The 144,179-nt window shown below is 45.2% G+C and overlaps 1 protein-coding gene across 3 annotated transcripts; it reads right to left on the bottom strand.

Annotated features, from left to right (window-relative positions):
* Positions 1–26,193: 26,193 nt before the first annotated feature.
* RUNX3 (RUNX family transcription factor 3) lies at positions 26,194–93,752 on the bottom strand. Of its 3 annotated transcripts, XM_075336078.1 has the most exons (6): positions 92,674–93,752; positions 89,808–89,964; positions 82,422–82,526; positions 52,721–52,774; positions 52,463–52,630; positions 26,194–31,245 (listed from the first exon to the last, which is right to left on the bottom strand). In XM_075336078.1, the coding sequence occupies exons 1-6, from the start codon at positions 92,929–92,931 to the stop codon at positions 30,728–30,730; spliced, it is 1,260 nt and encodes a 419-aa protein (XP_075192193.1). In that variant the 5' UTR covers positions 92,932–93,752; the 3' UTR covers positions 26,194–30,727. The 3 variants fall into 3 exon arrangements, with proteins under 3 accessions (XP_075192193.1, XP_075192194.1, XP_075192195.1); XM_075336079.1 differs by lacking the exon at positions 52,721–52,774; XM_075336080.1 differs by lacking the exons at positions 52,721–52,774; positions 82,422–82,526.
* Between the last annotated feature and the right edge of the window lie 50,427 nt (positions 93,753–144,179).

The following is a 144,179-nucleotide window of genomic DNA, read 5'->3' as shown; positions in this document are numbered from 1 at the left end:
GAGGTGTATAAGCCAAAGGGAACACCTGTACAAAAGGTCAACGTATAATTAGAAAAGCAATGCTTATACAATGCCATACGCATAGTGAAAGAGACGGATACAGAGTCAATTACAGTGACTTAGGCAATTACCTTATGCGGACATAAAAGAGAATACCAGCCAGACGCCACAGGAGTGCGATCCCGAGTGCACTGATGATGTACTGCTCGCCACCATTATCCAGCTTTTAAATCCCGGAGGTAGGTCACATGGATACTGTGACGTGGTTACCATGTGATCATAACCATGCGAACAGGGGACGCTGTGGAGCGTAATCAGAATAATGAAATGCGGTCATGTGATTTCAGTAGACGCAATAGACAAGTGACCGTAACCATGTAAACAGGAAACGCCATCAAACGGCGCTTGCGTGAAGGAAATGATGCTACGAAATCATGTGACTATCTAAGGGGATAGCACAAATGTCACGTAAAATGGCAAGTTCTGCCAAGAGAATCCGATTAATACCATTACGTACATATATATCTCTCATTAGAAGTTAAATATATAGAATACATAGCATATATTATAAAAGAAATATATATAGAAGTCCAAGCAAAATTGATCAAAATAATAAAACAAAATCTTTATTATAAGGAACAAAAGAGAAAAACATAATATAATAAAAACAAATAAAAAGAAAATAAAAGAAAAAGAAAGAAAAGAATAAAATTAATAAAAAAAAAAATAAAAGGAGAAAGGGAATTAAAAAAGGGAAAAAAAAGGAAAAAAAGAGGGAAAAAAAGGGCTGAATAAAAAAAAGAAAGAAGAAAAAGGCTAGGAAACCGAATGTATATCAAATTCTTTAGCTTACCCCATGACTCACGTAACCTGAGTAAGAGAAAAAAAATATATATATAAATATGCATGTGGACATACAACCAAGACATAGAAACGGCTTCTATGGGAGAATATCACATGCTAGGGTTTGCAATGTAAAAATCCAAAAGAATTCTCGTGTTTTAAGTAATTTGACCCTATCTCCACACCTCCGTAGAGCCGGAATGTACTCAATGATTTGGTAGCGTAGCTGTGAGACAGAATGACCCATCTTTATAAAATGATCAGGTATAGGTAACAAAGTTCTCTTGCATCGTATGGTAGACTTATGTTGCGAAATTCGGTTTCGGATATGTTGGGTAGTCTCCCCAACATATCCAAGAACGCACGGACACTTAATCAAATATACTACAAAGGACATTTCACACCTAAAGAAACCATTAATGAGAAACCTTTTCCCTAATCTGGGGTGCGTAAAAAAAATCCCCTTTAATAATATGGGAACATTGTAAGCAATTTAAACATGGAAACGTCCCATTTTTTCGTTGCGTAAGAGTTCTCTGGGTCATGACTCGCTTAAGCTAGGGTCACACGTAGCGACGCAGCAGCGATCACGACTGACAACCTGACCTTATCAGGATTCGCTGCTGTGTCGTTACATGGTCGCTGGTGAGCTGTCAAACACGCAGATCTCACCAGCAACCAGTGACCAGCCCCCAGTCAGCAGCGACGCGTGGAAGCAATGCTGCGCTTGGTAACTAAGGTAAATATCGGGTTACCAAGCAAAATGCTTTGCTGGTTACCCAATATTTACCATGGTTACCAGTGCACACCACTTAGCACTGGCTCCCTGCACTCCTAGCCAGAGTACACATTGGGTTAATAAGCAAACCTTTGCTTATTTACCCGATGTGTACTCTGGCTACACGTGCAGGGAACCGGCACTGGCAGCCTGAGAGCGGTGGACGCTAGTAACTAAGGTAAATATCGGGTAACCAGCAAAGCACTTCGCTTGGTTACCCGATGTTTATCTTGGTTACAGCTTACCACAGGCCGCCAGAAGCCGTCTCCCTGCTCCCTGCTCGCTTCAGTTCGTCGCTCTCTCGCGGTCACACACAGCGATGTGTGCTTCATAGCGGGAGAGCAACGTCTAAAAAATGAAGCAGGACATTCAACAACAACTGGCGACCTCACAGCAGGGGCCAGGCCGTTGCCGGATGTCACACACAGCGACAGCGACGGGACGACGCTGCTACGTCACAGAAAATGGTGACTTAGCAGCGACGTCATTGTCGCCGTCGCTGTGTGTGACACCACCTTTACTGCTACCTAAATCAGCTCTAATTAATTTGTCTTTAAGATTCTGTGATCTTTTGTAACAGATTAGGGGTGTGGATTTAAATTCAGAGATAGAAGGATAAGCCTGTTGTAATAAGGGCCAATGTTTAATGATAATGGAATTTACAGAAGGCATGAAGGGATGAAATGTAGAGACAAAAGCTAAACGCTCTCCCTGATTAAGTCTTCTGCTGGCCGCACGTGGTGAGGACAGGATATGCTGTGGATAACCTCTTACCCGAAATTTACGATCCATCTCAATGTGTCTTATTGTTCGAGTCTCAACATCACTAACAATCCAATCTATGCACTGGTGTTGTGATTTTGGAATAGAGCTCTTAATATGACCCGGATGATTACTAAAAAAAAGTAGTAAACTGTTACGGTCTGTCGGTTTACTATAAAGATCGGAGAATAGCTGGCCTTGTATGTCAATGGAAATAACTGTATCCAAAAAGTAAATGGACTGGACACTATGATGTAATGTAAAAGTCAGACCTGACAGACTGGTATTTAAATCGTAAAAAAGGTCATAAGAGGAGAGAACTCCCCATGCCAAATCATGAAAATATCATCTATATAGCGCTTCCACGTAATAACATGTGATATAGATGATGAGGATAAACATAAGTATCTTCAAAGTTCGACATGAAAATATTGGCATATGGTGGGGCCATATTAGACCCCATAGCTGTACCCTTACGTTGATAGTAATATTGATCTTGAAAAAAGAAATGTTTTGATAATATCATCTCTAATAGGTCCAAACAGAAAGATCTCTGTCCCGCAGTAAAGTCAGTATGTTGGGACAAAAAAGAATCCACTGCGTGTACCCCTTGAATATGTGTAATGCTTGTATTCAAACTTGTGACATCCATCGTCACCAACATGCAGCCAGGAGGAACCGGAGTGAGGGCCCTGAAAGTATCCTGTAGATAGGAAGGGATTAATGGTACCAATAGACTCAGAATTTTCTCTAACATGATGGCTAATGGTGATAGGACTGAATCTGTCGATGCCCCTATAGGTCTCCCTGGAGGATATTTCAAATTCTTGTGAATCTTTGGTAAAATATAGAATACCGGAGTTACCGGATGTAGTTTCAACAAGAATTCGTCCAATTTAGAATCAATAATTCCCAGAGTATGATATTTGGTGACCAAAGATCTAACGTCTTGTACTATTAGCGACGTAGGATTAGTATCTATGGGTTCATGCGTGGAACGGTCACTAAGTTGTCGTAGAATTTCAGAAACGTAATAAGATCTGTCCATAATGACAATCGATCCTCCCATATCTGCAGGCTTTATTACCAACTCCTTGTTTGATTTGAGATCTTCTAAAGGCCACGTCACACTAAGCAACATTGCTAGCAACATCGCTGCTGAGGCACGACTTTTGTGACGTAGCAGCGATGTTGCTAGTGATGTCGCTGTGTGTGACATCCAGCAACAACCTGGCCCCTGCTGTGAGGTCGCTGGTTGTTGCTGAATGTCCTGGACCATTTTTTAGTTGTTGCTCTCCCGCTGTGAAGCACACATCGCTGTGTGTGACAGCGAGACAGCAACAACTGAATGTGCAGGCAGCAGGAGCCGGCTTCTGCGGACACTGGTAACCACGGTAAACATCGGGTAATCAAGAAGCCCTTACCTTGGTTACCCGATATTTACCTTTGTTACCAGCGTCCGCCGCTTTCACGCTGCCAGTGCCGGCTCCCTGCTCTCTGCACACATAGCCGGAGTACACATCGGGTAATTAACCTGATGTGTACTGTGGCTAGGAGTGAAGGGAACAGGGAGCCGGCACTGGCAGCGTGAGAGCGGCGCACGCTGGTAACGAAGGTAAATATTGGGTAACCAAGGTAAGGGCTTCTTGGTTACCCGATGTTTACCGTGGTTACCAGCATCCGCAGAAGCCGGCTCCCTGCTGCCTGCACACGTAGAAGAGTACACATTGGGTAATTAACCCGATGTGTACTCTGGCTAGGAGTGCGGGGACTGAGCGCTAAGCGGTGTGCGCTGGTAACCAAGGTAAATATCGGGTTGGTTACCCGATATTTACCTTAGTTACCAAGTGCAGCATGCTTCCACGCGTCGCTACTGGCTGGGGGCTGGTCACTGGTTGCTGGTGAGATCTGCCTGTTTAACAGTTCACCAGCAACCCGTGTAGCGACGCTCCAGCGATCCCTGCCAGGTCAGGTTGCTGGTGGGATCGCTGGAGAGTCGCTTAGTGTGACAGTACCTTAACACTCTAGACTCTTCAACAGAGAGATTGTGTTTAAGGCGCATTTCACCCTTTTTAATATTATTTACCAGGGAATCAATTTCTCGTTGTACAAGTGAAACAAATGTCTCCACTGGGTGGTAAGTACGAGGAGGACAGAATGAGCTAGTTAATCGTAAATTTAATTTTTTTAAGGAGAAAATACCTGCAGATAGGGTAGTAGTATCAACAGACCCGTTAGATATCTCTGGTACCTTGAAGAAATGCGCCTTAGGTCTTATCGAGCAGAAAAATCTGGATAACTCTTGATTAAGCTTAAAACAATCAAATGAGGGAGTTGGGCAAAAGGACAAGCCTTTCTGCAACAGATTCAGGGCCGCAGGAGGTAAACAAACAGATGAAATGTTATACACTATATTGTTGTCAATACCTGTGACTGTGTTACTATCGGAGACTGTCTGTAAATTATGTCGACTCCTCCTCGTTTTCCTCTTTATGGGGCTGGACAACGTGATCTTAAAAAACGAGTGGATCTTGGTTGATTGTATTCACCTTCTGAGCTCCCTGACGAGGAGTATTGGTAACGACATTGTGGTCTCTCCAAATTGAAAAAATGAATTGAACGCCATCTGTAGACAAGATTGTTACGATAATCGTCGGCATCACGTATAAATTTCAATTTTTTTCCTGTGCTGTAATTGGCCCCTGAAATCCTTCATGGTATTATCAATTTTCTGTTTCATCGTGTCGAAATCTGTTGCAGACATAGTAGTTAGTAGTAGAGTTGAGCGCGGTTCGCGGTTCGTGGTTCTCCAGTTCGCTGTTCGAGTGATTTTGGGGGCTGTTCTAGATCGAACTAGAACTCGAGCTTTTTGCTAAAGCTCAATAGTTCTAGTTACGTTCGAGAACGGTTCTAGCAGCAAAAAGCCAAGCTAATTACTAGCTGGCTTTCCGCTGTAATAGTGTAAGTCACTCTGTGACTCACACTATTATGAAATTTCAGCGTATAGTGTGCGGGAACAGCGCATTCAGATCACTGCTGCTGGGATAATGGCGATCGCCATTTTTTTTCCTTGTCTTCCTTCCCTAAGCGCGCGCGTGTAGTGGGGCGGGCCAGCATGTCAGCCAATCCCAGACACACACACAGCTAAGTGGACTTTTAGCCAGAGAAGCAATGGCATGTGTGATAGGATGTCCATGTCACATGTCCCTGCATTATAAAAACGGGTATCTGCCCGTCTGGACGCCATTATGTCTTCTGCATCTGGGTGTCAGTCACCGCTGGCGTAGCTCCTGTCTCCGATACTGCTGTGTACGCTCTACACACAGCGCTACACAGAATAGGGATAGAAGTTTCTATTAGCCCTTGTAAGGGCTAATAACAGCAGGCTCAGAGCCATAGGTGACAGTCAGGTTCGTGGAAACAGATTTTAACAGCTACAGAAGATAACAGCGTCTGTGTAGCTAAGCTCAAGGACTTCCTCGCGGCATTTCCCCATTAGGAGGGATAGAAAGTGAGGCTTCCTTTCCTGTACACTGACCCACAACCCTGCCACTGTACCCTCCTGCCCTTTGCACACTCAAACTCATTGTTACTAAGCCATTATACTAGCAAACACTGAGTAAACTTAGTGGCATCCTAAAAGTGGCTGTTGGACTTCCATTATTGTCCCACTGGTGCAAAGCTATTTGCAGCACCACTGCATTACACACTCAAACTCATTGTTACTAAGCCATTATACTAGCAAACACTGAGTAAACTTAGTGACATCCTAAAAGTGGCTGTTGGACTTCCATTATTGTCCCACTGGTGCAAAGCTATTTGCAGCACCACTGCATTGCACACTCAAACTCATTGTTACTAATCCATTATACTAGCAAACACTGAGTAAACTTAGTGGCATCCTAAAAGTGGCTGTTGGACTTCCATTATTGTCCCACTGGTGCAAAGCTATTTGCAGCACCACTGCATTGCACACTCAAATCATTGTTACTAAGCCATTCTAATAGCAACCTATGCTGCCAGTTTAAGGGCCGTAGTTGCATTGTCAGGGATAGTTATTGTTGTTTATTCTGCTGTTAATAAAGATAGACCACCGCTGCAACCTACACCACCTCTCAATTTTTACTACCACATTTTAAGTGCACAATCTTGTCGCAATCAAAATGAGTGGCAAAATGACAGATGCTGGTGGAAAGGGGAAGAGGCGTGTTGGAAAAGGAAAAAAAACGGTTTGTCCGTGGGGAAGGTGGCAAAGCTCCATTAACATCTGCTGAAGATAGACCATCTTCCAGCAAAAGTAAGATGTCTACTACTTACCGTGGACAATCCGATGTGCTCCCTTTTTTACGGACACGAACAACTGGAACAATGGTAGATGATGGCCAAAAAAAGAAAATGCTTGAATGGATCTCAAGTGGTCCAACAAGTGCCCTCTCTGCCACCTCAACTACCGCATCCAAAAAACACCAGTCCTTTGAGTTGTCATCCCAATCACACTTGCTTTCTCCCAGCTCTGAAGTCTCCATCCACCCTGCACAGTATGGTGGAACTGAGATGGCTGAGTCTGCAGAGCTGTTCAGTCACACTATAGCCTGGGAATCAGAGGTGTGCTCCCAAGCTACAGTGAGTACAGACCAGGAAATGGTCTGCAGTGATGCCCAGAACCTTTGTGACTCTGATTCAGGCCGTGAGGACCAAGTTTCTGAGCATAATGTTGACCCTTATTCACATACTGTAACACCTGTTGTTATAGACAATGAGGAACATACTGATGATGATGAGACGCAGATACCAGATTGGGATGACAACTTAAATATTCGGTCAGGGCAAGAAGAGGCTCGGTCTGAGGGGGAGGGGAGTGCAAACACAACAATTAATGAGGAAGCTCTAGATCCCACCTACTGTCAACCCACAGTCAGGCACTCGAGGAGGTCAACAGAGGTGGTGGAGGAGGATGCAAATGACGACGAAGTTACCTTGCGCCTTCCTGGACAGAGTCAGAGTACTGGTAGCACGTCTACAACTGCATCCTCAGCCACCACTGTGCCTCTGAGCACTAGTCGGGGTGGATCAGCAGGTCGCATGCCCTCTAAGCTTTGCCTAGCCTGGTCCTTTTTTGACATAGCAAAATATCGCCCAAATTATGTGATCTGTAAAATTTGTCGTGATTCTGTTAGTAGAGGGCAAAACCTCAGCAGTTTGACAACTTCCATGAATCGTCACATGAATAAATATCATATGTCCCAGTGGGAAGCTCACCGTGCTGCAATGCGGCCTAGCGGAGCGAACCATCCACCGCCTGCCCCTTCCAGTGCATTCGTGCGCTCTTTATCTTCTAGGACTGTGGGGACAGCTGTCACACCTGGTTTTCCACGCACAACTTCCACCACTGTAACCGCAACAGGCAGTTTGCTTGGTAGGTCGTCAGTTGGTTTGGAAGGGGAAACAAGTGCGTGTGTACAGCTCTCTCAGACATCGATAGCACCAACGTTGGATGAAGGCAACATCATATCTATGCCTGCACTTTCCTCACAAACCTGCATTTTTCCAGGGACACCCTACTCAACACCGTCTACACACAGCAGCCAGATCTCTGTCCCTCAGATGTGGACAAATAAAAGACCATTTCCTGTGACTCATGACAAAGCTAAGAGTTTGACTTTATCCCTCTGTAAGTTCTTGGCTACCGAAATGCTGCCTTTCCGCCTGGTGGACACACAGGATTTTAGAAACCTTATGTCTGTCGCTGTGCCCCAGTACCAGATGCCCAGTCACCACTACTTCTCTAAGAAAGGTGTGCCTGCGCTACACCAGTATGTCGCACACAACATCACCGCTTCCTTGAGAAACTTTGTGTGTGAACGGGTGCATTTCACCACCGATACTTGGACCAGTAAGCATGGACAGGGACGTTACATGTCGCTGACAGGGCACTGGGTAACTATGGTGATAGATGGTGAAGGGTCTGCTGCACAAGTCTTGCCGTCCCCACGACTTGTGTGTCAATCCTCTGTCTGTCCAAGTTCCGCCACTGCTTCTGCCTCCTCCACCTCGTCTGGGTCCTCCAACTCCGCCCCAAGCCTGCCTGGTCAGGCCACCAGCGTTCTAACTGCGTAGGAGGAATTTTTCTAACTTCTAACTGCGCAGCAATTTTTAACACACTATCCCGGCCTAGATGGCCTTCTGACCAGGGCACGAAAACTGTCTGCTCACTTCCGCCGTTCAACCACCGCTGCTGAGCGACTTGCATCACTCCAGAAGTGTTTCGGCCTGCCGGTTCATCGCCTGCAATGTGATGTGCCGACACGCTGGAATTCGACTCTCCACATGTTACAGTCACTGTGGCAGCACCGCCGAGCCCTGGTGCAATATGTCATGACGTATAGCCTGGGCCAACGAGATGCAGAGGTGGGGCAGATCACCCTGATGGAGTGGTCTCAGATCAAGGACCTATGCACCCTTCTGCACAGTTTCGACATGGCGACGAATATGTTTAGCGCTGACAATGCCATTATCAGCATGACAATTCCAGTCATTTACATGCTGGAGCACACGCTAAACACTATTCGGTGTCAGGGGGTGAGACAACATGAAGGGGAGGAACTACAGGAGGATTCATATGCGTAAGAGACGTTCATCATCACCAAGGCGGCAGGCACGGGACCATGGGGGACAGGGATCAACAAGGGCACATGGTAGCAGGCGAAATGTTGAGGAAGGTGCAGGAGAACATGAAGAAATGGAGGACGAACTGTCCATGGACATGGAAGACTCAGCGGATGAGGGAGACCTTGGTCAAATTTCAGTTGAAAGAGGTTGGGGGGAGATGTTAGAGGAAGAAAGAACGGTTAGCACCTCTATGCCATAAACACAGTGTGGACTTGGTCCGCATGGCTGCGCAAGACACATGAGCGCCTTCTTGTTGCACTACCTCCAACATGACCCTCGTATTGTCAAAATTAGAAGTGATGATGAGTACTGGCTTGCCACACTATTAGATCCCCGGTACAAGTCCAAATTTTGTGACATAATTCCAGCCATAGAAAGGGACTCACGTATGCAGGAGTATCAGCAAAAGCTGTTACTCGATCTTAGCTCGGCTTTTCCACCAAACAACCGTGCAGGTGCAGGGAGTGAATCTCTCAGTTGTAACTTGACAAACATGGGAAGGTATCGTCATCTTCAACAGTCTACCCATACCAGCAGCATCGTATCTGGTGCTATTAACAGCAATTTTATTGAATCTTTTCTTAATTTTTTTAGACCATCCTTTGCAAGGCCACCAGAAACAACAAGTCTGACACATAGTCAATGGCTGGAGAGGATGATACAGGAGTATCTCCAAATGAACATCGATGCCATGACTTTGCAACTGGAGCCTTGCTCCTTTTGGGCTTCAAATCTTGAAAATGGCCTGAGCTCTCCACTTACGCCTTGGAGATCTTGTCGTGTCTAGCTGCCAGCATTGTCTTTGAACGTGTCTTCGGTGCTGCTGGGTGTGTGCTGACAAATAAGCGCACGCGTCTGTCCAGTGACAATGTGGACAGACTAACGTTCATCAAAATGAACAAGTCATGGATCCACAAGGAATTTACTACCCTTGTGTCATCCTGGGGAGAGTAAATGCTTGTGGATTTGGAATGTGCTTGATGCAAATCTACCTGTGAAGTGTACAACAGGGGCACAGGTGCTGCCACTGAATGGGTAGGTGTGTGTGGGGCCCAATTTTTGGAAAAAAGGGAGACTCCACTTGGAGTAACCCTTGCTTGCTGTGTTTTTTAAAAGGAGCCAAGATGAACAAGTCATGGTTCAGCAAAGACTTTGCTACCTACCCCGGGGTCATCCTGGGAACGGTTAAGTATGGCGTATTTTTTAATGTGCTTGATGCAAATCTAGCTGTGAAGTGTACAACTGGGGCACAAGTGCTGCCACTGAATGGGTGGGTGTGTGTGGGGCCCAATTTTTGGAAAAAAGGGAGACTCCGCTTGGAGTAACCCTTGCTTACAGTGTTTTTAAAAATGATCCAAGATGAACAGAGCTGGGATCAGGAAAGACTTAGCTACCTACCCTGGTGTCATCCTGGGGACGGTTAAGGATGGCGTATTTTTGAATGTGCTTGATGCAAATCTAGCTGTGAAGTGTACAACTGGGGCAAAAGTGCTGCCACTGAAGGGGTGGGTGTGTGTGTGGCCCAATTTTTGGAAAAAAGGGAGACTCCGCTTGGAGTAACCCTTGCTTGCTGTGTTTTTTAAAAGGAGCCAAAATGAACAAGTCATGGTTCAGCAAAGACTTTGCTACCTACCCCGGTGTCATCCTGGGGACGGTTAAGGATGGTGTATTTTTGAATGTGCTTGATGCAAATCTACCTGTGAAGTGTACAACTGGGGCACAAGTGCTGCCACTGAAGGGGTGTCTGTGTAGCCCAATTTTTGGAAAAAAGGGAGACTCCGCTTGGAGTAACCCTTACTTGCAGTGTTACTAAAAATCATCCAAGATGAACAAGTCATGGTTTAGCAAAGACTTTGCTACCTACCCCGGTGTCATCCTGGGGACGGTTAAGGATGGCGTAATTTTGAATGTGCTTGATGCAAATCCAGCTGTGAAGTGTACAACTGGGGCACAAGTGCTGCCACTGAAGGGGTGGGTGTGTGTGTGGCCCAATTTTTGGAAAAAAGGGAGACTCCGCTTGGAGTAACCTTGCGGTGTTTTTCATGGTTTTAGAAGGGCATGCCATGCCTATATCTGTGTCTCCTCCTCTTTTTCCTTGTCCAGCTCTTTTGTTTTCGCATGAGTATATGTCCTTGTCACTTTCCCATGTGTTTGTGTTGTGTTGTGAGTTGTTTGTCACCTTTTGGTCACCTTTGAGGGTGTTTTCTAGGTGTTTTTATGTGTTTGTGATTGCCTCCCATTGTTTCCTATGCGGTTTGAGTGGTTCGCCAAACCGGTTCACCGAACCGAACTCGAACGAGACCTCCGTTCGACGAACCGAACTCGAGCCGGACCGCGACCGGTTCGCTCATCTCTAGTTAGTAGACAATTGTGTCTCAATACTGGTGAGACGTGTTACAATGTCCGTGATCTCTTTCTCTAAATAATCTATAGTAAGAAGTAATAGATCCATGGAGCACGTATTGATAATACGGTACTTTCAAATAGATTACAAAACTCAGCATTTTCATGAAATAATGTAGGTCTCAGTTGCACCCTCATTCCCCTTGGAATATGCTGAACTTTATAATATTCCACCAATGTGGCACTATGTAATTCCAAAGCCGTCAATCTTTGTTTCTCCTTCTCAAATTCATGAGACCTGTGTTCTTCCATAGGGATATGTAGAAATTCTCCCTGGGCCGAGGCCCTAGACACAATGGCACTAGCCTGTTCTTCATTATAAGAAAACATAGGTAAAGACATGATGATATCTATTAGAAAAAGTGGTGGATAGGAGCCAAGAAAAAAATATTCATTAAACAGGTTAATCTTGCTCACTATCTTTTACTGGGTGCTCAGAGAAAAAAAAATGATAATCTATAAATGTAACCCTGGCACACCAAAAAAACGTGAGATTTATTAGCGCCCAAATAATGTTTATCCGGAAAAAAACTCTCCAATTTTGGATTTTGCAATATGCAGATATTTCATGCAAATTTTATTTTATTTATTTTATTTATATTTGAGCCATGGACCATGCTGTAGCTTGTGTGTTTATATTGGGTAATCTTTGCTGTAATGATAATGACTATACTTGCTTTTCAATCCTATACACTACCATGTAGGTCCTTGTTAATTGGGCATATACCCATATTTGAGGATGTTGTATACATACTCAAATACTTGCTATTGCATTAATTCTTCAGCCTGTTTAGAGGCATCCCTTATATCGATGGCCTTTTTGTTAACCTATTGAGTATGCGCTATCTCTTTAACCCCTTCAGCCCCAGGGCACTTTCCGTTTTTGTGTTTTTGTTTTTTGCTCCCCTTCTTCCGAGAGCCGTAACGTTTTTATTTTTCCGTCAATCTTGCCATATGAGGGCTTGTTTTTTGCGGGACAAGTTGTACTTTTAAATGAAACCATAAGTTTTACCATATGGTGTACTGGAAAGCAGCAAAGAAATTCCAAGTGTGGAAAAATTGCAAAAAAAGTGTGATGGCACAATAGTTTTTGGGATGTTTTATTCACGGTGTTCACTATATGGTAAAACTGATGTGTTGTTATGATGCCTGAGATCGGTGCGAGTTTGTAAACACCAAACATGTATAGATTTACTTGTATCTAAGGGGTTAAAAAAATTTCACAAGTTTGTCCAATAAAAGTGGCGCACGTTTTGCGCCATTTTCCGAAACACGTAGCGTTCTTATTTTTTGGGATCTATGCTTAGTGACGGCTTATTTTTTGCATCTCGAGCCGATGTTTCTAATGGTAGCATTTTTGCGCAGATGCTACGTTTTGATCGCCTGTTATTGCATTTTGCGTAAAACTTGCGGCGACCAAAAAACGTAATTTTGGCGTTTGGAATTTTTTTGCCACTACGCCGTTTACCAATCAGATTAATTGATTTTATATTTTGATAGATCGGGCATTTCTGAACGCGGCGATACCAAATATGTGTATACTTATTTATTTTTTAACCCTTTAATTTTCAATGGGGGGAAAGGGGGGTGATTTGAACTTTTAGGTTTTTTTTTTTTTTTTTTAATTTTTTAAAACTTTTTTTTTACTTTTTTTTATTTTATTTTACTAGTCCCCCTAGGGGGCTATAGCGATCAGCAATCCGATTGCTGATCGCTATCTGCTGATCACAGCTATACCGCTGTAAACAGCAGAAATAGTCACTTTCTTTTTTCCTCTGCTCCGTGCCGAGGAAGAATGAAAGTGAAACTTCGTAGCAGCAGGCGTCATCACATGACCCTGTGCTACGATGGCAACCACCGAACGTCACGTGATCACTCACGTGACGTCCGGAGGGGGTGGCGGTAAGTAAAAAACATGGCCGCGCGCATATAGATCTCGCTGCCAGACTTTGGCAGCGAGATCTAAGGGGTTAATGTTCCGGGTGGAATGCGATTCCACTCGGAACATGTAGGCACACATGTCAGCTGTTGAAAACAGCTGATATGTGTGCCGATCCACGCCGCCTGCCCGCGGCAGGGGGCGGGGCTTACCGGGACACGATCCATGACGGAAAGATTCGTCCATGGTCGTGAAGGGTTAAACGACATTTCCTCCTGTGTCTCCACTGCGCACGCGCTGTATCTTTAAAGATGGCAATCGGCCTATCTTGGACTTTACCGCGCATGTACGGACTTTCCAAGATGGCGACGCCCATCTGGCAGAACTATAGCTGCCACAACGCCAACCGTCTCATGTATATGATTGGTCCGGACCAACACCACCACCCATCCAGGTGAATTATTTCTTCATTGTAATTACTAGGCTTATATATACACCCCCTATTGTTAGCATTAAGCACACACTTGCCCTGAAGAAGCCGCTGACGCGGCAAAATGCGTGGGTCCCTGCCCACGGGATCTTCTTGATTCGCTCCTGCCCTCTTATTATACTGCCTCCCCCCCGTCTGTTGCTCGGTATAATTTTACTATGGATGGCTCCTGTTCATGGACTCCTATTGGTACGTTGTGACCACGATAATTGTTCCTGGCCAGGAACTGTAGGATTTCATTTAACCAATACAAGTTGCCTTACTTTTAAATTTGGTTCTATCCTTAGTACATATGTTCATGCCTTTGTATGATTCCTTGCAATACTGTAGCAGGGGTCGGGAACCTATGGCTCGCGAGCCAGATATGGCTCTTTTGATGGCCGTATCTGGCTCGCAGACAGGGCTCCTACCTGTCTATGGGAAGGATCAGGGCCGGCGCCAGCACCCGGCTACTCAGGGGGGCCCGGTGGCCGCGCTGTCACCGCCCCCCGCCGAGGATCGAGCTTTCAATTGCATCGGCATCGCAGGTGCCGATACAATTGAGAGCAATGATGAGAGAGTGAGCGGCGCGCTCCCTCTCTTATCATTCTCCCCGCTGTGACTGTCGGCGTTCTTCTGACAGCTCTGCAGCAGAGCGCGGTGACGTCATCACTGCGCGCCTGCTGAGAGGTCAGCGAGCGACAGCAATGGACGACGCGCCGAGGAGACCGGATCAGCGGGGGAACGAGAAGTGAGCCGCCCCTCTACTGACACTGGGCTCCCCTGACTCACAGGCCGGCCACTACACAGCGGCACTAGTACACATAGGGGCCCGGCAGCCGCTCTGCGTCTATGTGTAGTGCCGCTGTGTAGTGGCCGAACTGTGAGTCAGGGGAGCCCAGTGTCAGTAGAGGGGCCCCTGACCTGGAGAGGCCACCAGCCATGTCTGAGCTGCAGGAGTGCTCCTGACCTGCACAGCAGACGGAATCTCCATCCTGCAGGACCTGCGATGATGTCACGCCCATGTGACTGTGTGGGAGGAGACACAGGATGCCGGGGAGAAAGCAGAAGATACTTCGAACACATGAGTGGTAATGAGAAAAGAGGGGACATGAGGGTGAGGGGGGCTGCAGGGTGAGGGGCATATGAGGGCTGCAGACTGTGACAGAAGCATGTGAAGGGCTGCAGAGTGTTTGAGAGGGGTAAGTTGGGGTACAGGCAGGGTGAGATATGTGAGCAGGGTGTGTGAGATATGGGGGTGTATTGTGTGTGATGTGGGGGGGTGCAGGCTGTATGGGAAGCAGGGTATGTGACATATGGGGGTGTAGTGTGTGAGATCTGGGGGGTGCAGGCTGTATGGGAAGCAGTGTGTGTGTGTGTGGGATATGGGGGGTGCAGGCCGTATGGGGAGCAGTGTGTGTGTGTGTGATATGGGGGGTGCAGGCTGTATGGGAAGCAGGGTGTGAGAGATATGGGGGTGTAGGCTGTATGGGAAGCAGGGTGTGTGAGATATGGGGGTGTAGTGTGTGTGATATGGGGGTGCAGGCTGTATGGGGAGCAGGGTATGCGACATATGGGGGTGTAGTGTGTGGGATATGGGGGGTGCAGGCTGTATGGGGAGCAGTGTGTGTGTGTGATATGGGGGGTGCAGGCTGTATGGGGAGCAGTGTGTGTGTGTGATATGGGGGGGTGCAGGCTGTATGGGAAGCAGGGTATGTGACATATGGGGGTGTAGTGTGTGAGATCTGGGGGGTGCAGGCTGTATGGGAAGCAGTGTGTGTGTGTGTGTGTGTGGGATATGGGGGGTGCAGGCCGTATGGGGAGCAGTGTGTGTGTGTGTGTTATATGGGGGGTGCAGGCTGTATGGGAAGCAGGGTGTGAGAGATATGGGGGTGTAGGCTGTATGGGAAGCAGGGTGTGTGAGATATGGGGGTGTAGTGTGTGTGATATGGGGGTGCAGGCTGTATGGGGAGCAGGGTATGCGACATATGAGGGTGTAGTGTGTGGGATATAGGGGGTGCAGGCTGTATGGGGAGCAGTGTGTGTGTGTGTGATATGGGGGGTGCAGGCTGTATGGGGAGCAGTGTGTGTGTGTGATATGGGGGGTGCAGGCTGTATGGGAAGCAGGGTATGTGACATATGGGGGTGTAGTGTGTGAGATCTGGGGGGTGCAGGCTGTATGGGAAGCAGTGTGTGTGTGGGATATGGGGGGTGCAGGCTGTATGGGGAGCAGTGTGTGTGTGTGATATGGGGGGTGCAGGCTGTATGGGGAGCAGTGTGTGTGTGTGATATGGGGGGTGCAGGCTGTATGGGAAGCAGTGTGTGTGTGTGTGGGATATGGGGGGTGCAGGCTGTATGGGGAGCAGTGTGTGTGTGTGATATGGGGGGTGCAGGCTGTATGGGAAGCAGGGTGTCTGGGCCACTGACAGATACAATTGCTCCAGCGGTCACTTAGTACACAAAGGAGTGTTCCTCTCTGCTGCACTAAGCCACCGCTGGACCTAAACAATAATTCGCTGTAAAATAATAAAATAGATAATTGACATAACTGACAATGCGTTGTGTGACATGTCCAATATTCCAGCTTCTTTCTTCTGCGAATGCCTCAAAGCTGGCATTCTCTCAACATCAGGTGGGAAGAATGCCAGCTTCCAGTCATGCGCAGGAAAAAGAAGAAGCCAGACTGCTGCACTGATGTCATGCATCGCAAGTTCACAATGTAAGTTATTTATTTGATTTTTTTACTGCTAATTACCATTGTTTCAGTCCAGTTGTGGCTTTATACAGCAGGGAGGAGCATTCCTTGCTGTACTAAGTGAGCATTGGAGCGATTGATCTGTCAATGGCCCTTTAAACATATTGTACGGCTCTCGCGGAATTATATTTCAAAATATGTGGCGTTTACGGCTCTCTTAGCCAAAAAGGTTCCTGACCCCTGGGTGGTTGATATAGGTTAATTATGATGCTGATACATAATCTCTTGCATATTATTATTGTGACGCTCCTGAACTAGTCAGGTTGTCACAGGGTACTTCACTCAATTCTTGCTTGGTGCAGGACTCAACCCCTCAAGGTTCTGGGATCCTAACTTTTGGTATTGCTCCATCAGCATCCAAATCCTAGTCACACCTCACACCACACCCTGTCAGGCACACCAGTGGGTGGTCTAGCTGAAACAGGGCCACCCGCCTAGGGGTCAGACAGACTGGTGGGAGGGGCAGAGTGAGTTCTGGAGTAGCTCCCAAAGAGTGAGGAGCTGAGAGTAGCAGCTCCCTGGAGCTGAGTGGTAGCCCTCAGACAATGAGGAGCTAGGGGGAGTTGGAACTCCCTGGGAGAAGTTGGCTAGGTCGCAGACGGTGGTCTGGGACCAAAGGCGTTGGAGACCCAGTCGCAGGGTATTGGAGAAAGGTGCCAGGCTTAGTTTAGGGGAACGGTTGGCACCGGAATACCTAGTAACTGGACCGTTACCGAGCATGGCGGGGTACTGGACCCTAGATCAGGGAGTAGCTTCACACAACCTGAAAATTAACCTGTGGAGGATAGTATCTTTATGAACTTTCCTCAACAGCTCAGAGATCGAAGGCATCAACACAACGAGGTGATAGGGCTTTCCAGCTTATGCGGCCCATTAAAATCCCAAGTGTCAGCCATCGAGAGCACAGCTTCACTACTTAACAGTGGGGAGCGGGACCCCGACAGCTTCAAGCATAGGTGTCACAACGAACACTAAAACTCAGTGCATGGAGGCAAGGTACAGATCATCAACAATACCAAAGGGCGCTGACTCCCGGACGAGCTCCCCTGAAGTGGCAGCAGCACCCAGAGACTTGGTTTACCTTTGTGTCAGAATCTGCTTTGCGGTTGCATCACTACCAACACCGCCTGAGTGAGTACGCTGTCCTCCCCTGCTTCCAACCTGCACCACACTCCCCTACACCCTCCATCATCCTGAGTCCCGGGGCCTCCCCTACCCATGGAGTGAACGTCATCTGGCTGCCCCGCTCCATCTCCCCTGGGTACTCCCATCTGCAGCGGCGGTACTCCCCTTACCGCGAACCACGGGTAGTGTCACAAACTCTTATCCCCTGTAAATACCCCCTTTACATTTGAAGTGGCCGCAAGCCCCCGGGTCCAGAAACCCTTGAGCCACATCAAACCCCGGATCTGAGCGGTTTGACCGCTGCAGGGGTGGCACGTTATCCTATGTATATAGGGATCACTGATTTGTATTCCTTATCACTGGATGTGTTGTTAGTGATTGTCACATTTTTGCATTTTCATTTTGGGTGATTTTCTGACAATTTTATAAAATTGTGATATACCATTCTCACTATTGTGAGTTGGTTGGGGAGTCTCATACCGTGTTATTGAGTGTGTTTTGCAAATTTTAAATGGTTTTATTATTTTGCTACAATTAAAAATTGCCTTTTATAATGTCATTTGGTTATGCTCCCCATTTTGTGCAGTTCTTTTCTCTCCCTAGTTCTTAGTACATTTTACTGCATGGGTGAGCATCCGCTTTGCACATTAAATATTGTATGGATATTTTGGCAGTGCACCCCTTGTGCTTTTCTGATTAAAAGTGTTTACTCTCTAAAGAAATGCTAGGAGGGAGAAACAACACAATGGGTTTTATCTGAAAAAAAAAAGAAATATAAATGATCATATATGCTCACCTTGGTGGAAGAAATAAGGCATATAAATGACGGCTGCTGCAGATCCACAGGTTCAAAGAGCCGATAAGTAAGAGAAAAGGACAATAAGTGGTTATTTTGCGCTGCCTGTCATCAGGAAAAAGAAAACCACAATCTTGATTTTAGATTTTCTTTTTCCTGATGAAGAAGCAAGGCAGCTTCAAAAGGAGTTGACTCAATAAACAATGTTTTTTGTATAATGCGGTTAATAATAACCACTAATCGCCCTTCTCTCCTACACTCTAAGGCCTGTGACACACATCCGTGCCGCCGGCACGTGTTTATCATTTTTTACACGTACCGGCGGCACGGAGACACGTTAAGCAATGCTACCCTATTGTAGCAGGCACACACACGTAAAACCACACGGAACGTGTGTCCGTTTGTACGTGTGTGCATTTTTCAAAGCACTGACATGTCAGTGTTTTCTCCCGCAGCACGGGTGTCACACGGCCCGCACCCGTACCACACAGGTGTAGTGTGGATGCGGTCCCGTGTGACACGCGCCGGAGAAAACACACGTGTCAGTGGAAAAAAAAAAAAAACATTTACTCACCTTCTCCTGTTGTTACGTCCGGGTGGTGGAAGCACTGGACCGTACACCGATGTCCCCTGAGAAGGCAGCCAAGCTGGTCACCCCGCCAGAGGGTCTTGATGCACGGCAGCCGGAGCACTAACTGGACAGTCCGTAGAAAAGCAGGAAAGGTGGATGATGCTGAATCCACGGAGTTCTGGACGGTAGTCCGGGTGACGAGGCTCAGGGTCCGAGGCCGGGATATAGAGTCAGGCGGGATCCGGAACCTGCTGAGCGATGGAACGGGTCACCGAGCGGAGCCAGAGACTGGAGACTGGCGGAGCTGCAGAGGTGGTGGAACATCCGCCGAAGTCACCGTCAGGGTCCAGGGATGGAGTTGGTTCGGAGCAACTGACGTGGCAGGATAGGCTCTACGAGACAGGACAGGGTTAATACACGGCAAAGCACTGAGCAAAGCAATACGGGGACCTGAACACTAGCTTGCTAAACACGTAGAACAGGCCCCGCCCACCAGGAAAGAGAAACCTTATATACCCTGTACCTGTCTATGCAATATCCTGTTTCTGGGTGCTGGCCCTTTAAGAAAGGGTCAATGACCGCGCGCGCGCCCTAATGCGCATGCGCGAGGCCTGTGTGCCAGAAGCCAGTCCAGGAAGCGGTGAGGAGGAAGCAGGAGCGCCCGGCTGGGAGTCCCTTGTCACAGAGGAGCGCCGGGAGCGGGGAGCCGGACGCATGGAGGCTGCAGGCGGGGAAGAGGAGACCGGGACCGGAGTGGTAAGTATGGAACGCCACCGGGGAGCGGGGAGCGGGCCACGGGAACCGGAGAACGGGGCCAGGGGACCGGGAAGCGTGACACCTGCCCTCCTGTCTCTGCCGCTGCTGCCTCTTGCTGCCGACCGCCGCTCATTATTCTCATTGAATATTCACTTCACTGCCTGGCAGCAGCAGCAGCGGGGAGACGGGAGGGCTGGAGACCGAGGATCAGCACCACGGACAGCAGCGCGGACAGCAGGAAGGACCCGGTGAGTATGTTAATTACCGGTTCTACTCTGATAGCACACGTAGAACACACGTGCCCGCACGTATCAGAGACACGTACTTACCTGCACGCAACACGCAGGGGAAATACGTGTCTCTCGGCACGTGCGTGAATTTCACGTGAGTGTGGCAGAGGCCTAAAGAAAAGAGAGAGTAGACCATACTGATCATAAGAGCTTACATTCTATAAGAGAGAAAGCGAGGAACTTGCTGCGCACACTATACACTAAACTCTGGAGGAGTGAGATATTTACCCATTGACTCTGGATGATTACACACATTGGGAATTGCTGATCTGTTATAATAGTGATACTGACCATCAATGTACAAGGTGTGGTAATCTGTAAGATCTCATATGTGCAGGACATTCTGGAAAAGCCTGGAGAGCCACGCAAAGTGACATTAGCCCATTGTATGTGTGTCGCCCACCTGCAGCGGTCGCTCCAGGGACGCCGCTCCACATTCAGGGACGCCACAGAGTCTTCACTTTGGTATTTCTGGCAACAGGTATGTTGGTTTTGTATATGTATGAGTCGTGACGCCACTCACGGTTTGCGGTCAGGGATATGGGTGACCGCCACTGCAGGTTTAACGAGCGTCTGGGGCTGATGGAGTCTGCAGTTTGGTGGTATGGCCTCCCGTGAGTGAGGCTGGCCCCAGGGGCTCGGGTGTGTAGAACAACAGGTCCCAGAATAACTCAGTCTCAGTCCGGAAAGTCTTTCAACTTGTTTTTACTCATTTTTATATGTTTTGTGAGGTACCCGGGTGATGCTAAGATTAAACCAGGAGAAACCAGGTATCCTTTAGGCCGGTCTAAGGGTAACCGTTAACTTGCCTTCCTAGCACTTCTTATTTCGGATAACGACTGACTTGAAGTACCGTGGGATTCATCCAGGGAAGTCGCTACTGCCTTTTCTCCCCTTTTTGGCCCGTTTGCCGGCAGCATGGACCAAGGAAGATGGCTCCAGGCTCGATCCTCCTTATGAGCCCCCTCATTGCTGCTGAAGCTTGGACTCTAGATGGTTGGTGAAGGACTTGTAGTTCCCCTCACCGGCAGGTTTAGCAGATCAAATAAATGGACGTCTACTCTAGGGACCTGTTCCCCGTACGTGCCTAGTCTTCAGGGGTCCCTGTACTCGACCAACTGACTCCCTCAGCATCTTTCTGACTGACTTGCTGGTGACCGTTCTCCCCCGCTAACGGCTACTTCCCGTGCAGGGTCCAACTACGGTCAGAGTGCTTCCCGCTCACAACTGCCGCGCTTCCCTCTCAGACTGGCTTTCCTCCTACTTTCCTGACAGCTGCTGCAACCTAGCTTCCAGCCCTCCCGCTACACCCCTTGCTGAGATGTGAAGGCAAGCCCCCTCTTGGGTCTGCCCAAGGGTCCCCTCTCAAGGTGTGGGAGACCTGGTTGCTATGTATCTGTGCGTACACACCCTATTCCAGCCTCCAGGATTACCTGGAAGTACTGCCCCAGCATGGGTGCAGTACTCAGTGGTGCCTGACCAGGTCAGGGGCGCCACATTCGGTACTTAAATAGTGTGGAAAATGGTGACAGGGAAAGGTTTTTTTAATGCTAATTGTGAATTGAATCTCAAAATATTCAAATTTACATGAATCTGCAAATTTTGAAATCTTACTCAAACACGATTCTCCGCAGATCGTTTTCTCTTCTCTCATATTAAGTTCAAGTACTGTAAATTTACAATGATTGGTCCTGGGCTTTAATTCTACGCTATTATACAAGGTGGCCATGAAATAACCTAAGGTGTTTGGAGCCGTGTGTAGATTGACCCAGTGGACAGAATTGGCTGAAATTTGGTATGTATGCTATTGAAGGCACGGGGAAATGGAAGGCATCTTAAAACATTTTTATACCAAAATTCCCCACCAGGTGAAAAAGTGGCGTTGTACAGTTAGCGCACCTTGTATCATGCTCCCTTTTCGACTACGCCGCTCACCACCCGTCGCTCCAACCCCTGGGGTCCCCGTTCCCCGCCGAGCCCGCTCTCCTGCTACCCCGTCCGTACCATTTCCCCGTTGGTCCTGGCCCCGCGTCGCTCATTCACTGCAGCCACCTGCGCCCCAGCATCCTGCCTCTCCTCCTGTGGTCTCAGCTCTGACTTCCGGGTTGCGGCCCTCACACATGCACACTAGGGGGTACGCGCGTGCACTCTCCTTGCCTTAAAGGGCCAGCACAGCTGTCCGGAATATCACTAATAAGTAACCTTGGGTATTCAAGACTTGGTACTCCCCATTGCCAGTGTTTGTTCAACGCGTCCCTGTAGCTTGTCTCTTGCACTAGTTGTTCAAGTCCCTCTATGCCTGTGCTTGGTGTAACTCTGTCTCTGCTTGCAGATCCTAAGTACTATTCTGAGCACACACTCCAGCCTGATCCTGTTAACCTGCACCAGTCTCCAATTCTGAACTTCAGTCTAACTCCTGTGACCTGCACCAGTCTCAGTTCTGGACTTCTGCCTGATCCCGTTAACCTGGTTCAGATCGGATCCTGCATCCAGTGACTCTTGCTGATTCCGAATTAAGCGCCTCTAGGCCCTCTGCGGTTATGCCTGACAGTCCTTGTATAAGGGTTCGCTCGAGGCGGCGTCGCAGGGGAATCCGGTGCACGGTCCAGTGGGTCCACTCCCAGGACTATCTTTACACCTTGCAACTCAGTCTGCAAGATACCTGTCTATTTGTTGGTTCGTGCGCTGTTAGAGCACTTGTTTTATGAGAATGCCAGGAATGCTACAGTTGCACTGAGAGCCTTTCATCGTTTGAAAGACCTTCACACATGTAGTGGTCCAATGGCTGTCAATTCGCTGAGACAGATGATGATATGTTTTGAGGCAGCAGGGTTACTGAGTGTGCAGCCAGGGTGCGGGCGACGACCGGTAAGCAGAGAGGTTGTGAAGGACATTGCTACTGTCATTGTGGAACAGGGCACAAACAACCCTGCCGGGAACAGCAGAGCACGCAGTGTTTCTAGGCAATTTTCCACAACACAATGTTTTTACAACACAGGTGTGGAAAGTTCTCCGAAACGTTTTGCGGGCATACCAGCACAAAATTAGCCATCAACAACAACTTCTTCCTTTTGACAATGATACCCGCATGACATTTCAATTCATATTTCTGGCGAGAATGGACGTGGATGGTAATTGGCCATGGAATGTTCTATGGTGCGATGAAGCGCATTTTTACTTGAATGTAAAGGTGAACAAACAAAACTGTCCCATATGGGCTACAGAAAATCCGCATGCGGTCGAGTGGGTTCCGCTGCATTTGCCAAAGGAAACTGTTTGGTGTGACTTCACCTTATCATTTATCCTCTGACCGTTCTTTTACGAAGAAATGAGACCAACTGCGGTTGCTACTTTTTTCGTGACAGCAGCAGGATACCAGTCAATGCTGGAAACAGTGGTCGTTCCTCAACTCCAACAGTGGCAGTGTCTTTAGACGACCACCTTCATGCATGATGGAGCACCTCATCACATCGCAAATCATGTGAAGAACGTTCTGCATGCATATTTTCCCGATGACAGGATTTTGAGCTGCTCCTTCCCTAACGCATAGTCACCGCGTTCGCCCAATCTCAATCCTTGTGATTTCTGGTTGTGGGGACACTTGAAAGAGTGTGTTTATCAGGGAAATGTCAACACCCTGGCTGACCTGAAAGACTGCATCATTTTGGCAGTGCGCAGCATCCCACTAGACATGTTACACGCAAACGCCGAACATGTTCTGCATAGGATGAACATGATCACCATTCATGATGATGGCCATATTGAACAGTTATGCTAGTCTGTGGAACAATTGTGACATCTTCAATTATTGGCACATGGTATTTGGTCTGCTCTCTCACTGCACAGCGCCACTTTTTCACCTGGTGGGGAGTTTTGGTAACATTTTTTTTTTAAGATGCCTTCCATTTCCCCATGCATTGAATAGCATACATACCAATTTTCAGCCAATTTTATCCACTGGGTCAGTCTGCACATGGCTCCAAACACCTTACGTGATTTTATGGCCACCTTGTACATTGATTGTGCAAAGGTAAAGCTCCTGCACCTACGGTACATGCAGAAAAGGCATTAGTCTCTGACCCTGTGAACTACAGGATGACACCATCACCTATCAAATTTCTCCTGGCAGCTATAGGATCCAGATCCATCCTTCTTGTCTCTCTGTTTAGCCCATGCTGAATGAGATATTTTTTCTGACATAGAGGTTCAGTTCTTGTAATAATTAGTTACAAAGTTAAAAACTACCTCAATTCACATTGACTTTGATGTATTTAATTGCTGTGTGCAGAATCACCTTTCATTTTGTTTCTTTAGATGCAGCTACAGCATGTAAGGGGGTCTAGAGCTCAGCCACCCCTACAGATAAAAATGTTTTAACTGAATAAGGTTTGATGCAGCCACTAAGTGGCCACAGTGTAGTGACTGCTTCCTTGGTAACTTTAAGTTAAATAGAGTTAACTACAGGGAGGAGTTAAACAAGCAAAAAGGGCAAGCAACCAGGAAGTTGCAAGAGAGTCCCAATAGAGAGACAGAAGCTGCGTCTATGAGAGGCGTAGTGAAAAGGAGTACTAAATTTCCCAGACATTCTCGTGAACCAGGATCCCAGACACATAGGGTCCTAAAGAGGAGAAGACCGGCATTTAGTGCAAGGTAATGAATGTCCGAGCAGAGAAGTGTCGTTGTGAAAAGCCTCTTCATTAGTTTGTACTACTTCCAGGTGGGATGAGGAGTGCTTAAAGGACTTTTTGAAACTGTCAGTACACTATGAAATTAGAAGAGAGGATGAGGGGCTTAGAGGCACTAATGGAGCCCTGAGTAGCAGAGAAATGGTCTGCTGTCAAAATATATTTACTGACTGTTGCTAAGGCCTCCGCCACACATCCGTGCCGCCGGCACATGTTTGTCATTTTTTACACGTACCGGCGGCACGGAGACACGTACAGCAATGCTACCCTATGGTAGCAGGCACACACACGTAAAACCACACGGAACGTGTGTCCGTGTGCGTTTGTACGTGTGTGCGTTTTTCAAAGCGCTGACATGTCCGTTTTTTCACCGGCAGCACGGGTGTCACACGGCCCGCACCCGTACCACACGGGTGTAGTGTGGATGCGGTCCCGTGTGACACGCGCCGGAGAAAACACACATGTCAGTGAAAAAAAAGCAAAACATTAACTCACCTTCTCCAGCCCTCCTGTCTCTGCCGCTGCTGCCTCTTGCTGCCGACCGCCGCTCATTATTCTCATTGACTATTCACTTCACTGCCTGGCAGCAGCAGCAGCGGGAGACGGGAGGGCTGGAGACCGAGGATCAGCACCACGGACAGCAGCGCGGACATCAGGAAGGACCAGGTGAGTATAATAATTACCGGTTCTACGTGTGCTATCGCGGATAGCACACGTAGAACACACGTGTCACGCACGTACCAGAGACACGTACTTACCTGCAAGCAACACGCAGGGAAAATACGTGTCTCTCGGCACGTGCGTGAATTTCACGTGAGTGTGGCAGAAGCCTAATGAAAACTCCTATGGGGAACAAGTATGTGCCCACTTTGAACGTGATGAACTTTGTTGTTCGGATTTTATAAGGAAAGTTCCAGTGATAAAAATAACTGTGAAAGGGTCCATGTTGTTATATCAACTTAATAATGAAATTTTAACAGTTAACTGCGCTAGAGAGGCGATCGGGGTGCAAAGCATCAACATCAAGTTGTGCAGCAGCCAACACTCTGAGTTATGACTACACTCTGAGTCATGACTACAACAGCCACCATCCTCCCCTTCAACAAGCTTGTCTCCTCTGCCTCCTGCTTGTAAGATATGATGGGAGGAGACTTATTACAAGCAAGAGAGAGGAAGACACAATGAAGATATGTTACAAAGGATACCACTGAGACACTATAGTGTGAGTTAGGGGCCAGCAGTTCTATGAAAATAATTTTTTCACTAGTGGTGCATATTGCAGGATTATGAAGGCATTAAAAATATATATATGTTTATTATAGCCTACACTATTTTATTTTCTAATATATTTGGTTTTCAATTATTATTAGATGGTTAAATACAGAGATAAGACACCCAAACTTGTTTGACTGTCACATTTATTTATCATATTATTTAATAAAATGTTTACATTTCTCTTTTCAGCAAGTAATAATTAACAAGCCGAATTTACATTATTTAAATTGCATTCTTCAAATTAAAGGTTGAGACAAAGAATTATACATCTTAAACTCCTCCTTATACAATTAAAGTTCCCTGATAGCAGTAATTAATTACAAGGCTGAATCAATATTTTCTGATCAGACTTTCATGAAAAAAAAATATACAGATAAATCATTAAATGCATTGATTGTCACTAAGAAAATTAGGAAATCAGATTTTTTTAAATACTGATACTAAGGAGCTCAATCCATCAAGCCCTATTCTTGTGCAGTACCTAATTGTGTAAAAATGTTGTGACTTTTGCCATTTTTGGAAACTTGGCAGAGCTCAATAGAAAGATTCACCTAGTGCGGCCTGACAAATTCACAATAATTTACGTCATGAATGTGCCCTAAACTTTAGTAGAAATGTACTCCAGTCCCTGACTGGAGTATACGTCAGACTCTGGCTTTGTTAGAATTTTAGTGCACCTCTTACTCCAGCAATCCTGGATCAAGACTGATGTGTAAACTGCTAGTTTAGATGACTGTTCAACAAAATATTTTTGTTAAATCTTTATTCCAAGATATCATGGCTTGATTACTCTGTACAGTATATGTCTGAGTATTGAAAGACATAGATGTCATTCTAAATCTGTGACAGCACATTCTGTCTCATTCTGCACTATATTTCTGAACAGTGAACTCATTTTCTTGCCACATTTCATGTTCTTCAATCATTATACTGTTTGTGCCAATAAAAGTTATTATACATATTGTTACAAATGCAAATATTTTAACAAGGGCAGCCTAGGTTATAGTCTATAATTTTAACTTACAGCACATTTCTATTTCTCCAATTTTGGCTTATTTTCCTTAAGTCTAAACAAAACAGTTGGCCCAATGTACTACCTATGTAAGTTCCCAGCACATATGATAAGTGGATTCATAGGCTCCTATTCACAAGATGGAAGGCAAAAAAGTGTCTTTTTAGTACTGCCTGGACGGTGTATGTTGAATTTACTGTTCTTGTGTTGTTTGGAATAGTATATAGAAAAAAAGTGTATTGTGTGGTAAGAATTATTTTTAACATGACAGTCAATGGATGGATTTGTTAAATTTACCGTACATGTCTGAGTTTCCATCAGGAATTTGTAGAATCCTCGAACACAATCTGATTGATCACAAAATGGCGAATTGTAAATATCTGCACTGCTTTGTACATCATTACCTCATCATTGCCCATTTAATGACAAGGTGGCTATATGCACCATAGAAATATGTTTGTGACACACCATGCATAGATTTAGATTTACTGTACAATAATTAAAGGGAATATGTCAGCAGGTTTTCATCTGAAAGCAGCATGATGTAGGCAAAGAGATCCTGGATCCAATTGTGTATCACTTAGATAACTGGCTGCAGCCATTCTGACAATCTGAATTTTTGTGTTTAGTTATGTAGCAGAGTCCAGGGAGCTTTTCCGCCCACACTAGGCACTCAATCGTACTTTGACAAATGAAGTGTCAATCACAAAATGGGGTGTATCGGACTGCGCTGCATGTGAGTTTCTAGTCATGTAATGATAAGTGTCCTGCTGCTTAAACAAACATACAAATAAACAAAAGACCAGACTGTGACAAAACAGGCATCCCTGAACTTTCTGTGTTAACTGGCTTCAGGTTACATAGCAAAAACCTTGTGACAGATTCCCTTTAATGCTAGTAATTGACTCAGAAATGCAAGCAGCTATGCTGGAAATAATAGGCACTTTGTTAACAACATTTTGTATGCCACCCAATACACAAAGACACAAAGACATCCGTCAAGCAGCTATTGTATTTATGTACACATACTTTTTTATTACTGCCGTTAATAAAGATCTTTAATATCTTGCTCATTTCAGTCTACTGATAGATTGTGTGTTCAAACAAGATGGCCTCATGTACACGAATGTGCCATCTATAGACTCATAATGTGGCATGCATAGCCATCTTTGTAGCCATACTATACATACTTATGTCACAAATTTCATATGAGGATATACCGTATTTTTCGGATTATAAAACGCATTTTTCCTCCCAAAAAACTTGGGAGGAAAATGAGGGGTGCATCTTATAATCCGAATGTTGCTTACTGGGGATGATGGGGAGGCGTCGCAGGAGCAATACTGCAGACGCTGTGCTGTGCTGGGGCTGTGGGCCGTGGGTGCTGTGCTGGTCTGGAGCTGCGGGCGCTGTGCTGTACTGGGGCTGCTCCATCCTGAAAATGTTGGCGGTGCAGACTTCAAATAATAGTGCCTGGTGTCGGTGCATGTGCAGATGGAGTTCTTGGCTCAAGATCTCATCTGCGCAAGCGCTGCCTCCGGCCCATTGATCTCTCAGCAAGCAGACTTAAGGAAAAGGCTGCCCGGAGGTGGCGCGTGCGCAGATGAGATCTTGAGACGGGAGCTCCATCTGCGCACGCACTGACTCCGGGCACCATTTTTTTTAAGTTTGCACGGCTGACAGTTTCTGGAAGTTGCCTGTCTCATTGCGCCCGCAGTGAGTATCTGGGACACCTACTGCACCTCCCGCAGCATCGCCCACAGCATTGCCCTACTCCACCACTGCCCTTGCATCCTGTGACCTCACTCCACCACTGCTGCTGCCTGGTCCTGGTAATACACCACTGGATTGTAAGACGGAGCCTATTTTTTTTTACCTTTTTTCCCCTCTAAATTTGGGGTGTGACTTATAATCTGGTGTGTTTTATAAAGCAAAAATATGGTATGTTTTTTCTTTCTGTCAAAATAGAAGAATAGTTTGTGGTTGAAAAAACACAACTTCAACCTACAGTAATCTAGTACCATGTCCGTAAGAATCCCACAGAAAAAAATCATATCGTACCTCATTGAATGCAGTATCACAGATTTATTCTTACCTAGTCACACTATATGGAAGCTTAAAAAGTGCCATTTGTTCCATAGTATAAGGTTACAGGGGCTACAGGTGCCTCCGATGCATGTGCATGACACCTAATAGCTAATATATGCTCCATTAGCCTCTCCAAAAGCAATAATTACTAAATCTTATTTATTATTATGGATTAACAAAAGATACATTTGTTTTATCAGCACCAAATAAATAAAATGGTTGTGAATATATAATGCAATTTATGAAACAATATGAAATGAACTCTTTAAAAAAACAGTAATACTTATATACAAATGCATAAATAAAAAACTAGTACATCGTTTCAAAATAATGCATATTTAAAGTAAGCAAAATAGTGCAAAGCAAATAATTTTTTAAGAAAATATTTTAATATTTCTTCTTTTGAAATAAAGCAAACCATATATTAATATATTGACACGTTATTTGTGCCAAATTTATTCCGATATGCAAGGTGTTCCCTATACCCGGAGTCAAGGTCACAACTACAGTGTATTGACAATGGAAACTGTGACATACGAGAGTTCTAACCTGGATTAAACTGTATTTACAGTCCTTGCTTTCTGGATATTGTATAAAACAATATGATCTAAAAGCTTTTAATAATAATCCACTTGCTTCGCCTAGATAAAAGGCTGCATTGGTCTTTTGTGGCAGAATGCATTCTTGGATAGGGAAAATAAAACCTTATAAAAATAATGAAAACAAAATAATAAAGTTACAAAGATAACAAAGATTTGGTCCATTCCCCAAAAAATGTCGTAATCACCTATTTATTAATTGGCTATAATATATCTGTCCCAAAGGCAAAGTGCTCTCCAACCAAATACAAATAAGGATATCTATCATTGCTTTGTTTTATATAACTTATCCAAAAAAAGAATTTTATTTTACCATAATAAATCTTTTCTATTCTTTACAAATAGTTTAGTTAGACTGACCCAGGTAATTGAGGAAATATTGGGGATCTTAAATACTAAAAAAAATCTAAGTAAGAAAATAGAAATGTTTTAAATTAGCACATTTAAAATACATTAAAAAAATCTTCGAGTATTTTGCCTGCATTTGTGAACTCTCACCTACAAGCCCTTACATTACCACATTTAACTCCTTTCTGCTCTTCCTATGTAATAGTTAAACTGCTATAGTTTTGCCGCAATCTAAACGTTATTGTATAGTTCTCTGTCCTTTGGCAGAATTCTCCTCTACGCAGTCATAAGGAATCCATTAATGGCTGTTCTCCCTGAATTTCTCTTTTGAGCCCTGTTTGACAACTTGCCTTAATTAGTTGATCATCATATGTGATGTGCTTTTCATGTTGAGATGATAATGCTGAAAGAGTAATATGATTTGTATCTTCTACAGCTGTAACAAAGTCTGCCTTAGCAGTTGTATCGAGTAGCCATTCTAGCTTGTGACACGTGTGTATATTGTACTAAGTACCATCAGATCATTTTAACTGTACCTGTGACTATGTCTACTTATTGGCCAGTCTATTTTGGTGATTTTGGTATTGTTTAGCATCAGTTTAGTTATTCTGAAGGCATGCTTAGTTAGTATGGCCTCCAGACAGACTCATCCATTCTTCCACTGCTTGTCAGACTGGTTGGGGAATTGCTATGACTTCCATTTGCATCTACTCCATCATTTTGGTTGGTCAAGTTGTGATTCATCAAGTTGTTCCCTGCTGACACACTAGTGCAAGAAGAAAGCATTCTTGAAGGAGAACGTTCACCTGCAACCATAGAGAACTGATAAGATCCAGAAGACGTGCCATAGTATAAATGATATGGAGATGCATTGGTCTGAAATGGTCCACTTTGATTTTGAGATGATCCAGGATATGGAGGTGGAAGGTAAGTAGGATGAAAACGTGTGGTAGTTGGCATACCGGTTACACTAATTCCTCCAATTCCAGTTGATGAGGGAGATGCAGTATAGGAAAAGGCAGATGACATAGCCCCAGGGTAATGCACGCGAGTATCTGAAAATCTGGACTCCGTGAGAGATGGTAAAGTGGAGAAGGAGCGGTCAAACTGTCGAGGGTCTGAGAATGGACTTAGATCTGTGGCTAAAATGATAAAAAGAGTAATTGGTGTCAATGAAATATGAATCTAATATATATGTCAACACAATTCTTTGGTTACTATAAGGTACATTCACCCCTCTCTCCTGTTTTATTTATATATATATATATATATATATATATATATATACATATGTACATACTTTTTACTTTTGTATATATACTGTATATATACATATACACACACACACACATATATATATATATATATATATATATATATATATATATATATATATATATACCATTAAGTATTTGTGGGCAATTGGCTAGTGATATAGTTATCACAACTTTAAACTGTCTAGCAATGAAGCATTAAGTTTAAAACGCTCTTTATTCTCCCTCTCTCTCTCTCTCTCTATATATATATATATATATATATATATATATATATATATATATATATATATCAATTTGTTCAGCTTCTCTTATTCTGTAACATTCTCTATCTTCAATGTGACAGGAACATTCTTTATCTTCAATGTGACAGGTTCCTTTGAAGCATTTAAAGCTGTCCAAAGTAAATTTCTAAAAAGAAAAGTCTTTTTGATTTTAGCATAGCAATAGTAATCTAAAGCCAGCCACGCATGATGAGATGTTTTCCCAATATGACCGTCACCCAAGCTTTTTATAACCCCTGCTTTCTGCTGGTGGTACATCCGGTCTTAAGTACTTGTATTTATTTGATATAGTGGTAAAATTATTTCTAACACAGGGAGACTTACAACATATAACTCTGTGCTTAGTGATGCTCTGGCAGAAATGTCGGGGTATGTGTCCGCTACATAGCAGTAGCACTAAAGGGCCGTTTTACATCTGTTCTACTTGATTTCTGCTCTCTTAAGGTATAGTCATATATAGAAATTTTACAAAAATGTTTGCAACTGAAAATCTGGTGCAGAATCAATACTATTTCAATGGCAATTATGTTCCCAATTGTTGTATATCACGATAATAAAATGATCTCACATATATGGACACAATGTAAATAAAGGATATAGATTTGTATGGCAGTGGGAGCCAAACACTCCATCAGTTGTAATCAGCATGAAGTGTAGCGGTTTAGCAGACAAACGTGTTAAAAAATATAAAGGATTCCTGTGACCACTAATTGCTTTACAAGATTTACAGCTATACTGATGTCAAGTGTCATGTGCGCTTTTTGGGATATGAAGAAGTTCAGACAACTGTCTCATTGATAAGAAGGGAATTTTAGTTACCACCCCATGTAAAGGATTATATGGCAAAAGTAAAGGAAGAAAATGTCCCATTAATTGCACAGTAAGAAGTTTGTTCACTTCATTGCGTGATCTCAATGTCATACTTAAACCGAAAAATCACACCAAGGAGAAGTTCATATACATAACATTACCGTGTATGATGGTAACATTTTTCCAGTGCTGATAATATTTCAGAGTGGTCATTCCTGCTTTGTGACGAGTCGTCTGACAACTAACATGCCTTATACATGTAAGTGCACATTTTATTCCCATGTTTTGCCTTGCCCTCACCTATATTGTTTCGTATAGTAAAGCATACTGGCCGGAGTGTTGAATTGCACTTTTACTTTGCCAATCAAAATATTTCAAGGATATGTTTATTTTCTTCTCAAAATCGCACCAGCTGCTTCACCAAGTGAATAGGCCCATTTATTCTTAAGAATTTGACCATTGTAAGGCTGAGCCCAGGGACCAAGAACGTCCAAATCTGACCTGATCTATCTACGGAAATGTCAATGTTTTGAATTGAGAGCGTCGAGGTGTGGTATGTATATAAATTAGATGGCAGCTAGAGGTCACCCTTTCTGATTAGTAATGTCCGTGTTCTTGGCTTCTAGTACCTAATAAGGTTTAAAATACATCTTCTAGCCCACATAGATACATCCTCATGAACATGTGCTTTGCACACAATTAGTATACAAAACTCCATACATGCAAGACACGTGGAATATAGATGACCTGTTATGTCTAAGCTTAGAAACTACTGAAGCTAAGCAATATCTTCTGCATGTGAGACACATATTTCAAGACATTAGTTGTCCCCACAAGATCTGTCACACAACATTAAGCCATGTACTTCTGTCTATTTACTTTATCCTTATTTTACTCTTCTGCTTGTGACTAAAGATGAGTGGATTTGACAAGATTTGAATTTGCTAAATCCGACAGATTTAACCATGAAAATCGATTCACAGCAAATTTATTCTCCACAAATTAAATGTCTGTTATTATGCCCTGAACTATGGAGAGACCTCAAAACATAATGAACACAAGATGTAGAAACACAACCCAAAAACAATCAATACTCATCTCACAGCTCACTGTCCGCTATATGGTCCTCATGCCTCTTGTTATCGCTCCAGCACTTTGAAACTCCAGGCATCTTCAAGCTAGGCCAGGACTGGCAGCCACTAGTGGGGCTAAGATGTCCCCCAGGCCTGGATAATGCTGTAAGTGGTAGCGTAACCTGAAGAGACCTAGTTTCAGTAGGTGCAGGTGCTTAGAAGAGACAAGAGAACTGTACAGAGGAGAGTGTTCAGCGGCCATGAGTGGTGAGGTATTCGTTTTTAAAAAATTTTTTTAACCTTTTACAGTCCTTGACAATCTGGCAAAATTGAAGACAGCCAACAGCCATATTGCTGTAGAGTAAATTAAAAAAATCAGCATTCTGGAAAGTATGGATTTTTGTAAATTTCATGTCGAATTCAATTCCAATTGAATCAATTTTCCCAACTCTACTAGTGATTCATACTAACAAAACTCCTGTGAAAGATTCTCCTTTTGAATGCTCCTCAAAGTACTTGGTGTCATGACTGTACCTTGACTCTGACGGGGTCAGAAGTCTGGTTGGAGGGGGTTTGTTCTGTTGTGCCTCATTCCGGGACTCACACCGCTTTATTCTGGTGTGGAGAGTGGAGGCCTCCAGAACGCCGCCAGTAATAGTTCCTGCTCTGCAGTGTGCGCAACTTGTTCTTGTGAGTTAGCCCTGATCTGTTTTGCTACCCAGCTTACTTCTCCCTGACCTCAGTTTGTCTGCCCTGTCTCCCAGACCTCAGTCCCATTCTGTGTCTTGGTCCCCTCCTCCTCTTTTGTACTTACTTGCTCTCCTGACCTCTGACCTTGGTAATGTTTCCTGACCACGGCTCTGCTTCCCCTTTTTGGCTTCTGACATGACCTCTTGGCTTCTGACCCTCATGGTTCCATCTGTTTACGTCTTGCTCCCTTGTTTAGACGTGACTTCCTAGTTAAGACTTATGCCGGCGTCACACGGGACAATCTATCGTGCGATCGCACGAGCAATCGTACCCGCCCCCGTCATTTGTGCGTCACGGGCAATTAGTTGCCCGTGGCGCACAAAGTCGTTAACCCCCTGTCACATGCACTTACCTCCCGGGCGACGTCGCTGTGGGCGGCGAACATCCTCTGCCTGAAGGGGGAGGGACGTTCGGCGTCACAACGACGTCACACGGCAGCCGGCCAATAGAAGCGGAGGGGCGGAGATGAGTGGGACGTAACATCCCGCCCATCTCTTTCCTTCCACATTCCCGGAGGGCCGCAGGTAAGCTGTGTTCGTCGTTCCTGAGGTGTCACACGGAGCAACGTGTGCTACCACGGGAACGATGAACAACCGGCACGCAGAAGGAGGAACGACATTTTGAAAATGAACGACGTGTCAACGAGCAATGATAAAGTGAGTATTTTTGCACATTGACAGTCGTTCGGAGGTGTCACACGGTACGATATCTCTGATGATGCTGGATGTGCGTCACTAACGACGTGACCCAGACGACATATCGCCCGATATATCGTACCATGTGACACCGGCATAAGGCTTGCTGACTACCCTTTCACTGGTGTGTGTGTCCCGTTGTGGACTTTAGTCTAACTACTCTTTGTAGTTCTATCTCCATTTTGCTTCTGCGCCCCCTGGTGGAAGCCTGACACCTGCATCTTTCACTTGCAGAATCTACATTTGGTTGGTGGCACAGTTCATTTATATGCACATAAGTGTCTCTTTTTAAATATATTTACATGTGTGGTAACATAGACCCTTTAAATATAATAAATGTTATTAATTTATGTATTTATTTTATTTTAATTTATTTGCTCTTAGAATTAGAAAAATATTCCCAATCATATACAGGATGGTGAATTTTAAGAGAGCAGATGTCTAAGATGGTTCTAATGTTCCCTAAAGAAGCTTTACAATTTTTCTGTAAATATTCAGCATCTTCTCGTGCAGGTATAACTTTTTAAACTGTTTATAATGTATTCCTGTTAAAGCACCACTCTAGCATTTTATTTTATTTTGTTCAGTGATGGAGTGGTGCTTTTAACCTAAGGTCCCTGTCCCTACTTCTATACTCACCCTCTGGCATCTTCACCTTTTTTCGGCATCGCTCTGCTCCCATGGCACCATCTTGAGACTGCAACTTGTGACTGTCCAGAAGTCACAAGTTACGTCACAAGCTCTTAATGCAAGTCTATGAGAGCCAGAACAAGGCTCACATAAACTTGTATTGAGTTGTTACTGCCGGCGCGCTCCATGAAACACTGGAGCAGCTGACAGGTCACAAATTGCGGAAAACCGATGGAAGCGGCGGTGATAACAGATGAAGATGCTGGAGGGTGAGTATAAGACATGGTGATGGGATTTAGATTGAGGGCACCAGCGGTAAATTAAAAAAAAAATAAATCCCACTGAATTAGGACTTTAAATAAGAGTGAAAATCTTAAGCAAAAAAGGGTTAATTCCACAATATTTCAATAATGCCGGATGCAGCAGTCTATTATTATAGCTCTATTTATTTTTGTACCCTTCAAACCCCCAGAGTAGAGACATTTTGTAGAATTTCTGTTCCCCCATTCAGTTGGACTTCAACCAAACCCTAGACTTGATTTTCTGTGGTTCCTCAATACTTTGCTGAATAGTTTGATATATGGAATTCATTAACAATTTAACTGCTTGTAGAAGAGTACACACATGCACTGTGGTGCATTCCAGCACACACCTATTAAATGCCATCTGTAGATTTGTTCATCATATCAGACAACATCATACATAATAACATTGTATCACAAAAAATAATTTACTTTTTATTTCCCCATATACTGCCCCTATTGATCTGTTAAATGCCATTCGTCTTCCCTCTGTTCTAGTCTGTCTATTGTAACTTGTATATGTATTCTGTATGTAACCCTTTTCTCATGTACAGCACCATGGAATCAATGGTGCTCTATAAATAAATAATAATAATGATAATAATAATAATAATAATTTCCTATCTTACTGATATAGCTGCTACTGGGTACTGGAACTCATTTGGATGTTATGTTAACTCTTTCATTTCTTAATCATTCAACTGGATGAAGCCAAGATCTGTTACTATAATGATAATGTATAAAGTCAATACATATGGGTTTTTGTCATATTTTTCCATATATCACTGTATATATTGGATTGTACATGAAAGTCTATTTAGGTCTATTTAGGTATCAGTTTACTTCAATCCTATGCCATGATATTATGCTACGATTCTGGAAATTTCCAGCTCATGCTGACATTAGATATCGGTCCTGAAATAACGGTGTATATTGTGTCTGAAATGCTTAGATTCTTGTGGGGAACTGGAAATTCCAAGGTTTGCTACTAGATGTCAGACACAATTACAGTAAGGCGGCTGTATAATGTTCAGGCCTACTTTATCCTTAAAGGACAAGTTTTTAAAAGTTTCCACTGAAATCAACTCATGTAAAAACATCTAAATTAGATGTACAGAACAGTACTGCATGTAGGGCACAGAGTGGGGGAGGGGACCAGGGGTCTGATCAGGGCTGGTATTTTGCATTGGATAAAGCATTTAAATTCCTATCTTCTGCTTTGCTTTAAACTGTTCAGTTTTTATCTTAATCCTGAAAAATACGACTAAATTCACTAAATCACATAAACACAGCAATGACCAAACCTGCAGAAGCATGTGTTCTATAAACCAGCGCATTGACGGGCATACTATTGGCACAACCTTGTGCAGTCGCAGGGACTCAAAAGTTAAGGGGGCCAATTTCCACCTCCAAAGTAGGAGGAATTGAGCAATATAATGAGCTACTGGACTGGAAAGGGCCCACAATTTGTTCTAGTGTAGGTGTCGCGGGCGGGGGGGTGCGCTGCTCGACCGCGCTCGCGGCTCGGGTCCGGCTGCTGCTGCTGCTCGGTGGCTCGAGCGGTGGGCCGGATCCGGGGACTCGAGCGGCGCTCCTCACCCGTGAGTGAAAGGGGGGTTGGTTTGGTTTGGGAATTTGGTTCGTGACGCCACCCACGGTTTGTGGTGAGGTTGGGACACCACCGCCGCTCTGGACGGGGGATCCCGCGAGCGATGACAGGGAGCAGCCGAGATGTTTCTCTCCCCTCCGTGGGTAGGGGGTTTTGGTGGTCCCGGGGCCCGGGTAAGGGTAACTGGAGAGTGGATGGCCGGGTTTTGTGAGGTGCAGGGTCGCGGGGGCAGCGTGGTGCCAGACGGCACGGTGGTATTAACTCAGCCAATAACGTATACGGAGTCTCTGGTAAAACAAACGGCTGGATGGACGGGTCCCGCAGCCGGCTGTGGTGGTCACTCCCGGTAGGTTGGCGGTGACTGCCTTTCCCTGCACCTGTAGTGTGTTTTTGGCCCCGATGGCTTCCCACCGGTAGCCCGCTCTCCAGCGTGGATAGATGCCGAGGGAGCCCCTTTTGCCCGCAGGCTCTGGCCCTGGGAATTGTAGCCTTGGCGGTGACTGTATTTCCCTTCACGGTTGAGCGGTTGCCTTCAATCGGATCTTTGCTGCTGGGAAACCCCGCAGGTTCCCGTCGCTGACGGATTTGACCAGTTTTACGGCGACTCCAAGCCTGGTCGGGGTCCGTAGGCCCTGCCGGATGGTGCTGGCTTCTCTTCACTCCCCGGTTCGGTACCGGCAGGCCACCGCCCGTCCCCGGTCCTACGGTTCTGCGTCGATCGGCCCCTCCTGCAGACAGTCACCACCGTCTGCCAACCTTGCTGTATGTGCCCGGGCCATGTACCCGGACACGGTCAGACTGCTCCTCTACTGCCACTTACTCCTTCCACTTCACTCTCCCTACTCTTCTTCACTATACTGCCTTCCTTTTTCCCACCTCCAGGACTGTGAACTCCTCGGTGGGTGGGGCCAAACGCCTGGCTCCACCCCACCTGGTGTGGACATCAGCCCCTGGAGGGAGGCAACAAGGATTTGTGTGTGACTGATGTGCCTAACCGGGGTGTGGGGTGTGTTGTTGCAGTACCTGTGATGTCCTGGCTTGTCCAGGGTGCCACATAGGGACCCTTTTTTGTATACAGTGTGTTCACCCATATCCCATCCACCGCCATTAACTTGAGAATGGTAGCAGCTATAGGCATAGAAGTGGTGTCTAGGTATAGTAAAATAGCCATACGCTACGCAATGAAACCACCTATGGCACCACTTGGTGGAAAACAACGGAGTTAGCATTTTTATTTCGAAAATGGAACGAGATAGAGAAAAAAAAGTGAATTACAAAGTTATAGGGCATCATTAATTCAATACGAATCGACACCTTGCATACAGAAATGCTATGATTACAACGTGTAAAACTCACAAGGCTGCAGACGTGAAGCAATATCTCATGGAGACCTTCCTACAAGTCATTGAGTATGGTGGCTGCGTGCAGTGGCCTCCACGCGCACCTGACCTGACCCCATTGGACTTCTTTCTGTGAGGTCACATCAAACAGCAGGTGTATGCGACCCCTCCACCAAACTTGCAGGACCTACGACGACATATCACAGATGCTTGTGCAAACGTGTCACCTACCATATTGCACAACATGCAGCAAGATACAGTATGCTGTCCAGAGTCCAGATGTGCATTGCAGCTGACGGTGGCCACTTTGAGCTTCAAAGTTAAATGAGCGCCACATGCGTGACCAGCATTCAATGTTTTGGGGGGGTCATGGGTTTCATATCATAGCATTTCTGTATGCAAAATGTCGATTCGTATTTAATTGATGATGCCCTGCAACTTTGTAATTCACTTTTTTTCTCTATCTCGTTCCATTTTTGAAATAAAAATGTTAACTTTGTTGTTTTCCACCAGGTGATGCTATAGGTGGTTTCATTGCATAGCGCATAGCTACTTTACTATACCTAGACACCACTTCTATGCCTATAGCTGCCGCCGGTCTCAAGTTAATGGCGGTGGACAGGATATGGGTGGACACTGTATACTCCTGAACCAAGGAGCGGATATACTGCCAGTGCAGCTGTAGAAGAGCTCCGACTGGAACTGAGCCCCCGAGGATCTGACAACTGAAGGATATTCACAGAACCGCATCAATACTAACAAGAGAAGCAGGGGGGCCCGCTCAGCTGAACACATATGATTATCCTGAGCTGAAATAGGTCCCTTTCCTCACCTGTTAGTGTTAGTGTGGCGCTGCTTGCCTATAGAGATGCACTGCACAAAGTGGAAGGAGGTAGTCATTCACGCTAAGCATCAGCAATTGATTCCCTCTGCTGCTCTGCTGCTGCCTTTGCCATGTGCACTCTGTTCTGGGTAATCCACGGGACTGGAAATGTATGTGAAAAGGGGAGGTTGTACTGGGACTGGAAAGGTAAGTTGATTAACAACAGCATAATTAGTGCTGTATATTGGGAAGGGTATCTGCAGAGCGCCCCCTAGTACTGTAACATTTGTATCATATTACCTGTCAGCCATTCACGGACTACTTTGATTAGCTGACAGACAGAGATGGACATATCACTTGTGCAGCTGCACAGGGGCCGTAAAGAGAGGGGAGACCCGAACATCTACCAATAAAGTTTGGTGCATTATTGAGTGTGTTTGATGTATATATATATAATAGTTTGTATACACAGTATATAATATATATGTTTTACCATAGGTACATGAGTGCATGTGGATATACTATGTGCATATATGAATTCAAAGCGTTATGTCACAGGTTAGTCAGGCTCACTATAAGAGTGGCCCATTGGGAATGTAAGATGCCCGTGTACGTATTGTCATCCGAAGCTGCCCTACACCCTCAAACTTTTCTAGTGCGCCACCTCTGTTGTGAGCTAGTCTATCCTGGTAAATAATGCTTTGCATACATCTGGCATGGTGTAACATATGCAGGACATTGTGCACCAACGTACCGGTTTTGGAGCCCGGAAGAGTGCATGCCGCAGGCCCAATGCATCGCTGCTGGAGTAAGGTGTGGGTATCTGATGAGTTTTTTTTCTGAGTGCAGAAGACTGCTATATATAATTTTTTCAGTGAAGGGTATAATCAGATTAATCATCTGCAAAGAATTGCTCTGTATGCTAATATGCTAAGGCACACACACAATGCATGTATGTTCAGCACTGATCACCTCTCTGAACTGAAAGGGGTTGTCTGGAAGTTAATATTGTTGGCTCATCCTTAGAAGGGTCATCAATGTCTGATTGGTGAAGGTTGGGGTACGCGGTACATCACCAATCAGCTGTTCCCGATGCCCGCAGCAGCCAGGACTGTTCAGCTCCAGAGTTGCACAGCACAGCCCAGCTCCTCTAACTGTAAAGTGCCATAGCTGGGTAGTGGATATCCACTTTCTATACAAATTAATAGGGGGGCAGATATATAGTACCTAGCCACTGCCATTATACAGTTGACAAAGCTGTGCTGTGCAATATCAACACTGAACAGTTTCATCCACTGCCAATACCAGGAACAGCTGATTGGTGGGGGTGTTGCTCCCACACCGATCAGACATTGATGACCTATCCTAAGGATAGACTATCATGCTAAAGTTCTAGACAACCCTTTAAAGTTTATTATCATGAGTAACCCATAATGTTCTTGTATTGATACTTGTTATTTGCACCACATAACATCGACCTTTGTACATGTGAGCCGTGTTTCCACTGAGGGTGGTTTTGCAAACAAATGCTCCAACAAGTATCATATTACAATATCTATTACTGACTCTAAACATTTCTTTGACTGTTTTTTATGCATATACTTTCACTTTCATAAATATAAAGCTTGGACCCTATCAAGGCATAAGGCCACATGTTTTTGACAATAAAATAATAACACCCCGCTGTTAACTTATTAATATTGTTCTTGGTGGTCACTATGCACAATAGAGGCAAAAAAACCCTGGCTAGATATTTTAGAAATTTTGGGAAAAAATACTATGGTTAGGAAAAAAGTATACCACGGTTGCAATGTATGAACGAACCCTAACAAGATTCCTCTTCCTCGGAGCCACTCACTTACTATAACATCTCGTTTGCACAGGCCTATAAGGACACATGCACAATAGGCAGATATTGAGAGCATGCCCTATTCTAATGAAAAGGACAGGTGAACGATACCGGCTGATGGTGCACATCCTGACGGCTGTGTGCAGATGTGACATAATTAGCACCACTCATCTCCTGGTGTTACAAGCAAAGATCATTTTTTGTTTAGTGTCAACTTTATGTTTTGATAGAAAGTACTTTTATGGATGCGACAATACCGAATTTGTTATTTTTTTATTTTTAATGGTGGAAAAATGAATAAGAAAATGTTTGCCTTGTCACCATTCTGTCACACTGTTATCCTCTTTATGTTTTGTTTTACACAATTGTTTCTATTAAACATTTTGTATGTAAAATGAGTGACAACACTCAATTCCATTCCTTGTTCAAGAGTTTTGATGAAGATGGATAGTGCAAGAAATGTCTAATCTCCATGTTTTTTTGTGTTTCAAAGACTGATATACAATATGGACTCCGCTAACTAAAGAGTGAATTAGTGAGGCAGATTTGTGTACTATGTATATACAGTATCTATTCACATACATGATCGGACTGAACTTTGCCCCACATACCACAGCTCCTTTTGGATATGTTGGCAACAATCTCATCATTGATAACTAAACCAATGCTTTACAATTATAGTAATACTGACATCTTTCTGTACTACCTTAAACTTTACAAAATAATGAGAATATATTGCTTTTAATAAATAGCTCTTCCGGTAGCAAATGTTAAAGAAAAATATAACAGGGCTGTCATATTTTACAATTCTTAAAACCTGTCCTATTTGCAAGTATATACCAACATATGCAATATAGGCAGATAGGACATAAATTGTCTGGAAACCTGTCTAGTGCTGGGGTCAGGCGATGAGCAAATGAAAAAAAGTTTGCATTTCATATAGAAAGCTCAAAACGATTTTCATCTATATTGTCATCCGTATTACATTCATGTCTCAGTATTTTACATCCCTATTATATCCATATGTTCGTATTTTACCTTCATGTGCCATCTTTGTGTAGAGATGAGTGGACCTGGTGAAGTTTCGTTCTGCCGGTTCAGCCAGACTTTAGGCCTCTGTTACATGTCCATGTTTCCAGCATGTGTGATGTCCGTTTACACACGTTGCAGAGACAGAAACACACATAGACCCATTAAAATCAATGGGTTTGCTCACACATCTGTGTTTTGACATGGACTGTGTGTCTGTGTGGAGCATATGCATGTCCATGTTCTCCATATAGCGACATGTCCGTTTTTGGCCGGCAGCACAGATATCACACGGGCCACACACTGATGCCATCTGTGTGACATCAGTGTTACATGTACTAGAGGACACCCATTCGCTGAAATTAAATGGATTTTTATACTTGCCTGTCTCCGGGGTTGCTGTTGCTTCCGGGTCCCACTCATTATGCCTCATGAATATTCACTACACTGACTGCGGACCCGGAAGCAAGTGTGACAGCGCCATAGACAGGTAGGTATACAAGTTCATGCTGTCTGTCTGTTATCTGTATGTCACATGGATAGCACACGAAGAGCACTAAGAGAACACACACAGGGAGACACGAACGGACATAAGGACCTGCACCACGGACCATAACACATGTGCACTTAATGCATGAACGTGTGAAGGAAGCCTTATATAAAGTTCAGTACTGACCTGGAGTTGACCTTAACCCCACTGGAAGTCATTGATTGGGCATTTCGGCTCTCTGCCCACATATAAGCAGCCATAAATAGAGCACTTCCAGGGGAGGGAGGGTGAGGTTTAATCTTTTTTTTTTTTTTTGTGCACGCTATATCTGATAACGCTGATTTTACCCCAGTGGGAGCCACTAAAACACTTCAAGTGGCTCATACTGGACCGAGCACTGAGCATACCTGAGCACAGCAATTCTCGTACGAGTGGTTTGCATATGCAAAGCACAGGAACTACTGATTTTTTTCAGTAAAGTCCATGTTCATTTTGAACACCGAACTTTACTGTCTGGGTTTTCTCATCTCTATCCTTGTGTCCATTGTTTACGTCCATGTGACATCCATATTTAAACATCAATGGCTTAAAATGTACATGATCAAATACACTATGCTAATAATGGCAGTGTATCTTTAAAAGTCGGACACAATATAGATGATCCATATGGGATTCAATTCTCTTTGGCGCACCCATAGACTTGGACAGCACATATCATATAAAAATGCGCTAATGCTGTCAGTTTAGCTGTCAGAAAAATCAGGGGAGGGAATGAAAAATGTCCTTTAATTTCTAAAAAATAAAGTTTACAAATATCATGTATGTCATGTCATCATTACACCATTGGATTACTTCAACTAGCACAGTAGAAACTAAGTTCGGCATAAATATTTGTATAACTACAGTAGTTGTAGGCTCAACACAGCACATTTAACATGCTGGTACTTCTCTAGGACCAATAGCCACAGGATATTATTAAGTTCTCTGATATCATGATCAGTTGACACCTCTACCCATAAATTTCACAGCTCCTTTATTAGAATTTTATATACTATTTCCTTTTCCTTGCTTTTTCGCACCTTTTACAATATAACTTCTCTACACCTTTTCATCATCCTCTTACTTTAACCAAGTGCTATTCTCAAATTTTCTGTTATTGCTAACTGTTATCTAGATCATGCTAACTAATCCTTTTCTTTACATTGAATAGAAAAAACTTTAAAAAAATGTTGACGGACACTAAAAACTTAATACAAAGTTGAATTTACAACCTTAGGCCTGTTTCACACGTCAGTGAAAAACACTGACGTTCTTCACTGATGCGTAAAACATGCACATGTCCCTCCGTGTTCCGTGATTCACGGCACACGTGGGTTGTCCATGTGCAATCCGTAATCCGTGATCCCGTGATTGCACATGGACATTACTCACCTGCCTTCACTGCTGCTGTCCATGGTGCTGAAGTCTCTGGCTCTGCAGCGTCCGCCCATTGCTCTCAGCACCTACTTCCTGGTCGGCAGTTCCTGCTTTCATGAATATTCATGAGCCAGGCAGGAGCTGCCGAAAGCAGAGGCTGCAGAGCGAATCGCAGGCAAGATAAGTTGAAAATTTTTAATATTTAATATGTCCGTGATTTTCTTGTACGTGTTTCACTGATCACACACGGATCACACCATAGTGTGGTCCGTGGGTCATCATTGATGTCAGACAAAAACTGACATGTCTCCGTGCAGAATCACGGCCAAGGGTGCATGCTGCACGGAGACACGTTCAGTGAAAAATCACTGATGTGTGAGCAGACCCATTGATTAGAATGGGTCTGCGTATGTCAGTGATTCTGGTACGTATAAAAAAAAGTACAAACGTACCAGAATCACTGACGTGTGAAAGGGGCCTATATGGAACTTTTCATGCAGCTTTAGCTGGCAATACCTACTATGAAAAGTTGTTGACTGAACGTTTCTTTGTCAGACATCTATCTCTCCCAACACCACATACACATGAGCACTCAGCTTGACTGAGGTGTCCTGTGTTTTTGACATATGGAAAGAAGAAAATTTTTGGTAGACTCTTCTGACAGCAGCTTCTCCCTCAAAAGAAAATGGATCAGGCTTTGAAATTCCAACAGGCCGATCCTTTTCTTATAATTCAGAGACCCTCTTACATGTCAGATGTTCAGCTACTCACACCAAAACTATCAGGTTCAGGTTCATTTATCTGATATTTAAATGAGCTTTAGGCTATTGACTTTAGGGTACGCAGCATGTCCTCTCTCATGTGGCAGTGAGTGATCTCCGCAGGATCCGCGGCTGCCCGTGCCCATGATCAGGCTTACGGCCATTGCAGTCTTTCTCTGTCCTCCCTGTGGAGAACAGATGCGGTTTCGCAGCAATAAATTGACATGCTGCGGCTTGGAAAGTCTCACCTCATGACAGTTTACACTGTGGGGAAAAACAAGCACAGTGTGTGCATAGGATTTATAGAAATCCCATCCACTGTGCTTGTACTGTACTACGCGAAAATACGCTGCATCAACAACTCTGTCAACCCTGATCATGGGCCTTACACATTAGCTATTTCTCAGAAAAACACCCATACACAAGAACAGCTGTCCAAGCTGTGCTGTGTTTTCTGAATGAGAACTGCTGCCAGACTGCTGTTGGAAATCCAACAGGCTGGATCCTTTTTATTTCCGACATCATTTGGGAAAGAGTGGGATCTGTCAGGTCTGGCCAACTTTAGTCTAATGCTTAAATGCCTTCTTCAAACCTTTCCCAGGAAGCTGAACATTATTCAAGACAGCCCCTTAATGAACATTACCATAATGCTCTTTTTTTCAATTATTTGTTCCGTTTATCCAATACTGTATATACTTTTTGATATGTGATTTTATACACAGTAATTTAAAAATATGATTATTACTCTACAGTATGGCTAAATGCTCTTAGTAATGTTTGCCACTAGTGGTGATCTTACACATTTTGTAGGATAGACTTCTCTAGGTAGATATACAGTTGTGGAATGGTTTTTGCAGCTCCATTTTTGAGCCTTTACTTGAAACAGGAGAGTGTTTCCCGTATTTACACATGACCTGTGCTGTGTGTGAAGAAGGTTGACAGACTGGCTCATATTAATAGCTAAACCAGCCCCCTTCTCTTCCTATGGATGCGCAAAGACAGAGCAGGAGGTTGGTTTAGCTTTGAAAATGAGCAGCTGTCTCACATACTCCACTGATGACATGCCCACACAGGAAAATGCGTCCTGTATCAACACAGGTCAGGATAATAAGCTGCTGACTCTGAGGGGATAGCTGAAGATCAGAGTATCTATAATAATATAAATGATATAACTCACTTCTGTATGCATATTTAAAGGGGTTGTCCCTTGTACACCGTACACTTTAAATAATAGATCTTGAAATAAAAATAAGTTTCATAATTGTATGTGTTAAATTTTTCCCATGCTGTAATGTCTGTATACTCTTTTCTGTCCTCACAGGAGATGTGGTATGATTAGACCATGTTCCTGTACGGTCAGACACATATATTACACAGTACATAGCAGGGGCACATATGTAAGATTATCTCAGCACACGAACATTTTTTTTAAACACATCCAATTGTGGAATTTATTATTATTCCAAGATTTATTGATTATTTATGGGACAACCCCTTTAACTTTAACCATTCTGAGAAATATTTATTTGGAAATAGAATATTATTTCCAAATAAATATTAATATTATCTGACCACCGTGCGGAGCTGCCGCCTGACCACCGTGAGGAGCTGCCGCCTGACCACCGTGCGGAGCTGCCGCCCAACCTACACTCCACCTATTGTCTCCTCCCCAAAATCCTATAGAATGTAAGCCCGCAAGGGCAAGGTCCTCTTCCCTCTGTACTAGTCTGTCTACTGTAACTTCTATATGTATTCTGTATGTTACCCCCTTCTCATGTACAGCACCATGGAATCAATGGTGCTTTATAAATAAATAAATAATAATAATAATAATAATAATAAATAATAATAACATAGGAAACTGTAAATAGTCCTGAAATTATTATTAGCTGCTGTAAAATCATGGATTGCACATGGATGACAAGTGACAACAAAATCGGCCCATTTTTCGGGATGAAACTCTTAGGTTATGTGTCAACGATCAGGATCGCTGCGTCCTGGGCCTGCGGGGCTACAAGTCTCCTCTGCAGGAGACCCCAGCTGCTTGTGCCCACGATCCGGGATTGGGCAGTTGCGGTCTCTCTTTCTGTTCTCCCTATGGAGAACGCTTGCGACTTTGCAGGAACAATTGACATGCAGCGGCTCGGAAAGCCACACCGCAGGTCAGTTTCCACTGGGGGCAGTACACACACAATGGACATGGGATTTATCTTATCCACTGTGCTTGTACTGTACATCGCTGCGTTATGGATGCAGCTGAAGCATGTTATGTCCAAAATGCTGTGAACACAGATCATGGGCACCTTAGGGTGGGTTCCCATGACCATTTTCTCAACATCCAAGAAAAATGGTCTAATTATTCTGATCAGACGAAGATCAGAGTTTCATCAGCTTAGCATCAACTTTTCTTGGATGGGGAGAGAAAAAAAAAAGTTCTCCACCTTCTCTATTCTGTTAGTCTGATGTCATCTGAGTGCAGTCCGATTTTTTTCATGGGTCCATAGACATGAATAGGCGAGTGCAATACGATTCTTGGAGAAAAATCATGAATGTTGCGATTTTTTTTTTTTCACATGCCGCATCAGTCACTGATAAAAATTGTCCATTTGCTCTGCCCCAATGAATAACATTGGTCCAAGTGTGATCCGATTTTTTAACGGATTGCACTCGGACCGAAAAAACAGCCATGTGAACAATCCCTTAGGCCGATTAGATGGCCACAAGAGCCTGCTACCACAACACCAAAGACACTCAATGATTCTTCTGGGTTTTATAGTCATTTCACTTTGGTTGAGTAGAGTTATACGGGTTGAAGCCAGATATTGGATACTAAAATGTGGGTATATTTCAGCCATATGAAGCCAACCTTGCTTGAAACATCTTGACTACATATGTGCTTCTCAACATCAAACTCTTATGTATATTATTAGTGTGTGTAGTGAGAGATGAGAGACAGGCGCATACATTTTGCATAATATTCATATTCTTCTTTCTATATATGTGGTTATACATGTTATTTGTCCAATGTAAAATACTTTCTATTTTGTTCTCATGGGAGGGAGCAGATACAACAATAACTCATTCAGTCCTTTTGACCAAATTAATTGTCCCCTTGCCACAGGAGAAAACATTGTGGGACCGACTTTATATAATGCCGCTCTCAGTGTGACCGCAGGATCAGAAATACATGTGTGCCTTTAAATACACAGATGCACACACATTCACGTGCTTGCCTTTCAGTAGCACAGGCTTTCCAATGACAGCTCGCCAGTGTTTTGTTTAATTGCATGCCAAATACCTCTAGCCTGGGGGCATTTCCCATAGAGATGAAAAACCCCTTGTTTCCAATCTAAAAATGCTGTTAACAGTTACACTGCCAGCCAAAGTGACAACAGACATCTTTTAGCTTTGAGGAAGCAGTGTGGGATACTTGAAAGTTTTATCCAAAGTCTTGCTTCATGCAATGTCATGAGTATTTCAGATTGTAGCATGACTTTGCTTGTAATTAGGGCCCTGACAAGTTATCTCAGTGTCCTATGCACATGATGGAAATGGCAGCCCCATTTCTAGGATCACAGTCCAACTCCCCCTCCACCTCCACCAAAATGGGTCTGACAGAAATGTATTACTAGCACCCACAGCTCTCCCACACACACCAGAACTTTGGTTCATTTAGGCCATGCACACGCATTAAGTATTTAGTCAGTTTTTTACCTCAGAATTTGTAAGCCAAAACCAATAGTGGAACAATCTGAGGAAAAGTATAATAGAAACACGGGCACCGCTTCTGTATTTATTACCCTCTCCTGGTTTTGACTTACAAATTCTGAGGTAATAAACTCACCAAACACTCAATGTATGCATGTGGCCTTACAAATACTGAGGTAAAAAACTCACCAAACACCCAATGTGTGCACATGGCCATAGATGGGTGAACGTGCAGGGTTATTCCTTACTATGGGCCTCTGTAAACAGTCCAGCATACACTCAAAAAACAAGCAAATCTCTCATTTGTCAAGTGAAATGATTAAAAAGCATAGTTCTCGGCAGCACATCATGCAATGTTGTGTAATATTCTATACACACAGAATGATCGTATTAATCCATACCCCCATTGAAATTCCACACAAATAGGTCTGATATGCATACCTCCACCATCATTGAGAAAAATATAGCCAGCTTATCTTAATTGGTGTCCTGCATGAGGAGCTCAGATGCCACCCTTTGTGGCGTGGATGAATAGGTTCAATAAGAAAGTTCCAGCTGTTGCCCATTACTACCCATGGTTAATGGTAACTCAAACATCCCATTGGGGTCATTAAGCAATTTTTCCTCTTGTACATTTTTCATTCATTCTGGATTTTATGATTTTGCATAATAAAACCTATAATTTTATTTGTAGAGCTGGAACTTTCTTTTGAACCTTCACCATTATTGCCCTCACACCACAGAGACACATTATTAGGCTGGAAACACAGTTATGCGTGTAAAATCGGTCCGAGTTGCATGATAAAAAGTCGGACAATTTCAGTTCACTTTATGATCAGTGTGCAATGCAACTGCACTGCGATCCTGGGATTTTTCTCATGATTGTAGTCCATGTGCAATGCGTGTTTGGTGCTTATGGGATCTGTTTTTTTCTCAGCAGCTGTCATCTGCCATTCAGCTCTGCTACATGGCCGCTGAAAGCAGACACAGACAGAGCCATGTAGCAGAGCTGAATGGCCGCTGACAGCAGACACAGACAGAGGCATGTAGCAGAGCTGAATAGCCGCTGACAGCAGACACAGACAGAGCCGCACGATCAGAATGAAGTCGGATGAACTTCACCCGACTTCATGGTCATCCCACGGCTCTGTCTGTGTGGCATGGCCTGATTTTTGGCCACCGGTGAAGGTCGCACTGGTGACCGCAAATCCCAGTGAGTGACCGCAGTGAGCCGCGCGATCAGCGGTGCCGTCACTGAGGTTACCCGCGGCCACAGCAGCAGTCCTCCCGCTGAGATCTGTGGCGGTGGGTAACCTGAGTGATGTCATTGCTGATAGCGCGACTCACTTCAGTCTCTGCGGGGAGCTCACAGAGAGCGGTCGTGGTCTGTGACCGCTCTCTGTCATCTTCTGATGTAGCAGAGCTGACAGCGTCGAGGGACCTCTGTGGATTACGTCGGACATGGAAGGGTATTTGGGGATTTGAATAAAGTGGTGAAAGAGGGTTGTTTTTTTTTGTTGTTTATTTCAAATAAAGGATTTTTTGGTGTATGTCTTCATTCTCTTAATTTTACAGGTTAATCATGGAAGGTATCTCGGGGAGACGCCTGCCATGATTAATCTAGGACTTAGTGGCAGCTATGGGCTGCTGCCATTAACTCCTTATTACCTCGATTGCTACCACACCAGGGCAATTGGGGATGGCCAGGTACAGTCCCGGGACTGTCGCATCTAATGGATGCGGCTATTCCGGGCGGCTGCTGGCTGATATTGTTAGGGTGGTTGGCTCCCCATAACGTGATAAATGTATTTAGAAAAACGAATGTCACTAGGATGGTGTGAGTGCCGGTCCGTGTGACATCCGTTTATTTACCCGCTCTCATGGAGTTGCATTGGAGAGACACGCGCGAGAAACTCTCCAAAATGCAGCATGCTGCAATTTTTTTCTCAGTCCTATTTGGACTGAGAAAAAATAGCAGATGGGAGCTGCCTCATTGATTAACATGTGTCTAAGTGCAATGCGAGAAATTCTCGCATTGCACTACTGCGAGAAAATCGCAAGTGAGAAGCCGGCCTTACATGCCCCTAACCGAGAGGACAACATTAAAACTATATCTAAGCCTATCCCATAGCTAGTCATGTGAGCCGCAAAACTTTTGATCTGGTAAGAGGTGTATCGGCACTTCACTAATTTCAAAGTGCATAGAGTGCTCATGGGTCACTAGTTCTTCTCATGCGTCACAGGTCCAGCGCTGTTCCAGTCTGTTGTGCTTACTGCAATAGTCACTGATGGTGCTCACTGAACTACCTGCATCAGGACCATCATTGTGCAGCAATGCTGAATAAAAAGCCCAGGCTGATCAGTGGCACCATGTCAGTGATCTCTGTGCATCTGTCCCACATTCAAGGAACAAGATGGCATTACTTGTCACTTGAGTGCTGGTCAGATAAATAAGCAGGGATTGCATCAGTGGGTGTGCAACACCACAACATAATAATGTGCAAAAACAAAATTGCAGCCCCTATCTGGGTTATATTATGTAATGCCCTAAGCGATGGCCTACCACTGCCTACTCTAGATCCCTGTCCTATCTGTGATCTAAAGCCATAAGAACAACAAAGTGGCCTACTTATCTCTCCATAGAAAGAACTTTAGACACAGTATTGTCTTCTGTAGTCTGTTAATGTTTCCAGTAAAGCTGGGTTTACACACTGCAACATCGCAAAGGACATCGCTGTAACGTCACCAGTTTTGTGACGTAACAGCGACCTCCCTAAGTCTCTGGTGAGTCGCTGGTGAGCTGTCAAACAGGCAAACCTGGCCAACAACGCAACAGCGATCCGGACCTGCAGAGCGACCTAGCTGGTTGTTGGGGACGTTGATAAGCAGCTTTTTGAAAGGGAAGTTGCTAACAAAGTTGCTGCAAAGTCTTTCACACACTGAAACTTTGTAGCGATGCATGCTGCACAGCGGGAAACAAAGGACCTAGGAATGGTCCTGAACGATTTGTAGCGATCAGCAACTTCACAGCAGGGGCCAGGTCGCTGATGTGTTTCACACACTGCAACATCGCAAACGACATCGCTATTGCGTCACAAAACCGGTGACGTTACAGCGATGTCCTTTGCGATGTTGCAGTGTGTAAACCCAGCTTAAGAGCCGCCATAATAAATTTGGTATCTCCACACCTAAAATTCTATTTTAACCATATTATTTCCACTTAAGAACAAGTCTGTTATAATAATAATAATAATAAAAAAAATAATAATAATATAGTATTATATGTCAATTTGCTACGAATTTCTACAATTAGAGAAATGGTCATTGCAGTGTTTTACTGTACAGTTTTTTGGTGGCAAAATGTTTTTACATTTGGACACTATATACAATAATGTCTTATAGTATAATAGCAGAACTCTGGATAATCTTTTCTAAAGAATGTATATTATTTCTCTTACATTTCTCACTAAGTAATGAAAGGTAAATATGCAATGCAATAATAACTTGTCATCTTACCTTGTATTTGTGCTTGAGCCTGGTTGCTAAATGGGTTTGGGTTAGTCAGTGAGGGTCTTTGGTTAGGGTTGGGTTGAACCCTTATCCCCTGTCTCCGTATAAGCTCCAAATCACTGTAACGCTCTGAGAAATGCTTGCTTGCCTGCTCTTCATGCTTTTGCCGATGCCCTGCAACATTCAGATATGATTAGTGAAAGCATTTACCACAAAGTCACCAATATATAAAAGCCCCCGTTTTATTTTCTTTTGTTATATTACCAGTGTCTGTCAACCCTGGGTGGCAACCCCATATCTGCTGTTGTTTCCAGTTTCCTGAAAAGGCAAATATGCAGCTGTATTAAAGAGAAATAGGATAGGAGATCAGACATTGGCTGCATTATTGCAGCCGTGTATCTTTGATGCTAAAACACTATGGCTGATTCAGAGAAAACATACTTTGAAAAGCTTGCCAGGCGCTACGGCTGACTGATACGAGGAAGGTCCCCGGGCGGTTTCTCCCTGTCCTACTCTCCTAGATAGAAAGGTCGCTACTTATATCTGGTAATAAGGAGAGACCTATCCTTTTGGTGGAGCACGGCAGGGAGATGCCACTGGGGACCAGCCTTTTACTACTGTAGTAATCTGACACACATTGTCCCCTGCTGGTTTTTGCAAAATATGTTTTCACTGAAATGACATAACGTTTCAAAGTAAAGCATGCACGACTGTGATAATGCAGCTAGTTTCTGATTCATGTTACCTGTGGGTAGGGCAGCATGAATCTCCTATCAACTATCCCTTAAAGTGGTTGTCCACTATTTGTACAACCCTTTTGCATTCCCTATATTTATCCCATTAAAATAGAAAAGCTTATACTCACTTCCCGTGTAGGCGCCATTTCTGCAGTGGCAGCACTCGCTCTCACGGAGCACACATGAGGTTTTTACATCACACGAGCCCTGCGCCTTATCACTTCCGCCTTCTTTTTCCTCGCCCTCAGATTTATAACTAATCAAGAGGAAGTGAGGGACCAGACATATGTCACGCTCCCCGGGTCCTTGGCTTCCCTCCCCGGGTCCTCTGCTCCGCTCCCCGGGTCCTCAGCCCCGCTCCCCGGCTCACCTGCCACGCTCCCCGCTCTCCAGCCTCCGGTCCCCGTCCTTCCCAGGCCCCCTGGTCCCCGATCGCGGCGCCCGACGGCTTCCCAGGCCCTGGCCGGCTCCCCTGCGTCCTCTTCTCAGCCTCCTTCCCTGGCTTCTGGCACCCGGGCTGCGCGCATGCGCATTAGGGCGCGCGCGCGGTCACTGACCCTTTCTTAAAGGGCCAGCGTCCATTAACAGGTAATGAGGCTAATCAGGTACAGGGTATAAAGGGGTGTATTGTCCAAGGGGGCGGGGCCTGATCTTCGTGTTCCCTAAGCTAGGAGTCAGGTCTCCTGGTGTTTCAGTGCATGTACTCACCTATCTCTCTTTGTAGAGCCGTGCTTGCCTCGCCATCCAGTCTGCCGCATCCTGAACCCCGAACGCTGTCCTTCTGCCATCCTGACAGTCCGCACCATCTCGGATCCCTGCGGTGACCCGTCATCTTGCTCCCAAGGTTCCGGACCCCACCTGACATCATCTCGGCTTCCGAACCTGAGCTGCGTCACCCGGACCACCACCCATAACTCCGTGGTCCCAGGGACTTCTCCGCTATTCCCGTGTGCAAGGACTGTTCTGCTGTTTCTAGTGTTCCAGCTGCCGGACTCTTTCCTACCATCTAGGAGTTCGGTCCAGTGGATCCACCTCCTGGGCCTGCCCGTACACCTGGCCGTGACAGTAAGATCAGGCCATGGATCCCGCTGCAGCACTATTGGCCCTGCAAGAGGAACTCCAACGCCAGCGTGAAGTCCAGACCCGCATGCTGCAATTTATGACCTCCGTGGACACCCGCCTGTACACGTTACAAGCATCAATGACGCCTGCGGCAACCAGGTCCCCCACTAGGCAATCCACGGCTCCCGCACCAGTGGCAGCCGCGTCGGATGCCTCCCGACTCCGTTTGGCGTTACCACCTCGTTATGCTGGAGATCCCAAGACCTGCAGGGGCTTCATAAACCAATGTTCCCTTCATTTCACGCAGCTGCCACATCTGTTCGCCTCCGACCAAGCCAAGGTCGCCTTTATAATGTCTCACCTGGAGGGCGAGGCACTGGCGTGGATGAACCCCTTGTGGGAGAAGGAGGACCCCATGACCAAGGATCTTCAAGAGTTCCTGCAGGCCTTTCGCAGTACCTTTGACGAGCAGGGACGCGCCTCTGCGTCTGCTTCATCACTTCTCCGCCTACGTCAAGGAACACTGACGGTGGGCCAATACGCCATCCGTTTCCGCACTTTGGCTTCTGAACTCGGGTGGAATAATGAGGCCCTGACAGCCGCCTTCTGGGAAGGACTTTCGAGTCGCATCAAAGATGAGTTGGCGGGTCGTGACGTGCCCTCCACCCTAGATGCCCTGATTGCCCTAGCAACTCGTGTGGACATTCGTTTTCAGGAGCGCTCCAAAGAGCTGTCTCTGGAGAGACGTCCGGTACGACTGAACCCACGGCAAGCCAGGTGGTCCTTATTCTTTGCCAGGTTTGACTTCCAGCTCCATTTCAGACCCGCGGACAAGAATGTACGCGCTGATGCCTTGTCTAGGTCTTTCGTGCCCATGGAGCAGGAGGGAGAGACTACCCAACCTATCATCCCTCCTAGCAAGATTATCCCGGTGGCCCCTGTCACTCTGGCCCAGATACCGCCCGGGAAGACCTATGTCTCTGAGACTGACAGGCAAAAAGTGTTACACTGGGGTCATGCCTCCAAAACAGCCGGTCATGCAGGCCAGAAGAGAACATGGGGTGCGATTGTACGCCATTACTGGTGGCCATCCCTTCGCACGGACGTCGCTGCTTATGTCTCTGCCTGCTCCTCTTGTGCCAGGAACAAGACGCCCAAACACCTGCCCTATGGCCGTCTTCTGCCTCTGCCTATACCCTCAGTTCCGTGGCAACACATAGCGATGGATTTTATTACGGACTTGCCATTATCCTCCGGACACACAGTCATATGGGTCGTGGTGGACCGGTTCTCCAAAATGGCTCACTTCGTCCCTATGGCCGGACTGCCCTCTGCTCAGGAACTCGCGGAAGCCTATATACATCACATCTTCCGCTTGCATGGCTTTCCATCCCACATCGTGTCCGACAGAGGAACTCAGTTCACCTCCCGCTTCTGGAGGGCGCTCTGCAAGCATCTGGGAGTGACTCTGGACTTTTCTTCTGCTTACCATCCTCAGTCTAATGGCCAAGTGGAGAGGGTCAATCAAATCTTGACATCCTTCTTACGTCACTATGTCAACGCCCATCACGACGACTGGTCCACGCTTCTGCCTTGGGCTGAATTCTCACATAACCACCATATCAGTGAGTCGTCCTCCAAATCTCCCTTCCATGTCGTTTACGGACTTCAGCCCTCCGTTCCATTGCCTATATCCCCTTCTTCGGATGTCCCTGCGGCTGATACTGTAGCCCGTGACTTCGCTACCATTTGGGACTCTGTCAAGGCGTCCCTTGGACGCGCTTCCCAGCGGATGAAGAAACACGCTGACAAGAGGCGTCTGGACCCTCCGTGTTTCTCTCCTGGTGACCTGGTCTGGCTTGCTTCCCAGTACATCCGATTGAAGATACCTTCCTACAAGCTGGGTCCTCGCTACATCGGGCCGTTTAAGGTCCTCAGCAAGATCAATGAGGTCTCCTACAAGCTACAGCTCCCGGCCACGATGAGGATTCCCAACTCTTTCCACGTCTCCCTGCTCAAGCCGGTCGTCCTTGGTCCCTTCTCCGCTGCTGCCAGTCCGGCTCCTCCACCTATTGCCGATGACGACATCTATGCGGTAAGGGATATCGTGGCCATGAAGACCGTTCGAGGTCGTCAGTTCTTCCTGGTGGACTGGGAGGGGTATGGTCCTGAGGATAGGTCCTGGGAGCCCAGGGAGAACGTGGGCACTCCTCTGATCCGTGCCTTCATGTCCCGGTTGCGGGGAGGGGGGAGTGGGGGGGGGGGTACTGTCACGCTCCCCGGGTCCTTGGCTTCCCTCCCCGGGTCCTCTGCTCCGCTCCCCGGGTCCTCAGCCCCGCTCCCCGGCTCACCTGCCACGCTCCCCGCTCTCCAGCCTCCGGTCCCCGTCCTTCCCAGGCCCCCTGGTCCCCGATCGCGGCGCCCGACGGCTTCCCAGGCCCTGGCCGGCTCCCCTGCGTCCTCTTCTCAGCCTCCTTCCCTGGCTTCTGGCACCCGGGCTGCGCGCATGCGCATTAGGGCGCGCGCGGTCACTGACCCTTTCTTAAAGGGCCAGCGTCCATTAACAGGTAATGAGGCTAATCAGGTACAGGGTATAAAGGGGTGTATTGTCCAAGGGGGCGGGGCCTGATCTTCGTGTTCCCTAAGCTAGGAGTCAGGTCTCCTGGTGTTTCAGTGCATGTACTCACCTATCTCTCTTTGTAGAGCCGTGCTTGCCTCGCCATCCAGTCTGCCGCATCCTGAACCCCGAACGCTGTCCTTCTGCCATCCTGACAGTCCGCACCATCTCGGATCCCTGCGGTGACCCGTCATCTTGCTCCCAAGGTTCCGGACCCCGCCTGACATCATCTCGGCTTCCGAACCTGAGCTGCGTCACCCGGACCACCACCCATAACTCCGTGGTCCCAGGGACTTCTCCGCTATTCCCGTGTGCAAGGACTGTTCTGCTGTTTCTAGTGTTCCAGCTGCCGGACTCTTTCCTACCATCTAGGAGTTCGGTCCAGTGGATCCACCTCCTGGGCCTGCCCGTACACCTGGCCGTGACAACATACCTATCACTTCCTCCTGATTATTATACATCTGAAGGTGGGGAGAGAGGAGCCTGCGGTAATTGGGTATGGGGCTCGTGTGACGTAAAAACCTCACGTGACCCCCGAGAGACTGAGTATTGACACCACTGGAACGGCGCTGGTACGGGAGGTGAGTATAAGCTTTTTTATTTTAATGGGGCAAACATGGGGAATGAGAAGGGATTGTCAAGTAGTGATCAACCCCATTAAAATGGTGGATTTATTCATTTTTTTTCGTATACAATTAAAGAAAGCTGGAAGTGCACCCATGTGTGATCTATAAACACTTATATTCCTAATCCCTGAAATAAGATTAAGCCTAGCAATAACTTTTATGACATGAAGATCGTTATTCCATATTGTGATACAATGATTGCCAATGGGGTCACATTCAAACACATGGCATCATGTAAACAATATTCATGTGAAATGGAGCTAAGCTGCAGCACTCGAGAATAGCCATAACGCAATGAGTGGATCTTTGCTGTTCCAGCCCTGCACACTATGTACATCCAGTCACCATTGGAGCTGCAGAAAGCCTATCTGTGGGGTATCAGTCGTCAGCTCTCCAGCAAGCTTTTATTTATATATATATATATATATATATATATATATATACTTAAGAATGGGTCATATATATATATATACATATATATATATATATATATATATATATATATAAAAGTCCCGGATAAAGCTTTAAAATGAATTTTACTCTTCAGCTCCATAGAAATATTGCAACAGGGAGTCTTATGAGCCTAAATGGCATTTTGGCATTTTAAAGAGCACCTGTAATTTCAGATAACTTTTTATAATAAGCACATGAGAACTAGCAAGATATGGGGCCATTATATGACTTTTGTCCTACATTTTTTCACCTATTTTGATGGTTCTGTCTCTAATTTTCAGTTAAATCATAAAAATGGAAATTGGCCAAGATTTTGCTTTCACCTGAATTGATTATCCTTCACTTTTTTTTGTTTAAAAATAAAATAAATTATTTTTGTTAACCTGTTCGCTATGGTTACCTATGCAGAACGCTGCAGTTGAGCTGACTTTGCCACTGTCTGCTGTGCTGTACACAATGTTAAAGTAAAGTAGGAGTTAATATCTTCAGGCCTGTCAAAAAGTTTATGTGGAGTGGCATTCCACTTTTGAAGCTAAAGGGCTTGGCTAAGCTGGGTGGATTCTGGGTTTGTCTGTATTTACTATGCAGCTATATATTCTATTTGTTACTATTTTGGAAACACCAACATTTATGCATCATTTGTATGTATTCTATATTAAAGAATCCATCCTTTGGGAATTGAACATTTCAGAGTTTGAATTTACACACTTCCTTTAGTCTCACCAGCGCTAATAGCATCCCTGAAACTCCTAAAGTAGTAAAAACTACTTCAATATTATCAAACAATTCGCAAAAAAAGTCACAACTGCATTGTGTGAACACACCCTAAAAATTAACATTCTACTTAAAAAAAAACACCTCCATAAATAAAAAAACACAATAAAAAATGCATTTTGTTAGTAAGATTTGGAAATCTCATTCATTTTGCTGTTAGGCTTGGTTCTGTCATGATTTTGATTGGTGGTGCTCTGCTCTCCTGCAGAGCTGATGGTTGGTTTTGTATTATTCTCCAATGGACTGGTTGTTCCCAGTTTTGGGCACTGTGGGAGGGGCCTGTTTGTTGGAGCCTCGTTCTGGGTGATTGCTCTGCTTTATTTTGGTGCTACTTGACCCGGAACGCTGCCAGTGATAGTTCTTGTGTTGCAGCAATTATTGCTGGCTCCCGTAAGTGACTGTCTTGATCTTGTCCCGCTACCTCATTCCTAGTACCCTCCTCCGCCTGTTTCCCCGACCCTGACTTGACTCCCTAACTCACTGCTTGTATCCTGACCTTGGCTCCTCTCTCTCCCTTTGTACCTGATGTGTCTTCCTGGTTTCCAGACCCCTGGCTTCTATCTTGACCTCAGCTCTGCTCTCTCCCTTTGTACCTGACGTGTCTTTCTGGCTTCCAGATCCCCGGCTCCTATTTCTCCCTTGCAACTGATGCTAATTCCCGGCTCCTGACCTTTGGCTTTGTTTAACTACTTGTCTACTAGTCTATCTAGTGACATCTAGTGTTCATACATCTTCTTCTCCTCCACTAGTGTATTTAGTGACACCTAGTGTTAGACCATCACAGGTTCACACAGAGCTTTTTGACATAGGTTAGGTTCACACACAGCAGATCTACTTCAATTTCCAAATAAATAGTTGCTTTAAATACTCTTTTTATAGTCTTTACTATTACTAGTACATAGTCACTGCGAAGCTCACATAGTGTGTCATTGCGAAAAAGGTGCAGGAAAGCTGCATGTATGGAAGGATGCTCCACCCAAACGTTTGGCCTCCAGCTATCTTGCCCAAGTTTTCCATAAGTAGAAGCACTTTGTCTGTGTTGTTTTTGAAGAGCCATTGTTAGACATTGGCAGTGGCTGATCCTTTAAAGGACAGATGGATCTGTACTCAGAAATTGGACATGCCTGATTCTTATCTCCCCGGTCATCTATCATGGGCCCCCATACACATTTGAATGTTGACCAAACCTGTTAATATTGATGGATTTGGTCAATATTAGTCTAATGTGTATGGGGGCCTATAGCCAATGGGTGGATCCAAATAGGAGCAAAGGCTCATTCAGTTGAGCATATTATATCTCTGTTTGCACCATGGACCACACAGATCGAGAATATGGACCCATTGTAGCCAGAGTGATAATGCACAAGACTGATTTTGCACACAATACAATGAGCTGCATGGAAAAAAATACAATATGCGGTTTTCTGTTCTTTACTGACTAGATTAGGGCAAAGAAATAATAAGCAGCTCACAAGACCGGCCAAAGTGACCGGACACAGCTGATATTCCACTGTGGAATTACATTCGGAAAATCCATTGGGTGTTATATGTAGCTTGGATGAACATAAATATCTTACATTTAGGGATTACATTCAGATTCATGAGCAACCATAATACTGTCAAAATTTCTTAATAAATATATCAGATATCGTCAGCATACTAAATTACAGGCCTGGATATGACTCGAATGTTTAGTAAACAGTACAGCATTGTATTCATTTTAATCTAAAACCAAATCAATATTCATTTCACATCACATATTCTTGACATCTACAGCAGACAGTATTGTCAATAATTAGGAAAAAAGTTTGGGTATTTTCCTGGAATCAGTTGGGTGAAATTCTGTATGCTAAAATGTAATACTAGATGTATACTAAATTAGTAGCAAGCAAATTAAATGGTATTCTTGTTCTGTAAATAATAACCTAGTCTATTATGTCATATGCTCTTGCATATCTCTATTTTTCATTTGAAGACTAAGTCATCCCTTCTGGTAGTTTATACAGGCAGTTCATGCTCAGGAATATGCTCATATGATCATTGGGAAGAAAAACATAAATTAAAAATATATTAATTTTCTGTAAATAGCGTAAGAGTACCCTACACTTCATGTTTGATGATCGCTTATATGCCACTTGTAAGGGTTCTTTGACGTCAATCTTATGTCTATTTATCTTTCCTGAATATTCTATAGGCTCTTTGTCAGACACAGTGCCTGCAGAGAAATAATATTCCCACCTCTGAAGTGGGAAGATGTATGTCAAAAGGATGAAATGAGTTTGTCACACTTAATTCATTTTGCAGTGGGAATCTTTTAATCTTTCCCTCCATTATTTGGGCCAATATCTGTTTTCCATCTTTTTATAGAAATGGTTAGCATCCAAATGATCAATTTTTACAGCACATTGCTGTAAAGTTAAAACTTGCCAGGTTTTTGCCACCTAATCTGCAGCACATATAACAGTGATTTTATCAAAACTAGACTTAGCCAATCAGTAAGTTTACATCGCTGAAATCAGGGTCTTTGCCCCTAGGTTATGTTGCTTTGAAATGGGGAGCATAAACCTGGTGACTGATGCCATTTAAGTTTGTGATTTCCTCTGATTGATCGGCTTCACCTATAGTCATAACTTTCTGCATCAAGCAAAACTTTTCCATAGTTTTAGATAGGGCTGGCCTCACCACCCGGCACACCCGGGTAAATGTCAGAGCCCTGGAGAAACGGGGGGGGGGGCACTCGCCATTGGGGACAGAATTTACTGGTGTAAGGGGCCTGAGTAACTGTCTTCATCTAGTGCGGTGTCTCCCTCCGTGCCCTGTGCGATGAGCACAGCATCCAGAGTAAGACGTTTGTCAGCTTATGAATATTAACAAGACTTTAGCAGAGCGTTGTCACTATCTCCGGCAGGGATCAGTGATGTCATCTACTGGGCTGCAATGATCCCATGCACTGCCCGGTATAATCAAGGGGGAAACAGTGCACGGGGGGGGAAGACAGTGCACAGGGCGAGGTGACAGCGTACAAGAAGGGGACAGCGCACAGAAGGGTGGGACAGTGCACATGGAGGAACACAGAACACAGGACATGAGACAGCGCACAGGGTGGATACAGTGCACAGGGTGGAGACAGCGCATGGGGGGAAACAGCACGCAGGGGGAAGTAGTTTATGGGGGGAAGCAGAGCACGAGGGCAGACAGTGCACAGGGGGAGACATCGCACGGGAGGAAGCGCCCCCCCAGTGGTATGTGTTAAGGGGGCCCACTGGGACTCTTTCACCCTGGGCCTATGAAAACCTGTAGTTGGCCCTAGTTTTAGAGATAAATATTTGAGCTCTAGAATAACCTCTAGTGAAACTTAAAACTCATGGCAAATACATCTAGAACAGTGCCCTGGTCTAAGTAACTTCATTACAATAACCCAGGTCTCAGCTCCTCAGACCACTGTGAGAATAATGTGAGATAATGTGAGAAACTGTGTAAACTGTAGCATACAAACTACAGCTGCTGAAATATTTTTACAGATAGAAGGAGCACTATATGATAGAAATTAGTTGTGAGACGGAACTTTCTACAAACACAACAAACTTTTGATCAAATGGAAAAAAGAGGTGAACTCAAGTGAAAAAGGGCTCCCAAGTTAATATAAAACTTCACCTTTATTTCTTGTATAAGAAATATTTTATATATATAGGACACCAGAGTTGACATGTAGAAGAAATATATTAACAAAACTACCCGTTTCGGTATAACACCATCAAACTGCTCTATTTTCTATTTATTTTTTATCAGGTTCCAGCATGGCACACAGTGACATCAGAGGCCTACCCAGCCACAGAAATCCTGTAGTAGAGTGACGCCTGCAAAAGAAGATGTATGCAACTGGGAAAGGCAAAAAGAAGAGACACAGAGGTCCAGATGGTAGGCTGCGGGTGTGGTAGGACAAGTAAATCATGAGGGTTTTTTTGTTTTTTTTAACATCCTCACTGTATTGTGCCGAGGCCTGGAGATGTCCCAGATCATAATAATAAAGAACATTAAATTCACAATGAATACCGATTCGCATGGAATTTCCCTGTGAAATGTGTGTTATTTGCCAAATTGTAATTTTGGCAGATCTGATCATTTTTAGAAATCCTCTTTAAGTATAGGTCACCTTTGTAAAATGTTATGCTTTAGGAATTTGCAGCAAAAATTTGACTGATATAGACCAAACAGCCATACAATTAAAACGACGAACAAGTGAAGTGAATAGAATTATCTCATGACAATGGCAGGGGTGGGATGTACTAGGCATCAAATGACACAGTTCTGAAAATTAAAATTGATTTGTTGGCGGCAAGAAAAATGGTTAGGCTCAAGGATAAGAGCAACAAGAACCATTTTGTGAGTGTTAGGCGGGCTTTACACGTTGCGACATTGCTACCAATATATCGTCGGGGTCACGTCGTTAGTGACACACATCCGGTGCCGGTAGCGACATCGCAATGTGTAAATCCTAGGTGCGACGAGCCCAAAAGCGTAAAAAATAGCTGATCTGTGTCACATCGTTCATTTCCATAATGTCGTTACTGCTGCAGATACGATGTTGTTTGTCGTTCCTGCAGCACCACACATCGCTGTGTGTGAAACCGCAGGAACGACAAACATCTCCTTACCTGCGTCCACCGCCAATGCGGAAGGAAGGAGGTGGGTGGGATGTTATGTCCCGCTCATCTCCGCCCCTTCCCTTCTATTGGCCTGCTGCTTAGTGACGTCACGGTGACGTGGCTGTGATGCCGAACGCACCACCCCCTTGAAGGAGGGATTGCTCTGCGGTCACAGCGACGTCAGCAACCAGGTATGTGCGTGTGAAGCTGCCGTAGCGATAATGTTCGCTGCGGCAGCAAGCACCAAATATCGCATGTACGACGGGGGCGGGTGCAATCGGATGCAACATCGCTAGCAATTGCTAGCGATATTGCAGCGTGTAAAGCCCGCCTTAGACAAGCAGATCAGAGCAACTTAAAAACATTAGGACTTACAGAGTACTACCAATCAAACTAGTAATCTGGTGACAGGGTCATGGTTGCCCAAGGTGCATTTATGCTGTAACAGTCGTCTCCCTGTTTTTGGAGACTAGTGACAGCGTCTCATCTCTATTGAGTTATCCACATTTAAATGTGGTTTGGTTTCCTTCAGTACCTAAATGGTTAATGTCAGTTTTTCAGCTCGCAGCATCTCCAGTAGTCTTTAGCTGAGTGTGTCAGCTGCAGTAGCTTTGTAGTCACACACTTCAGGATTAAATAGAGGTGTTACCCTGCAATCCTTGCTAAAAATAAAAAGCCATTTGTTCTCTGGCCGCATTGGTTTTAAGATCTGTGAAGGCTTGTTCCTGTATTTGGACTTTATCTTTTGTTGTTTTCCCCTGTTTGTCTTTCCTTTCCCTGTGTGTATTAGTGCAGCGGTGGAGCTAGCATCTGCCACCAGCCAATGCACTAGCCATGGCCACTACAGGTTTTTTCTTAGGGTCTCAGGTTCCTGTTCGGCGACAGTTGAGGAGACTGTATAGGGCCTAGTTAGGAGCATAGGGTCAGTGGCAGGTGAGTGCAGGAGTTGCCCATCTACCCCTCTCACAAGAGCTAGGGTCCACCATTGTTATTGTGTCCCCGGTGTTCCCCCCTATCTGTTGTACTGTTGTTTGTATTTTTTTCGTGTGTCCAGACCTCGGTTAGTTTGAACACATCTGACACGTGACAAAGCATGAGAGATGCACTTGTGAAGGTCAGCCAATCTGGTCTGATCCCACAGAAGAGATAGTGTAGCATAAATTGCTGAAAAAAATTATATTGCTACGAGGTGTAAGAACGCAAGTGCACTGCAGCTTGCTGTGTGAGGAGCAGCTTAGCAGCAGACTGGTCAGGGCATCTGAACTTACCCTCTCCACGGCCAAATGTACCTACAGTGACACATGAGCATCAGAACTAGACCATGGAGCAGAGAAATAAGGTGGCCTGTGCTGATGATTTATATTTATTTTATATCATATGGGTGTCCAGATGCTTATGGGTAACTTACATGATAAAAAGGTGACACCAGGATGGGAAGAAAGCAAACTAACAAAGATAGTGTGTTGGTATGAGCAATGTTCTGCTAGGATTCATCTTGTTCTGGCATTCATGTTGATGTTACGTTCACTTACCAGCTATCAAAACATTGTTGCAGACTAAGTAAGCCCTGTGATGGGGTTACTCACTTAGCTTGCTTCTCAAGGTAGCAACAGAACCACTTTTGGTTTAAAAGTCCAGTTGGTTTATTAAATATCACATAAACCACATTCCTGGTAACATAATGGAAACCTTCCTTCAGCTTCACAGAACATAACTCAGTATCACAGTCCGTTTCACTGACGTTATGCTGGCTCAGATTCGGACACAACTTCTCAGCAGAAGTATCCCAGTGGAGATATCTCAGCCTGCACTTACCCCAGTCAGAAGGAGCAAACCCTCTCTTCTTTAAGAGGATTGCATCCAGACGCATCACATCTTATAACATTTGGATACCACTTAGAAGTATCCCAATGGAGATGTAGCAGTCTCCACACACTGACGCCGCTCAGAAGAAGTGAACTCTCTTCTCTCAGAGGTTTTCTTTTAGACGCGTGACAACCTATACACACTGTTCCAGTCAGGACAAGCTAATCCTCCCTCTCTCAAAGGATTTCCTCCAGAGTCATCATAGCCTCCCCACAGTGACCATGTGTCAAACAAACAGATACTATTATAAAAACATGAGACACATACATAAACTAGTCCCTGTAGCGCCTTAATAAAAATCGTGGCACTTCAGGAAGCAGAGCAGACATCCAAGTTTACACCACTTCTGCGATACATACCTACCACCATATTAAAGCACCTTCAAAGTATTGGTATTCTCTAATGGTTTTTTAAAGGACAAAAATTGTTTGAAAATGGTTGAATGAACTTGACAAAAAGTTCAAGGTATAAACTTGACCTAAAAAAATGTCAATATCTAAGTGTAATGCTAGAAAGGTATATCTAATCCATAGAAGCCTCACATCTTAACCTATAAGTATACAAGGATCTGATGTTAACTTCTTGGTGCCTGATGCCACAGGAATAATGAGAGGAGGCCTTAAGGGGTTCATGTATCTACAGTTTTGGGGCAACAGGGTGACTTACAAAATATTGAGCAGGTTGGTACTTTTGTAGTTAAAATTTCAAAAGTTGATGTTACATTAGAAGTGATGATGGAATTCAAATTTGCTGGCTGCCTTTTCTACTTAAGGGAGCATGAGCTATACCTCTACCTCTATTAATTCATTGAAGCCCATTGGCAGAAGTCAAGGTGGCAGCAGAAAGTAGAAGGTAGCACCATGCAACTCTGAATAGTAGAGTTGGCAAATTAAACATGTTAGTGGCCAACTTTTTGATAAAAGTTTCTCCAAGTAAAAAAAAACCTAAAGCACTAGAATTTTTCATACATTTATTTTTGAAGTCATGACTTGCATAGTGTCAAATATTACACCAAGAGGAAGTTAGTTGATAATTTCTATGCAATTAAAAACATATGCTGTCCCCACATTTCCTATGAAGTTGATTCATCCTTGTAACATCTGCTCACCAAGTGCAGGCAGTGATGCCAAAAACCTGCATTTGTTAAACATTTTTTTAATGCAGCCAAAAATTACAGAGGGACTGTTAGACTAAAGCAACACCATCAAAACTATCAAATCTCACTCCAAGCTGTTTAAAATATGACACATCTATCTCTATGTGCCACCCACTAGGAATTATGGATATACATAGCAATGACTCTTGTCAACAAAGATCTCAAGAAATGTGATTTATGTTATTATTAGATATAGATTTAACTGTAATACAATGTTTCAATACAATCAGTGTGTTATCAGCAGGAGACTAAAGGGTGCTTTACACGCTGCGACATCGATAACAATATATCGTTGGGGTCACGTCGTTAGTGACGCACATCCGGCGCCGTTAGCGACATCATAGCGTGTGACACCAAGGAGCGACGATCAACGAGCGCAAAAATCGTTGCTCGTTGACACGTCGCTCCTTTTCCAAATATCGTTGCTGCTGCAGGTACGATGTTGTTCATCGTTCCTGCGGCAGCACACATCGCTATGTGTGACACCGCAGGAACGACGAACATCTCCTTACCTGCGTCCACCGGTAATGAGGAAGGAAGGAGGTGGGCGGGATATTCCGGCAGCTCATCTCCGCCCCTCCTCTGCTATTTTTCGGGTGCCGTGTGATGTCTCTGTGACGCCGCATGAACCACCTTCTTAGAAAGAGGTTTACCCGTGACACACAACCGACAGAGGCAGGTACACTCGCTAGCGATATCGGTACCGATATCGCAGCATGTAAAGTACCCTTAAGTCTAAACAGGAAGCTATTTTCCTTGCAGAGACTGACACACCATTCCAGCATATCAAATTTGAGGAGACCTTAAGCTGCAATGCTCCTCTGGGAAATATGCAAATTGTCTCTTCAGTGAGGAAGGAGATGAACTTTAGTGCCACTTATAGGAGGTAAAAGTCCTAAAAGTCAAAGTGACCCTTTAATGAGCCTAGAGTTCGTCTACTTCCTCATTGAATATCACTAAAGGTCACGTTGCCCACATGCCTGGTAGTCCAACTATGCCCCCAGCACTGATTAGCAGCTTTCTGTTAATATACAATGTACACAGAAAGCTGTGGTGGGATCGGGGTTATACACAGCTCAGCATCTGAGCTCTGATAGATCTACAACACGGAAAACTGTTATTCTATGACAACTACTGTAATCCAATAATCTAAGTCATACATTACTGGAATCTGGGTCTCTACCACTAAATCATACTGCTCTCAGATTACATAGCAAAAATTCACTGACAAATTCACTTTAACTGTTATAATAGGACCCCACAATGATCAACTCATCATTGAAGGACTTATTTGTTAAAGGGAACCTGTCACCAGATTTGGGGCCTATAAGCTGAGGCCACCACCAGTGGGCTCTTATATACAGTTCTTCTAACATGTTGTATATAAGAGCCCAGGACGCTGTGTAGAACATAAAAAACACTTTATAATACTCAACTAGGAAGGTCGCTCCGGTGCAGATTGGTCAAATGGATGGCACCATTCTCTGGTGCCAGCACCGACTCTTTTAGCCATCTTGGTCTTCCTTCTTCTGAAGCCAGTGCGCATGACGCGTCCTATGTCATGCACACAGGCCGGTATTGAGGTCCTCCGCAGGCGCACTACAATACTTTGATCTACGCTGAGCAGGGCAGATCAAAGTGCGGCTGCACAAGACCTCAGTGCCGTCGAGTGTGTATGACGTAGGATGCATTTTGCACACCGGCATCAGAAGAAGGAAGACCAAGATGGCCAAAAGAGGAGGCACTGGCACCAGAGAACGGCACCACCTATTTCACCAGTGTGTACTGGAGCGATCTCCTAGGTGAGTATTATAAAGTGTTTTTTATGTTCTACACAGCGGCCTGGGCTCTTATATACAGCTTGTTAGAATGCAGTATATAAGAGCCCACTGGTTGTGGCCGCAGCCCATAGGCCCCAAATCTGGTGACAGGTTCCCTTTAAAGCACCAGTCCAGCTTTTGTTTTTCACCGGTGGATTACTGCTTTTAATCTAAGGTCCCAACCCTTAGGGGCCCTTTGCACACTACGATATCGCAGGTGCGATGTCGGTAGGGTCAAATCGAAAGTGACGCACATCCGGCATCGCTCTCGACATCGTAGTGTGTAAAGCCTTTTCCATACGATTAACGAGCGCAAAAGTGTCGTTATCGTGTGATCGGTGTAGGGTCCGACATTTCCATAATGCCGCTGCTGCGACAGGTACGATGTTGTTCCTCGTTCCAGCAGGCAGCACACATCGCTGTGTGTGAAGCCGTTGGAGCGAGAAACATCTCCTACCTGCGTCCCGGCCGACGGAGGTGGGCGGGATGTTTACGTCCCGCTCATCTCCGCCCCTCCGCTTCTATTGGCTGCCTGCCGTGTGACGTCGCTATAACGCCGCACGACCCGCCCCCTTAGTAAGGAGGCGGATCGCCGGCCAGAGCGACGTCGCAGGGCAGGTGAGTGCATGTGAAGCTGCCGTAGCGATAATGTTCGCTACGGCAGCAATCACAAGATATCGCACCTGCGACGGGGGCGGGGACTATCGCTGCAGCGTCGGTAACACATTGTTACCGATGTCGCAGCGTGCAAAGCCCGACTTACTCATCCTCTAGCATTTTCCCCTTTTATCGGCGCCGCTCTGGTCAATCCATGAAAGTGTGATTTAACACTTACCGGAGGGGAGCGCGGGGAGCGCTTCATTCCCCGCTCCCATTGGTGTCCCCGTGATGTGATCGCAGGTCAGTGATAGGTTGTCAATGACAGCCAGAGGTCAGCTAATGACCTTGTGTCTGTCATGACGAATTTCCTGTGAATGCTTGCTGCCAGCTGACATTCTTAGTCATCATTTCTGCTGTATAAAGCAGAGCTGGCGCCCAGCTCTGTACAGTACAAGGGATCGGATGATGATTATAAAAGTGACAAAAAAGACACATATTTGGTATTGCGACATTCAGAAATGTTCGATCTATCAATATATAAAATAAATAAATCTGTAATCGGTAAACAGTTTAATGGAAAAAAATTAAAAACTCCAGAATTACATTTTTTTGGGCCACCGCAACATTACAATAAAATACAATAAGAGGCAATCAAAACATCACATCTAACCAAAAATGTAACCAGTAAAAATGTCAGCTCAGTGTACAAGAAATAAGCCCTCACTTAGCCCCAAATCCCCCAAACTTAAAATGTTACGGGTCTCGGAAAATGATACCAGAAGAGAATTTATATTACAAACTTCTGAAGTTTTTTCACCAATTAAATAAAAGAAAAACTACACATTTGGTATCTATATCTTTGTACTGACCTGGGCAATCATAATGCCAGGTCAATTTTACCATAAAATGAACAAGGTAAATAAAATAAAAATCAATTATGGAATTCCAATTTCATTGCAATTTTTTCCCCATATTTTTTCTTTAAACACAAACTTTATTCCATATTTTCGTAATGCATACAATAACAATGTAGGCAAAGAGATTATGGACATCAGAGCATTTACCAATCCCCTCTCATGAGGTCATCTACTACCTTAGGCCCGTTTCACACGTCAGTGAAAAACAGTGACGTTTTTCACTGGCGTGTAAAACACGCACATGTCCCTGTGTGTGCCGTGAATCACGGCACACGTGGGTTGTCTAAGTGCAATCCGGGCTCCGTTCTCCGTGGCCCGTGATTGCCCTTAGAAATCAACTCACCTGCGCCCGCTCCCACTGTCAATGGTGCTGAATCCTCCCGCGGCGCAGCATCCGGCCGGCGGTGACCCCCGCAGCAGCTGCTTCCGGGTTGGCTGTGTCGCGCATAATGAATATGCGCGACAGTAATCAGCCGGCTTAGAAGCAGCAGGGAGGACGGGCTGCAGAGGACATCGCTGAACGCCGGGTGAGTTAAAATGTTTATTATTTTAAATGCACGTTTTTTTCTGGCACGTGTTTCACGGACCACACCACTGCGTGGTCCGTGGGACATCAGTGATGCCAGAAAAAAATGGACATGTCTCCGTGCGGCAATCACGCACACGCGGGTACGCTGCACGGAGACACGTGCAGTGAAAAATCACTGACGTGTGAGCAGACCCATTCATTATAATGGGTCTGTGTATGTCAGTGATTCTGGTACGTTTAAAAAAAAGCACAAACGTACCAGAATCACTGACGTGTGAAAGGGGCCTTAATGGAACAAGTCCATCTCATCTCCAATAAATTCGTTCACCAACCATTAACTTTATGCAAATAATTTATATGGAAAGAAAAAACCCAAAAACGAACAAAAAGAAATGTAAGTAAAATGTAAAGAACACTCACATTTCACCACATGACACCATCAAGAGGTCTCCTTTTTTGCCCGTTTTCTAGTACACTATATGGTAAAAGGATGATTTCGCTCACAAGTACAACTCGTCCTGCAAAAAAACAAGCCCTCATATGGCAATATTGACAAAAAAAAATAAAAGTTATGGCTCTTTGAAGAGGGGAAGGAAAAAACAAAAACGAAAAATTGAAAATCGCTGTGTGGTGAAGGGGTTAAACAGCGTAACACCTATCCATGGTTTGTGCCTGATATTGCTGGTCAGCTGCAGAAAAGTCAACGGGGTGAACTGCAATACCTCACAAAACCCGTGGACAGGCTTGGTGTTGTTCTTGGAAGAAAGCGCTTCCTAACCATGTACAAACCTTTCAACATGATTTTCTGAGAAGCACCATTCATTTTCTAGAATTCTTCTTTAATACCTAAAGCAGAACTATAACCAATCATTTTAATTTTTATCTCATAAATCAAAAATACACATGAAAATAAGCAACTTTGTAATACATCTTATCAGATTTGCGTCTTTCTCTGCCAGACAGTAACAAAATTCTCAATTCTCAGGTAAAATCTGTATTCAGTGAACACTTTCCCATTACTTAGAGATGGCAGTTGGTACTCATGAAATTCTATGTAGATAGAAGAGGGAGGAGGAACAGAGCTTTGCATCTAGCTCCTCCCTCTGCCTCTAGCTCCTCCCATCATCATAGAATCTCATAAGCACTAACTGCCATCTCTTCTCTCAGTAATGGGAAAGTCTTCACTGAATACAGATTTTACCTCAGATTTGAGAATTTTTATATTGTCTGGCAGAAAAAGATTCAGATTTGTCTGATAAGATATATTACAAACTTGCTTATTTTCATGTGTAGAATTGATTTACCAAATAAAAATTAAAACTATGGTTACACTTTAATTAGTGAACACTGAACATAGATGAAATGAGGATTGCTTATTACAGATTCTAATGAAGAGCAACATTAAACAGGAAACTCATATTTTTTCTCTTTTCCTGTGTCAACACTTTGCATTAAAATGTGCAAACATCATTTCATGTTTTGTGTTCTATAAATTTAAATGCACATGGGAAAGTTTCTCAACTGTGTTTGTGATTATTGAAAAACATGAAAAATTGCCTACGACAACAGCAATTGTAGACCTTAATTTTACTATTTTACTTATATATTCCTCATGTTTTTTGTCTCTGAAAACTTTTTATTCATCATCATCACCATCATCATCATCATCTTCTTCTTATTATTATTATTAATATTATTATTATTATTATTATTAATAATAATAATAATAATAATACAAAAGTAAACTGGATGAATAGGGTGATCATGAAGAACATGTTTTAGATGTAGGACCTCATTCATCATTGCCTTTAGCCTGTTTTTTTGTATACTGTAGTTTTATATGTTTTGTGCCTTTTATTCACTATTCTTCTATTTATGTGTTATTTTAAGTCTATTTTATATGAGCTCTCCTGATTTTTTTTCTGCATTGTGGGCGGAGTAAATTAATTAATTGCGACTGCTTAAAAAGTCACAAAATTTCGCACACTTTTACCCTGGTCCCCCTAATGTATTTCTGAGTATGCCAAAATTTTGGCCCAATTTTTGGGACTTTTTAGGGCACAGAAGTTCAAGACAGGAAAAAAGCCAAGTTTTAAAATTTTGTAACAAATTCATGAATTGCGTGAGCCATTCTAATGAATTTAGCACCAAAAATGGCAACTAATGCCATCAGATTATATGGTCATCCGCACAAGTCCTTAGGACAGAAGTGTGAACTGGGATTACAGTTTAGCTACATCGCATACAGGGGGTATGAGGTGGTCTTTAGTGTTGAGCAAGTAGTTAACGAGTACTGTCTCTGCTACTCACATATTCGTTACGAGTAGCAGGCACAATTTAAGTCAATGGGAAATACTCGCTAAGTAGCGAGTGACCCGAAAACCATACTATTCGCTACTCCCATGAAAAGTACGGCTTTTGGGTTACTCGATACTTAGCGAGTATTTCCCATTGACTTGCAATGCGCCTGCTACTCGTAACGAATATGCGAGTAGTGGACAGTACTCGCTAACAGCATAGAGAGAACGAATAGTTAACAACTCGCTCAACACTAGTGGTCTTAGATACATCTACTGTCTCACAATTAGTTGAGGCTGCTGCTTCCTCCCTCCAACTGCAGCTCTGTCTCCACAGATTGGCTACTTTGTATATACAGGCTCAGTAGAAAATCAGTGCAGGGAAAATTCTACTACAAAATAGATTATAAAATACAGAATTTTTTACAAAAAGAGTCTGGAGAGTCATTTAAATATTTTGAACTGCAAGCATTGATTGGCTGCAGCGGTCACCTGAAGCCCTATGAAAAGAGGAAGCCAGGAGTTTAGATATGCAGTACACATAAGCAGCTGAGTATGTGTTATTTGTTTGTTTGGGTTATGTTACTAGTACCCCATGGGCCCACTAGTACATTATTAAATTATAATGGAAAACCCCTTTAAGTAATACTTATGTGAATGTAAAGTACATTTCAAAAATATATATTAGATTTTTTCAGGTGTCCCTAGAAAATGACTAGATACCGCAGGCCAAATTACATGAGATCTTGATTACTGGATTAAATATCTTACATACGGTGGAATAAAAATGATGAATTGTTATTAGTAGAAAGTCTACATACAGATTTGCGAGCAGAACAGTAGTGATTTTCTTTTCCTAGGAAACCACACTGTGACCACAGGCTGCCAGCCCGCTGTTTCATGTTATATTCTCATTAAATAAAACCAGGACAGATTTTTGATTATTTTTTTCCAGCTTAGAACTGTGTCCTTCCTTACCTTGCTGCTTGGTTTGAAATATCCCGAGATGGATGAGATGGCGAGCTGTACATTACTCTTTTTTTTTCAAAGCTAGTCATCTCTTACCACTTATCTCAATATATGTCAAAGCAAGCGTTAATATAAGACGACATATCTTCTATTTTCTTGTCTACATTTTTCTCTCTATACCACGATTATATAAATATTGCTCTTGTTAAAAAAAATGTAACATAAGAAATATAAATGTTCCCAATTAATTTACTTCTACCTCTAGAACAAAGCCTTCCCGTGCCTGGTATGTGGCAAAGTCTAGTGAAAAGAAACCCCCACAAGAAGTATGGTGCAAGTCATACAAGTACAATTCAGACTTAGAATTTACAATTTGTATAATAGTAATTATAGATGACAGTATTGATCAGCTGTGGATCAACTTTTGAATCTCCTGAGATTCCCAGATCCGCGCAATTTTGAACAGTTTACAATTCTGGAACCGTTGCTGGAGAACACGCAGCCAGGGAGTGGTCTCATGACATTAGGAGCCACCACATGAGCTTCCTCATAAGGCTTTCAGCTATCACATTACATGGTCTACTGCAGAAAATTAGAAGAGAATATTATACTATTACAACTGTACACCACCACACTAGCAGCAAGGCACACTAAAAAAGGGATCATTTTTGGATAGCTTGTGAAATAGCTATCGCTTTATTTAGTAAAAGAAAATGGTCTTGAAGGGAACCCGACAGATGATACATGCTGTCGATCTATGGGTTGCATGAATGAAACACTGGTGTCATCATTTCAGATATACCTTTTTAACTCTGAAACTGTTTGACTGACAATTCTATGACTAAGTGTATGTACAGGGGGAAACCTGTTACTCAATAAGTCGCCAGAAATATGCCTGTCCAACCAGTCTCCTGTGTGGCTTTGTCCCCAGTGGCTACTGAACTCTGCCTTTCTCTGAAATGCTGCAACGTTTCAGAGTTAAACATATAGGGCTAAGATTATGTGTCCAGTGTCCTATACATGCTACCTGTAGATTGGGCAGCATGTATCAGCTGCAATGTCTCCTTTAAAGGAAACTTGTCACCTAATGGTCGGTGCGGAGCAGACTGGTCTGATGGGCATTTCCGTTCTCTGGGTCCGCGCCACCTCTTTTGTCCATCTTTATCCTCCTTCTTCTGAAGCTAGTGTGGATGACACGTTCTGCCTACTCAGGGCAGATCAAAGTGCACCTGCGCAGGACCTCAATGTCGGCTTCTCTTTATGATGTAGAACCCGTCATCCACACTAGCTTCAGAAGGAGAACGAAGATGGCTGAAAAAGCAGGCGCAGACCCGGAGAACGGAGACATCCATCCGGCCAGTCTGCTCTGCACCGATCGTTAGGTGAGTATTATAAACATCCGGTGACAGGTTTCCTTTAATATTTACCAAACAGAAAAAGTGAAAAAGTGAAAGGCTTCTTCCGTTTGCACTGCTTGTATATACACACCAGCCAGGCAGTAATTTTCCACTGTAGAGGGATAATTTTTGGACCATTTTTTAAATCTAAGTTGCCTAAAATGTCTGTTACTACAGTGTGTTGTTAAAATAGGCTGTTAGTTACCACCAATTACAATATGTTTTCCTCTAGTTTGAGGTCACTTGCACATTTGTTATGCTGTGTTTGAATTAAATTGCTCAAAAGAGCTTCAATATAAATTTCCAAGTGTTAACTAGGAGTCCCAGAAATTTTGTGCTCCCCCCTGAAGTCCCGAAAGAGGGTCAAATGACCCTTAGTCTAAACTGAATATAACTAACTAGAAACTAAATGGCTAAACTCAATGGAAAACAGCACCTCCTGTGGTGCAACAGTAATGGCCTTAATTACATAACAAAAGACGGTGATTATAGGATGTTAGCGAAAATCCTTCAGGTCATTCGACCCGTCTCTGGGTTCCAAAGGTAGAAATGTTAACTGACCCCTCTCTGGGACTTCTAGTGTTATACCCGTATTTTCCAAGAAATGAAAAGCTTTATGATATTTAAATTTGTGACAAATTGCTAAAATACGCTAATCTATAACAGTGATATATCCTGAAGGTTTTTAATCAGTGTAAGATATATCTTTTCTCTTATTTTAAGCTATAAATGCTTAGCCAAAGTTACACAAATAGCTTTCTTAAGAGTGCAAGAAAAGGGTTTCTCAGTTCACAAATATGAATACAGGAATGTTTCATTCTAGAAGGTGTCTAACAATATGACTCGGTCTGTTTACAAATGGGTATCTTTTTATGAACAGATCTGTTGCAGCCTTTTGTACCTCATGAGAACAAAGCAGGAGAATGTATGCATGGTATGTGTCATGGTTCTAATTTTTGGTCCATCTTTTGGGCTGACTTTCTGTTATGCTTCTCCTGTGGAGCTTGTGTTCGCCTGTTGTTCCACGCAGAGCTTTTTGCCTTGATGCTCTGCTATTTTGCACTCCTGTTGATGGGTTGCTTCCCCGCACTAGGTCCTATGCTGGTGGTGGGAGGGGCTTGCTCATATGCTCCCCATTTCGGATGATTACTCTGCTGTATTAGGGAGCGTGCTTGGCCGGAATGATGCCAGTCGTATTTCCTGTTGTGCAGTAGTGCTTGGCTTCTGTTGTGCCTTGTTATCTGGTCTCATCTTTTCAAACCTGGACTGTTATTGACTCTGCTCTGCCTGCCCCCTGGACCTTGTTGTTACCTTCTGGCTTCTGACCTCGGACCTCCTCCTGACCATGTCCACACCTGGTCCTTGCATCCCATACGTACTTGTCACGCTCCCCGGGTCCTTGGCTTCCCTCCCCGGGTCCTCTGCTCCGCTCCCCGGGTCCTCAGCCCCGCTCCCCGGCTCACCTGCCACGCTCCCCGCTCTCCAGCCTCCGGTCCCCGTCCTTCCCAGGCCCTCTGGTCCCCGATCGCGGCGCCCGACGGCTTCCCAGGCCCTGGCCGGCTCCCCTGCGTCCTCTTCTCAGCCTCCTTCCCTGGCTTCTGGCACCCGGGCTGCGCGCATGCGCATTAGGGCGCGCGCGCGGTCACTGACCCTTTCTTAAAGGGCCAGCGTCCATTAACAGGTAATGAGGCTAATCAGGTACAGGGTATAAAGGGGTGTATTGTCCAAGGGGGCGGGGCCTGATCTTCGTGTTCCCTAAGCTAGGAGTCAGGTCTCCTGGTGTTTCAGTGCATGTACTCACCTATCTCTCTTTGTAGAGCCGTGCTTGCCTCGCCATCCAGTCTGCCGTATCCTGAACCCCGAACGCTGTCCTTCTGCCATCCTGACAGTCCGCACCATCTCGGATCCCTGCGGTGACCCGTCATCTTGCTCCCAAGGTTCCGGACCCCGCCTGACATCATCTCGGCTTCCGAACCTGAGCTGCGTCACCCGGACTACCACCCATAACTCCGTGGTCCCAGGGACTTCTCCGCTATTCCCGTGTGCAAGGACTGTTCTGCTGTTTCTAGTGTTCCAGCTGCCGGACTCTTTCCTACCATCTAGGAGTTCGGTCCAGTGGATCCACCTCCTGGGCCTGCCCGTACACCTGGCCGTGACAGTAAGATCAGGCCATGGATCCCGCTGCAGCACTAGCGGCCTTGCAAGAGGAACTCCAACGCCAGCGTGAAGTCCAGACCCGCATGCTGAACTTCATGACTTCCGTGGACACCCGCCTGACCATGCTACAAGCAGCAGTCACGTCTACAACATCCCAAGCCGCCACTAGTCAAGCCACGTCCCCCGCTCCCGTGGCCGCTTCTTCGGATGCTTCCAGACTGCGTTTGGCCTCACCACCCCGGTACGCCGGAGATCCCAAGACTTGCAGGGGGTTTATAAACCAATGCTCCCTCCACTTCACGCAGCTGCCACATCTGTTTGCCTCCGACCAAGCCAAGGTCGCCTTCATCATGTCTCACCTGGAGGGCGAGGCACTGGCGTGGATGAACCCGTTGTGGGAGAAGGAGGACCCTATGACCAAGGATCTTCAAGAGTTCCTGCAGGCCTTCCGCAGCACCTTTGACGAGCCGGGACGCGCCTCTGCGTCTGCTTCATCCCTCCTCCGCTTACGTCAAGGAACACTGACGGTGGGCCAATACGCCATCCGTTTCCGCACGTTGGCTTCTGAACTCGGGTGGAATAATGAGGCCCTAACAGCCGCCTTCTGGGAAGGACTCTCGAGTCGCATCAAAGATGAGTTGGCGGGTCGTGACGTGCCCTCCACTCTAGATGCCCTGATTGCCCTAGCAACTCGAGTGGACATTCGTTTTCAGGAGCGCTCCAAAGAGCTGTCTCGGGAGAGACGTCCGGTACGACATTCCCCTCCTCCACAGAAGCCCTCCGTATCGCAGTCATCAACAGCTGGGATTCCCGTCCACGAGCCCATGCAGATCGACCGAGTACGACAATCCGAACAACGTCGAGCAGAGCGGCTCGCCAAGGGCCTCTGCTTTTACTGCGGAGAGGACACTCACCTCCTACGCTCCTGTCCGGAAAGGCCGGGAAACTCCAAAGCCTAGGGTTGGTAGGAGAGGCCACCCTAGGTGCTGGGACTCTCTCAGACCCGGTTATGTGGACTGTGCAAGTGTCAACGGGAGAGACGCGCTTCACGGCTGAGGCATACCTCGACTCTGGAGCAGCAGGCAATTTCATCCAGCAGGCCACGGTGGACAAGTACCAGCTGCCTGTTACTCTACTCGAGAAGCCCCTAGTGATTGCCTCTGTGGATGGGAGACCCCTCTCTGATACCATCTCCTGGGTCACCAGACCGGTCGAACTGCGTATCGGTGCCCTGCACACCGAGAACATCACTCTCTACGTCCTTCCACACATGTCCCACCAGATCCTGCTGGGACTTCCCTGGTTGCGGACACACGAACCATCAGTCAGCTGGGGTACTGGCGAAATCACCCGATGGGGTTCTGCTTGTCATGAGAAGTGTCTGAAGTCCATACAACCTATCCGACGACCTCCGGTTCCAGAGAACCTACCGGAACTGCCCTCGGCCTATTGGTCCTTCGCAGACGTTTTTGACAAGAAGGAGTCTGAGGTACTTCCGCCACACCGTCCCTACGATTGTGCCATCGACCTGCTCCCAGGAACAACACCACCTCGAGGACGGATATATCCGTTGTCTCCGGCCGAAACCAGGGCCATGTCTACCTACATCACAGAGAGCCTGGCAAAAGGATTCATCCGGAGATCCTCCTCTCCTGCGGGAGCAGGCTTCTTCTTCGTAAAGAACAAAGAGGGTGACCTACGCCCATGCATCGACTACCGGGGTCTAAATCAGATCACCGTCAAAAACAAGTACCCTCTGCCGCTCATCCCCGAATTGTTCGACCGGCTCAGAGGAGCCCGTGTGTTCACCAAGCTGGATCTTCGGGGTGCCTACAACCTAGTTCGTATCCGCTCTGGGGACGAATGGAAGACCGCGTTTAATACTCGCGATGGGCACTATGAATACTGCGTGATGCCCTTCGGCCTGTGTAACGCACCAGCAGTCTTCCAAGAATTGGTGAACGACATATTCCGGGACCTCCTCTACGTCTGTGTCGTAGTTTATCTGGATGACATCCTTATCTTCTCTCCGGACCTCCAGACCCATAGAGAGAACGTACAGCTGGTTCTGCAAAGACTGAGGGAGAATCGTCTTTACGCCAAATATGAGAAGTGCGTCTTTGAGCAGTCTTCTCTCCCTTTCCTGGGATACATCATCTCGGGCACTGGACTGCAGATGGATCCAAAGAAGGTCTCCTCCATACTCAACTGGCCTCCTCCTTCTGGACTGAAGGCAATCCAACGGTTCCTGGGATTCACCAACTACTACCGCCAGTTTATCCCTCACTTCTCTGCCCTGACTGCTCCTCTCTCCGCTTTGACCAAAAAGGAGGCTAATCCAAAGGACTGGTCACCTGCGGCCGACGCCGCGTTTTGCTCCCTGAAGCGAGCATTTGCCTCCGCTCCTGTACTCCACCGTCCGGAGTTAAACCGCCAGTTCACCTTGGAAGTGGATGCCTCCTCCTCGGGGGCTGGAGCAGTGCTCATGCAGAAATCCTCCTCCGGCAAGATGGTGACTTGCGGTTTCTTCTCCAAGAGCTTCTCAGCGCCGGAACGTAATTACACCATCGGTGACCGAGAACTATTGGCGGTCAAACTGGCTCTGGAGGAGTGGCGCTACCTCCTGGAAGGAGCAGTGTACCCCGTGATTATCTACACGGACCACAAGAACCTGGAATACCTGCGGTCCGCTCAGCGACTGAACCCACGGCAAGCCAGGTGGTCCTTATTCTTTGCCAGGTTTGACTTCCAGCTCCATTTCAGACCCGCGGACAAGAATGTACGCGCTGATGCCTTGTCTAGGTCTTTCGTGCCCATGGAGCAGGAGGAAGAGACTACCCAACCTATCATCCCTCCTAGCAAGATTATTCCGGTGGCCCCTGTCACTCTGGCCCAGATACCGCCCGGGAAGACCTATGTCTCTGAGACTGACAGGCAAAAAGTGTTACACTGGGGTCATGCCTCCAAAACAGCCGGTCATGCAGGCCAGAAGAGAACATGGGGTGCGATTGTACGCCATTACTGGTGGCCATCCCTTCGCACGGACGTCACTGCTTATGTCTCTGCCTGCTCCTCTTGTGCCAGGAACAAGACGCCCAAACACCTGCCCTATGGCCGTCTTCTGCCTCTGCCTATACCCTCAGTTCCGTGGCAACACATAGCGATGGATTTTATTACGGACTTGCCATTATCCTCCGGACACACAGTCATATGGGTCGTGGTGGACCGGTTCTCCAAAATGGCTCACTTCGTCCCTATGGCCGGACTGCCCTCTGCTCAGGAACTCGCAGAAGCCTATATACATCACATCTTCCGCTTGCATGGCTTTCCATCCCACATCGTGTCCGACAGAGGAACTCAGTTCACCTCCCGCTTCTGGAGGGCGCTCTGCAAGCATCTGGGAGTGACTCTGGACTTTTCTTCTGCTTACCATCCTCAGTCTAATGGCCAAGTGGAGAGGGTCAATCAAATCTTGACATCCTTCTTACGTCACTATGTCAACGCCCATCACGACGACTGGTCCACGCTTCTGCCTTGGGCTGAATTCTCACATAACCACCACATCAGTGAGTCGTCCTCCAAATCTCCCTTCCATGTCGTTTACGGACTTCAGCCCTCCGTTCCATTGCCTATATCCCCTTCTTCGGATGTCCCTGCGGCTGATACTGTAGCCCGTGACTTCGCTACCATTTGGGACTCTGTCAAGGCGTCCCTTGGACGCGCTTCCCAGCGGATGAAGAAACACGCTGACAAGAGGCGTCTGGACCCTCCGTGTTTCTCTCCTGGTGACCTGGTCTGGCTTGCTTCCCAGTACATCCGATTGAAGATACCTTCCTACAAGCTGGGTCCTCGCTACATCGGGCCGTTTAAGGTCCTCAGCAAGATCAATGAGGTCTCCTACAAGCTACAGCTCCCGGCCACGATGAGGATTCCCAACTCTTTCCACGTCTCCCTGCTCAAGCCGGTCGTCCTTGGTCCCTTCTCCGCTGCTGCCTGTCCGGCTCCTCCACCTATTGCCGATGACGACATCTATGCGGTAAGGGATATCGTGGCCATGAAGACCGTTCGAGGTCGTCAGTTCTTCCTGGTGGACTGGGAGGGGTATGGTCCTGAGGATAGGTCCTGGGAGCCCAGGGAGAACGTGGGCACTCCTCTGATCCGTGCCTTCATGTCCCGGTTGCGGGGAGGGGGGTGTGGGGGGGGGGTACTGTCACGCTCCCCGGGTCCTTGGCTTCCCTCCCCGGGTCCTCTGCTCCGCTCCCCGGGTCCTCAGCCCCGCTCCCCGGCTCACCTGCCACGCTCCCCGCTCTCCAGCCTCCGGTCCCCGTCCTTCCCAGGCCCCCTGGTCCCCGATCGCGGCGCCCGACGGCTTCCCAGGCCCTGGCCGGCTCCCCTGCGTCCTCTTCTCAGCCTCCTTCCCTGGCTTCTGGCACCCGGGCTGCGCGCATGCGCATTAGGGCGCGCGCGCGGTCACTGACCCTTTCTTAAAGGGCCAGCGTCCATTAACAGGTAATGAGGCTAATCAGGTACAGGGTATAAAGGGGTGTATTGTCCAAGGGGGCGGGGCCTGATCTTCGTGTTCCCTAAGCTAGGAGTCAGGTCTCCTGGTGTTTCAGTGCATGTACTCACCTATCTCTCTTTGTAGAGCCGTGCTTGCCTCGCCATCCAGTCTGCCGTATCCTGAACCCCGAACGCTGTCCTTCTGCCATCCTGACAGTCCGCACCATCTCGGATCCCTGCGGTGACCCGTCATCTTGCTCCCAAGGTTCCGGACCCCGCCTGACATCATCTCGGCTTCCGAACCTGAGCTGCGTCACCCGGACTACCACCCATAACTCCGTGGTCCCAGGGACTTCTCCGCTATTCCCGTGTGCAAGGACTGTTCTGCTGTTTCTAGTGTTCCAGCTGCCGGACTCTTTCCTACCATCTAGGAGTTCGGTCCAGTGGATCCACCTCCTGGGCCTGCCCGTACACCTGGCCGTGACAGTACTCATCTGGTGTCCTGACCCTGGGACTGTATCTTGACCTCATTTCTGCCTGCTCCCTGTGTTCTGTCGTGTCCTCTTGGTTACTGATCCTGGCTTGTCTGACTTTCCCTCTGCTCTATAGGTTATGATGGTGGGCTCTCTCAGTACACTAGTGCTTCTAGCGCCATCTAGTTACTTACTTCATACTACATCACATAGTGTCTAGCTTCCCATGCATTACATACAGTATGTAAGGTGACTGAAATTACGCAACTCCATTAATTTATGTTGAAATGAATTATTGCCAGAAATAAATTACTGTATATATGATTTCTATGGATTCATTCTGTAAATTAGATCTTTTCTAGGACTTACGTCTTGGCTCTCGTGGTCCATCGACAGTCACTTTAATGGCTCTGTGATATGTGGCTACCTGCGTAGGACTTGTAAACACTGTAATTGTCAAGGTGAAACTCTTGCCTGAAGGTTAAAAATAAATGTGTTAGTTTATGATAGTGCACTCTTGAACCCAATATGTACAGTATAAGACATTTCACATTTTTAATCAATGGAAATAAGACACATCAGATAAACAATGTCCATTAGCCTATATTACCCTTACAAACATACTTTTCTATATTACATTTTGGAGGATTTCCTCCACTACTAATATGACCCCTCCTAAATATTAGCCCAAAAACTTTGTATTTGTATTATGAGTACTGGAACTGTGGTTGGAAGTTAAGTATATAGTAGATAACTTGTGGTATCTAGTGGAAATTTTGGTCAGAATTGCACAAAAAGATCATTCCATTCCTAGAATTATGTGTGCTATCACGTCCTGTTCATGATGAGGAGACTATGACAACTCACAAAAGCTCAGGCAGTAAACCATACTCTTTTAAAACACAGCTTATGGGTTTAAGATTCATTTTAGTATCAGAGAGGTCACATTGCAAAATATATGGGCTAAATAAAATGTTAAAGGGGATATCCACTACTGGACAACCCATTATAAATAGGCTTAGGTAATGGAATTAAAAGATATATATATATATATATATATATATATATACAGTATATATGTATATATACATATATATACCTCTCAGACAGGTGCCAATCCACCTATTCAGCGCCACTTTTTGCCTGCAGCGTTCACATTTACGTGTCGGACAAAGTGTGACCGCTACAGCTGCTAAGCGGCTGCACTGCTCATATGATACACCAAACAGTACTAACTACCAAAGAGATATGCCAGGGAGGGGGAGATGACTGAGTATCTTTTTTATTGTTTTACTCCCCTGGACCCATTGTCCAGCATTGGCAAACCTCTTTTTATATTAACCCAATGTGTGCAGGTTAACGTTATCTGACCTTACAGATTTGCTTTGAAAGTGTTGTCCAGTTAAATCAGGTTATCATTTGCTGATTAGTGATATCCCACTGCTGGGACCCTCACCGATCGATAAATTGGTGAAAGTGTATCCCCATTACAAAATGGCTTGGCAGGTCACTTCATTCTGTATGAGGCTGCTGGAAAAAGCTGAGTGCTTGGCAGCCCCATAAAGAATGGATGGAGTGCCAGCTGAACGTGCACACTGCCGCTCCATTCCAGTGTGGATAAAGGTTCCCCAATCTGGCGATCAGGGTGGATCCAAGTGATCGGACCTTTCAGATCAACAATTTATCTCCTATCCTTTAGATAGGTGATAAAATAACTTGTTTTGACTGGATAGCTCCTTTATGCATGGGTGAAATGTCTGCTAGTGATGGTGTTAGACAACCAAGGCACTACTGGAGACTTTCTTATTAGCCATATGAAGCTCATATTACATACCTATATTATTTATACCAATTTGCTTTACAGTAGTTTCCCAGTAGACATGGTACAACATTAAACTTTTATTGTGGGCAAAATTGTTGGGTAGACGTGTAGCTATTATGATGCCTTATTTTGGAGTTTTGAAATTACATCAATACACTCAAGATGAATCAGTTCAAAGACCAGACTTAGATTTATAAAGCATTCCGGTTTGAAATTTGTTTTGGAAGCATGAAAAAACTCTAACAGGATAATTAAGTACAGAAATAAAAGCTTAATTCATAAAAGGGCAGATTTTCCATCGCCAATCTGCAGTCAGTTAAGTACAGAATTTCGGAAAAAAAAATAAAAGTATGCATTTTAGGAAACTAAACAAGAAGACGGAAATGTTAAAGAAATGTTAACGCTTCATCATCTATACCGTGATTACAGATCATAAAAACTACTCATGTTTGTAGATTTGAATATATATTGGTTAAAAAACATTTTAGATTATGTTTTCCAGGGCAGTCAATACTTGGTAATTTATACTATATATTATGGTAATATATGGAAATATTAATCAGCAATAGATATTATAGGGCTCTATAATAAAATATTTGTTATGGGACTGTAAAACATAGCATTCTTAAACTACTCTTTAACCCACATATACTGTATGCCGTAATGACTTAGCTTTAGAATGAAGTAGATGAAAAAGGGAGTGCCTATAACTGTTGTGAAATTATAAGTATGTACATGCAATGACTAGCTGAAGATTGCCTTGGCATGATGGGTCTTGTAGTTGCACAACAATTTGAGGAACATAGTTTGCCAGCCTCTTCACTAAATTGCTTTAGCCCAATCTGTGTATCTTTATAAGGCCCATTTTAAAAGCAGATTTAGAAATCTGACGTGAAGATTGAAAGTTGTGCAAAATATTTCATAATGGGGTTATATGGCATCCAAGGGCCATGTAAATACTATACTACACTATACACTAAATATGGTGAAGGAGATTTGGTGAAAATAAATTAACTGATTTAACCCCTTCCCAAAATAGGATGTAATAGCATGTCAGGCATTACATGCCAACATCTGGATCGAGCTAAGAAGCTCAGCCCTTACTATACCCAACAAAAGACCAATGTGTTATATAGCAGGCATCTGCCTGTAATATCAGTGACCAAAAATTGTACTGTTCGCATACTGAATAACCATTTAAATGTTGTTTTCAATCATTGAGAGCAACGTTTTAAAGACGAAATTGCTGGTGCACCATTGAGTCCACCCCACATGATGCAAATGCAGGGTGACAATGGATTGTCATTGCAGCCGAGGGCCTGCTGAAGACTCCCCTTGTTATTTTAACTCCTCCTACGAAGGCCAGACTGGGGCTGAGCTTTATAGGAGAATGACATTTTCTCCATATACTACTATACAGTAGTATTGTGGTATGCAGAACAAATGATCGAACAATCACAACTTCAAGTCCCCTAAAGGGACTACTAAAAAATAAAAAGAAAGATTATCAAAATATAATAAAATAAAAAAATATAAAAATGTAAATCATCACATCTTTATCCAGTTAGATATAAAGAAATAGCAAAAGTCTTATTTGGCAATGCCACATCTGTAAAAGCAATTGCTATCAAAATATAAAATTAATTAACCCATATGGTAAACGGTGTAAAAAAAAATCCACAAAACACCAGAATTGTAGGTTTTTTGGCCCCCACATCTCCATATAAAAATGTAATGAAAATTAATCAAAATATCGTAAATGCCACAAATTGATTTCAATAAAATTATTAGCTTGCCACATAAAAAACAAGAAATCTAGAAACCTAACAGATCTCTAGAAAAAAAAACTTTGGTATCCCAGTAGTCATACTGACCTGTAAAATTATATTGTTAGGCCATTTTAACTGGAGAATGAACATTATTAAAAGAAAACAAAATAAACAAAACAATGACAAATATTGCATTTTTTCCCAATTTCAGTGTACTGGGAATTTTACAAAACTACAAGTCGTCTGGTACAAAATCAGCTCTCCAATAATAATGAATATTAGCATAAAAAAACTTTCATTGTCTAAATATAGTAGGCAATGAATTCATCCCTCCAAAAATTTAAATGTGAGCAAGGATGGTTGACCTTAGGGAGATCAACATCCACCACTGTGGAGACACCATCACGTGTTTCTCAACGCAGTGATTCTAGAGCAATGCCCCCTGGGAAATATTCAAAGCAAGAAGGCCTGCGGAGACACCATCACATGTTTCTCAACGTTGGCAGATGGTGTCTCCGCAGGCCTTCTTGCTCCAAAAATTTAAAGGGGTCAAAAAATATGACATTGTTTAAAATTTGAAGCAAAATTTTTATTAAAATGTAAATTAGAACTATTGCAATTTTCCCAGTGGCCACTGGGTTTAATTTGGACTCCGCATGTACATAGGCTGTAATAGACTGATTCAGAGCTTTTCTTTTTTATTGAAGGGTCAAATGAGCAAAGGTCACTGTGAAGGAAGGTGTAGCTGTGACATCACGTCTTGCAACAGGTAAGTTCCTCTATAACTAATCACTGGGGGTGCCAACAACAAAGCTCCCTACATTCAGCCTATTTTTGGTGGTCTCTTATTAACCAAAAAGGGTTACCCATAGTGGACAACCCTTTTAAGACCTACATCTCCAGGTAGCACAGTTTAGATTCATGTGAGATACGTGCCATCTTCATTATATACTGTATATTGCACACTACTATTCATTTTATCGTCCTTGAAACATCATCATTCTCTGAACTCTGTGTGTGTTTTTGTGTATTTTTCATTTATATGGCTGTCAGGAATATATTATGTAGTATATGGCCCAACTTATACTAGGGGGTCCAGTTTTGTTTTAAAGGTATTGATATCTTGTGACTTTTTTTTAGATTTGCCAATATTTCACCTTCCCATTCTATAAATATGATGGTTAGACCATGGTAATTCTTATCCAAGTACATTAGAAAAATCATTAAATAACGTGCCTATATGACATAATAAAATCACAGGGAGTTTGGAATGTCTTCCCTATTTTAGGAGAAAGAATTTGGGACATTAAGGCAGTACAGGAAAAAACACAGTCCTATATATTGCAGTAAACTTTGTGACTAAGACGTTGTACCTGAGTCCAAATCCCAATCATATAAAATATAATTTCGTAAGAAAAGAATCCTAAATTATCCATCAACAGTGAAGCAAATGACATCTAGCGATAAACAACTTACAAAACTCCCCAAACTTTAGATATTATTATAGCTGTGTCTCAAGTTTAGTATTTTTTTTTCTTTGTTATCCCTAAAGGAAGTTCTCCCATAGTTGACATTTTATCATCTATTCACAGGAGAGCTGATAATTGTCTGATTGCTGGGTGCCCTACAATTGTCATTCCCATCACTTGATAGAAAAATGGATCCCCAACCCCGATTTCCTCCGCAGAAAAAATAGAAAATGTCTACTATGGCAATTCTTAGCAGACTACTCCTTCATGACACATAATCTTACCCTGAAACCTGTGAATTATGACAGAATTCAAAGCATTGTTTCAATTATCCCAGTAGCTGTGAATGAATTGGGAGGGGATAATGCTACGGCTGATCTGTGGTCTCTACTACTTTGAATGACACAGAAGGTTTTGTGAAGATGTCAGTAGTCATTTAGAAATGGAAGTCTTAATGACAATACAGAAATGGTTAGGATTGATCACAATTTTACATATTTTATGTTATAAAATGGAAATAATCTATTAACATACTGAATATGTTTGAAAAAAAATGGTGTTTGGCTCAAACTGTATAATTTGTGTCAATAAGTCCTGTGTGTCAAGAACAAATGACCTTCAAAGAGACCAAGTATTGTTGAGTAAAGTGGGCAAAATTCCAATTTTGATTGCAACAATTTATTAAAAAAAACAAACAAAAAACAAACAAACCCAAAACGAGACTTCTTGTCTGAACTGTTTTTTTTTCTTGCAATAGACTCCAGAACTGTTTAACTGGAAACTTAAAGGTGTTGTCCTAGAAGAAAATATTGCTAACCTATCTGTAGGATATGTCATTAGTGTGATATTGGTAGGAATTTGACATCTAACCATGCTGAAAACAGATCCAGCAGTGCCGAGATGTAAATATGTTAAAGGGAGCTGCTCAGCACAACCCCAGCAGCAGGTTGACACAGTGGTTAGCACTGATGCTGTTCAGTGCTGGAGTACTGGGTTCAAATCCCACCAAGGATAACATCTGCAAGGAGTTTGTATGTTCTCCCCGTGTTTGCGTGGGTTTCCTCCGGGTTCTCCGATTTCCTCCCACACTCCAACGACATACTGAGAGGGAACTTAGATTGTGAGCCCCAATGGGGACAATGATGATGATGTCTAAAGCACTTGGGAATTAATGGTGTTAAATAAATAATAAACGCATTGTGTTGATGGCTTCTACAACATAGCTCCTATTTAAATGTATTGGAACTCTACTGCAGAACCCGGACCGTCTACGCAACATTAAATGGAACTGTTTTCACCTTATCATTGTGGAGGCCAGGTATCGGACCCCCTCTGATTTCATATTCATGACTCACAGATAGGTCATAAATATATTCTGCCTTTGCAAACATTTTAATACTATTGTATTATAAAATTAGAGCACAGTATTCTGCTGTTATTATTATCATTATTATTAGTAGTAGCTGTAGTTCAGTAATTATTGTTAGTAAAAGTTTTCTGCTAAACTATGTAGCCTAGATAAGAGTTGGAGTAGCATTAATCACAGACACTGTGAATTTTATCACAGCGAGAAAAGGTTATCTTTGATGACCTAACTATAGTTTTTGTAGCTTTGAACAATAACAATACAATAATGACTTTTTCTAATCAAACTGTCATCTTTAAAAGTGAAAAAAATTAAAATTGCGTATTGTTGCTTGATAAGTTGGTCCTCAGCATACGGACTGCTGTCCAGGGCAGCCTGTACTCTAGAGCAAAAGACACAAAATGTTGTAAGAGAAGCCATAGGCAACTTTATCCCCCTAGGGCTGTTTATTATTCTGTTAGTCCTATGTAACTAAAGTAATTATGTTGATCCGATATATACAACATATTCTTTGGAAGATGATAGCCCAAAATTGCTGTGAAAAAATGAAAGAATGGCCACTTTAAGACATGACAGTTCTAAGTGGTATCATAAAGCATTGAATATTACAGTTCTCACAGTCTGCCATGTCATGCTCACACTTTTTCTATCTGGTATATAGAGGCATGTACGGAGTAGTCTGTCTTTGTCTTTTGGTCTGGACTAACTCTTACAAGGTGTTTTTGAATCAAGGGTCCGTTACTTACAAAAAAGTGTTGTGTGGCATGCTGACTACAATTTGGTATTCTCCACTTCCCCAGGTTGATTGCTAAATGTAGGTCACGGCTTCTCAAGATTTCGAATGCTGTCATGCTTTTTAATGTCTTATTGTCTCCATGACATGCTTTATCTGAGATAAAAGCCAAAACAACCAAAGAGATGTATCCTTTATTGTTTTACTGCCTGTGCCAGGGTGAGATTGTGGTGTTTCTGAACAACCAAAGGAACAAGTGCAGAAGCAGTATAGATTAGACTAAAGGTGATAATGTTGGTTTAAAAAAATTATGATCACTTGGGATCCCGAAATTGGTAATTCTTAGTCCAATTTATGGTATATTTCAGATATGTTCTTGAAACCCTATTTTCAAATCTAACCGATCAACATATTACTTCTACTTCATCTAATGAATATTGATATTAGATACGGATATCTATCTGTTTTAGGTTTTGTGGGAGGTTGGATTATTCTACAATTGTTACCCATATTAATGGAATACAAAACCGAAAATGTATCTTATTACAACTGAACACTTTGGATTACCACTAAAATAGTGATAGAGTGAAGCCTACCTCGTCCACTTCTACCAACAAAGCGGAGATCATTGAATCGTGCTACTTGATTCTTCATGACAGCAGAAGCGTTTCTCAACTCGGCGGAATAATTCTCATCATTCCCAGCCATCACTGTTACTACCGTCCCATCCGGCACATCACCTAGTGCCACAACCTGCAGGGAAATGAGTACAGCCATGTTTAGAGGGAAAAAAGTATGGATTAGATGCCTATGAGTTTATATTTACTAATGTGTGCATCACACATGGTAATTATATACATTGATAGTACCAGATGGCAGAACTGGACTAATTTATAAATCTGGGCTGATCGTTCTCCATAAACTACGACCTTACATTTCATCGCCCTTTCATATATTCCATATACACGGCTATAAATTACTATTGATTTTGCAAATTCTAATTCTAATTTAGGTTAAAAAGACTAATCTGCGACAATGGCTGCACAGTATGTGCATAATACTATACTTTATAAGCTATAGATGGATATTGTGTCATGCAGCGTAGGTCAGAGTTTAGATTCACCTTTCCATTCTGTCATTAAGAATGTTTCTAAAACATTGTATTTGTATATGTATATATATATATATATATATATATATATATATATACATATACAAATACACTTATAATTAAAGTTTCACAATGCGAGGACAGCTTTAATGATCTATAGCTATGCTGCTAAGTTGACTCAAGAATCACATATTAGGAATTTAGGAATGAAATGTAACATTTTATAACATTTCAATGATTATTAATTATTTGTTGTGCTGTTTTACAACTATGACATTTAGACAACAGATCATTTATGAGAATTCTCTTTATTTCTTCAGCTAACAATATTTTGTATTATACTTATATCTTATAATTTCCTAACTATAACGGTTTACAATATTTTGGATATTTTTTTACTAATTTTCTAACATAAGTTTATCCTGTTCTGCAATTTGATAGATCTGATATGTGTTAGTAGCCTAAATAATGCCTAATAATAACAACTATATTCCTTTTACATATTCTGGTATCCTTCATGTCTTATCATGTATCAAGCCACCTTATTCATAGTTTAAATTCAAGAAATGTATGTAATATCTATGGTTTCTACCCAAAATGTGCTGAAAATAGTACATATATAGATTTATATTGTATATTACAGCACTCTAAATAATACCATTAATTTTTTACTTTGGATATACAAGTTTTTGACAGAATTAAAATAACTAATAAATATTCGCTACATTTTATATTCTCACATCTTAGGTTAATATGTAACAGTAATACTTTATTAAAATCATTAATTAACTTAACACTTAAATGGATGAAATACTGTAATTAAAATATTTAATTTCTCTTGAACATTGTTATATTTATATGAATAATAATAATAATAATAATAATAATAATACTTAATGTAAATTAATACGACAATTAGTCATTAACTTATTAGTGCTATGGAAATGATATGTATTCTTGCTTTTTACTATGCATTTGTTATCTTTGTATCTATCTAAATATTTATCTATCTATCTACCTATCTAACCTTTTATCTACCTATCTATATATGTATATATCAATCTTTCATCTATCTATCCATCTATCTATCTATCTATCTATCTATCTATCTATCATCTATCGATCAAATGAACTTTATAGCTTATAATTCAATACTTTATCATTACAAAATGACAGGCAAATCCAGCAGAACCTTGTTTTTTCATGGTTAAATTTCTTTGAAGTGGAATAAACTATGTGAAGCCTCAGACCTTCTTGTTTATTACTATGTGATCTTGGTAGATTTCCCAACAGAACTTTTCCTTAGATGTGTGTTCTATCGCTTCTTTTCAATCTCTGACCACAGATATCGCATGTTCTTGAATGTGTTATGCAGCAACCCACTGATTTCCCACCATCAGATATAGCACTTCGCCCAAAACCTGACATTTTATACTATTTTTTTTATATATGTGGCAATTACAAATTATGGTGTGATACATTTCTGCAGTGTTCTAAACAGAAACATGTTTCTACATTTCCGTAATGATCAATTCGATTTTTATATGTGTATTTTAGCTCGTACTTTAGAATAAAACATTGCAGTGTTTAGCAAACACAACAACAGTGCTAAAATCTAAGGTAATTGCAAAAGCATCGGTAAAGGGGTTAATTGTAACAAAACAGGTGGATTCTATGGTATGGAGAGGCAAAGATATTGCAAAATTTGATGGTTAATATAGGTTTTTTGGTTGCTGATCATTGCACTTGATAATCTTCAGAAGAGAAGGAGGAGTGACAATGAGGTTAAGAGACTGGTTTCTGAAGTGGTGTACCGATCATACCAAACTGTACGATGTAACCATTCCTGATTTGGTTAAGCAATACCTACATAATAAACCATAAAGCAAAATATGACTAGGTCAATTTACAATCATCTATTTTGCTATTTGTTACATTTTTACCTTTACGCCATTTTTTTTGTATCAAAGCTGCTAAATGATTGGACTCTAGATTTTTTGGAGCTGCTGATATAACCTCGGTGATCAGCAAAGTAATTAACTTGCTGTATAAATTACATTTAGACAATTGAAAGATTCTACAGATGGGGCAATGATAAGTTTGTCATTTAGTGGTGGCCTTAAGTAGGACTGCATTATTCTAGCACAGTGTGTTCCCCAAATATTGCCGCCATAAAGAGTTAAAATGGACCATGGTAACTATAAGATAAATAAGGTATGTCAAGCGTTGCCTGTTACATGGATGCAATCAGCAGGTGCAAGCACTTGTGTATGAAAGTATATTCCTTCTTATATAGTACAAATATGAAACATACTTAATTTTGCTGATGAGCGCACCCCCTCCCAATTTACCTTGAATGCCACTGGAAGGGTCTTGTTGCATCTCCAATGCGAAGGCAGGACAGAGCATAGGAAGTTGGGGCTGTCAGTTCTGACCAGTTCTCCAGCGTGATCTGCAAGGACATCCACTACCGTCCTTATCTCTGTTCTTGCTCGTCCTGGGCCAGAAGAGGTGATGGCTCCATTGCCGTCTCCCATTTTACTACAGGAGAAGGTAGTCGATGGAGGAGTAAAGCGCCGGCTGGTGCTCGGGTCTACTGGAATACGCATTACAACAACAAGAGTTAAAAAAGTGCCAGCCACTGGGTCTAAACTAGAAGTTTAGTATCTATTTCAGAAGCCCTAACCCACAGTATACAAGACAAGTCACTAAATTCTCATTTAAGATCGGTAACCCTGATCTTTTCTGAAAAGAATAAAAGAGTCCAGAGATCAGTAGCTCAGGAAGTGACTGTCTGATCTGAAATCTGCAGGGGTGGTAGACAAGGGGTGTTGCATGAGAAGAAACTCTGCGCCCAACCTCGTCTTCTCAAGTTTCTGCGCCCTCCTTAAAGTACCAGAAACCACAAAGAAAATGTTACAAAGTCTACAGCTATAACAGTGATCCAAGCAGCACAGCTTTTACACACAACCCTCCACAAGCGCTGAGTTGTGTGATATTGCAGCTGCTTCTTCTGCAATGGTCCCTTGTGAAGTTACAGAATAGGCACAAGTCAGATCTGAGGCTGGTAAATGGATGCAGTTGCTCAGATGACTTGGAACAGTAGTTTTCTTTATATCACAGTCCAGAAACTTCGTGCAATGTGAAAAAGTGCATGAGAAAACAGAAGTTAGCACACATCTGTCTTCTTCCTGATGGTTATGAAAAGAGCAATGTCAGCGTAAAATGATGTGGGGGTGGTTAGAGGTTTCTCTGAAGAACGCAATTTACTTATAAAACAATCCTGGAGATATGGGTTATAGAAAGTCCATGTTTGTAGTGCCCACAAGGCAATTAGGAAAAAAGAAAGTTCACTCCAAATCACAGGTCACGATGGAATTGCACTAGTCTCCTATCATCTCTTATACTCGTGCATGTAATAATCTCAATAGTTTCCTCTCAACTGATCTGCCCAGAAAAAGTGCAAGCGTCGTGGTGAGTACTGTCATCCAGTATTTACACCAGAGCTGTCACAGGCGGGGAGGAGAGAGTGACTGGCAAATCAATACAAGTAAAATATATCTTTGTACCGTGTTAGCCAGTAGAGATAAAAAAATTGTTTAAAAGAACAGAGACTTATGATGACCTTTGACACATTCAGAGAAGGAATGAATGTGTCTCATGGATTCATGTCTTTTTACATCAGTTAAAAGATGTGCTCCTCTGACCATCCGAGCATGTCACAGCCCTGGACCAGACCCTTATCAAAGGACAATAAAACTTTCACACTGAACTGCAGCAGTATTTATGGCTAGAACAGCTTGTCCCCCTGCCATAGAGATAGTTCTGTTTCATATAACTTGTTCTTTTTTTTTTTTTTTTTTTTTTTTTTTTTTACTGCACTATTCTAAGTCCTGTTGTGTATAAATACGTGACTCTTCAGATTTTGTGTTATACCATGCCTGATGAAGAGACCTGAGTAGTCTCGAAAGCTTGCAATTATTACCATCTTTTCAGTTAGCCATTAAAAGGTATCAACCACTGAGGACTCTCTGTTTTTTGGCAAATCAATAGAAGCTCACAAAAGGGTGTGCCTGCCTGGACAACAACTCCCCCCGCAAATTTACAAAGAGGGTCTGCCGTGGAGATGGACAGGAACATACTATACACTCTGAGAAATACAATAGTGATTATTGTATGCTGAGCTTTGTCACTGTCATGATCACCACTTTATATAAAAAAGTATTAATCCATGGTTACTTTTCTAAAACAATAAAAAAATGATCACTCATAAAAATAAATTCACAAAGACAAATATTTAGAAACACAGTTATGCAAGGACAGATGATAGACATATAGATCTGTAGATAGATTCATAGATAGATAGGTAGAGAGAACCATAACTAGATAGATTGATAGCTGTTAGAAATATAGATACATGGATAGATAGATAGATAGAACAATAACTAGATAGATAGATGGATAGACAGACAGATAGATAGATAGATAGATAGATAGATAATAGATAGAAAATAGATAGAGAGATACATAGGTAAATAATAAATAGATAGACAGATAGATAATAGATAGGAAATAGAGAGATGAATAGGTAGATAATAAATAGATAGATGGATAGATAGATAGATAGATAGATAGATAGATAGATGGATAGATAGATATTTAGAAACACAATTATGCAAGGACAGATGAGAGATAGATAAATTAAAAGAAAGTACGGTAGATAGGTGGTTAGATACATATAGATTAATAGATAATAGATAATAAATAGATAGATATTGTAGATGGAACCATAACTAGATAGATAGATAATACATTGATAGATAGCTATACAGATAGATTAATAATATATAGATAGATAGATAGATAGATAGGTAGATAGATAGATGATAGATAGGTAGATAGATAGATAGTTAGATTGATAATACATTGATAGATAGATAGATCCATAGATAGATAGGTAGAGAGAACCATAACTAAATAGATTGATAGCTATTAGCCATATAGATACATGGATAGATAGATAGAACAATAACTAGATAGATAGATGGATAGACAGGCAGATAGATAGATAATAGTTAGAAAATAGAGAGATACATAGATAGGTAGATAATAAATAGATAGATGGATAGATACAAATCGATTAATAGATAATAGATAATAAATAGATATTGTAGATAGAACCATAACTAGATAGATAGATAATACATTTATAGATTAATAGATGGATAGATAGATAGATAGTTTGATAATACATAGATAGATAGACAAATAGAACCATAACTAGATAGTTGATAGATAGATCAAAATAGATAAATAGATAGAAAGATGAATAGATAGATTAACACAACTACACCATTACAGAAGGATAAATACATGATAGTGTTAGCTGCTCCACATTTAAAACTATGAAGATATTTTTTTTTGCTTTATTTATTCATACTCAAATCAATACAGACCTAGCACTGACTGAGTAATAGATAAAGTTGGACTGAGATAAATATCAAAAACACAGATTTGTAGATTCATTGACAAATTGACAGATAATAGATAGATAAATGATAGATAAATAGATAAGGGAACAAAGAAGTGGTTGTAAATTAATATTAAATAGAAGACAGGGAGTACCAAGTTAAAATTATATAGATTTAATTTTAAACAGAAATTTCTTTCATAGAAATGTTGTAATATAGAATATAAAAGGAAATAAGAAAAAGATCCAGATATTATAATTGATTTAGAATTGAATAGAAAACAGAAAATGTTAATGCATAAAAATTAAATTTCATTGATACAAAATAAGAGAAATATTTTTTATACATAAGATAAAATAAAGAGACATAAAACAAATATTGATATTACTTACATTCTAACACATAGGAAGCAGATAAATGTTATTCATAAATGGTTTACTAGGCAGATATTAGAGATAGCTGGAGTAATAAATAGAGGTAAAGTGACATATGATTTTATGCTCATTAAATTGAAAGATTAAAACGACAAGTAGAAAGATAGGAGATGATGGATTGATATAAAATATTAGATAGGTAGATATGTAATAGATAAACTAGATAGATGTAAATTAACAGCTAATTAAAATCTTAACACTAAATTAAATAAATTAGATAAAGTTATTATATATAAAATATTGAATGTAAATTGCAATTTAATAAATTGAATAGATTAAAGACACAGATAGAACTTGATGCATAGATAGATAAATATATAGATAGGTAAATAGATAGAGAATGGGTAGATAGATAAAGTATAGATAGATAGATAATAGATAGATAGAAGATAGATAGATAGACAGAAAAATAGATAGATAAAGTATAGATAAATAGATAGATAATAGATAGAGGATAGATAGATAGATAGAGGATAGATAGATAGAGGATAGACAGATATAGACAGAGAAATAGATAGAGGATAAATAGATAGATAGATAGATGATAGAGACAATAGATAATACATAGCTAAGTGAGAGATAGTTGATAGATTGATAGATAGATGGATAGATGGATAGATAGATAGATGATAGATAGATAATATATAGAGGATAGATAGAAGACAGATGGATTGATGGATTGATGGATAGATAGATAGCTAAATAGATAGATAGATAATAGATAGATAGAGGGATAGATAGATAGAGCGCAGTGGAGATAGCAGCGCGGTATGTGAGCGAATGTCATAGACTTCGAGAAAGAGAACTATAATAAGCCATGGACTTCCATAGCCCCCCATCCCAGATGTGGCTCCCCAGACCCCACCCTGGATGTGCCCCATCCATCCCTCCTACAGTCCCCACCCTGGATATGCCCCATCATAAGCCATGGACTTCCATAGCCCCCCATCCCAGATGTGGCTCCCCAGACCCCACCCTGGATGTGCCCCATCCATCCCTCCTACAGTCCCCACCCTGGATATGCCCCATCATAAGCCATGGACTTCCATAGCTCCCACCCTAGATGTGCCCCCACAGTCCCCACCCTGGATGTGCCCCATCCATCCCTCCTACAGTCCCCACCCTGGATATGCCCCATCATAAGCCATGGACTTCCATACGCCCCACCCTAGTTGTGCCCCCACAGTCCCCACCCTAGATGTGCCCCATCCATCCTTCCTACAGTCCCCACCCTGGATATGCCCCATCATAAGCCATGGACTTCCATAGCTTCTACCCTAGATGTGTCCCCACCCTGGATGTGCCCCATCCATCCTTCCTACAGTCCCCACCCACCATCCCCACAGTCCCAGTCCCTAATGTACACTTGATTTGGCAAAACTAATTTGTATTTGGTCCTGTCAATAAAGCTTATTTGATTTGATTTGACTTGATAGATAGATACACAGATGGGTAGATATATACTAGATAAAAAGAGAAATGATAGCTAGATAGACAGAGGATAGCTATATAGATAGATAGTTACGGTAGATAGAGATAGATGAGCAAAAGACACAAAGATAGAGAGACAGATGAATAGATATATGGATAGATAATAGATAGATAGATAGATAGATAATAGATAGATACATTTTACATAGATATGTGATAGATAGATAAATTGATAGACAGACAGACAGATAGATAGATAGACACATAGAAGGATAAATAATACAAAGATATGTGATAGATAAATAGATAGATAGACAGACAGAAAAATAGATGATAGATAGATAATAGATAAATAGATAATATATAGAGGATAGATAGAAGATGGATGGATGGATAGATATAGATAGCCAGATGGGTAGACAAATACTAGATAAATAGAAAAATGATAGCTAGATAGATAGAGGATAGATATATATATAGAGGATGATAGAGATAGATGATCAGCAGACACACAGACAGATAGATAGATAAATAAATTATACATAGATATGTGATAGATAGATAAATAGATAGACAGACAGACAGATAGATAGATAGATAGATAGATAGATGGATAGATAGACAGATAGACGGATAAATAATACATAGATATGTGATAGATAAACAGATAGACAGACAGATGGATGGATAGATAGATGGATAGATAATCACATTGATCCATATTACATAACAATAGTATGGTCTATCTGAAATTGTAAGACATAGATTATGTAACCACAATTAGGATTTCTTGCTAACTATAAATTTGTATTGTTTTTAATTTTTTTTTTTACAAAATAAACACCAATTAATCTTCCATTCAGGTTTTATTAATTTTGTATGATCAGGATAGGATTCCTGTTCATCTAGATGCCATTTTTCCTATGTGTGGTCTATCATTAATAATTAATGTTACCAAATGTTTGCATTAAAAGGAAAATTACTTCATAGTGTAATCATTTAAGCCTGGGAAAAAAGGAGGCATTACCATGCATATATGGTATTGTGATGAACCTGTCCCTTTTAGACTTTAGGAATTACATTTTTATGATGTAATATTTTACGATATAAAAAAACATACTAAGTTAAGATTTGATTTGGACACTTAAAAAAAATTGTGTCATAAATTGTACCAAATGTAAAGAATAAAATCTTTCCAACTACATAAAAAACTAAGATCATTTTGTAAGTTGATTGTGTTACATATTATAATTGGAGGTAAAAAACAGGTGTGCTTTCACTGAACAACCTATGGGCATTGATTGTCTGCAGATTCGTTACATGTTTGCCAATCGGTGGTCGTTTCATAGCAGCTACCCGTACTTCCGGTAACAGATCATTTTATGCGCATAGACCGTCATTGCTCTTGGCAGCACATGCCCTATTTACGCAGAACGATGTGCCGCCGAGAACGATAACTTTTAAATCAGCTTAAAAATAATTTCACCCCACAAACTAGTGTTTTGCTAATTCGTCAGGAAATAGGCAGCTTTTTTCCTTAGGTCGATTGGAAAACGAGCATTCCTAGGAGTGCGTTCTCCAAATAATCAGAGAGTCAAAATGTACCCTTAAGGGCACTTTACACGCAGTGATATCGCTATCAATATTGCTAGCGACTGTAGCCGCCCCCATCGGTTGTGCGTCATGGGCAAATCGCTGCCAATGGCACACAACATCACTTACACCCGTCACACATACTTACCTGCTTAGCAACGTCACTGTTGCCGGCGAACCACCTCCTTTCTAAGGGGGCGGTTCATTCGGCGTCACAGCGACGTCACTAAGCGGCCGCCCAATAGAAGCGGAGGGGTGGAGATGAGCGGGACGAACATCCCGCCCACCTCCTTCCTTCCTCATTGTGGGCCGCCGCAGGGACGGTGATGTTCATCGTTCCTGCAGTGTCACACATAGCGATGTGTGCTGCCGCAGGAAACACGAACAACCTGCGTTCTGTAACAGCAACGATAATCGGGAATAGAGTGATCTGACAACGATCAACGATATAGTGAGTATTTTTGATCTTTATTGGTCATTTGTGCATTTCACACGCAACGACATCGCTAACGAGGCCGGATGTGCGTCACGAATTCCGTGACCCCAACGACATCTCGTTAGCGAGGTCGTTGCATGTAAAGCGGCCCTAAGACTTTTCTTGGTCTCTTGAATCTTTTGATATCAGTGATCACCAGCATGTACAGAGAAATCAAATTCCTTGTGACTGTGAGACTCGAGGTGGAAAATTTCTCCTTAAAGCCACTCTAATAATTTTGTGGATCTGAGAAATAAAGGTAAGGGTCCTAATAAATATGTCTGCTTGTGTACGGTAATTATAGTGATAAATTTGATTCTTCTCTGTAATAACTAACCATTTGCCTAGTCTATGAGAGCAAAGCATAGTGATGTTTTTTATGTTACGTTAACATTTCTTGCCACTAGTTGTCACTGCAGTAACATTTAACTTGAGATCAGTAGAGCTTATAGATAAAACTAGGTTTTAAGGTAAAAAAAGCTATAACTATGGTACTCATTTGATTTCAGGCAGAGATATAGGCAAAGACATTCCTGTTGATTTTTGTATGATTGGATGCCATGTTTCCAAGGTATTCTCTTGTATTTCTAGATGACAATATCTCCATATACAGACCATAAAATGTCTCAGTGTCTCACAGTGTGGGAAGCACTATATGTGTCTCAATAAACACAGCACTGCCATATACTCAACATAAGGAATAATGCAAGTTTCAAACACATTGGAAAAAATCTAATTTTGCCAAAATTCGGTACTAATTTAACAAAGAACTGTATGAAATGCTGTGGACCATATTTATTATGCCTTACAAACTTTTTTGCTGCACTGATAGACAAGAAACAGGGCTTAGGGAGCAGGGAAGCAGCCCTGTGAAGAGATGTGTGGCTTGACATGCATGCAACACTGTACACAAAAATTGAGCCATAATTTTGCCATTAAACTTGTAAAGAAAAATAACTCTAATAGATGGTTTAAACTTTTTTTTTAGGATGCACCAAATTTAAGCATGAACCACTATGATGAATTTGGACACGTCATGACTGTCTATTTTAACAATGTCGTGTGTAAAATTTAGTTTGAGCAAATCTGCATCATTGTTTTAATGCATTTTCAATGTTTCGGTGTTTTTTATAGCAGTATATTGTGAGATACTTACTTATATACCCTAATTCTCAGCACATTGTTCTTGGCATCCACTCATCAATCTGACTAAGGTCGGCGTTACACGAGACGATATATTGTGCAATCGCATGAGCGATCGCACCCGCCCCCGTCATTTGTGCGTCATGGGCAATTCATTGACCGTGTCACACAAAGTCGTTATACCCCCGTCACACGTACTTACCTCCCTAATGACGTCGCTGTGGGCGGCGAACATCCTCTTCCTGAAGGGGGAGGGACATTCGGCGTCACAGCGACGTCACACAGCGGCCACCCAATAGGAGCGGAGGGCCGGAGATGAGTGGGGTGTAACATCCCGCCCACCTCCTTCCTTCCTCATTGCCGGCGGGAAGCAGGTAAGCTGTGTTCGTCGTTCCCGGGGTGTCACACGTAGCGATGTGTGCTGCCACGGGAACGACGAACAACCGCCGCGCAGAAGGAGGAACGAGATTATGAAAATAAACGACGTGTCAACGATCAATGATAAGGTAAGTATTTTTGCTCGTTCACAGTCGTTCGGAGGTGTCACACGGTACGACATCTCTAATGATGCCGGATGTGCGTCACAAATTCCGTGACCCCGACGACATATCGCACGATATATCATACCATGTAACGCCGCCCTAAGGTCTGTTTCACATTGTGCTTTTACTTATGTTCAGTGGTCCCATCGGCACATCCGTCCGAACCGCACCTCCCTCACCCCACAAAACGGTAGACTACGTTTTGGTGTCCGCCTACAGAAAACATATATGCCCGAAAATGGTGCAAGACAGAGCACACGCTAACAGAGTCTGCTCCATTATAGTCAATGGCCCTGTCGGCGCATGCGTCCGAAACACGTTTTATGGGGTGGGGGAGGGGTGGTTCGGATAGATGCCCCAACGGGACCACTGAACGTAAGAAAAGCACAATGTGAAAGCAGCCTTATGCAGGAACTGTATATGTCTGCGGCATTTATGGTATGAGTCTGAATCCAAAGAGGTTGTACGACCCATTAATATTTTTTAACCAAAGCATTGAATTGTATAAAATACCCTACTTAGTAATACTTACATTAACAATCTTCTGCTGCTCTTTTGCTGTCCAAATTAGTGGCATCCATATGTTTTCATATCTGTATTTACCCTGGGGTCTGAATTTATTTTGGCATTTGGTTTAGGGCCTATATGTATTCTGTAATCTGGTTTGAATTCAGATATCTGTATTGGGATTTGACCTGTTGTCTGAATTTATTTTGGGATTTGGTTTAGGGCCTATATGTATTATGTAATCTGTTTTGAAGTCAGATATTATTATTATTATTATTATTTTTATTATTATAGAGCCATTCATTCCATGGCGCTTTACATATGAAAAACAGTTATAAGAACAAGACCAAAAGAAATCTGCTAGAACAAGAGGATTACCCAAAGTAAATAAATGTTATTATAAATACAAAAAATGAGTAATGAGCACAAATAACAAAGCTATACCATTAAAAACATTTAATAAGCCAAGATGTTAGGTTAATACCTGCGTCCCTCACCCTGCACCTATAATATGGTACAGTTTAACCCCTATACAAAGCAACTCCACTCTTTTTCTCTCTTCCCTTGAGAAGGCACAACAGGTGGCGATACGCATGGGGCTGCCTCCCTCTTTTCCTCCTTGTCCTTTGGTCCTGCATGTAGTTTATTCACGCATATGGCCTACCAGTGCAGTATCTTTTATTCTGTATTATCCATTACATTTGAGGGGTTAATATGTTTTAACAATTACTATGTTTAACAGCGTGCATTTTCTGGCAGTATAAGGGTTAATTGTCAGGTTCAGGTTCCCTTTTCATGGTGGTGTCAAGAGTGGTGTCTGATCCCTTGGAACAAAGGTTTTTTTCATTTAAAGTATCCTTCATCTATATACTCATTTTCATAGCTATTTATTTTGCATCTAAGTGTATATATGTACTGTCACCTTTTTGTATTTGCAAGTGGGGTTGCTTTATATAGGGGTTAAACTGTACCATATTAAAGGTGCAGAATGATTGAGGCATGTATTAGCCTAACATCTTGCCTTTTTAAATGTTTTTAATGGTATAACTTTGTTCATTACTCACTTTTGGTATGTATAATAAAATGTATTTGCTTTTGGTGGGCCTCTTGTTCGAGCACATTTTTTTTGGCCTTGTTGTTATAACTGTCATTTATTTGTGCCTAGAATGATCCGCTAGGGGAGTAATGCCCATTTGTGTTACATATGAATAAGGGGCATACATAGACAAGAACAATAATTGTGAACATTTCAAGGCACAGACTGGTACAGTTAGAGAGTCCTCACAGTCTACAGGGGATGGGTGAGGATACAGTAGGTGAGGGCAGAGCGGGTCATGCGACGCTGTGGTGGACTGAGGGTTACTGTAGGTTGTATGTTTGAACCAATGTCTGAATTTATTTTGGGATCTGCTCTATGGCCTATATGTATCCTGTCATCTGGTTTGAAGTCAGATATCAGGTTTGTCCTGATGTCTGAATTTATTTTGTGATTTGGTTTTGGATTTATATGTATGTTGTCTAATCTGGTTTGATGTCAGAGGTCTGCATTGGGGTTTAACTTTGAGTCTGAATTTATTTTGTAGACTGAATCTGAATACACTGGGGTCTGAATACATTCAAGGTGTTATAATAAAGTTATATGGACTACTTGTGAGCCATGTATTAAGTCAGGAGCGGATCTATATAAATGAGTGAAGTATAACTTAAACTAAAATATGACAAAGAAGGGAAAAAAGTCTAGTGTTATGCTTATTCTTGTGCATTAATCCGAATACAAGTAATGCATGCACCATCTTAGCCAAGCAGACAAATCATTGAAACATCAGAAGTTTTAGAAACTGCTAAAATATATGTTTTGTGCTGCTTAGCTTTTGGAAACAATCAAAAATAAGGAAATTTCCCATGTATGGTAACTATAAGAACATATCCCTTGATGATCGGGTAGTCTCATTGAAAATACGCAGCCATACACATGGCCACATGTACCACTGAAGGTCCTGTGCCTAAGCAGTGCCGTCCATTAGTAATAAAAATTACACACATATACTGCATATGTATTTTTTTTAATCTTGGCATATTATGAAAACCAGCATCTCTTTATTTGGGGGGGGAGGGGTACGGTGCTGCTGTGACAATGTGAAGCTTCAGCACAGCCGTAAGAGCAGTGCGGCGGGTGAAGCGGTGCTTCCTCTACTAGTATGCAGTCACATCGTGTGGTTGCTGAAAGGGCACTTAGTAAAACCTGCAATTTTACACAATAGATATATCTTATGTGTTCTCATTATGCAGAGTGAGCCAAGACTACAACCCTTTTTATCATCCTAATTTCCCCAGTATATATTTTATCTGCTTTGGTTAGTATCAGATTTGGATGTTCCTAAACTAAAAGTGGTGTCACACATAGCGACGACGACAGCGACGTGGCTGCTAAGTCACCATTTTCTGTGACGTAGCAGCGACGTCCCGTCGCTGTCGCTGTGTGTGACATCCAGCAACGACCTGGCCCCTGCTGTGAGGTCGCTGGTCGTTGCTGAATGTCCAGCTTCATTTTTTGGACGTTGCTCTCCCGCTGTGAAGCACACATCTGTTAGGGCCAGGTGGACGGGCAGACCCAGGAGGTGGATCAACTGGGCTGAACACCTCACCGAGGGCAAGGTGCCCGGTAGCCGGAGCACTAGCAGTCCGTTTAGAGGAGTGGAGTAAAAAAGTCCCTGGGAGCCGGGGAGCGAGGCAGGGAAGCCGGGGAGCGTGGCAGGTGAGCCGGGGAGCGAGGCAGGGGAGCCGGGAAGCAAGGCAGGGGACCCGGGGAGCGTGACAGTACCCCCCCCACGACCCCCTCCCCGCAACCGGGACAGGAAGGCACATATCAGAGGAGTACCCACATTCTCCCGGGGTTCCCAGGACCTATCCTCAGGACCATACCCTGCCCAGTCCACCAGGAAGAACTGTCGGCCTCGTACGGTTTTCATGGCCACGATATCCCTTACCGCATAGATGTCATCATCAGCAATAGGAGGAGGAGCAGAACTGGCAGCAGCGGAGAAGGGACCAAGGACAACCGGCTTGAGCAGGGAGACGTGGAAGGAGTTGGGTATCCTCATCGTGGCCGGGAGCTGCAGCTTGTAGGAGACCTCATTTATATTGCTGAGGACCTTAAACGGCCCGATGTAGCGAGGACCCAGCTTGTATGATGATAGCTTCAATCGGACATACTTGGAAGCAAGCCAGACCAGATCTCCTGGAGAGAAACACGGGGGATCCAGACGCCTCTTGTCTGCGTGTCTCTTCATCCGCAGGGAAGCACGTCCAAGGGACGTCTTGACAGAGTCCCAAATCGTAGAAAAGTCACGGACTACAGCATCAGCAGCAGGGACATCCGAGGAAGAGGATACAGGTAATGGGACGGAAGGCTGAAGACCGTAAACGACATGGAAGGGAGAGCTGGAGGAGGACTCACTGACGTGGTGGTTATGGGAGAATTCAGCCCAAGGAAGAAGCGTGGACCAGTCGTCGTGATGGGCGTTAACGTAGTGACGTAAGAAGGAGGTCAAGATCTGATTGACTCGTTCCACTTGGCCATTCGACTGAGGATGGTAGGCTGAAGAAAAGTCCAGAGTCACTCCCAGATGTTTGCAGAGAGCCCTCCAGAAGCTGGAGGTAAATTGAGTTCCTCTGTCGGACACAATGTGTGATGGAAAGCCATGCAACCGGAAGATGTGCTGTATGTAAGTGTCAGCGAGTTCCTGGGCAGAGGGCAGTCCAGCCATAGGGACGAAATGAGCCATTTTGGAGAACCGATCCACCACGACCCATATGACTGTGTGTCCGGAGGTCAGGGGCAAGTCCGTAATAAAGTCCATCGCAATGTGTTGCCACGGAACGGAGGGTATAGGCAGAGGCAGAAGACGCCCATATGGCAGGTGTTTGGGCATCTTGTTCCTGGCACAAGAGGAGCAGGCTGAGACAAAAGAAGCGACGTCCATGCGAAGGGATGGCCACCAGTAGTGACGTACAATTGTACTCCATGTTTTCTTCTGACCAGCATGGCCGGCTATTTTCGAGGCATGGCCCCAGTGCAACACTTTTTGCCTGTCAGTCTCAGAGACATAGGTCTTCCCAGGCGGTATCTGGGCCAGGGTGACAGGAGCCACCGGAATGATCTTACTAGGACAGATGATGGGCTGGGATGTCTCCTCCTCCTGCTCCATGGGCATGAATGACCTGGACAAAGCATCTGCTCATACATTCTTGTCCGCGGGTCGAAAATGGAGCTGAAAATCGAACCTGGCAAAGAACAAGGACCACCTGGCCTGCCGTGGGTTCAGTCGCTGAGCGGACCGCAGGTATTCCAGGTTCTTGTGGTCCGTGTAAATGATCACGGGGTATACTGCTCCCTCCAGAAGGTAGCGCCATTCCTCCAGAGCCAGTTTGACTGCCAATAGCTCTCGGTCACCGATGGTGTAGTTGCGTTCAGGCGCTGAGAAGCTCTTGGAGAAGAAACCGCAAGTAACCATCTTCCCGGAGGAGGACTTCTGCATGAGCACTGCTCCGGCTCCCGAGGAGGAGGCATCCACCTCCAAGGTAAACTGTCGGTTTAACTTAGGACGGTGGAGCACAGGGGAAGAAGCAAATACCTGTTTCAGGGAGCCAAACGCGGCGTCGGCCGCAGGTGACCAGTCCTTTGGATTAGCCCCCTTCTTGGTCAAGGCGGAGAGAGGTGCAGTCAGAGCAGAGAAGTGAGGGATGAACTGACGATAATAGTTTGCGAATCCCAGAAAGCGTTGGATTGCCTTCAGTCCGGAAGGAGGGGGCCAGTTGAGAATGGAAGAGACCTTCTCCGGGTCCATCTGCAGACCGGTATCGGAGATTACGTAACCCAAGAAGGGAAGAGAAGACTGCTCGAATACACACTTCTCGTACTTGGCGTACAGGCGATTCTCTCTCAGTCTTTGTAGTACCAGCTGCACGTTCTCTCTGTGGGTCTGGAGGTCCGGAGAGAAGACCAGGATATCGTCAAGATACATCACCACACAGACATAGAGAAGGTCCCGGAACACGTCGTTCACCAATTCCTGAAACACTGCTGGTGCGTTACAGAGGCCGAAGGGCATCACACAGTATTCATAGTGCCCATCGCGAGTATTGAATGCGGTCTTCCATTCATCCCCAGAGCGGATGCGGACCAGGTTGTAGGCACCCCGAAGATCCAACTTGGTAAACACACGAGCTCCTCTAAGCCGATCAAACAATTCGGTAATGAGCGGCAGGGGGTATTTATTTTTCACGGTGATTTGGTTCAATCCCCGGTAGTCAATGCATGGGCGTAGATCGCCCTCTTTCTTCTTAACGAAGAAGAAGCCTGCTCCCGCAGGAGAGGAGGACCTCCGAATGAATCCCCTTGCCAGGTTCTCCGTGATGTAGGCAGACATGGCCCTTGTTTCAGCAGGAGACAGCGGATATATCCGTCCTCGAGGTGGTGTAGTTCCCGGGAGTAGGTCGATGGCACAGTCATAAGGACGATGTGGCGGAAGTACCTCTGATTCCTTTTTATCAAAGACGTCCGCGAAGGACCAATAGGCCGAGGGCAGTCCCGGTAGGGACTCCGGAACCGGAGGTCGTCGGATGGGCTGTATAGTCTTCAGACAATTCTCGTGGCAAGAGGAGCCCCATCGGGTGATTTCACCAGTACCCCAGCTGACTGACGGTTCGTGTGTCCGTAACCAGGGGAGTCCCAGCAGGATTTGATGGGACATGTGTGGGAGGACGTAGAGAGCGATGTTCTCGGTGTGCAGGGCATCGATACGTAGTTCCACCGGCTTGGTGATCCACGAGATGGTGTCAGAGAGGGGTGTCCCATCTACAGAGGCAATCACGAGGGGTTTGTCGAGTGGAGTAACAGGCACCTGGTACTTGTCCACCGTGGCCTGCTGGATGAAAATGCCTGCTGCCCCGGAATCGAGGTACGCCTCGGCCGTGAACCGCGTCTCTCCAGTTGTCACTTGAACAGTCCACGTAACCGGGTCTGAGAGAGTCCCAGCACCTAGGGTGGCCTCTCCTACCAACCCTAGGCTTTGGAGTTTCCCGGCCTCTCTGGACAGGAGCGTAGAAGGTGTGTGCCCTCTCCGCAGTAGAAGCAGAGGCCCTTGGCGAGCCGTTCTGCTCGGCGTTGTTCGGACTGCCGCAAACGGTCAATCTGCATGGGCTCGTGGACAGAGACACCAGACGACGCTGACTGAAGTACGGCGGGCTTCTGCGGAGGAGAAGAATGCCGTATCGGACGTCTCTCATGGGACACCTCTTTGGATCGTTCCTGGAATCTGAGGTCCACGCGGGTGGCTAGTGCGATCAGGGCATCCAGGGTGGAAGGAACATCGCGGCCTGCCAGCTCGTCCTTAATACGGCTGGAGAGTCCTTCCCAGAAGGCGGCGGTGAGGGCTTCATTGTTCCACCCCAATTCTGAGGCCAAAGTGCGGAAGCGGATGGCATACTGCCCTACCGTCGTAGTCCCCTGACGTAGCCTGAGGAGTGATGAGGCGGATGCAGCGGCACGTCCAGGTTCGTCAAAGGTGTTTCTGAATGCCTGCAGGAAGTCCTGGATGTTGGTAGTCACAGGGTCCTCCTTTTCCCACAAGGGTTTCATCCAGGCCAGTGCCTCCCCCTCTAGATGGGACATCACAAACGCCACCTTGGCTTGGTTGGAGGCAAACAAGTGCGGAAGCAACTTGAAATGAAGGGAGCACTGGTTTAGGAATCCCCTGCAGGTCTTGGGATCTCCGGCGTACCGGGGTGGTGAGGCCAAACGAAGTCTGGAAGCATCCGAGGAGGCTGCCACGGGAGCTGTGCCCGTGGATTGTACAGTGGAAACCTGAGATGCCAAGGATGTGGCCGTCGCTTGTAGCGTGTTCAGGCGGGTATCCACAGAAGACATGAAGTTCAGCATGCGGGTCTGGGTCTCGCGCTGGCGTGTGAGTTCCTGCTGCAAGGCCGCTAGTGCTTCGGCGGGATCCATGGCCTGTTCTTACTGTTAGGGCCAGGTGGACGGGCAGACCCAGGAGGTGGATCCACTGGGCTGAACACCTCACCGAGGGCAAGGTGCCCGGTAGCCGGAGCACTAGCAGGACAGTCCGTTTAGAGGAGTGGAGTAAAGAAGTCCCTGGGACCACGGGGTCTCTGATGGTAGTCCGGGTGACGGAGCTCAGGTTCGGAGGCCGAGATGTCGTCAGGCAGAGTCCGGAACCAATGGAGCGAGAAGACGGGTCACCACAGGGATCGGAGATGGCAGGAACTGACGGGATGGCAGGCCGTCACCGTTCGTGGTTCGGGTATCGTCAGGACCGGATGGCGAGGCAGGAGCGGCTCTACGAGAGAGATAGGTGAGTATATCACAGACACAAGGAGACCTGACTCCTAGCTTAGAAAACACGAAGAACAGGCCCCGCCCACTTGGAAAGGATCCCCCTATATACCCAGTACCTGATCCTTCAATATCCTGTTGGAGGACACTGGCCCTTTAAGAAAGGGTCAATGACCGCGCGCGCGCCCTAATGTGCATGCGCGAGGCCCGGGTGCCAGAAGCCAGGGCAGGGAGCGGTGAACAGGAGGCAGGGGAGCCGGCCTGGAGCAGAGCTGCCGACGGGCGCCAGGAGCGGGGACCGAGCCGCCTGGGGACCGCAGGTGATGGGGGCTGGAGGCTGTGGAGTGGGGGACGCCTGACAGAGGAGCCGGGGAACGAGGCAGGGAAGCCGGGGAGCGAGGCAGGGGAGCCGGGAAGCAAGGCAGGGGACCCAGGGAGCGTGACAACATCGCTGTGTGTGACAGCGAGAGAGCGACGAACTGAAGCGAGCAGGGAGCCGGCATCTGGCAGCCTGCGGTAAGCTGTAACCACAGTAAACATCGGGTAACCAAGAAGCCCTTTCCTTGGTTACCCGATATTTACCTTAGTTACTAGCGTCCGCCGCTCTCACGCTGCCAGTGCCAGCTCCCTGTTCCCTGCACAAGTAGCTTGAGTACACATCGGGTAATTAACCCGATGTGTACTCTGGCTAGGAGTGCAGGGAACAGGGAGCCGGCACTGGCAGCGTGAGAGCGGCGGACGCTAGTAACTAAGGTAAATATCGGGTAACCAAGAGAAGTGCTTTCCTTGGTTACCCGATATTTACCTTAGTTACGCTTCCACGCTTCGCTGCTGGCTGGGGGCTGGCCACTGGTCGCTGGTGAGATCTCCCTATTTGTAAGCTCACCAGCGACCATGTAACGACGCAGCAGCGATCCTGATAAGGTCAGATCGCTGGTCTTGATCGCTGCTGCGTCGCTATGTGTGACACCACCTTAAGGTGCGCTGTTTACTTAAGGTACCATCACACATAACGAGATCGCTAGCGAGATTGCTGCTGAGTCACGGTTTCTGTGATGCAGTAGCGATCCCGTTAGCGATCTCGTTATGTGTGACATCTACCAGCGATCAGGCCCCTGCTGTGAGATCGCTAGTCGTTGCAGAATGGTCCAGGCCATTTTCTTCAAAGGCGATGTCCTGCTGGGCAGGACACATTGCTGTGTTTGACACTGTGTGACAGGGTCACAGTGACTGCTGAGATCGTTATAGAGGTCGCTACTGCGACCTGTATCGCTCCTGCATCGTTGGTAAGGTCTGACTGTGTGACATCTCACCAGCGACCTCCCAGCAACTTACCAGCGATCCCTATCAGGTTGCATTGTTTTCGGGATCGCTGGTAAGTCGTTGTGTGTGACTGGGCCTTTAGGCGCAGAAAGAGCCTCTGTTGTTCATTCTTGTACCACTTATACAGTAATTAATTTTTAATATATGATCTAATATAATACATGATTTAAACCATACCCCTACTTCTTTCATATTGCCAAATACCCTAATCTTTCTTTTTTGTAGGTCATGACCTGTTCTTAAAGTATGGTTTGATAGTATTTTAGTATAGTGTTATATGCAAATCAAAAAAGTCCGTGGAGCCTCTGTTAGGAGTCTCAACACTGAAACTAGCCAGATATCCCTCCAGGAAGGACCTAACCAAGGAGTGGCTCTTTTTAGGAAACCACCATAACCACCATATTAAGTGGCCCTTTAAGTCAACTCAATATCCAACTATTTGACAAGTTTAAAGATATGACAAGGGAAATACCAAGGCCAGGTATCCATCCACAGACAACTCTTTTGGGGTATTGCCCCTCATCAGTGTGGAGTCGGATTCTGGCCAGGGGGGAGCAATGCCTAGTAGACCAACAAGACAAAACAATCACTGATCTCGGGGAGACCAGCCAGAGAAAACACTGCTGGCAGCCAATGATATAGTATAGTTTAGTGTTATAGGCACTGTATGATGGTATTTTTTAGGTATGGCAGTGTTTTCCATTCAGGATGTGATAGTGTTCTATATTAAAGGGGTTATCCGGCTTCTTTGACATTTTTTTTTTATTTCCCTATTGGGCTACATTGGGGCAGGTAAGTAGATAGAGACCACTTACCTGCCCTGCTGTCAGCCCCTCTCCCCCGGCTCAGAGCGGTCATGTGACCGCTCCTGCCGCGATTTTGCTGCTTCCGGTCATTTCATGTCCACATGGGCAGGGCCATGTTGACATGCAAATGTGGAACAGCATGTCGCCTCCCTGCTAGGCTGTACAGTGTGATGAGTCCCCGCCCCCCTTCCCTGCACCCTCCCACACATTCCCCCGCACCTCCAGTAACCTCCCCCCTGCACTGCTGTGGGGTCCGTGACCTGGGGGCAGGGCCTGGCGGCAGCTGCCGTGGTGTCAGCTCCAGCATCGGGCCCCTGCTCAGGATCACACATTCAAATGTACCGGCATCACAGATCACCGATGCCGGTACATTTGAAAGTGCTGTTGAGAAGCAGCGCAGCGCTGCTTCTCATCACTGTCCCTCCCGCTGTCTGTGCTCTCTTCAGCACAGCGGTGACGCCACTACTGTGTTGAAGAGAGCACAGACAGCGCACGAACGTGCAGGAGCGGCGGGGACCGAGGATAGGTGAGTATGTACTCCACATGTGTTCCCGATGGGGATGGGGATGGGGGGGGTTGCAGAGCCATATGTGTGTGTGTGCAGAGCCATATGTGTGCGTGTGAGGTACAGAGCCATATGTGTGCGTGTGCAGAGCCATGTGTGTGCGTGTACGGTGCAGAGCCATATGTGTGCGTGTGCGGTGCAGAGCCATGTGTGTGCGTGTACGGTGCAGAGCCATATGTGTGCGTGTGCAGAGCCATGTGTGTGCGTGTACGGTGCAGAGCCATATGTGTGCATGTGCAGAGCCATATGTGTGCGTGTGCGGTGCAGAGCCATATGTGTGCGTGTGCGGTGCAGAGCCATATGTGTGCGTGTGAGGTGCAGAGCCATATGTGTGCGTGTGAGGTACAGAGCCATATGTGTGCGTGTGAGGTGCAGAGCCATATGTGTGCGTGTGAGGTACAGAGCCATACATGTGCGTGTGCAGAGCCATGTGTGTGCGTGTATGGTGCAGAGCCATATGTGTGCGTGTGCAGAGCCATATGTGTGCGTGTGCGGTGCAGAGCCATATGTGTGCGTGTGAGGTACAGAGCCATATGTGTGCGTGTGCGGTGCAGAACCATATGTGTGCGTGTGCGGTGCAGAGCCATATGTGTGCATGTGCAGAGCCATATGTGTGCGTGTGCGGTACAGAGCCATATGTGTGCATGTGCGGTGCAGAGCCATATGTGTGCGTGTGCGGTGCAGAGCCATATGTCTGCGTGTGCGTGTGCAGAGCCATATGTGTGCGTGTGCGGTGCAGAGCCATATGTGTGCGTGTGCGGTACAGAGCCATATGTGTGCGTGTGCGGTGCAGAGCCATGTGTGTGCGTGTGCGGTGCAGAGCCATATGTCTGCGTGTGCGTGTGCAGAGTCATATGTGTGCGTGTGCGTGTGCAGAGCCATATGTGTGCGGTGCAGAGCCATATGTGTGCGTGTGCGGTACAGAGCCATGTGTGTGTGTGCGGTGCAGAGCCATATGTGTGCGTGTGCAGAGCCATATGTGTGCGTGTGCGGTACAGAGCCATATGTGTGTGTGTGCGGTGCAGAGCCATGTGTGTGCGTGTGCGGTGCAGAGCCATATGTCTGCGTGTGCGTGTGCAGAGTCATATGTGTGCGTGTGCGTGTGCAGAGCCATATGTGTGCGTGTGTGGTGCAGAGCCATATGTGTGTGTGTGCGGTACAGAGCCATATGTGTGCGTGTGCGGTGCAGAGCCATATGTGTGCGTGTGCGGTACAGAGCCATATGTGTGCGTGTGCAGAGCCATATGTGTGCAGAGCCATATGTGTGCGTGTGCAGAGCCATATGTGTGCGGTACAGAGCCATATGTGTGCGTGTGCGGTACAGAGCCATATGTGTGCATGTGCGGTGCAGAGCCATATGTGTGCGTGTGCGGTGCAGAGCCATATGTCTGCGTGTGCGTGTGCAGAGTCATATGTGTGCGTGTGCGTGTGCAGAGCCATATGTGTGCGTGTGCAGAGCCATATGTGTGCGTGTGCGGTGCAGAGCCCGATGTGGGGCTGTCAGGTGCTGGGGAAGAATACTGACAGGGAATGTGTGTGCAGGGGGCGGGCAGAGGGCGAGGCTGGACACTGGGGTGGGTGGTGACAGCTCTGACTGAGGTTTGGCACAGGAAGTGGTCAGTTTGCTGGAGCTGAATGTAAACAAGAAGCTTCCGAGAATAAAGGGATAATTCAAGAGGAACAAAAGTTAGAAAACAAAAAATAACAATGTAGGTGTGATTTATATGACGATACAGCACAGATAAACTCAAAAAATTTTTGTTAAGCTAATGTCGGACAACTCCTTTAAGTAATCGTATGGCGGTCTTATACAGTCATCAGATTGTCCTAACATTTAGTAGCAAACACAATTAGCCCTAAGGGCAACTAGAGGTACCCTAACTAAAGGTCTATAAAAAAAAAATAACTTTTATTATAATCAAAATCAAAATCAAAATCACGGGACAAGGTTAAAACTAACATGCAGAGCGACCAAATCCACTAACTAAATCAGGTGTCCGGCCAAGGACCAGACACTATCACCAGCTGGACACCTGCCCTATAATAAATAAAGGTTTCACATGTTTCACCGTGACTGGCTTTGTGAAGCCCTCTCACCTGCAGGTCGCCTCAGGGTCTTCACGTGCTGGGAATCTTCCGGCAACAGGTATGTCAGGTTAACTTCAATAAGAATCGTGACGCCACTCTCGGTAATTGCGGTCAGGGGGTGACCGCCACTGCAGTTTAGAGAGCGTCTGGGGCCGATGGTAAATGCAGTCTGGTGTTATGGCCTCCCGAGAGTGAGGCTGCCCCCAGGGGCTAGGTGTAAGTGTGTAGTACCACAGGTCGCAGAAGAACTCACACACAGACCAGAATTGTCTTTCAGGGTTTTTACTCACTTTTTGCTGGTAGAGTGAGACAACCCGGGCGATGCTATGATGAACCAGGTGGAACCAGGTATCCCTCAGGCTGATATAGGGGTGACTGCTGACTCGCCTTCCTGCACCCTTGTTTCAGACCACCCCTGAGTTGAAGTCTATCGTGGGATGCATCCAGGGAAGTCGCTACTGTCTTTCTCCCCTTTCTGACCCGTTTGCTGACATCGTGGACCAAGGATAAGATAGCTCCAGGCTCGATCCTCCTTAAGGGCCTCCTCGTTGCTGTTGATGCTGCGGGTTCTGTGTTGGTTGGCGTGGAACTTCTAGTCCCACCGCCTACAGGATTTAGCAGACCACTAAATGGATGTCTGGCTCTAGGGACCTGTACCCCATGTGTGCATTCATTACCAGGAGTCCCCATACTCGACTCCTTACAGCTCTCATTCTTCGGGTGACTTTCAGTCTGAATTGGTGGTAATGTTCTCCCCCGCCAGCAGCCACTGCACGTGCAGGGTCAGACAGTGTTCCGCTCTTCAGCCCTACACTTCAGACACAGCTGCTTCACTCCTTCTCCTCTGACTGCCACTGCACAACTCTCCTCCAGCTACACTACAGCACCACACTAACTGAGATGTGGAGGCTCCTCCCCCTCCTGGGTCTGCCCAGGGGTCCCCTCCAATGTGTGTGTGTGTTGTGGTCAAAGGGTGCCTGTATGTGTCCACACCCTACTCAGCCTTTGGGACTACCTGTTTGAACTGACCCAGCAAGGGTGAAGTACTCAGTGGTGCCTGACCTTAGTTATCAACAACACATCCTCGGGCTGTAAAGACAAAAAAGTTTTAAAGTGCAAACTTTTCACATAAAAACATCATAAAACATTATAAAACATTATAAAACACTCCAGTTACCATTTCTCACCACCCTCCACCCACAAGTCCGTAACCCACCCAAAAACCTCTCATCTTCTTTTCCTGAGGTTGGTGGTTAAAGGTAGGCCCCATAAACAGGCATATCCGCTTCCATGTGGAGGAGAGCTAGGCCCCATAAACAGGTGTGCTCCCTTGTCGTAGGCAAGCCAGGCCCCATAAACAGGCGTGCTCTTGGCTTTTGGACAGCAAGTGCCATCACAGGCGTGCTTCCTGGTGATGCAGAGCCAGGCCCCATAAACAGGCGTGCTCTGGTTGGTACCGCTGGAGCAAAACTACATACACTGCGAGAGTTTGTGGCTATAGCCAGTTCATAGCCTTATGGTCCGTAGTTTAAAGTGCACAAAACTAGGTGCTTAAAAGAATTTTTCAAAGGTTCTCACAACAGTACTTGTGGGCACATTATCTTGAACTTTTCAACATTGCTTCAACTGGTAAAACTGTAACATTTCTTTACTTTTCCTTACTCTGACTCCTCAGCTACATGGACCTCTTTTTCTGGTGCATCTGGATCCAATGCTGCATCTGATGTGGTACCTTCTTTGGCACTTTGTACTGTCTCTTGGGCTGTGTCTTGTTCTTTGTCTTGTAGGTCTTTCACTTGTGTTTCTTTAGCTTGCGCTTCTTTAGCTTGTGCTGCTTTAGCTTGTGCTTCTTTAGCTTGTGCTGCTTTAGCTTGTGCTTCTTTAGCTTGTGCTGCTTTAGCTTGTGCTTCTTCTGGTGGCGGTGTCTGTAGGGACCTGGTAACAGCAGTAGGGGTGCAGCTTGGTCTTGCCACGGTGCTCTTTGGGCACTGCATTACATCCAATGCATACCAGCCTCTCTCACCCTGGTGCCTGGTGTATTCCACGAGGTCTCCCATATACAGATCGCAACCAGGGTGTCCTCTCTGCAGGTGGGCCTGGACATCTCTTCTGGACACAAATATGCCCTCTTTGACCCCAGGCTCCACTATAAAGCCGTAGCTGGTTCGCAGGTTGAATTCCTCAACCACTCCGTGGTGGAGAGGACCTCTGACCTGGTGCTTGGCTCGTCATAGGGACTGTGTCTCCTCTAGATCTCGGGCCGTCACCAGCTCCTTGTACTGGGATTGTACTGGAGGTTGTCTTGCCCTTACGCGGTGCCGTCCTCTGCTGGCTGGCCACCGCATCACCATCACTTCACTGTCTGCGGGCTCCCAGGTCACATGCATACTCAGCATAAAGATGGTCGGCTCTTCCTCCGATTTCACTGGCAGCGGCTCCGGGGATGAGCCCTTATCTGCTGGTCAGGGTGGTGAGCTCTTCTCTGCCACAGAGGTTTCTGGGACCGCTCTGGGTCCGGACGGCAGCCTGGGGACCAAGTATGTGTCCACCAGGTGCATGGGGAAGCGTGCGCTCAACTCCTCCTTGAGCCGCAGGAATACTGGGTCTTCTCCTGGCGGTGACGCAGGACCCGGCTCTTCAGTCGGCGGCTGGGGCGCTGGGGCTGCTTCTGCTCTGCAGGCATGGGTAGAAGGCATTGCGGCCTGGTCTGGTCTGGCCGGGCGTGGCGTTGCGGCCTGGCCTGCTCTGGCCAGATGGGGCATTGCTGCAGCCTGGTCTGGTCTGGCCAGACGCGGCGTGGCTGCGGCCTGGTCTGGTCTGGCCGGACGGGGCATTGCTGCGGCCTGGTATGGTCTGGCCAGACGCGGCGTGGCTGCGGCCTGGGATGTCACCGCAGGGGTCGCCTCTGGGATCGCAGCGGGGATCGCCTCCGGTATCAGCACCAGCGGGGTTAACACACCCGGTCGGACAGGGGCAGCGTGGGACTCACCCAAAGGCATCAGCAAGGGGGTTTGGGTGGTCACTTCTCGGCTCGGCACTTGTCGCGCGGTCCACCTCTCATAGGCCCGAACCGCCGCAGCCGTCTCCCGTAGCTCCGAGCGCCACTCCATCACTTGCTGCATGATCCAAGCTTGCACCCGGTCACAGAACTGGGTGAGCTCCCAGTCTCACCAGGCGGCAGTGCCTGGCTCTGGCTCGCTGCGTGCAGACGCCATCCTCTCTCCGTCGCTGCTCACCAGGTTTTGGTCACGCTGCAGCCTAAGTTTCGTTTCTTCTAGACTGCATGTTCCCGCCGTCTCTGGTCAGATCCGCCCTCATCTTCTCCGTGCTCTCCACCAGAGTGCTTCAGGAGTTCTAGAATAGTCACACCTCTTCGTGGGCGGTTACTTCTTCTTGCGTGGGCTGCTGTTGTTTCTTGGCGCGCTTTTTGCGGTGGCAATATGGCGGCGTTTCAACTTTTTCAAGTGGACCACCAAGGCGCACGGTCACCTGTCTTAACAGGTCTAGTCCTCCTTATCCTGTTCGTGACGCCAGATGTGAAGCCCCCTCACCTGCAGGTCGCCTCAGGGTCTTCACGTGCTGGGAATCTTCCGGCAACAGGTATGTCAGGTTAACTTCAATAGGAATCGTGACACCACTCTGGGTAATTGTGGTCAGGGGGTGACCGCCACTGCAGTTTAGAGAGCGTCTGGGGCCGATGGTAAATGCAGTCTGGTGTTATGGCCTCCTGAGAGTGAGGCTGGCCCCAGGGACTCAGGTGTAAGTTTGTAGTACCACAGGTCGCAGAAGAACTCACACACAGTCCAGAAATGTTTTTCAGGGTTTTTAATCACTTTTTGCTGGTAGAGTGAGACAACCCGGGCGATGCTATGATGAACCAGGTGGAACCAGGTATCTCTCAGGCTGATATAGGGGTGACTGCTGACTCGCCTTCCTGCACCTTTGTTTCGGACCACCCCTGACTTGAAGTATATTGTGGGATGTGTCCAGGGAAGTCGCTACTGCCTTTCTCCCCTTTCTGATCCATTTGCTCACAGCGTGGACCAAGGATAAGATAGCTCCAGGCTCGATCCTCCTTATGGGCCCCCTCATTGCTGTTGATGCTGCGGGTTCTGTGTTGGTTGGCATGGAACCTCTAGTCCCACCGCCTACAGGATTTAGCAGACCACTAAATGGATGTCCGGCTCTAGGGACCTGTACCCCATGTGTGCATTCATTACCAGGAGTCCCCGTACTCGACTCCTTACTGCTCTCCTTCTTCGGGTGTCTTTCAGTCTGAATTGGTGGTAATGTTCTCCCCCGCCAGCAGCCACTGCACATGCAGGGTCGGACAGTGTTCCGCTCTTCAGCCCTACACTTCAGACATGACTGCTTCACTCCTCCTCTGACTGCCACTGCACAACTCTCCTCCAGCTACACTACAGCACCACACTAACTGAGATGTGGAGGCTCCTCCCCCTCCTGGGTCTGCCCAGGGGTCCCCTCCAATGTGTGTGTGTGTTGTGGTCAAAGGGTGCCTGTATGTGTCCACACCCTACTCAGTCTTTGGGATTACCTGTTTGTACAGACCCAGCTTGTGTGCAGTACTCAGTGGTGCCTGACCAGGTCAGAGGCGCCACAGCTTCATCTGGGGGCTGAGGCTATAATCTTAGGTAGGCAGTGTAGGGCTCTACCGACCTTTATTTATTATAGGACAGGTGTCCAGCTGGTGATAGTGTCTGGTCTGCAGCCGGACACCAAATTTAGTTAGTGGATTTGGTCGCCCTGCATGCTAGTTTTAATCTTGTCCTTTGATTTTGATTATAATAAAGTTATTTTTTATAGATCTTTTGTTAGGGCACCTGTATTTGCCCTTTGGGCAAATTGTGTTTGCTTAATTAACTCTACGTTGATCAGGGTTATAAATTGAGGTTTAAACATTTAGTAGGACTCAGACACCAGATTCTGGTACAGCTCCATGTGCCTTGTATTTCCCAATATGACCTTTTTTTTTGGGAGAGTGGGAGAGGAACAATTCACACCACTGTACAGCAGGATTCTATGATATTTAAATTTACCAGTTGAGCAACTAATAATTATTTATGCAGCATCACATTTTATGTTCAATGCTAATTAATAGTATTTATTTTTGTTGAGTTCTTTCGGGAACACTGACCAATTATTACAGTTGCTTAAAACCAGAGGAATGATAATTATCACAATCTTGGTGATAAGTATAAATGTGCCTTTAATAGAGTTATATTTAGGCTCAGTACATAGTGCAGTGTTCGCCATACATATAGGTCTCTATTGTGTCCTTATTCATTAAAGAAGAACTCTTATCTGTATTTTTTTATTAAATGTGTATAAACTCGTATACATGTAATTTAGTGTTTGTATTAACATACTTCCGTACTGTTGCTCTCTTCAGTGTTCACTGCTCTTCTACTCTTCTCAGTGCCGTCACCGCAATTGCTACTAGCTGGCTCATTCTATCCTCTACGTGTGGGCCGGAAGTCTTTTTTACATTGAAAGCCTCATTCAGATGCTTTGTAGGCTTACATTGTTAAAGGCACTTCCGGGTCACACGGAGAATTGTTACCCGAACACTCTGCGTAAGGATTACCAATAAGAACAGTGCTCTACACTGGAGAAAGCAGCAGTAAGTGAGCCTATTAACACACTCAACCTATACTGCATGCATATACAGTATAAACATTTAATTAAAAAAAAAATAGATAAGAGTGTTTCTCTAAGTATCCTTATTCCACATGTATCCTAATTAAATCCTTATTCAGGATAGATGTATATATTAAAATTAAAATATTTGAAATCATAATTAATTAATTGTCCAGAAATTAAGCTATAGAATATAGAAGAATTAAACAAGACAGAATCTGACATCCGTATGTCATTGAAATATGATTTACAAGTAATAGTATGATGAAGGTAAATAGTTCCTTATATAAAATGTCCCAAGGCTTAGATATAAGCAACAAGGTGCTTGACAGTGAAGTGAACAGTTTCCAGCGACACAATCTGAAACTTGTAGCCACCAATGCAAAATCTGCAACTTCTCGGGATCTTTTGGACCCCCTTTACTCTAGGGCAAGCCCTACACAACAATAGTTATTCCCCTGGTTGGGACTCTCTTGAGTCAGAGTAAAATGTCAGTGTAGGACACTAACCCTAAAGTCCAGACAAAAGAATTTCCTTGAATAATGGAGATGGTCATAGATAAAGAAACCTAATAATATTTAGAAACTGCATACTATATCTTCTGACCTTATTTATAAGTGTCTTTACATGCTTCAATAATTTGATGATTTGACTAAATTCAATAATCACTTGTGGTCATTTTTGAAAAGGCGAATACTGGTACATGACTACTTTCAATAGTCAAAATTGTAAATTTCCAATCAATAGAACCTAAATCACCACTCCAGCTTGTTGGTGTTCTCAGTAGCAGATTTTATCATAAGATCCCTTCCCCAAGTAGTATGCTCACTCTCCGGCATTTTCACCTTTTATCGACTCCACTCTGGTCCTGCGGCGCCATCTTGTGATCACAACTTCTGACTGGCCAGAAGTCAGAAATTACATCGCAATCCCTTAATGCAAATCTATGAGAGCCAAAATGAGACCAGAACGAGGCTCTCCTAGACTTGCATTGAGATGTAACGTCCGGCTTGCTCCATAAAACACTGTAGCAGCTGGCAGATCACAAACTGGAGAAGCCCAATGGGAGCAACACCAAAATCATGAAGATGCTCAAGGAAGAGTATAAGACTGAAGAAAGGGGACTTAGATTTTAAGCACCACTGCAGTGGTAAAATAATAAAAACCGTACGTTAGAGTGGTGGTTTAGGCTATTACTCGTCATATATATTTTACATAAATATTTGCCAAATCTGCTGACTTCTGCAGGATCAGCCATCTTCTATCTAATGTGTATAAAGGTCTTTGCCCTCTCTCCCAGTGATGTAGCCTCATAAGCTTTATGGTGGAGATCGATCCAATGACCCAGTTCTATAGCAGTTTAAGAGATTTATAGTGCCCTGTAATCCTATCAGCGTGGGAATTTGTCATGGTCCAAGTTCATAGACCTTCACAGATGTCATTTTGTGATGTCAGAAGATATAATGAGGATCACTCTGGAAAAAAAATAAAATGATGGATGGTGACACCTAGAATTAGGTATCAAAAAATTAGCCAAATTATTTGGAAATGTTACCGCTTCAGACTATGCTATGAGTATCACTATTAAATTCAAGAATTTCTGTGAATATCAGTTGATAATCCCAGTAGGGTCATTTGATTGCTTTGTTGAAATGACTTCTTATGGAACCTTGAGTATAATTCGAACAAAAGCTCTAATAATCACCTCCATTAAGGGTTAATATCACTTGCTGTTTTTCATGTAATTTGTAAAAATACTACAGGAAAGCAGATTTTGTATTAATAATTCACAGTTCCACTGCTTTCTGTAAAGCATTTAAGTACTGTACAATGCTGATTCTTTGCCCTCTAATACATTATTGATGTTTGTTTCCCACGAAATGGCACTGTCCTGTGAATGGTTTGGATTATGAATAAAGAACATACAAATGGTTTAAATATAGGCAGAGAATGAGCACATCACATTAAGAATAAAACTTCCTTAAATAAGAATAAAATATGTCTTAAAAATGCTGAACACGCATAGAAACAGATCTATAGACTATAGATATTCGTGAGTTGAATTCCCTGTTTTCCTTAGTTTATATCAGTGTGAATATAAATGTTCATGCAGAAATGATAGCGATACATTGGTTAATAAGGATTTTTTCCCATTAACCCCTTCCTGCTCCAAGACGGATATATCCATGATAAGGAGCTGAGCCTGCTCCACACAGGATCGGTAACAGCTGTGCAATGAATGCCCTATGTCCTGCTCCAATTTTTGCTCTTTTATCATGCCAATGCTACTGTTAGTCTCTGACAGCGACATTTAAGTGGTATACTATTGGTGGGTATCCATTCATGGATGTTCATGCCCTGTCCCTCCAGCGATCTGATTGCAAGTTGCCTGCTAGAGGTCCTGTAGCTGTTATCTTGGTGCACCTTCGAAGACTAGGTTCAAGTCCCTTAGGCCTTGTGCGCACACTGCGTTTCTTACTGCGTCTTTTGGGTGCAGTTTTGTTCTCAAAACTGTATGCATTTCCTCCCACAGCAAAGTCTATGTGATTTCATTTTTGCTGTCCACACATTGCAGCTGTTTTTGGCTGCGTCTTTGTGGGGACCACAAAGATAATCAAGGTAGCAAAACGGGGTACAAAATATAAAATTTAACCTTTAATAAATATTCCTTAAAAGGAAGCAAGAGATCCTTACTTCAATAAAAGTTATATAAAAAAGTGCCATATGCCACATATCCCCCTTTAGCATGTATCAGGGGCTCAAATGGCCAGAAAAAGGACTTCATGAAAGATAACATAAAGTGTGCTGACCAATGCAACCTGAACAAGAAAGGACAGCCACTGATAGGATTTGAGCTAGAAGTATCACAAAGTCCAGAAATCACTGTCTCAACAGAAAGAAAATGGAATGGTCACAACCATCATGATGTGATCCGTCCATCTTCACTCATAATTTAAATGGATTTTCATATCATCCTGTGCGTCCCAGTGGTTCTTAAAAAACTAAACACATGGTCCCCTTTAAGATGAAATCCTTAGGTCCCTGTTCTCCCTTGATTATCTTGATTACGGTACTATACCAATGGCTATTTTTCTTTCTTTTTCTTCCGGACCACAAAAAAGGAGCATGTCAATTTTTTCTGCATTTTTACCAGCGTTTTTGAGCCTTTCCAGTCAATAAACTTGAGTTAAAAAACGCACTGGGCAAAAACGCTGTAAAAAGACAAAGAAAAACACAGCAAGAATTACTTGCTGAGAGAGCGTTTTTTGGGAACAAAAATGTGCATCTTTGTGGTCACCGCAAAGATGCAACGTGCGCACATAGCCTTAAAGGGAATAAAAAAGTGAAAATTAAAAAATATTGAATTAATAATTAAAAAATTATGAATCACCCTCCTTTTCCTAATTCAAAACTAAAAAAAGTAAAAAAAAAATATGAAAGAAATAAGCACATTTGATATCACCACATCGATAAAAGGCAAACCTATTGAAACATAAAATGATTTAACTAATAAGGTAAACATTGTTAAAAAAATAAAATTAAACCTCACTTCAGAATTGCTGTATTTTGGTCAATCATGACCCCCAAAAATATATTTAAAGGGATCAAAATGTCATATGTACCCTGAAATGGTACTAAAATAATTGGTAGAATTTTCATCATTGTTTTGACCATGTTTTGATTTTTTTCCCCGACATTTTTTCATACATTATATGTGTCATTCTAAACTGCAACTCATTCTGAAGAAAACAAGCCTCATGTATTGCTATGCAGAAGGCTCTTGAGAAAAAGAGAAGGAAAAACTAAAGGGCAAAAGCAAAAATGTCTGCAACATTACGGGGTTAAACATTATTTCTTCATGGTATATAATAAGGTTTTCTCCTTTTTCTTTGTTATTATGTTTTATATTATTTCTTAATTTTCAGAATTTGATCTGTATGTTTACTTATAGAAAATCTTTCACTCATGTGAGCATGTGCAATGGATGAATTCATGGAATAATAATGCAGAGTTGCATAAAATATAGTTTTTATTTTTAATTTCTCCTTTCCGTTACAGAGATATTATCTTCTACAATGTAGGTTATAATTTATGTGATAGTTTGACTGAGTGTAATTAGAAATTAGTCTCTGGTGCAGGGGCGTACATAGAAATCATGGGGCCCCATAGCAAAAGTCTGAATGGGGCCCCCCCACCAATAAAAAAAACAAACAAACAAAAAAACAAACAACATATTATCATAATAATCATTATACATGTTACTGGGGGCTGGCATGCGATACTGGGGGCAGCTTATAGTCAGAAATAACACATACTACTACATAGTGTAACTGAACAACACCCACCATATAAAGGTTTGCAAAGTATTATTACATTGCAAAATAATGCCGCCACACCATGACCAAATATCACCACAGAGTCTGAATATAACCACCATCCTGTTACTGAGCAAAGGCCACTGCACCAAGACCAGTGGGTTCACAACGCAAATCCCTAAAAAATATGCAAAATGTGAACTTGGCCTAAAGTAGGCATGTCCTTCTTTGCGCCCCTCACTACACACAATACACTTCACATCTGTCTCCCCCATTTAATGGTAATGATTATGACCCTCTTCACAGCCTTAGGATCTATAGTAAAAGGCTGCAAAATACAGGGATAATACATACACACACACACACACACAGTGATGGCACAGGCGCAAAACACACACACACACACACACACACACACACTGATAGCACAGCACAGGGACAACACACACACAGTGATGGCACAGCACAGGGGCAACACACACACACAGCATTGGCACACGGTCAACACACACACACAGAGTGATGGCACAGCACAGGGGCAACACACACACAGCATTGGCACAGGGGCATCACACACACACACACACACACACACACAGTGATGGCACAGCACAGGAGAAACACACACAGCATTGGAACAGAGGCAACACACACACACACACAGTGATGGCTCAGCACAGGGGCAACACACGGCATTGGAACAGAGGCAACACACACACACACACACACACAGTGATGGCACAGCACAGGGGCAACACACACAGCATTGGCACAGGGGCAACACACACAGTGATGGCACAGCACAGAGGCAACACACACAGCATTGGCACAGGGGCAACACACACACACACAGTGATGGCACAGCACAGGGGCAACACACACACAGCATTGGCACACGGGCAACATATACACACAGAGTGATTGCACAGCACAGGGGCAACACACACACAGAATTGGCACAGGGGCAACACGCACACACACAGTGATGGCACAGCACAGGAGCAACACACACAGCATTGGAACAGGGGCAACACACACACAGTGATAGCTCAGCACAGGGGCAACACACAGCATTGGCACAGGGGCAACACACACACACACACACAGTGATGGCACAGCACAGGGGGAACACACACAGCATTGGCACAGGGGCAACACACACACACAGTGATGGCACAGCACAGGGGGAACACACACAGCATTGGCACAGGGGCAACACACACACAAACAGAGTGATGGCACAGCACAGGGCAGTTTTTCTGTAGTGTTACAGGCAGACGTTTGTACATTATAATACTCACCTGCTCCTGTGCTGTGAGAGACGATGATAGTGGCTCAGACCTCCCTGCTGCACTTCCTTTGAGTCCTCCTGGTTGCTCCTCCTGTCCTGGTTTTTCTTTCTGTTCCTTCTGTTCTCTGCTTCTCATAGTTTTTTCTGCTCTCTGTTTGATTTTCTCTCTTTTCTCTGGTCTCTACTCCTTCTTCACTCCTGCACTGTTTTCCTTTTCATCATTTCATTCTTCCGTGGCTGTCCTGAACAAGCCCCGCCCCCTCTCCTGATTGGCTGTTCTCCTTCTGCCATCTCTCACTAGAAGAAGCTGCTGCCTGGCCCCTCCCTCCTCTTCAGCACAGGCCGTGCACAGTGTGTAGTGTGGGCGAGTTTTGAATCTCTGCGTTGGCCAGTCTGCAGCTATAGAAACAGTGCCGACTCCCAGCGGTATTAATCAGCTACTTGGTGACGGCCCCGGGGGCATGATGCATGAAAGTGAAAACGTGCACACTGCGGGCAGCCACCCTGGGCCCCTCCAGCCAGTGCTGCCACCAGGAATTTCCGGGCCCCCTTCAGACTCCACCACAGCTCCGCCTCTACCCCTCAAACCTTCGGCAATAGAAAAAAGTTGTTTTCAGCATCACGTCCAAGAAAAGGTTAAAAACCAATTTTTTTCCATAAGGTTAAAACCAACAGTAGGTTGGATGGATGTCCACGAAGTATGGATGTCCACGAAGTATAAAACAATGTCTGACGCGTTTCACACCTAAAAGAGGTTCTTAGTCTTAGACATATCCTGATGGATTTGCACAAGTAAGTTATGGAATAAAATTGTTTTTTAACCTTATTTCTTGGACGTGATGCTAGAAACAACTTTTTTCTATTGCCGGACTTTGCCTCTTTGAACATGGAGCTGACTTCCTTGCACCGTCCCCCAGAGAAAGGACCCAGGTGATGCCTTTACCGGGGGAGCCGAGATCCTCCTTTACATAATGACCTCCAACCTTCCACAGTCTCTCCATCACTCTTGGAAAAGCTCCAATTCTGCAAACAGTCCTCACCAATCAAACATTGACCCCTAGTCGTCATTTTGACAGCCCGAAAAAAGCTGCATGCACCATTTTTTGGGTCATTAAAATGACGAACCCCAGACAGAATCGTCAGCCATATGTGTATATCTAATATATAAAGCTGTGCATATATATATATATATATATATATATATATACAGTTAGGTCCAGAAATATTTGGACAGTGACACAAGTTTTGTTATTTTAGCTGTTTACAAAAACATGTTCAGAAATACAATTATATATATAATATGGGCTGAAAGTGCACACTCCCAGCTGCAATATGAGAGTTTTCACATCCAAATCGGAGAAAGGGTTTAGGAATCATAGCTCTGTAATGCATAGCCTCCTCTTTTTCAAGGGACCAAAAGTAATTGGACAAGGGACTCTATGGGCTGCAATTAACTCTGAAGGCGTCTCCCTCGTTAACCTGTAATCAATGAAGTAGTTAAAAGATCTGGGGTTGATTACAGGTGTGTGGTTTTGCATTTGGAAGCTGTTGCTGTGACCAGACAACATGCGGTCTAAGGAACTCTCAATTGAGGTGAAGCAGAACATCCTGAGGCTGAAAAAAAAGAAAAAATCCATCAGAGAGATAGCAGACATGCTTGAAGTAGCAAAATCAACAGTCGGGTACATTCTGAGAAAAAAGGAATTGACTGGTGAGCTTGGGAACTCAAAAAGGCCTGGGCGTCCATGGATGACAACAGTGGTGGATGATCGCTGCATACTTTCTTTGGTGAAGAAGAACCCGTTCACAACATCAACTGAAGTCCAGAACACTCTCAGTGAAGTAGGTGTATCTGTCTCTAAGTCAACAGTAAAGAGAAGACTCCATGAAAGTAAATACAAAGGGTTCACATCTAGATGCAAACCATTCATCAATTCCAAAAATAGACAGGCCAGAGTTAAATTTGCTGAAAAACACCTCATGAAGCCAGCTCAGTTCTGGAAAAGTATTCTATGGACAGATGAGACAAAGATCAACCTGTACCAGAATGATGGGAAGAAAAAAGTTTGGAGAAGAAAGGGAACGGCACATGATCCAAGGCACACCACATCCTCTGTAAAACATGGTGGAGGCAACGTGATGGCATGGGCATGCATGGCTTTCAATGGCACTGGGTCACTTGTGTTTATTGATGACATAACAGCAGATAAGAGTAGCCGGATGAATTCTGAAGTGTACCGGGATATACTTTCAGCCCAGATTCAGCCAAATGCCGCAAAGTTGATCGGACGGCGCTTCATAGTACAGATGGACAATGACCCCAAGCATACAGCCAAAGCTACCCAGGAGTTCATGAGTGCAAAAAAGTGGAACATTCTGCAATGGCCAAGTCAATCACCAGATCTTAACCCAATAAAGCATGCATTTCACTTGCTCAAATCCAGACTTAAGACGGAAAGACCCACAAACAAGCAAGACCTGAAGGCTGCGGCTGTAAAGGTGTAAAGGCCTGGCAAAGCATTAAGAAGGAGGAAACCCAGCGTTTGGTGATGTCCATGGGTTCCAGACTTAAGGCAGTGATTGCCTCCAAAGGATTTGCAACAAAATATTGAAAATAAAAATATTTTGTTTGGGTTTGGTTTATTTGTCCAACTACTTTTGACCTCCTAAAATGTGGAGTGTTTGTAAAGAAATGTGTACAATTCCTACAATTTCTATCAGATATTTTTGTTCAAACCTTCAAATTAAACGTTACAATCTGCACTTGAATTCTGTTGTAGAGATTTCATTTCAAATCCAATGTGGTGGCATGCAGAGCCCAACTCGCGAAAATTGTGTCACTGTCCAAATATTTCTGGACCTAACTGTATATATATATATATATACTGTGTGTCCGCTATAGGAGCCCGCACTGTCTCATTTACAATCATGATATTTTGCACATACACCTCATGTGACTCAGGGATCGTCATAGACTATTTTTTGAGGGGAAAATGTAACCCCGCGCTTTAGGCTGGGACCACACAGGGCACTAGTGCAATCCTCGCATGTGATCGGACCTCAGCTGCGGGGGACGGGCCGGCACTGAGGAGAGGAGGGAGGGATTTATCTCCCTCTCTCCTCCATAGCCGGCTATTGCCATTCTCGCACTGCACTCGCAGTACACCAGTGTAACGCGAGTGCAGTGCGATCTTTCTCTCGCCCCATACACTTGAATGGGTACGAGTGAAAGAGTCTCGCATTACACCCGCAGCATGCTGCGATTGTTTTCTCGGTCCGATTGGGGCCGAGAATATAATTACTCCTGTGTGCTGGCACATAGGCTAATATTAGTCCGAGTGGAATGCGATGTTTTATCGCATCCCACTCGCTCCGATTATCATGCCGTGTGGCTTATGCCTTACAGTTACTCTCCAAAAATATTCCTTACATTAAAGTCAATGGAGCTAGGAGGTGAGGTCATTAATAGGAGCTGTGATTCGTTATTATAGGCAACAAAGGACATTGCTAGTGTAAGAAGCTTCTGTGTGAGGTAATATGATATCGGTGGGGAGATGGATAGAGAGAGACCGACAGGGAATGAGAGAGAGACAGAGACAGACAGACAGGGAATGAGAGAGAGAGACAGAGACAGACAGACAGGGAATGAGAGAGAGAGACAGAGACAGACAGACAGGGAATGAGAGAGAGAGACAGAGACAGACAGACAGGGAATGAGAGAGAGAAAGAGACAGACAGGGAATGAGAGAAAGAAAGAGACAGACAGGGAATGAGAGAGAGAGAGAAACAGACAGACAGGGATGAGAGAGAGAGACAGACAGGGAATGAGAGAGAGAGAAAGAGACAGACAGTGAATGAGAGAGAGAGAAAGAGACAGACAGGGAATGAGAGAGACAGACAGGAAATGAGAGAGAGAAAAAGAGACAAACAGGGAATGAGAGAGAGAAAGAGACAGACAGGGAATAAGAGAGAAAGAGACAGACAGTGAATGAGAAAGAGAGACAGACAGGGAATGAGAGAGAAAACACCAATAGTTAGAGGACAAAATCCATACCACATAAGATTCATGAATATAAGAATACGTATAAGGTCAATACTAAAGTGTCGCGGGCGGGGAGGAGGGTGTCAGCACACCGCGCTCACCCCTTCTGCTCGGCTCCGGCATCTGCTCAGTGGTGGCTCGAGCGGTGGGCCGGATCCCGGGGTTTCTCGAGCGACACTCCTCGCCCGTGAGTGAAAGGGGGGTTTGTGGTTGGGTGTGGGGATTGTTATAGTTCGTGACGCCACCCACGGTTGTGGTGATTTCACCACCGCTGCTCTGTACGGGGCTTCCGGGGATGGTGATGCGGAGCAGCCAGGTGTTGTGTTGCCCCTCCGTGGGTAGGGGTGGTGATCCCGTGGCCCGGTGATGGAGAAGTAGGTGCGGGGCCTGATGGGCGCAGGGACGCGGGGGCAGCGCTGTGCCTTGCGGCACTGTGGTACTCACTCAGCCTGAGACACGGATACAGTTTGTACGGTAAACCAAACGGCTGGTAGGACGGTCCCACAGACGGCTGCACCTGCACTCCCGGTAGGTGACGGTGATGTCCCTCTTCCTTGCACCTATGTTTGACTTGTGGTAGCGGTGGATTCCCTCCGGTTACCCGCTCCCCGACTGCAATCTGGGCCGGAGGAGCTCTACACTTTGCCCGCAGGCGCTGGCCCTGAGAAACTGGTGCCGTGGCGGTGGCGGTGTCTCTCCAATACGGGTTGGGCTGTTGCCTTCAATCGGGACTTGGTTGTTGGGGGATCTGCGTCCCCGTCACTGACGGATTTGGCAAATTTGGCGACTCCTAGCCTTGCCGGGGTCCGAGAGGCCCCTGCCCTGGTGCTGACTGTCCTTCGGAACACTGCTCCAGACCACCGGGCACACAGCCAACGGGGTCCTTCCAGGAACTTCCAAACGGTCCCCCTCCAGACAGTCACCGCCGTCGCTGACCTTGCTGTTCTGGCCCTACACAAAGCTGGACCCTTCAGGCTTTCTTTCTTTACTGTCACTTCACTTGCTTTCCTCCTTTTCCACTTTTCTACTTTCACTTTCTTGACTCCTCTCCTCCCTGAGCTGAACTCTGTTGTTTACTCAAGCTCGTCCCTGAGCTGACTGCCTGGTTTTCCCGCCTCCAGAGTTGTGAGCTCCTCGGTGGGCGGAGCCAACCACCTGGCCCACCCCCTGGTGTGCATCATCAAACTCCTGGAGGAAGGCAACAAGGATTTCTGGTTAGCATAGATGAGCCTACCTGGAGTGTGGGGTGTGGTGGTGTTGTGACCCGTGTCCCCTGGCTTGCCCAGGGCGACACATTCCCCCTTAGCAAAATGCAGACCGTCCGCGGGCTGCCGTCCTACACCGGTTTTATTTTTCTGTAAAAAGGGGTAACAAGGTTAAACAAACATAAATAACATTTTTAATAACTCTTCCCAAGACGGGAGGCACATTTACTTAAACGTTGCAACGGTTTACGGTCACGGTTTCCGCTCTCTCCCACCCAAGCAACCTGGCCCTGATGCTGCCCCTAAAACCCAGGCAGCACCCCTTGACCCACAGTCCAGCACAAGTCACCCGAGCGGGATCTGTCCTTCCCCTCCAGAGGGTGGCCACCGGTTCCTTTGGTGGCTGGGCCCTAGCCTGCTCTGCTCAGGGCCCTCCCTCCAACCTGCCTCTCCGGAGGCGGCATTGCGGAAACGGTAACGGTAACCAACATATTTACAAGCCACTTAACGTTTGTGGTGCCCTGCAAGTTCACGGGCTTGTCCATGGATAGTCCTCCATGCAAAACTTAAACGGTCCCCACGGGGACAACGGTGCCGGCTCCTGCCGGCTCAATCACAAAAGCAAATCAGGTTAAACTTCGGTATCATTTTTCTTATCATTCTTCAACTTTTCAACCAAACAACAACACTCTTTCACATTTGCGGACCCCTTTTGCTCATAGAACGGTCTCCCTGTACCTAAGTGGGGGTCTACCTAGGTTGGAACGGGTGGACCTTCGGGGCCCGGTGTCAGTGGTGCTAGACAGTGGGGTAGAGGGAACAATCGGTTCCTCCTCCCTGCTACAGTGTGGGGCAGGCGGAGGTGTAGGGGGGCTGGGTACAGGTTCATCCCTGGGCACTGGCACTGGTTCTGGCTCACGGTTAACCGCTTCCACTACTTCTTCATCCACGGGTTGTGGGAACAGTATCACTGGAAGAATCACCGCGCCGTTCTGTGTAGGCCAGTTTGCTGGGAAGTCACCCATTACAGTGTGGATTACCTCTGCTGCCTTCTCCACTGGTGGAGGAACCGGTACTTCAGCCTCTGTCTTTAACGCTGGGGGGCATTTTTTTAGATGGTCCCGAGAAACTGTGGCTAGGGTGCCCCCTTGGTCACGACTGATCTGGTAGGTCTTCCCATCTCCCCATTCTGTGGGTTGTATGACGTAAGGGACTTGCTCCCACTGATCATCCAGCTTGTGGGCTTTTCTCTTCCGCTTCAGCACCACATCTCCTGGCTGGAAAGGACCCGCGGGCGCCTTCTGATTGAACCGGTGCTCCTGCTGCTCTCGACTTCGACTGAGGTTTTTCTCCACATACTCCTGGATTTGCCGGTACTGTGCCCTCCTCCGACTTTCCCACTCCGCCGTTGAAGGAAGTGCTTCCGGGGCTTCCAACCCCATCTCCAGATCCACCGGCAGGCGGCCAGGCCGAGCCCTCATCAGATACGCTGGGGTGCGCTTCGTCGAGCTAGACGTGATATTATTGTACATGTCGACCAAGTCAAGTAGCTTTTCCGGCCACAGGTTCCGTTCCTCCAGTGGTAGCGTCTTGAGGAGCCCCAGGACCAAGTGGTTCATTTTCTCGCACATGACGTTGGTTTGGGCGTGGTACGGAGTGGTCCGGATCTTCTTGCAGCCGTACAACTGGCAGAATTCGTGAAACACCTCTTCTTCAAAAGCCGGGCCTTGGTCAGTCAGCACCTTCTCGGGGTACCCATGGGGTCGGCAGAAATAAGCCTGGAACGCTCGAGCCGCGGTTCGACCAGTTAGGTCCTTAATGGGGACTACCACCATAAACCTTGAGTAGTGGTCTACCATGGTCAATGCGTAGGTGTACCCACTTCGGCTAGGGGTGAGCTTGACATGGTCCAGGGCAACCAGCTCCAGCGGCTGATGGGTGACTATGGGATGTAACGGTGCCCTCTGGCTAGTCTCGTCCTTTCTCCTCAGTGTACAAGGACCACACTCTCGACACCAGGCTTCCACCGATTCACGCATCCCACTCCAATAGAACCGCTCCCTCAACAGCATCTCCAGCTTCTTCCACCCGAAGTGGCCAGCACCATCATGGTATGCCCGCAGGACAGTAGCGACCTCAGCTTGAGGAACGATCAACTGGCATATTTTCTCATGGGTCTTCGGGTTGATCAGCTCACGGTACAGCCTCCCTTGGTGTAGGTAAAGCCGTTTTCGTTCTTTCCACAAGCGTTGGGCTTCGGCTGGAGCGGCAGGGTCTATTCCCATAGCACCTTGTTCCACCAGAGTCTTGACAAGGCGGACAGCCGGCGCTTGGTCCTGGGCGTCCTGCCACTCTTGACTGGGCCGCGGGTCCAGATCTACCCTCTGCTGGCATACTTGTACCCTCTCAGTAGGCGGCTGGTGAAACGCAGGCAACTCGATCTCCTTGAGGTCGTCATCCTCGCACCCCTCTTCTGACAAATGGGGCATCCGGGAGAGTGCATCAGCATTTATGTTGACACGACCAGCTCGGTACTTTATGGTGAAATCATAGTTGGCTAGCCGGGCTACCCACCGCTGCTCCAGCGCGCCCAACTTGGCCGTGTTTAGATGGGTCAGCGGATTGTTGTCCGTAAATGCGGTGAAGGTTGCTGCCGCCAAGTAGTGGCGGAACCGCTCCGTGATAGCCCATACCAACGCCAATAGCTCGAGCTTGAAAGAGCTATAATTCTCGGGATTCCTTTCGGTCGGCCGGAGTTTTCGGCTAGCGTAGGCAATCACCTTCTCCTTTCCATCCTGGACCTGGGATAGGACCGCTCCTAGCCCCACGTGACTGGCGTCCGTGTGGAGGATGAACGGGCGCCCATAGTCAGGGTACGCCAGGAACTCTTCTCCGGTCAAGGCCGCCTTCAACTGGCAAAAGGACTCCTCATGCTTGTCTTCCCACGACAGTGGGGTTCCAATGGGTCTACCACCTTTGGTCTGTCCCACGAGGAGATCTTGCATGGGGGCAGCCATCTTCGTGTACCCCTTTATAAAGCGCCGATAGTACCCCACCAGACCCAGAAACTGCCTTACTTCCCTCACTGTAGTTGGTCTCGGCCAGCTCTGGATGGCAGTAATCTTCTCAGGGTCGGGGGCGACACCATCCGCACTCACCACATGCCCTAGATACTGCACTCTGGGTTTTAGCAGGTGGCATTTTGAGTGCTTCAACTTCATCCCGTACTTGGCAAGGGACGCGAACACCTCGGCCAGGTGCTCCAGATGGGCTTCATACGTCTGGGAATAAACAATCACATCATCCAAATACAGCAGGACGGTCTCGAAGTTTAAATGTCCCAGACAGCACTCCATCAACCGTTGGAAGGTCCCGGGGGCATTGCACAGCCCAAACGGCATGCTATTGAATTCGCAGAGCCCCATCGGGGTGGTGAAGGCGGTCTTCTCCCGGTCCTCTGGGGCCACGGCCACTTGCCAGTATCCGCTGGTGAGGTCAAGGGTCGAGAAGTAGTTTGCAGTTCTCAGTGCAGCCAAAGACTCTTCAATACGAGGTAAGGGATAGGCATCTTTATGGGTTATCTGGTTGATCTTCCGGTAGTCCACACACATCCGCATGGTACCATCCATGGACTACAGCTGTCCCGAATAACCCCTGCCTCCTTCATATTCCTCAACATATCCTTGGCACACTGGTAATGTGCAGGGGGAATAGGTCTATACCTCTCTTTGATAGGGGGATGTTCACCCGTGGGAATGTGGTGTTGGACCCCCTTGATCTGCCCAAAGTCCAGGGAGTGCTTACTGAAAACCTGTTCGTACTCCTGCACCACCCTGTGTACCCCGGCCCTGTGATGTGTAGGGGTATCATCAGTGCCTACATGTAGCTGTTGGTGCCACTCCTTTGTGTCCCCCTGGGGTGGGGAAGTGCTGGTGGTAGGTGAGAGTGTGGGTGGACTGGCTTCATGGATGGTGTGAGGGTCCAGGGTGAGCAGCTTGGCAATGGTGGCATACCGGGGGAGCCTGACTTCTTCCTCCCCACAGTTCAACACTCTCACGGGCACTCTCCCTTTCTTCACATCGACCACCCCTCGGGCGGCCACTACCGTGGGCCAGTGCTCGGAAGGTATGGGCTCCATCATCGCAGGGTAGTCACGCCCCTGAGGCCCTACTGCTGCCCTACACCAAATCATCATCTCACTCCTAGGGGGCACAGTCAATGGAGCAACATCCATCACTCTCACTCCACCACTCCACCAATCTCCCCTCCGGTTGAGCTTACATGCTGGCGGTACATCAGGGCGCGGATCTCACGCTGCACAGCCCTCTGCCGGCTCCCTGCCGCTGTGGCGGCTAGCTGTTGCAATAGGTTCAACACATCAGCCATGCAGTGTTCCATCACATTGGTTCCCAGCACTATTTTCGGGTTATGGTCGCTGGGTTCATTCAGGATCACAATCATCACAAACAGCTTGCCCCACTGTCATAGCCACTTGTTTATACCCCACCTGGGTCAATGGAAGTCCATTAGAGGCAATCAAATTATTGTCTGGGGGCGCCAGCTCGTTTGTGGCCCAATACTGCTGATACAACGTGTACGGTATGGTAGTTACCTGTGATCCAGTGTCCAAGAGAGCCATCACCGGTATGCCGTCCACAGCCACGGGGATGATAGGGCGGGCCCCGATATATCGGTCTCGCCAGTCCGGGGGGCCACGGTGTTCTACTCCTGAGGATTGGCCCGGGGCCCCAGGGGTTGCTCGTTTAACGGGCACTGTCGGTAATAATGGCCCGGCTTACGGCACTTGTAGCAGATTGGGGGTCTGCTCCGCGGGTTGTTAGCACTTCTCCGCTGCATCCAGGGAACATCTTCAGGACTGTCAGCAAGCTGTATCTGCGCTGGAGGCTGAGATCTGGTCAGAGGTTGCAGTGCAGCGAGGATTTTTGCAAGGTCTCCGTCCATGCGACGGACCTGGGCCGCCAGTTCTTCCACGGTGCTGCTCGGGGCTGCAGGTATTAAGGAGGTTGGTTTGGCTGGGGCCGCCACAACGGGGGCTGTCTCGACGGGCCACGGGACGGATTCCAGAACTTCAGCAGCTGGGGGCTGTAGTGCCTTGATAGCCCGCTCCTTTAACACAGCAAAGCCCACATCAGGGTGTTCCAGGGCCCACAGCCGGAGTTGTTTACGATCCTCAGGGGACCTCATCCCCTGCGCAAATTGCTCCACTAACATCTTGTTACTATCCGCCTCATTAATAGAGTTCACCCGCTTCAACGTGCGGAGGGCGGTCTGCAGACGTAGAGCATAGTCCCGAATGCTATCCCCAGCTCGTTGCCGGCACTGGTAAAACTGCATCCTCAGCTCAGCTTCAGTCCGGGTCTCGAAGGCAGTCTGTAGCTTCTCGAAGATGGCGGCTACAGAGAGCCGGTCACCCTCGGCCCAGGTCTCTGCTTCCTGCTCCGCCGCACCGGTTAACTGGCCTAGCACTATCGCTGCACGTTGCTTATCAGTCAGGGGGTACAGCTCTAGCAACGGGTTAAGCTTTTTCCGGAAGGCCTGTAGGGCATCCGGTTTCCCGTCATACCGCGGTAGCCAGGCAGCTCCAGGCGCATAGGGCAAGGAAAACGGCATGACCTGAGCAAGCGCGGGGGCCGCGGCACCTCCCGCCGGTACGGCCGGGACCTGGGCAGGCCCATTCCCATCCGCGGGTGCCGCTGCGGCTGCGACCACTGCTCCTCCGGCGGCTCCGTCGGGCGCAGACATCTTGTTTCCGTCCCCCTTAGCTCTTTCCGGCCCCTCCTCTCTCGGGGCGGAGTTTTGGCCTTCGCGCCTCTACTGCTCGAGAAGACGCTCGAGCGGGAACTTTTCGCGCCAAAGATGGCGGCTTCTGAAATTTTTCTGCCGGATACCTCCGGCGGTAACAAGGCGCACCTCTACCTGACGGCAGAGCGGTAAGATCCTGTTCGTGACGCCAAGTTGTCGCGGGCGGGGAGGAGGGTGTCAGCACACCGCGCTCACCCCTTCTGCTCGGGTCCGGCAGCTGCTCAGTGGTGGCTCGAGCGGTGGGCCGGATCCCGGGGTTTCTCGAGCGACACTCCTCGCCCGTGAGTGAAAGGGGGGTTTGTGGTTGGGTGTGGGGATTGTTATAGTTCGTGACGCCACCCACGGTTGTGGTGATTTCACCACCGCTGCTCTGTACGGGGCTCCCGGGGATGGTGATGCGGAGCAGCCAGGTGTTGTGTTGCCCCTCCGTGGGTAGGGGTGGTGATCCCGGGGCCCGGTGATGGAGAAGTAGGTGCGGGGCCTGATGGGCGCAGGGACGCGGGGGCAGCGCTGTGCCTTGCGGCACTGTGGTACTCACTCAGCCTGAGACACGGACACAGTTTGTACGGTAAACCAACGGCTGGTAGGACGGTCCCACAGACGGCTGCACCTGCACTCCCGGTAGGTGACGGTGATGTCCCTCTTCCTTGCACCTATGTTTGACTTGTGGTAGCGGTGGATTCCCTCCGGTTACCCGCTCCCCGACTGCAATCTGGGCCGGAGGAGCTCTACACTTTGCCCGCAGGCGCTGGCCCTGAGAAACTGGTGCCGTGGCGGTGGCGGTGTCTCTCCAATACGGGTTGGGCTGTTGCCTTCAATCGGGACTTGGTTGTTGGGGGATCTGCGTCCCCGTCACTGACGGATTCGGCAAATTTGGCGACTCCTAGCCTTGCCGGGGTCCGAGAGGCCCCTGCCCTGGTGCTGACTGTCCTTCGGAACACTGCTCCAGACCACCGGGCACACAGCCAACGGGGTCCTTCCAGGAACTTCCAAACGGTCCCCCTCCAGACAGTCACCGCCGTCGCTGACCTTGCTGTTCTGGCCCTACACAAAGCTGGACCCTTCAGGCTTTCTTTCTTTACTGTCACTTCACTTGCTTTCCTCCTTTTCCACTTTTCTACTTTCACTTTCTTGACTCCTCTCCTCCCTGAGCTGAACTCTGTTGTTTACTCAAGCTCGTCCCTGAGCTGACTGCCTGGTTTTCCCGCCTCCAGAGTTGTGAGCTCCTTGGTGGGCGGAGCCAACCGCCTGGCCCACCCCCTGTTGTGCATCATCAAACTCCTGGAGGAAGGCAACAAGGATTTCTGGTTAGCATAGATGTGCCTACCTGGAGTGTGGGGTGTGGTGGTGTTGTGACCCGTGTCCCCTGGCTTGCCCAGGGCGACACAAAAGCATAATCAAAATGTGGGGATATAGGATCAAATAGGACCATTCGGATTAGATTATATTAAACCAAAAAAGAAAAACCGACCAACAAGGTCTTAAATATAAGTTAAATCTTTATTATCATGATTAAAATTGTACATAAAACACACACACACACGGCTGTTGACTGGAAAAGGCGTCAAAACCTGCATAGTATATAGGGATAATAGCAATCGGAATGCAATAGTACGGCAATAGGGATAGTGTGAGGGAATTCAAGGACAATAATAAGTAATAATAAATTATAATTATTACAACCAAAAGCTTACAGGCACTAGGAAAATGTAGCTAGAAATAGTGCCACATGTATAAAATGTAGTCGGCAAAAAATACAGCTGATGGCAGGTAAAATAAATAAGTAAAAATAAGTATTGTTCCTGAATACCACAAGCACTAAACCGACAGCCTCAAAGAAGCAGGAAGAATATGAAGGGAGAGACACACGGCTCAAGGGATTTTAGACCAGTAAGGAAAAGTCATAGTTGTGAATGATCTTAGAGAGTTGTCAGAATCGGCACACTCCAATCACTAAATAGTGATATATTCACCTGGAATTATAGAGCACAGCCTCCTCACAGTATACAACGCCTGCCCCTAATACTACCAAAAGCTTTCAGGCACTATAGAAATGTGGCTAGAAATAGTGCCACATTAATGGGATATAATCAGCAAAAGGTACAGCTGATGGTAGACAAAATGAATAAGCAAGGAAAATATCGTTCCTGAATACCACTAGCACTAAACCGACAGCCTCAAAAAAGCAGGTAGAATATAAAGAGAGAGTGAGACACGGCTCAAAGGATTTTAGACCAGTAAGGGAAAAGACATAGGTGTAAATAATCTTAAAGAGGTGTCAGAATCGGCACACTCCAATCACTAAATAGTGATATATTCACCTGGGGTTATAGAGCACAGCCTCCTCACGGGTACGGCGCCTGCCCCGACGCGCGCACGTTTCGTAGCGACTTCTTCAGGAAGTCGCTACGAAACGTGCGCGCGTCGGGGCAGGCGCCGTACACCGTGAGGAGGCTGTGCTCTATAACCCCAGGTGAATATATCACTATTTAGTGATTGGAGTGTGCCGATTCTGACACCTCTTTAAGATTATTTACACCTATGTCTTTTCCCTTACTGGTCTAAAATCCTTTGAGCCGTGTCTCACTCTCTCTTTATATTCTACCTGCTTTTTTGAGGCTGTCGGTTTAGTGCTAGTGGTATTCAGGAACGATATTTTCCTTGCTTATTCATTTTGTCTACCATCAGCTGTACCTTTTGCTGATTATATCCCATTAATGTGGCACTATTTCTAGCCACATTTCTATAGTGCCTGAAAGCTTTTGGTAGTATTAGGGGCAGGCGTTGTATACTGTGAGGAGGCTGTGCTCTATAATTCCAGGTGAATATATCACTATTTAGTGATTGGAGTGTGCCGATTCTGACAACTCTCTAAGATCATTCACAACTATGACTTTTCCTTACTGGTCTAAAATCCCTTGAGCCGTGTGTCTCTCCCTTCATATTCTTCCTGCTTCTTTGAGGCTGTCGGTTTAGTGCTTGTGGTATTCAGGAACAATACTTATTTTTACTTATTTATTTTACCTGCCATCAGCTGTATTTTTTGCCGACTACATTTTATACATGTGGCACTATTTCTAGCTACATTTTCCTAGTGCCTGTAAGCTTTTGGTTGTAATAATTATAATTTATTATTACTTATTATTGTCCTTGAATTCCCTCACACTATCCCTATTGCCGTACTATTGCATTCCGATTGCTATTATCCCTATATACTATGCAGGTTTTGACGCCTTTTCCAGTCAACAGCCGTGTGTGTGTGTGTTTTATGTACAATTTTAATCATGATAATAAAGATTTAACTTATATTTAAGACCTTGTTGTTCGGTTTTTCTTTTTTGGTTTAATATAAGGGAATGAGAGAGACAGACAGGGAATGAGAGAGACAGAGACAGACAGGGAATGAGAGAGAGAGAAAGAGACAGACAGGGAATGAGAGAGAGAAAGAGACAGACAGACAGGGAATGAGAGAGACAGAGACAGACAGGGAATGAGAGAGAGATAAAGAAACAGACAGACAGGGAATGAGAGAGAGAAAGAGACAGACAGACAGGGAATGAGAGAGACAGAGACAGACAGATAGGGAATGAGAGAGACAGAGACAGACAGATAGGGAATGAGAGAGAGAGAGAAAGAGACAGACAGGGAATGAGAGAGAGACAGACAGGGAATGAGAGAGACAGAGACAGACAGGGAATGAGAGAGAGAGAAAGAGACAGACAGGGAATGAGAGAGAGAAAGAGACAGACAGACAGTGAATGAGAGAGAGAGAAAGAGACAGACAGACAGGGAATGAGAGAGACAGAGACAGACAGATAGGGAATGAGAGAGACAGAGACAGACAGGGAATGAGAGAGAGAAAGAGACAGACAGGGAATGAGAAAGAGAAAGAGACAGACAGGGAATGAGAGAGAGAGAAAGAGACAGACATGGAATGAGAGAGAGATAAACAGACAGACAGACAGGGAATGAGAGAGACAGAGACAGACATATAGGGAATGAGAGAGAGAGAGAAAGAGTCAGACAGGGAATGGGAGAGAGAGAAAGAGACAGACAGGGAATGAGAGAGAGAGAAAGAGACAGACAGGGAATGAGAGAGAGAAAGAGACAGACAGGGAATGAGAGAGAGAAAGAGACAGACAGGGAATGAGAGAGAGAGAAAGAGACATGGAATGAGAGAGAGAAAGAGACAGACAGACAGGGAATGAGAGAGAGAGAGAAAGAGACAGACAGACAGTGAATGAGAGAGAGAGAAAGATACAGACAGACAGGGAATGAGAGAGACAGAGACAGACAGATAGGGAATGAGAGAGACAGAAAGAGACAGGCAGACAGGGAATGAGAGAGAGATAAAGAAACAGACAGACAGTGAATGAAAGAGAGAGAAAGAGACAGACAGACAGGGAATGAGAGAGACAGAGACAGACATAGGGAATGAGAGAGAGAAAGAGACAGACAGGGAATGAGAGAGAGAGAAAGAGACAGACAGGGAATGAGAGACAGAGACAGACAGACAGGGAATGAGAGAGACAAAGACAGGGAATGAGACAGAAACAGGGAATGAGACAGAGACAGGGAATGAGAGAGAGACAGGGAAAGAGACAGAGACATCCAGACAGACAGACTACATGCACAGTTATACACACTATACATTACCTCATCTTGCAGTTTCTGATCAGTGAAGAGCAGGAGAGAAACCACGGGGACTCGCACGGAGGCTGCTGCAGCTGAATAGCAGGACCTGCCACTTCACTGGTCATGTGATCAGGCACATGATTAGTTAGATGACAGGTCCTTCACTGCAGCCTCCATAGTACATTTTCCTGTCCTGCACCGATAACATAGATCAGTGCAGAGTAGGAGAGAGGGCAGCTCTCTATGAGCGACTCGGGCCCCCTCATTGCCCTGATGTTGGCTCCGCCCCCTGGGGCCGGGTGAGCTTAGGGATGAAAGGGGTGAAGCCTGGGCTGTCAGCTGGGGCCCCCCCTCCTGCCTCCAGCTCACGAGCCCCATAGCAGTGGCGTGGTCTGCCTCTATTGTCGGTACGCCACTGCTCTGGTGACATCTACTTGATGCCCTGCTTGGAAACCTTGTGAGGAAAGTTTCCCCTACCCGCCAGTAAAGTCCATAAAAATGAACACTAAACAATTAAGCTTATACAGTGGGGAAAATAAGCATTTGATACACTGCAAATTTTGCAAGTTTTCCCGCCTATGAAAAATGGAGAGTAGTGATGGATGAAGCCGCAGATACCTGGGATCGGCAGGTCCAGCCGGATTTAAAAACAAAAAAAAAATCCTGTTCAGGCCTAGATTTCTCCCAGAGATCTGCCCAGACACTGATCCCCATATAAGTCTATGGGGAACTGAATCAGGTGCTTTAAAATGGTGGTTAAAGGGACAGGGGAATGAGAGCAAGCACGTTATACTTACCAGTCTGCCGCGTGGCTGTATCACTATTTCTGGGACCATTCATTAACCTCATGCCTATGCACTGCTTGACCCGTGGGCCGGCAGTCTCGACGTTTGTGATTGGTTACAGTCTGACCACACCCCCACCCTGTGTGACAGCGTGTCTGACTGCTTGCAATTGCACATTCTTTGTGTCCCTATTGTGGTGTAAAAATAAATAAATAAATTGGTCTAGGGTCCTCCCATATTATGATACCCAGCACAGATAAAGCATATGGCTACAGGCTGCAGCCCCCAGTCATGTGCTTAACCATGTGCTGTGTACAGGGCCGGCTCCAGGTTTTTGTGGGCCCTGAGCGAAAGAGTCTCAGTGGGCCCCATCCACGCATAGACATGCACAGATACATACACATACAGGCATACGTACACATATATATTCAAAGAGAAATTCAAAAAAACATATATAAACAGACATAAATCTAGACACAGTCACATACACTGACATACATAGATACACATCATACATGCACACACAGACACATTAGAGATATTTCTAATATTGGGAAGCCAGTAACAGCCTCATTCACCTCCCCCGCTTGTCTCCATCCAGCTCCTGCTGGGCATGTGTCTGTGCCACGCTGACTAGTGGCCATCACTAACAGACATGGCCGCACATAGAGAACACTAACACTGCTGTATATACATCACAAGAGAGGCTGGGGACATACACATTACTGGGGGGTATACATATTACTGAAGAAAGGGGTATACAGCAATGGGGGCATACAGCTCTAGAGGGGGTCAGTGGCTCTGGGGTGGAGGATTACATGCAGCTCTGGGGGGTAAACAGCTCTGGGGTGGGGGGGACATACAGCTCTGGGGGGTATACAGCAAGGGGTGGGGGAACATACAGCTCTGAGGGGGTATACAGCACCGGGGAGGAGGGGACACACAACTCCTGGGGTATAGTAGTATGCAACCCCCATATTCCTCCATATAGTGTTATGAAGCCCCCATAGTCCTCCATATAGTATTATGTAGACCCATGTAGTATTATGCAGCCCCCATATTGCACTATGCAGCCCCCATATGGTATTATGCAGCCCCCATATGGCACTATGCAACCCACATATAATATTAAGCAGTCCCCATATAGCACAATGCAGACCCATATGGCATTAGGCACCCTCATGTAGTATACAGCCCCTATATAGCACAGTGCAGACACAGATAGAATTAGGCACCTTCATGTAGTATACAGCCCCATATAGCACAGTACAGACCCAGAGAGCATTAGGCACCCTCATGTAGTGCACAACCCCTATATAGTACAGTGCAGAGCCAGATAGCATGAGGCACCTTTATGTAGTACACAGCCCCATATAGCACAGTACAGACTCAGATAGCATAAGGCACCCTCATGTAGTGCACAGCCCCTATATAACACAGTGCAGACCCAGATAGCATTAGTTCCCTTTATGTAGTATACAGCCCCATATAGCACTGTACAGACCCAGATAGAATTAGGCACCTTCAAGTAGTATACAGCCCCATATAGCACAGTACAGACCCAGATAGCATTAGGCACCTTCATGTAGTATACAGCCCCATATAGCACAATGCAGACCTAGACAGCATTAGGCACCTTCATGTAGTATACACCTCTATATAGCACAGTACAAACTCAGATAGCATTAGGCATCTTCATGTAGTATACAACCCGCATGATCGTCTGGCCACAGTGACTAGTACATACTTACTTCTCCTTGTTCCCCTAGTACTCCGGTCTTTTTGGCACATCCACTGCTGTCACTCGCGCTGACACTCAGGCGCGCAGTGATGACGTCACCACGCTCCGCTGCAGTCCTGTCAGAGCGCCGACACAGCGGGGAAAATGATGAGAGAGGGAGCGCGCTGCTCCCTCTCTCATCATTGCTTTCAATTGTATCGGCAACTGTGATGCTGATACAATTGAAAGCGCGATCCTCGGAGGGGGGAGGCCGGTGGCAGCGCGGCCACCGGGCCCCCCTGAGTAGCGGTGCGCCACTCCTGCCACCACGAGGGCCCCCCCCCGGCAGCCCAGGGCTACGGCATTTGACCGGGTTTGCCGGGTGCTGACGCCAGCCCTGGCTGTGTATCAAAAAAAGAGTGACCCCATGTCGCTTTTTTAAAGCTATTTAAATAAATATTTTTTAAAAAATTGTGTGCAGTCCTTAATGATTTTGATACCCAGAGACAAAGCTGATAGCAGGGGGCTGGTATTCTCAGGCTGGGGAGGTCCATGGTTATTGGGCCCCCCAGCCTAAAACTAGCAGCCTGTAGCTGTCCAGAGTTGTTGCATTTACTAGATTCGACAATCCTGGAACTCATCCCGATTGC

Source organism: Anomaloglossus baeobatrachus, chromosome 2 (genome assembly GCF_048569485.1).
Source record: "Anomaloglossus baeobatrachus isolate aAnoBae1 chromosome 2, aAnoBae1.hap1, whole genome shotgun sequence".
Lineage (NCBI taxonomy): Eukaryota > Metazoa > Chordata > Amphibia > Anura > Aromobatidae > Anomaloglossus > Anomaloglossus baeobatrachus.
The sequence above is the reverse complement of the archived record's forward strand: the minus strand, read 5'-3'. Positions and strand labels throughout refer to the sequence as shown.

What these genes read in the sequence shown, in the direction of transcription:
- RUNX3 (XM_075336078.1), bottom strand. Translation starts at nt 92,931, where the DNA reads ATGCGTATTCCAGTAGACCCGAGCACCAGCCGGCGCTTTACTCCTCCA. An exon ending in TGTTGGTAGAAGTGGACGAG is followed by an intron (nt 82,527 to 89,807) that starts GTAGGCTTCACT and finishes TTTAACCTTCAG; the next exon opens with GCAAGAGTTTCACCTTGACA. An exon ending in CCCAGGGTTGACAGACACTG is followed by an intron (nt 52,631 to 52,720) that starts GTAATATAACAA and finishes TGAATGTTGCAG; the next exon opens with GGCATCGGCAAAAGCATGAA.